This window comes from Glycine soja, chromosome 12 (assembly GCF_004193775.1).
Source record: "Glycine soja cultivar W05 chromosome 12, ASM419377v2, whole genome shotgun sequence".
In the NCBI taxonomy this organism is placed as follows: domain Eukaryota; kingdom Viridiplantae; phylum Streptophyta; class Magnoliopsida; order Fabales; family Fabaceae; genus Glycine; species Glycine soja.
This window is the reverse complement of record NC_041013.1, coordinates 3,792,129-3,935,753: the sequence shown is the minus strand read 5'-3', so window position 1 is coordinate 3,935,753 and position 143,625 is coordinate 3,792,129. Positions and strand designations below refer to the sequence as shown.

Here is a 143,625-nt window from a genome sequence, read left to right as displayed (position 1 = left end):
TGTTACTCATATCTCATTGTGGACGTGGTTGTAATTTTGATCTTCCTGACCCATCATGTCTCATTGAATGATTCCTTCCTCGCTTAGACTCCACCACAACTATTGCATGATGTTCATCCTCAACATTTTTAGTTCTCATCATTCTCTCATTTTCTCTAAGAGCGGTGACCACCTCATCCAAATTCAAAGTTAATCTTCCCACAAGCAACGTTTGAACCAAGGCTTTGAAGGACCTTGGTAGTGAGGCCAACAACAACACCGCATGCTCCTCATCAGAGAATTTATCATCTGCATTCAACAATTGACTTACTAGTTGATTGAACTTGTTGATGTGATCATGGAGATCTCCTCTCATCTCTATTTTGAGTTTATACAACTCCATCTTCAAACAAAGACGATTCGTTAGCAACTTTGACGTATAGATATTCTCAAGCTTCTCCCACAAGGCCTTCGGCGTTGTCTCCTTCCACATATTTTGTTTTATCTCGAGAGCAACGGCTAACCGAATCACGCTCACAACCCTCTTTTGGATCTTAGTCCACTCGATTTCATTTATAGAAGTTGACATTTCATCTTCTAACGTTTGATCAAGATCTTGCTGCACCAAAAGGTCTTGAATAGTACTCTGTCAAATCATAAAATTTATTTTTCAGTCAAACAATAGTATCTCGAACCTTTGTGTGCTCCCAATCATAGCTTTGATACCACTGTTTGGTAATTAACACTCCCACAAATAAAATTATTACCACATCCAGAATTTGAACTTATACCTAAGGTTTAGAAGACCTCTGTCCTATCCATTAGACAATGGATGCTTCTATTTTTTTTTCTTTTATTCTTTAACCTTATTAACTAAAAAAGGTTAAAGAATAAAAGAATTATATATTCTATATATAGGAATTCTATATTCTATATATAGAAAAGATGTAGAAAATAAATAAAATTTAACTTGTTATAAATACCTAAAATAAATACCTAAAACTAAATTAAGAAATTAAAAAAATAATTGACAAATTCATTTAAAATTCTAGATTCATTCTAAAGGATCCTGAAAACACAATAAAGATTACACCGAAAAAGAATAACAAACACATGAATTTAACGTGGTTCGACACCTCTTGTCTACGTCTACGGAACTGTCTCAAAGATATTTCACTATCAAAAAAATGATTACAAGATTGTAACTTATCTTAAATAGTGTATCACGCTACAAACTCGAGTACCCCACTCAATAATTATAAAAAATAATAACACTCTCACACAAAGACATTTTTATCTTAATTTTATTTCACAATCTCTCCTCACACACTTTGTCTTCATATGTGTATTCTCCACTAATTCTCTTCTCTATTTACAGTGAAGATTGTTACCAACTATAATAAATCAATTCTCTTGGAATTTGAAACAAAAATAACTTCAAATGCATTCATTCAAATAAGTTTCATATATTAAAATATAATTTTTCACTTTATATTTAAATCATCTAAACCTTAATGATAAAATTTAATTCTTATTATGCATTAAATATATCTTATATTTTGACTTGAAACTCTACAAATGCAACACTAATTCCATTTTTATCTCTTTTGGTAATATTTTTGAGAAATTTGTCAATCAAGTAAAAAATTTATATTTTGTTTTATATTCGATACATTTTAAAAATATAAGATAACAGGACATAAGAATTAAAAAAAATAATGCATTTTTGTTTCGCTAAACATAATGTACCAATAAGAATATAATTAGGACACATTCAGTGTTCTACCCTCACGTCTGTTACAAATAGGAACCTGTATGTGTGCATGATATTTATTTATTCATTTTGATAAGAAAAAAATACTAAATAAACTAAAAGGATTTCGATCCATATACATGCATGTATATTCTTTTATTTTTCTTTGCTTTTTTAGTCAACGCTATACGCTTTTCTAAAGACATTGTCTAGTTCAAGCCATATGATTAATACACCAACTCCAAGCATAGATTACCAAGGTGGGCAGAAAGCTACGACCTAACTATATGTTAGCTTGTTGGCTCCTGACCCTGAAACTTGCGTTATATAATTAGCAATTTTATGTAACATGACGAAGATTTTAAAATTTATTGGTGTTCTATAGCAATTAAATAAAGTTAAGATAATAGTATATATACATGTTATTTGAATGGTAGGTAAGTAAAAAGAATAAAAACGGACATTCAAAGACACCAAACTATTTAATTTATATCAAAAAACTAAATTCTAACTAATATGCCCCAAGAGAATTAAAATGGATTAAAACCCTCTTGAAATTTATTGAATGTGTAGAAAATCTCATCTAATATTTTATTAAATTTTACTTATTAAATGCACCTCTATAAAAAAAATATTTTATTAATATAAAAAGTAACGCGTAATCTACTTGATTAGGTATTTGGAATCGTTAGAATCCTTGGTGTTGAATTAAAATTTAAAAGTCTGCATTCGTTATCTTAGTCTATAAAAAAAAGTCAGCATTAGCAATAAAAAAAGAATATAATAAGTAAAAACCTGTTATTGGATTTTTATTTGAATCATAACCTATTAGCTAATAAAATTATTAAAATCATAAAATTAAGTTTCACCAAGCGTCACATGTGACCTTTACGGCACATGTACATATTATAAAACTTTCGGCATCAAGCATTTTATAGCAGTTAAAAATCTGTTATAATAAGATCAATTTTAAAATAAAATAAAAAATTCATCGGACTAATAATAAATTTTTCCTCTCTCAAATTTTTCCTGATTAAACTATTATTTTAGTCCAAAATATAAAATGTTATCACATAATTAATCCCTAAAATAAGAAAATTCAAATAAATCATTAAATTAATTCTTAAAATATATTAATATTAATACTTAAGTCATACAGCTTTTAAAAATTTGAGACTAAAATATATGTCGAATTACATTTTCAAGATAACTCATACTTTCAAAAATTAAATTAGGTATTTATCTTATTTTTTCTTCTATAGCGTAAGTTCTCACTTTACTCCTCAAGCTAAGTTGCACACTCCTATATTTCTAATTTCTGAATTTTAAGTTTTTACTTTTATAGTTGCTGAACAAAAAATTGATGTTTTTGATATTTTTGTCCTCAATATTTTTTGTTCTTATCCTCAAATCTTGTTCTTAAGTAATAATGATGTGAGTGATGTTAGTTTTATTATTATTTAATTACATTTCACTATGGCTCATTTTCGAACGATTAAAAATCATCAAAAAGATTATTAATTAATGAAAGTGTTTAAAATATATTAAACAAATTCTAACGGATTAAAAAAATTAAACCAAATTTAAAAGATAAAAGATTAAATTGACTTTTTAAAATAAAAATACCAAATTAAATCTAAAAAAACAAAGCACTAAAAGTGTAACTTAACCTTTTAAATCATTCCAATAATAAATATTTTTTTATTTTCACAAAATTAAGAGATATTACATTCTTAGGATTGCTTGACCTTAATATATTTCAGCACATCTTTAAAACAAGCTTCCACGTATAGATTTCAAATTCCAAGAACAATAAATTCACAAGAATAATTATAAGAACTACAAATTCATAAGAAATAGCCAAAGAATTAAATAAACCTAAACTATATATATTTACAAATATGATTGTTTAAGGAATCCCATACAGTAGTACTATTACATGGAATCTTCCTCAAGTTTGATTTCAATTTTGAGAAAATCCTTGAACCATAATGCAGAAAGTTTTGAGTATCTTTTTAAGTCATTTTTGTAATCTATAAAATTCATTCCAAATCGCACAGTATAACCTAAGTGCCATTCGAAATTGTCCAGCAAAGACCATGCGAAATACCCTTTTACATTCACACCATTCCTGTATTTACATCCAAACAAAACAAAAAGAAAAAATGTAAATTCCAAAGCAATAGCAAACAAAATAATCTCTTTATGTACATAAAAAAAAAGTACTTACTTGATTGCTTCTTGAAGATAAAAGAGATGACGATAATGATAATCGATTCTATAAATATCAAGAAGAGATTCTTCAAGTGATAGTGATGGATCATCATACTCATTTATACCTATACAACAAGAAAATTGTAAACTATGTTACATAATTTATTCAATTAACATCTATGAATATAATTATAATTAAAATTGCATATAGGCATGTATTTACACACTAAATTTTATTTTTTATCACTTTCTCACCAAATTATTTACAACTAATTTTTAATAGCATTCAAAGGAAAATAAATTTGATATTCAAGGTTATTTACCATTTTCTGTAATATAAATTAAAGGATTGTTGTATTTCTTTTTAGTGTATAACAAAACGTCTCGAAATCCTCTTGGATAAACGTACAACCAATTTGAAGCAACCTGCGTAATCATGAAAAACAATTTTATTTATTATTAAGAAAAACATACTAATTAATAAACTTGAAGAACAGTTAATACAATTTTATATATAACCACACACGTACGTTTAGACCAATGGGTTTTCCATCACGTACAACTACAATCACAAAAATGAAAGACATGTCATTATCTATAACAATCAAATTCAACATATATATATATATATATACACAATTTATACAACTAATATATAGATATTAGACAAGTCAACTTACATGAGGAATTAGAAAGGGAATCTGTTATGTAGCTGATTTTGGCATTGCTTAGTTGAGGTGCATCTGAGGCATAAGAAGCGGAATAGTAGTTGATGCCAATAAAATCAAAAGAATCAATAAGTAATTTGGATTGCTCTTTTGTAAACTTTGGTAATCGTGCTCTCACTAAGAATCGCATGTTTTTTGGATAATCTCCCGTTGTTAGTGGATCCATAAACCTAAAGTGGAACAAACAAATGAAGTAAACAATCTATTTGTATATATTTTGGATAGTAATTCTGCTAACTAGCTTCATTGTTTGATGCACTTTTATCTATTTATCATTTATGTTCCATACTTACATTAAAGAAGTATGTTCGAGCTATTTAATGTCTATTTTGAGAATGAAGTACTTACCATCCATACTGGAAGTCAATAGCTCGTTCAGTAGCCTTGTGATCAAGTTTGTTATCCGAGAACGGCACGTACCAATTAACATTCAAGGTTATGCCTATCAAACCATTTTGAAATGTCTGCACCCATAATTTTTTAATTAAAAGTTATTCAAAAATAAATTTAAAAACTGCAAGTATCAATATATAATTTCCCTTTTCAACATCCTTGAGATTTTATATATGAGTCCAAACTTGCCTTAAAACAACTAATAAGGTTGTCAATTAATAATTAACTAACCTGATACTTGGTCTTGTACACATGAACACTTGCTGCATGAGCAAGAAGTTGGTGATGCGAGACCAAATAAGGTTCTGTTGCAGAATCACCACCATTGCAATTAGGATTCATCCAAGCAGAACATCGACCAGGAGCCATTTCCCCTGTTGCATAACCATGTTGGCTATAACTCCATGGCTCATTCAAAGTTATCCAATGTTTTACTCTATCTCCAAATTCTTTGAAGCAAAGGTCTGCATAGTCTTGAAAATCTTTCCTGTATTCAATATGTGTGATCTTTAAAAAATGTTTCCATAAATATTTGAGGCTTTTAGCTAAGCTTTCAAGTGAAAATTTTAAATTGTATCACTTACACAATGCGAGGGCTTAAGAAGCCACCATACTCATCTTCTAACGATTGGGGAAGATCCCAATGGAAAAGAGTCACAAATGGTTTCAGACCTGAAATTATTTTGATATATATTTAATATATTATCATCATCAATAACATGAGAAATTGATAAAATGCAAAGCATAATAATAAAAAAAAAACAGTAATAAAGCTTTTGTACTGACCATTTGCTAGTAGCTCATTGATAAGGTTGTTGTAATAGTCAATTCCTTCTTGATTTATACCTCCACTTAGCTTTCCTTCTATAGAAATATAGTTTATGAGGAAAAAAACAAAGGTTAAAGTATAACATCGATCCAAACAGGTACATTTTAGTCCAAAATAGTCATTGATCTATAATCGACTTACTCGGGAGTATTCTAGACCAAGATATGGAAAATCTGTAAGCATCCAAATTCATATCCTTCATAATCCCAACATCTTCCTAAAAGTATGCAACATGACATCAGTATCTTTACTTGAAAAATGAAAACAGTGAAAAACAAAAGATACTAACATTTATTTTAACTTTTTAGTGTTTAAAATTTATCTCTTAGTTGAATCTGCAAGGGTCTAATTAATTGATTTCTTAATTAATTATTAATTAATTAATTTGGTTACAATATTTCATGATACTCTATAGTTTCTCTTTTTACAGCATGATACAAGCTAGTGCCAATCATTAATAAAAGTGTACGTCATGATCGTGATAAGAAAATTAGAAAAGCATCTTTTCCGTTTCATATTTTATTATGCAAATAATTGATGAGTTTTAATTTATTATTTAGTACTTTTCATTAGTAAGGATAATATAATTGGTAAATTACTTTAGAAGAAACAAAAACTTTGAATCCGCAATACCTTGTAGCGATGATATGAATCAATGGCTACATCTCCACTGTCTCTATCCTTTATCTTATCTGCATGTCAATTTACATATAAACAATTGTATAAATTTTGGAGAAAAAAAAATAGAAGGGAAACATATATATATATACATACATACCTGGATATTTATGGGTGAAGGTATCCCAAATACTTGGTCCTCTACCACCCTCATTTGCTGCACCTTCGTACTGCATAATACATAATCATGAACACCACAAAATAAAGTAAGAAAAAAACTGCATTAAGAAAAAGTAAGAAAAAAACTAAAAACATTTTAACTTATTATGTCATGCATGTACGTAGGTAATATATATATGAGAAAAAAAATTATACAAAGATGTTATACAATAATTGTAAATTATTATTCAATCATAAATCATTTGGTGAATGTGTGTACTTGATATGCCGAGGATGCTGTGCCAAAGATGAAGCCAGTTGGGAAACTATTCCGATTCAGAGATGCTATTTCAGGATTAGGGGTAGTAACGCCTTCTGTGATAATAATGAATGAGGTAACAAGAGCAATGAGAAGTACAAGTACATGTCCGTTATGTGCCATATCTGCTTATTTGCATTAATTTCATGTTTCTCAGCAAATTAATGCGTTCCTTTTTATAGAGGAAAACTTGTTCCAACCTTCACGTTTTCCACGAATATGTTTCTTGTTCTTCCCGTCCCCTCATATTAAAAATCAAAATAGACCCATTCTTTTTTTTTATTATTACATAAAAGTTTAAATTAGAAGAAGATATATATGTTTATTTGCAAGGCCAAGAATTGATTACCAACTTCAACTAGAGTTTACATAATAAAATTTACATATCATTTATCAACAAGAAAAATCATCTAACATAGCGTACGTAACACTAGATCAAACGTGTCAATTCCTATTAGGGATGACAGCGATTGATATGATATCTATAAATGTATATATATACTTTGCCGCTCTAAATTAAATATTTAGAGGAAAGAATTTTTTTTTATTACTGACAGCATTATTGGCTGTCGTGATATATTCCACCTCATCCAAATGTTTATTTGAATAATTTCTAGTTGATCCTTAAATATATGAATAGTCACAGTTTTAAATTTGAAAATAATTAAACAATACGATAACAATATGAAACTAAAAAGTTTGTTCTCTATTTTATTTTCTTTTAGAGATTACGTCTATTTTTTGTTAGAAATAATTGTACTTAAACTAAATAAAATTATTCTAGACAACAAATTTTTCCTCCAAGTTTTTAAAACAATTATATATTTAAAATTCGACTCAAAACTACTGTTAAATTAGAATAATACCAAATTTTTCTGAATATATATATTTAGTTTCTAGCTAAGAACTTTTCAATGCTACATATTAAAATTTTGATGGAACAAATTATAGTGGTTAACATATTCTGATCGTCTTGGGTAACTTATACGTAAAACTTTCGTCGTTTGCTGTAACCCAGCTATTTGCAACATGTTGGATGTTGAGTCGTCGCCATCTTAGCTTGTAAATTATTAGAAAGTTTTCGTTCAGAAGCTATTAAACTATTATTAATATTAAATTCAATATATTTTAAGAAGTATTAATATATACTACAAGTAGCATATTGATGCTATAAATAAATAACCTTTTTGCAAATAATAATTTGAATTCTTTTTTTTAAATAACCGAAAACCTCCCTGTGCCAACTAAACCAACAAATACGAAACCCCTTACTTCCTTATAAACAAAAATTCATCACCAAAATTAAAATGAAATCTAACCAATAACTTTTACTTTTATTTTAAGTTCTTTTTTTTAGTTTAAACTTAAAAGTATACTTAATTAAATAATAATAATAAGCTGGGACCCTAAGATTATTCACCAAAATTATTAATAAGATTAAACAAATTTTTCAAATAAAAAAAATCTAAAAAATAGCTAAAAATATTTCTTAATTATACATATAATATAATATAAAGACTGCTCCTTTCTATTTTAATGCACTCACAAACTAAACAAATATACATGTTATTACTTGTTTAGTGAAGAAAAAAAAAAAGCATTACTCATTATTTTTATATATAAGTATAACTTAAATTTTTTTTTCATTTTGTTTTCTTCCTTTAAATATTTATCATGAAATATTAAAAATAGAAAATTCCCGTTATGACTCTTACTTATATGAATTATTAAAAATAAGAAATAAAATAAAATAATGGAAATTTTGTAATTAATTATAAGGGTACGTAAAATATAATTAAAAAAATATTTTACAAAACAAACAAACTTTTAATTCTTACACTTTTATTTTTTTGAGAGGGCAAATTCTTACACGTAATTTTGAAGTTTGTAAAGTTTGAAAGGGCGTGTGTGTTGATAATATTGAATCAAATTCCAATTGTGCTGATGTAAAAACAAATCAAAATGCGTAATTAGATAACCATTATATGTAAGTTATCGGGAAGAAGGGGGAAATTAAAAGAGTATACCGGTATAACTTTTCTATCCTTGTAACATTTATCTAACGCACGCATATTTTGACATGTTGTTTCCCCTGCTATTTTTATTAGTGGAATTAAAGTTACGTAATCGTAAATAATTATATTTTGTGAAAAATCTTTAGCATATTTAGAGTGTGATAAAAACTAGTTAACAAGTTAGCTGAAACATCAAAAATACCAAATTAAAAACTAAAAGGCGGCAAACTAAGCTTATTTAAGTAAAATTGTTCCTAAAAAAACTATTTGGTAAAGTTAATTGTTAAACTAACTAAATATAAAAGAACATATTTGTATGATTTTTTATACAAATTCTAGTTTTTTAAGGAAAATTCTTTTAGGTAGTTATAATTTTAATCTTCTCAAATTCAGAATTATTATCAATTTTCCCAAAGATAAATATGTTATTAATAATAAAAAATAATAACTAAAATAAGTTAAAAAAATTAAAAATATAATATAATTAAAATCGTTTATTTTTATTCCTTTGCTTGTGCTTGTACTTTTAAATTGTAATAATATTGTACTTTTAAATTTTTTGTTAATAAGTTACACATTAGTTATCCTTTTCTTTGAGTATCGGCTCTAGACACAAGATAACCATGCCAAGAGGCTTTTTTTTAAATAAAAAAAATGGGTAAAAAGAGTTCTCATATATATTTATAAGAATGTTATTTAGTTCAAAAACGAAAATATATAATAATTCTCATATATATTTATATGTGTCAATTTATTAAAAATAACTTTCAATTTTCAATATCTCTATATATATGATGATGCTTAATTCCATTTCGATTGTTAGATACTGTTTTTGTTTTCGCAACTTTACTTTTTTTTTACTGGAATTTTTTGCTTCATACTGTGTAGCAGTGTTCTTTCGAGAGAAAAAATTGTCAATTGAATTTTACTGAATTTCTTAGCAATTCGTCGTTGGATCGATCTTCATCTTAAATTAAAACGTGTCGTACAATTTTTGTTGTGCTGGATTGGCTCTCATTATTGAACAAGTCATATCTTATCCGTTATAATTAATTGTCAAAGTTTTTAATTTTTGGCCACTTTATGCCTTCAGCAAAACTATATTTTGTTATACAACTTATCGCAGTTGACCAACTTCCATTCAACTATATTTTGGAGAAAAGCACACCATCGGCCACGTCATACTGGCTTATCCATATAATCACGCACCTAATATATACGTGTACTGTCTGAATCATTAAAAAAAAACATTCGTTAATATTGCCTTTGTTTAACACAAATTAAATTATTAATATCAAAATGTTTTGGAGTAATTTATAGACAAATGATAATTAGTATTTTTAAAACATTCATTAAAAAAAATTTAAAAAATATTTTTATTAAAATATGTAAAATTATATTGTTTATAATCTTTATAATATATATATATATATATATATATATATATATCTTTTAATTTATAATTAATGTTCTAAGAACACTAATTAATAAGATCCTAATTTATATTAATATTTAATATACTGACCATATAGATTATTTTTTAAATTCATAAAGTTAGTTGTTATTGAAATATATTATACTGTTAATTTAAATTTATATGTGACAATTTATTTTTACGTTTGGTTTTGGAGATCGAGTAGAGCGTTGGGCTGACTTTGTACAAACGCGTGTGTACTGTAATGGAGTATCCGTTGGACTGACTTGGAGGAAAAGTAGGTGAAATAAAAGCAGGTGGAATATTGAAGAATTCATGGCACATGTGATAAATAAAAAAATTCTTCATTAATTTAATACTTAATGGGGTCATCTCTTTAGGGTTGGTGGGTGGGTGTAGGTGCAGAGTCAGTATCTATCGTGTTCGAAGTTGGTGTAGAATCAAATACAATAATAACGGAAAATGACGGGTGCCTTTTTTTATTTTTTTTGGAAGTGTATATGAAGTAGCAACGAAAATGAGAAATGAAAAGAAGAAAATTGAAAAGAAAAAAATGAAACATAAAATATATGATGATGTTGTGTTCGAGGTGTGAAAGATCACTAATCAGATTGAATTGGATATAATTTTGACTAAAGTATAATGACTTTCCTTTTTTTATGTTTTCTTTTAGAAATCCTTTTTTTTATGTAGTTGAGATGGTCGTGGAAATATAGAGATTGGATATTGGTAAAAAAATATTCAAATGCTCAAGTTAATAATGAATGTATAATATAGTAATGTATGTATTAAATGCGTATTTGACATTGTTGGTGTTGTATATATAAGAATTTAAGATGCGGTAAATTCTTGACATGGACTCAAAGCTTGTAAAGGGTAATTAGCCTAATTTAGAATAAGTAACTATCATTTTATTTTAAGCCTCCATCCTAATTGTCGACGAGTTAATGTTACTCGCGTTTATTATAATATCCACTTATTTTTGCTGATTAAAAAAAATCATAATATCCACTTCCTACAATTCTATATATATAAGTGAGTTTTTTTTTTTTTTTACCAAAACATCGATGAGATTTAAACTATATTTCACAAAACTTAACTGAAAATCGAAAACTTAAGTATTAGTTAAGAGTTAAAAAAATTATTAAATTATAAGTGTTTAATAAAATTATCTATTAAAATAGTTAAAAAAATTTAAATTACATAAAAAAAATTATCTTAAATAAAAAAGATTAAAAAAATCTAATAAATATTTAAAGACAAAAAAATATAAAAAATTAAAGTTAACATTTTAAAAAATATTCATACAATTTTAATTAAATGTTTCTTAGGCTTTATTTGAGGTGGTTGTAACTTGTAAGAAAACATTGTTTTTTAAATTTAAATTTAAAAATAAATATGTTTAGGGATTGAAATGATTTTTAGAAGTTGTCTTATATTTTTCATTGTTTTCTTCTGCCATATATTCTTGGTCACCACGTACTCATTCATTTTGGTCACTTGTTCAGTCTTTTCTGTCACTAGTTCAATTTTGGCTTTCTTCTGCTCAATCTCTCCCTTGACAACTTCGTTATTTGCTTCTCCTTTTCCGGCACAGCCTACAATTTCCCCTCCTGTAACTTCTCTAGCAACCACTCCTTCTCCCATGCACATTGGCCCCGATACCTCAGTATATATCTTACAAACAATCACAATGAGTTATTCTCATCATAGATCATTACACAACACCAAGGACTAAAATATTTGTTCTCCTTCTACCTCTTCTAATTAAATTTGATTTTAGTCCTTATATTTTCAGATCTCAAACTTTGAAAAATATATAGATTTAGTCCCTCACTTTTAATACAAAAGGTTGATTTATATGATTCATAATAATTTTTCTAAGCTACAAAAGAAAACAGAAATTACAAACTAAGAACCGATTTTAATTTTTAAAAACTTAAAACTAAAAAGCATCCCAAATAAAACTTTGATTACTCATTTTTTTAATGGAAAATTTAAAATTCTTGCAAAATATTCTATTTAATTTTTTTCTCTAATAAATGTTAATTATCATCAAGCAAAAATAGCAGGTATGATACAATATTTATTCCTTTTTAATTTTTTTTAATACTATAATAAGATTTATATTATAGTTTTAATTCTCTACTTTTTTATCACGTACGGGTCATTGCTTATTTTATGTCATAAACATAATTATAAAATTAATATTTAAAGAAAAAAATAAATTATGATTCATGTGAGCGCATTAATTCCTGTTTCACCAAAAATATATATATAATTAATTCATGTGGATCCAATAATGATTCATCACAATAAAAGTGGATTGTGAACCCATATATAAATTTACTAAGTTTAAAGTAAGTGATCAAATTTTATTTTATAAACTTAATTAATTTTTGTAATAATCTTTCCTTTCTAATTTATTTCATTCTCATCACTGTGTTATAATTGATATGATTAACCATATATTTTGTTAAAGAAATAAACTTATACTAGCATTGTACTGATCTTGAATTTATAATATACAATATTCTTTTACATTATTATATTTTAAAGTTTTTCAATTACATCAGAATATATAGTCATCATAATTATATTAATTACTATCACTATGTATTTCATATAATTATGTTTCTAAGCACTAGTGAAGGAACAAGCGAAAGGTCTCAACAAATAAAGAGAACTCTAAATCACTAGTACTATATGAGGATATTGGGTGTTGATGAGTTACATATATAGTATCAGGGTAAGAAAATTATTCAAATGAAATGGCAAACGAACTTCAAGCTAGCTTTTGCAGCAAGTTGTGCATGGTGGCAATTGGGTGATGAGGTTTCAGAGGAATTAAGGTTGTCTTTACTGCAGTCCTTATGAAGGAACTGTAGGGTATCGGGTATCCATTCTAACTTCTGCTTGGACCCTGGCCATTAGGAACCTTATTGTTGTTGAGTGTGATTCTGTCATTCCAATAATGTCATAAAAATTATCCAACTATCAGGGCTATTGTGTAGTAGAGGATTGACATATTCTTTTGTCTAGCATTTTAATTAAAAATAATTCTGTTCGAATTAAATAAAATTATTATAAATAATAAAAATTTTACTTTAAATATTTGTTGTCTCTATATATCTATATACTCAGGACTCAAACCTTACACCAATCACCATCATGTTGATGTTTAGCTTAAGTTTGATCACGTCCAAATTTCTTTGTGCTTCTTAGGCTAATATGGCCCACCACATCCGAATTGGAACCCACTTGATGGAACATAACATGTGAGAAATTTCTTTGTGCAGCCAGATTATTTTTTTACAACCAATATTTTTTTATTTTTCCAAAATTATCCCTACTAATAAATAGATTCATAATTCACAGTAGACTCACGGATTCATAGTTCATAAGAGTAAACTTACAATTTCGTAATTCATAAGAGGTTTACCTGTAATCCATATATGGCGATATGTATGACAATCCGTGAATTACAGATTTTTTTAAGAAGATTATGTAAGTCTCTTACATAAGTTTAGGGATTATGAATCCGTAAACTTACTTTTATGAATAATGAATCCGTTAATTAGCAGGGTAATTTTAGAAAAAATGAAAAAATATTGGGTGTAGAAAAAATGAAAAAATATTGGGTGAAAAAAAAATGTTGGATGCAAAAAAATTCTCTAACATGTGTCTTCCACTCTTACGTGACTAAATATGGGTCGTTCCATGCTATGACCCGCATTGTGTTAAGTTAGTTTCTTTTCTTTTTTGGCCTTCTTGGTCCCCTGATTAGTACAAAAAAGTATGCATACAAGATATTTTTGGGTAAGACAAATGCTTTGTTTAGGGGCAAAAAACAATTTTGAAAAGTCAGGAATCTACCAAAAAGATAAATGCATGTGATTATTTAAGTAATCTTGTGATTACTAATTAAACTTTATATTCTTAATAATCTATACATTGTTTTATGGTTCAAATTTATAATTCTCCTTATTTCTCCTTATAAAGGGGGTTCTCACTTGATCACTAATTATGTTATAATGTTAATCATCTATATATGATTTTATGACTGATTTATATACATTAGTTGGTGTTTTTTATAATTTATTTAAAATAATTATGGTCGTAATAATAATTATTTTTATTTTTCACATGTCATCTTCTTCTGGGGCATTTATTTTCACGACATAATTGCACACTCAATATGCTTAATCATTATAAATATAGGAAATTTTTATCTCTTAATTAGTTTTTTAAAGTTATCAAAAAATTATTTTTTAAAAAAAATATTTACTTTTAATTTCTCGTTTATGATAATATGTGTGATTGGTCAGATAAGGTGTGTTGACTCATTTTAACACTAATTATGTCAATTATAATATATTAAATTTTAAAAAATCATATAAATCTTTCGATTCTAACATGATTAAAGTGTCTTGTTTATTAAATTCTTAAACAATAAATTAAGATATATGCAATCCAGCCAGAATAGCACTCATTACACCAAAGTAAAATCGGCTGACCCCAAGTATGTATTTATATGCTATAAGCCTATAAGCCTGTAAGCTAGATGGGGAAGAATATATATTATATAGGCCATTTTCGACCCGGTGTACACAATTTGATTTATATATATTATAATTATTTAAAATTTTCAGAGTTTAAAGCTTCCATTTGTTGCTAAACTCAGTTGCATGACCACGAGGTTAAAGTTAAATAAACATGTGTTACTCGACATTATCGTACCAATGGTCATTGTATTATAAAATACTAGTAACATTCAAATTTGTGGTCAACTTAAGATTACTTAAAAGTAAGTATAGTTTACTTATTTACAACAAAATCTTATTTCACACTTAAACTTTATACCTCCAACATTAAAATTATACAAACATGAAGGTAAACAGTGTGCAAAAACTAGTTTGATAAAAAAAATGAATTAAATTTTAAATTATTTTAATCACTTTTGTTTTATATCAAATAGTCAAATTAATTTAGAAATCGAATCAAAACTAAATTGATTTTAAAAAATTAATTTTGAATTGAATTAATTTTTAATTAATTTTAAATTAGTTCTAAGAGTTGAATTAGTTTTAAATTGGTTTTTAAATTTTTTTTAAAAATAAAAAAATATTCAAGTAAAAATCAGTATGATTAACTAAACTAGTTTTATAAAAATAATTTGATTAATTGAATTAATTTTATAAAATAATGTATTATTTCTTTTAAATTAATTTTAAAAAAAATAATTTAAGTTCAATTGCAATCTAATTTAATTCAAAACAAATTTTTTCATACACCTATATGAAAGGATAAGATTTCACTTCACATTTTTTCATACACCTACATGAAAGTATAAGATTTCACTCCACAGCCAAAGTACAACATGTCCAAATGACATAGTCATAATAATAGAAAAAAAAATGCTTGAAGTTGAATGGCTTTTCTTTTTCTTTTTTTGATCCATTACCAAGAACTAGGCCCATGATATTCTAACTATTACATTTTGAAGAAGTATAGGGACCATGTATGGATACTTAAAACGAATGGTAGGACCAGATTTTCAAAGATTAAATTGAAATAATTAAATAATTTTATTTAAATTTTACTTTTTTAACTTTTTAAAATGTAAACCTTATTAAAATATTATATTCAATTTTATTTAATAATTTTTTTCAATCAATAATAAAGTTAAAAAAAATACCGTTGTTGCGACATTATTCATTTAAAGTAAAATTCGTCACAATCAGATACAATACACAAATTTATAAGAGCAAATTAAATACAATTGATCACTTTAAACACTCTTGTAACAACTACAACGTTAAACACACTTCTAACTCCAACATCACTCTTAATAAAAAAAATCTACATATTAAGATATGTGATCTTTTAAAGGCACAATGTTATCACGGTACAGATTTATTTTTTAAAAAAATTGTAAGATAAATATAAATCTTATAAAAAGGGCGGAAAAAGATAAAAGAACATCATTTTTTTAAAATTTAATTAAAGATGCAGAGCAAGACGCTTCTACTTTGCCCAAACTTGTGTGGATTGAAGAGAAAATTTTAAGGAAAAGGAATATTATTAGCTCCCACGATCATGTCATTATATATAGTCACATGTTTCTTATGTTTGGTGATATGCTTAAAAATATATATCAGACTGACATTGAACATCCATCATAAGTGTGTTATTCTAGCTATCTATTATCACAATTAATTATGAATCACTCACAAACTACAAATTGATCATTCAGAAATCATGGTTTATGAATATATTTAGTGGTGAACAAATTAAACTTAAGATGTCTAAATTCATTATCCCCAATAATTTATCCATGTGATGCATAAATCTCTCAAGATATAACAAATTCATTCCAAAAATAATTTGGAACAACAAAACTACCAAGCTCTTTAGTGATAATAACCTAAGAACTCAAAATAAAAATGAAAAAAAAAAGATGTAAGAGAAAGCTGTTGAAAACCATTTGAAAGATAGATATCTATAACGGAAATCACTGAAATCAAGTCAAGGATAAGATTAGATTTAGTCTAAACGACCAAGTCAAATAAAATATTTTTTTTATTTATAAAAGCTAAATTATTTTTAAAGGATTTTCATATTTAATTAAATAAAAATATTAATCTTTTAAAATATCAATGAAATATACAACAAAGTCAACATGATATCAAATTATTATCTAAACTTTTTTGTGTGCCTGAAGTGATACGGTAACTAGGGTCGCTATGTGCACTCCCCTATAGATATATTAATTTTATATGTAACCTTAAAAAAATAAACATTTTGAGCTTGACCCATAAAAATTGTTTTTTTTACTCCCTTGACAAGATCTTGGATGTTGCTTCCTGCACTCTCATTATTGCTTCCCGTTGTGGTCCATTGCATTTCAAAAAATGTCATTTCGAATTGAACTTTTCATAATGTAAACACAACATGAAACAATAGTGACAATGGAGGAAGTTTTAGGCTTTTAGCCCAAGATCTTAAATATGAACAATGTTTAAGAACATTTTCCTTTAAAGGCATTAAATGTAAGCATATTGTTAGAGTACAAGTGTGAGGTGAAGTTTCATATTGAATAAAAATGATAGGGTTAAATATCATATAAGTGAGGAGAAGACCCATAAATATGAGTTTTAAGATTTTAGGTTAAAGTATAATGTCAAAATTCACTTATATAGTTGCTTATGACTCTTTGGTGTAAATTTTTTTAGTGTTAACCCCTCTCGGATTTCTTAACAATTGATAACAAATTCGATGATTCAACTTAGTGATAACCTTGAATGAGTATAATAGAGTTGAGAATGAATCCATGAACATGAAAATCTCTTGTATCGAAAGTCTTCGTAATGAGTGAGTCAATGCATTAAGCTCAGGCATCATCTTCTGTGGTCGAGGCTTGACAGAGAGCACAGTGGTGCAAGGTGTGATGATTCAAAGTACTAGAGTATATTGGTTGTAATGTAAGCAAGGCTGAGGCAGCCACAATTAAGCTTTAAGGGCCACTAATGGATACTCGTGGATTGGAAATGACTTTTGATAGAGGTGGAGGCTATCATGTGGAAGAAACTCCCACTTGAGGGTGAATTGGTGGAATACAAGTGTAAGGTGAAGTCACACATTGGATAAAAATGGGTAGAATGTTGGAATAAAATGTGAGGTAAAATCTTACATGAGTATGAATGAAAAGATTGAACACCATCTAAGGAAGGATAAAACACATAAACATGAGCCTTAAGGTGTGACATCAAAGTTTACTTATGTGGTTGCTCGGTGAAACATTGGAGTAATTTCCCTCGGTGTTTATCCCCCTAAGATACAATACAATAATATTAGACCAACAATAATAAGCTCTAATGGTCACCATTAGATACTCGTGGATTAAAAATGACTTTTTGTTCAAAGAAAACACTATCATGTAACTCATACTTGATGGAGAAATTCTTAAAATATAAATATTAGATAAAATCTCACACTATGTAAAAATGAAAAAAAGTTAAACACCTTATAAGTAAAGATAAAACTCATAAATCTATGTTTTAAAATTTTTAATTAAAATATGATATCAAAATTTATTTATATAATTACTTCATAGTCTAACTCTTCGATACCCAACACATACCTTTCAAACAAAAAGTTTATATTCTTGTCAAATGAACCTGCCCATTATATATACATGACGTGTGAAAACTTAGAGGCGCGCAGTCGAACATACTGTGCAGTGTGCAAGATTTGAATCAAAACATTAAAAGTTGAAGTTGGAGGCTTGGAACTAGAGCATTATCTACAACTTTTTTATGGAGTACGAGTGCAAAACTTCTACCTTGTTTTTCTTGTTAAACATTCTTTTGAAGCTTTACGGATGATTTTAATTGTAATATTATATTTGCAAATTAAATTAAACGCACTAAAAAATGTCGTCATTTATTAATAGAAAACATATTTTTGGTTCGTCTTATTTTTAAAAAATAATCACTTGTTTTTGTTTTAGAAAATTTAGAAGAAAATATATAGAAAATTGGTAGTTCGAAGCATGTAATAACACTATTCTCAAGAATTTATCTGTCCTTCAATGTCAATTTTTAAATTGTTAAAATCTATTAATATACAATAGGCCCTCCAAAAATGAACTCATGTAACAAAAAAGCAAAATATTGAATCATGCTAACCCAAACTCAGAACGGAGAAAAAGAAAATAGAAGGAACGGCTGCCCCGGCCAAATCCTCAATTGTACAATTGGAATTTATTTTATTTTTTTGCAATGGCATAGCAATAATAAATCATAACGGTTAAATACTTTAATAATTCCCGTCTTGCTTTGTGCTTAGTGGTTTTAACTTTAATATAATTATTATGCCTTTCATTTGTGTCTTCTACTTGGCTAGATTTTGGCAGAGTTATATTATTTCTACTGATCACAATTTATTTCTACCGTGACCAGTTGACCAATTACGATTGAATATATACATCATTGTTTATTTTGAATCATCACGCGAAGATTATAATTGTTGAAACTGAAACTGAATCTTAATTCTGAGATAACATTCAAAATCAAACCGATACATGAAGGATCAGCTATAACATATTAATTTATAGCTGTGCTGGTGCAGGACACTTAGTAGTGTGCCATGAAATTATTCTAACAGAAAACAACAACCTAATGACTTATACGTGGAATTAGCTACAACTACAAACATTGAGCTTAACCTAACCGTTTTTAGGTGCTGCATAGCTTTCAAACGGTGGGTCTAACACTAGTTTCTTTTCAGAAAGTTCTTGTACCATTGAGCAGAAAGCTTAGGGTACCTTTTTAAGCCATCTTTGTAATCTACAAAGTTTAATCCAAACCGAACAGTGAACCCTGCAAACCATTCATTACAGTCCAAAAATGACCATGCAAAAAATCCCTTAACGTTTGCGCCAGCCCTACATATATTTTTGTTATAAGTCAATATTTTTTATAAAAAAGAGTCATGAATTTTATATAGATATATATAAAAAGATCACTTACTTAATTGCTGATCGAAGATAAAAGAAATGACGATAATAATAATCAATTCGATAAATATCCATGAGAGCTTCTTCCACGGAAAGGGTTGGATCATTGAATTCGTTCATACCTGCAAGTTAAATAAAGTATGCAAATGTAATACAAAATATCATACATAGTCTTTTAAAAAGATTAGAAAAAGAGAAATTAAATATAACCATGCATTTATATAATATATAATCAATTGTTCAATATATATTCTCATATATTTTATCTAGATTTAAATCTCAATATAAGATCCAAGGGGGGCGGGGGAACATAATGAATTAGCGTATTTACCATTTTCGGTGATGTAAATCAAAGGGTTATTGTATTTTTCCTTGGTATATAACAGAAGATCTAGAAGTCCCCTTGGATAAAAGTATATCCAAACTGAAGCGGCCTGCATTATAATTAAATAGAAACTTCATATAATATTTTATCAAAGGAATTCAACTTGAAATACAACTACAGTTTTAGGTGGCTACAAATGTACCCTTAGACCTAGGGGTCTTCCATTGCGTTCAACTGCAATTGCAAAAAAAAATGCTGATGTTACTTTTCAATAAGAGAAACAAGAAAAAGTACAAATAAAGGGTGCAATGCAAGGTATTTGTATATGATTGATTTTTAGGTAAAAAAATACTTTTGAGACAAAAATAATTTTATTAAAAAATGAAGATTTTTTACTTTTACTTTCATTTTATTTTTATCTGTTCAAATTGTATCTTTGAAATCGAACAAAAGAGATGATAGATAGATGGATGCATATGGTGTCCTTACATGAAGTGTTGGTGCGAGAATCTGTTAGAAAATTGGGTTTGTCGTTGCTTGGAGGGACACCATTAATATAACCAGAGGAGTAATAGTTTAAGCCAATAAAATCAAATGATCCATTCACTAGCTTGGCTTGCCATTTGGTGAACTTAGGCAATCTACTTCCCACCAGGGCTCGCATGTTTTTAGGATACTCTCCTTTTGTTAATGGTTCCATATACCTGCAATCAATCAAACAAATTAACAACAATCAACTAAGGATTTTTTTTTTATCACTTTTCACTTTAGTTAACGTGCTGTTAATAGCGTACGTTTCTCATAAGTCACAACAAGCCTCAAAATCTAAAAGTATAGGGGACCATGCTAGTTGTGATCATATTTCATAGTTCTATTTTTGGTGGTCCATCCTTCATTGTCTACTCTAACATCCTTTTCACTTGTTTTATGATTTGTTTTCCTAACTTACCCTTCTATCTTTATGCTTAAATAACTCATGTTTGTAATCTCTTGTTCATTTGACAAAATCATCTCACAAGTTCTCCAAAAAGATCTGTTTTTCTCTCACAAGATTTCTTGAAAAATCACGTAATTAAAGACTTTAGTTCAAAAAGCTCCCTAGCTAACATCTGAAAATACTTTCTTAACCTCCCTACATGTTCTATCTTTTCCTTAACCAATTGAACTGCATCTTCAATTTTATCACGTTTTTCATTATTCCTGACAAGCTTATCCTCTGTTATTTGCTTCCTTAGGTTCTCAATTTCCTACTTATTCGATTTTGTCTTTCTTATAGTAACTCTTTAACTTGTGCTAGCCTGAGAAGATGTACTATTCCCATTTAGTATAGCTTAAACAAATTTTAATTCAACACGTAATTAATAGTAATGACAATAACTACTATTTTTTTTAATTAGTGAGTCCATCTATCCTGTTACTTTGAGGATATATATAAAAAAAAAAGTGATCAAATTACACTTGGATAACTTTGATTAAAATTTACCGCCGGATTAAAAGCTCATTTCATGTAGATTATATTTGTAAAATTTTATATTAATAAAAAATTATTTATTACCTCATTTATATAGAATTAAAATCAGTCTAATATAAAATATTTTAAAATATACTAAAATATAAATTATTTAATTTTTTTTATTATTTAATTTTGATAAAATTTAAAAAAAAATCTTAATAATATATTGATATAATTTAATAATTAGATTAATAAAAATTATGTTGTATATTCAATTATAAAAATAATATAATAATTATGGAAGTGATAGTGATATAATTTAATTTTATATATAAGTAACACTTACCATCCATATTGAAAGTCAATTGCCCTTCTCGCAGCCTTTATGTCTGATGTGCTATTCTCTGCAAGCGGTATGAACCAGTTACTTACCAACGTTATACCTATCTTGCCTTTCTGATGTGCCTGCACACATGTACTCAATTTAAATCATCATTATTTAATACTATGTCATTACAAAAAAAATTATATACTGAGATGTTAAGAAATATATGAAGATATATTTAATTAGCGAGTAAGAAATATCTTTTACTTTTATCTATCCATAATTTTTCAAACACTAACTTGATAATCACAATTTAAAAACAAAAATTAAGTACGAAAATCAGAAAAACCTTTAGTATAACAAATAAAAGAGACTGATTATAGTTTGATAAAAAAAAATTAAATACTCAACAATTTTTTTCTCTCTATTTCTTTTTTTTCTATCATACTACATGATAAATCAGATTAATTACCTATCTCTCATTTCTTTCTTCTTCTCTTTAAGTTGTAGACAACTCAAAGTTGTGTGAGAAACATTTTTGAATAAAAGATAGTTATGTTAAAAAGTAACAAACCTGATACTTAGTCTTGTACACATGAACAGCAGCTGCATGAGCAAGAATTTGATTGTGTGTAACTATGTAAGGTTCAGTGCCAGCATCACCACCGAGGCATTGTGGACCGGTACATCTTCCTGGTGCCGTCGCTCCGGTTGCATAGCCACCCTGGCTGAACAACCATGGTTCATTCAAAGTAGTCCAAAACTTCACCCTATCTCCAAATTCCTTAAAGCAAAGATCCGCATAGTCTTGAAAATCATCTCTAAAAAAATAATATGGACAAAGCTCAACAACTTGTAATCATATCAACACATTAAATTTATTGAGGAATTATAAAGTTAACTTAATGATTGGAAATGAGAGAGGGAAAGATTACGAATTTCGAACATTTTTAGTAAAAACTAACAATCTAACATCTACTGATGATGATAAAAACATTAAATTTGCTGGATAGTTATGAAATGGAGACTCACACTATATGGGAGCTTAAGAAACCACCATACTCATCTTCCAAAGCTTGGGGAAGATCCCAATGAAAAAGAGTCACATATGGCAGTACACCTGTAATTGTCTCAATGACAAACAATATTTGATTAATTTTTGTTGACAACACTTAATAATTAAAATGCTAAAATTTAAATGTAATTAAAAAACAGAGTTTTGAATAGTGAGTTGTGACCATTAGCCAATAGCTCATTGATGAGGTTGTTGTAATAATTGATTCCTTCTTGATTTACACCACCACTGAGCTTTCCTTCTGTTGATATAGAATTAATAAATAAATAAAAATATAAGTGAAATAATTAACGCAAAAACGTCCAACCAGGTAAAATTGAGTCAAGAATAATAGTCTTTAATTGATTAAACTTACTGGGTAGTATTCTAGGCCAAGAGATTGAGAATCTGTATGAATCCAAATTCATATCCTTCATGATCTTAACATCTTCCTGTCATATATATGGATGGCAGTATATTATATATTATAGTAGTGGGCAATGAAAATAAAACTTAATTCCTCATTCATATTACCTAAATCTCACGCACTAAGTCATTGGTTTAAACATCAATATATATGAAACAGAGATGGTAAACAATGAACATAAATGAGAAGAAAATCAAATGTATTTATATATATATATATATATATATATATATATATATATATTACATTAATTTTGATATGCATTAATGAGTTACCAAATAATTAATTTTAGATTAATTTAAAAGTTTATAATATTATTTATATGAAAAGAATAATGTGAGTAAATTTGTTTGTATATATCCATACCTTGTAGCGGTGATATTGGTCAACGGCGACATCTCCATTGGCTCCATCTCTTATCTTTTCTGCACGTGGAATCAATATGCATGAAGGTAAATTATGCATCAGATAATTTAATATCAGCATGAAAAGAAACCTCAACTAAGCTCTCTTGAACTTCAAATCAATAGCTTATAAAGTATGCTTGAAAGCTTTGATTTCGTCTATCAATGAGAATATCAATTTTAATTTATTAGAAAACTCTTTTTTATGGCTATTATTTTCTTACTTAACTATCAATTTATATACTTATATATTAAAAAAACACTTTTTAGAAATTTCATGGTCGTAATTGAATTGATTTAATATTCTGATAATACATAATTACATAATCGTATACTCACAAATATCAAGAGAACTTATGAGCTACGTATTCATTTGTTTTACTATAGCAAGATAATTAAGATAACTTGGTTTTTTATTATTATTATTATTTCATTTCTATTGTTAATAATTATAGAAAAATATAAAAACTAAATATTTATTTACTCTTTTATTTAGTGTTACGTTTTTTTTTAACAAATGAAATGTATTAAAATGCGGGTACCGCAACTCATATACATAGTATTATTTTCCAAAGCAAAAAGCAAAGCTTCCATCCCCTCGCCCACCTGTATAGGCATATACTAATTATATTTATGTCTTCAGCACAACAACAAAAGAAACTAATAAAATGTTATATCATTAGTTAAATAATGATATAATAAATTAATAGAATGATACATTATTATTTAACGGATCTTGACTGACAATAAATATTAAAATTAAATATAAAAGTATTTTAAATAATAAATAATAAAATTTAGGTAGTAAAATTAATGAATTATGTTATATATATGTATGAAAACATATTTAAATTTTTTATTTAATTGAGAGAATGAGTTTTTAATAATCTAACAAGAAGGGGTTACTTTTTAATTAGTTTATTAAATTAAAAGAAAAGGTAAAGTATGATCTACTTCCTATCTCTTCCTTTGCTTGTCTGTGTTTATCATTTATAGAGAGAGAGAGAGATACCTGGATGGTTATGTGTGAAGGTATCCCATATGCTTGGTCCTCTTCCACCTTCCTTTGCTGCTCCTTCGAACTATATACATTTACGTACGTACACAACAAAATTTTGTAATAAAGTAAGTAGCTATATAGGTGCAGAAAGTTAGTTAAAAAGAAAAATTTAAACGTACTCACTCCTTATTTTAGGTGGAGGAAAGATAGAAATATAATGGAAAAAGAAATTGTATGGAAACGGAAAGATATAAGAGGAAATAAGTATATAAATATTATAATAACCCTTTCAAGACTCATAAAACTTGGTGTTTGTTAGCAAAGGATGAGTTATTAATTTATTATTATTATACACCCAGCTTTTTATCTCTTTTTTATCCGAAGATATAATATTAGTCCAATAGTTAAAAAAAAAAAAGAAGAAAGAAAGATATAATATTAGTCCAATAGTTAAAAAATAAAAAAAAGAAAAAGAAAGAAAGAGAGGAGAAATCACAGGTTCAAATTCTCCAATTATATTTCAAATAAAAACTAACAAACTAACATTTACAAATAAAAATTCTCAATTTTCTTCTTATATATACCTGGTAGGCTGAGGATCCAGCCCCAAAGATGAAGCCAGCAGGGAAAGAGTTGCGAGTCAAAGAAGCAGCGTCATGAACAGGCGAAAATAATGGAACTGAATCTGTCAAAGAAACTCTGAATGAGCAAAGTAGAGCAAAAGCTACCACTCCAACTACCAAGTAGCCGTTCGAGTCCATTTTCTGTGTCAACACTATGTGCCATCACACTCATTTTATATATACACCAAAACTATCCCATGCATGTGCTTAGTTTGATTAAAATAAGAGGAAAAAAAGAATTATGTACGGATAACATATATATAATTACAAGTTACAGTATAATAAATTTATTAGTTTTTCTAATATTTATTTTAAAAGTGATATTAATATTTGGTACCAAACTTTTTTACTGCACGAAGGAATAGGAAATCCACCTGTTATAATAGATTACAAATAATAAAAAGTTAGATAGTTGACACAACTTACGGTAGATTGTCATATATATCATTTCATATTCGCACTCTAGCTCCAGTATTTTCCTGATGTAAATTTATTTTATTCTTATCATTATATAATCATTAAACTCTTAAAATAAACCTAAACTTTCATTATTCATTTAGAAATTTTTTTAATTTCCATACATTGTTAACCTAAAAATGTTAAACCTGTCAAATATGAATTCTAATTAAAAATTAACGATCTTATAAACAATCTTATCGTATATTACGAATTTTCATTACGTGATGGATATCGATCTCTTGCACTGCACCCCATGCAGTTTGAATACAATGGTTTCCTTTAATAACACTCAATTGTTTATATTTTTTTTTATAAAACAATGTTAATATATATTTTAAGGCTCAAGATCCGCGTAGTTTAAAAAATAAAAAATTGAAAAACTGCAGAGAATCTAAATCCTTACGTGACAGTGTAAAATTTTAGTGTATTTAAATTAAATTATTAACAAAATATTGAATTAAAAATAACCACGTTTATTTCATAATATATTTAAAGTAATATTTTAAAATATAAAAATAATAGTTTAGGGAGAAAGTTGTCAATCAAAAAATAATATAATAGGGGGAGATCCATAAAAGCCGCCTATGAAGTGCACGTGTGAAATTTTAAATTTAGTCTCATATAAAGGTCTATCTTTCAGATCTTTCAGATCTTTCAGATCTTTTAGATCCATCAGATTATTAATGTCAAACATAAAGTCCCAATTAATTGAATATTAATCAAGATAAATAATAATGAAAATAATTTTTTTTACCGAAATAATGAAATTAAATAATGTAAACATAGTTAGGTCATGACTCGACTCATTGCAGGTAATTCCTAATGCCACGTGAATATCCAATTGAGTTAAATTAGAATAACATTAAATCGGACGCAATGTTTTAAAAATCAACCTATAATTTTTTATTAATTTTGCTGAATATCAACATATAATTTTTAACAATAAACATATGCTTCTGTAAAAACAAAAAAAAAAAAAAACACCAATAAACATATGCAATATGCATATTAATAATATTCCTAGCTAGAAACACTGGTATATATATATAAACAAAAAATTGTTTCGTTTTTTCTCTCTTTTTAAGTACCATTAATCAACACCAACTGTTAATACTTTATAACAAAATAACGTTATTTATCCAGTGTTTCTTCATCCGAGAAAAAAACGCTACTCCATATATAACAAAATAATTTTTATAATTATTCATTTTTACACAAGAGATATAAGAATAGAAAGAAAAAGAAAGTGTTAAAAAATAAACAATATAATGGATAAATAAATGTGTGAACTAGTAATATATTAAAAAGATTCTTTGTATAAATAATATACTACTGTTATAATTTATAATGAATAAAATTATAAGTATATTATATAAATGAGCACTTAATAAACATTTTTTTAATATATTGCAACTCTCCCGGAAAAAACACGTTCCTATACGTAGGATTTGTAATTGAATGTCACCAATTGACAAAAAATAACAGGGTGGAGCAAGGCAGGCATGCATGCTTGCACAGATGCACTAAATAAAAGAGATTATTTACATGCCAATGGGCACATAAGTTAAATGTGATATGTTGTTAATCATTAATTAATTTACCTGAGAATATTATAAAGTTGCAAAAAGTTGACCAAAGTTTTGTAGAGCTAATTATTGGCCGCCCTTAATCATTAATTTAACCTCCGTATAAAAAACATTATTTAACCTGAGAATATGGATATTCCATTCTAATTGCTTTAATTTTTATAAATTAATCACATCAAATTTACTTTAAATTAGACCATATTATTATTATTATTATTATGTTAACATTAATTATGAGGGTTGATTTAAATAATTAAGAAGGAAAATTATTATGTACAAAATTAATTAATAGGGATTTAAAATTATGCAAATACCATCATTATTTTTATGGTGAATAATTCAACATATAAATTGCTCTGGTAAATAAATAAAATACATGCACACACATGAGATGTCTCTAGTAATTAAACAACTCTTTTTATGCAAAAATGGAGAAATGAATATGATAATTAAATATTATCATGTATTAAGAGTGCGATAAGTATAACAATCATATAAATAATAAAGTATGAGAATAACATCATATCTATTCTATATAGATTGTAGTTTAGCAACGATGCAATTTATTAATTAACCTTGTTGTTTAAAAATTAAGAATAGATTAAGAAATTTTAGGTTTAATTTAATGGAAAGAAATAAGAATGCAATATAAAGTATTAGAAAGTAGTTCAATTAATAGAAACAATTAAGTGTCAGAATTCCCTTGATTCTTCTCCAAGGTAATCTTTTTCCCTTCTAATAAAACCCTTCTTATTATGTGATATATTAACATCAAATTTATCCAATTTCGCTTAACCCTAATTTAATTCTCTTTGGTGGTAAACACTTATTTCTAATTATGAACCTTAATCCATTATGAATGATAAAACATACACACACGCAAGTCCTATAATTTTATTTTTTTTTGAAGAACACTTGGCATTCAAGTGTGTACATACATAATTACATAAACATAAATATATATTGAAAAGAAACATTATTTTTTAAAAAAAATAGATTTAGATTTTAATATTACAAAAAAATCACCCGGATATTGATATTTTAAAATACGTACAATTAGAATGTGAAAATTTATATCAATAATAAAGGAATTTTAATTAGTCTAGAATATCCTAAATCATATAAGTTAAAATGATAAATTGTTAATTTGACGGTTTTTTATTAAATACTTTTTAATGTTATTTTGAAAGGAAAAAAAAAAGCCTTCCTGAGCTGCCTCACTTTCTGGACTCTGGTTAAAGATTATTAGTGTTTAGTTTTCTTAGTGGACGACTATTCCGGTTTCCTTGTTGGGCTTATGGTATGGTTTATTGTGAGTAGGCCTGGGCTTTAGTTAGATTTTACTAAATATACCTACCTTTCACTTATTTTATAATTATTTTTACAAATATATATATATATATATACTTTAATCTTTTTCCAGAAATCAGTGCACCCCCCCTTCTTTGTCCCTTCTCATCGGTTACGTTTCCTTTGTGGGTTACCATTCCTAAACCCTACCTTATGATCTCGTTATTATTTTTGCCACTTTCTAAACTTTTTCTTTTATTTTCCTTACCTTTTACTAACATTTAATAGCTTTCTTAGTTTTTTTTGTGGGTAAAATCTCAGGTTATTACACATGTAGCTTTTTAGGGTTCAAGTCGATATCCAATCCTCGGAAGCAATCACCACTGCTCAAATAATATTACATATAGATTTAGTGATTTCTTGAACCTTTTCTCTGAACTGTGTGTGCTTTTTATGCTGCACTCTCAAATTCTTTTTTAACTCTCTTGTGTGGAGAAAAAGGAATTTTCAATATTTATTTTTGTTTCATTTTTACAACTGAAAAAAGAATTTGCCATGAAAATTCTGCCTCTACCACATATGAGTTTAGAGCGGAAGGGGGCGGTGGACTGGTGGTGGCGGCCGTGATCAACAACTAAGGACCCCACGCCAGGACATAGAATCGAGAACCCAACAAAGACGAAGAAGGCAGAACAAGAGAGAAGAGGGTGGTTGAGATGAAATGCGATGCGCAAAGGTGTACTAATTTCTAGAGAAAAAAGAAAGGGCACATTTGGAAAATAATTATAAAACAAGTAAAAGGGGGTATACAAGTAAAAATTAGCAAAAGCCGCTTTAGTTTTCCTTTAACTGACCCCGGAATTAACAACATATCATATCCTGATCATTCTTAAACAAAAAATTGTTTTTGTTTTAATATGATTTTCATACTAATAATATATTTTTATTTTCAGTTTAATATTTTTTAAAATTTTATTTTTGACATTTATGATTAATTTTGAGTTAAATAATCACATGACAAACTAAGAAAATGTCACATCATGAATAATATAACAAACAAACTAATAAAATATCACCACTTAACAAACTTAATTTAACTACAATAAAAATTTGAAAATGTCAAATAGTATTATATATATATATATATATATATATATATATATATATATATATATTAGGTAGTTAATTGGAAAAAAATATATTATAAATATAAAAAATGTATTTAAGTTTTTTTTCCAACATATTCTCAAACATTAATAATAGAATAAAAATCCAGTCAAAAAATAATAGCATAAAAAGTAAAGAGAAATAAAATAAGGGAACATAAAGATAAAAGTAATGAATGAAAAAAAGATAGAAGTAGAAAGGAGTCAAAGGACTAAGAGGGTCAAGCTAAAAATATATTTAAAAAGAAATTTATGATTTCTCATTGTTTATTTTTTTTAACCTAGTTTTAGGTGTTTAATTTCTATTTTCTTTAATATATAAGAAGGATTATATATTGATAATGTAAAAAAATTTACATAATTATTCAATTACAAAATCTATCATATATTTAATTATAATTTATCATATATAATTAATTTATTTATTTTTATGATAATTACTTAAAAAGTAATATTAATAATAATTTGTAATTAGATGATGATATAAAAATATTTTATATTATGAAGGTATGATCATTAAGCTTTTAACAGTATATTATGAGAAAAAATATGTGGTTAATTTTTATTTTCCTCTAGTTTTACAAGTATTTTGGACACTTTAAAATCTCTCTCTATTACAAAATTTTCCGACAAACCTGAGAAATAATCTGTTCGAAAGAAAGAAATAAATAAATGAACCTTTACCCACAACGACACAACGACGAGGATAAAAGGTTAGAACATACACAAATCAATAACATAAATAGAAGCTCTCCATTACAAGCTCTTCAATACTTTTTTCGGCTTATTATTTTTTTAATTATTTGGTTTTTTTTTGTCCTTATTATTATTTTTTATATTTAACATACTATTTTTTAATTTAAGATTGTACAATTTGAGAACTATTTAAATATTTATTTTTTATACTATTGGATTGAATATTATTGTATATTTAATAATTTTTTTCTTTTTTATATTTTATTATTTCTTAAGCCACTATTTCTATTTTTTCTCATTGTATTTTTAATTTAGTTAATTTTTTTTCCAAACTGTTTTTTAATTTATCAAAATGTCCCTGCAGTTTTCTTATAAAAAAATAAAGTACTTTTTTTAGTTTGTTTATATAAAAACATCAATGTGATTTTTTAATGGAAACTTTTATAATTATTAAAATATAAATTTATTATTTTAATAATTAAATAATTTAAATTATAGTAATAATGAATTACTAAAGTTAAAACTATAAATTTAACTAAAATCATAATTTAATTCTTATGTTTTTCAAGATTATTTATTAATTTTATGCATTGTTTGAATAAATTCATAATTAATACTAATGTATTATTTATTTAAAAATATATAAGTTAATTAAAAATTTTAAAATATGTGATGAATTTCTCGCATATTTCTTAGAGCCCAAAGGGGATAAAGTTGAATTTAAGTTCTTTTATATTTGTCTCTCCTAAATCAAACCTTGAACTCCTCCCTTTTACAGGAATGTGGACAAGGAAAGCACAACTTGTTCAAACTTTAGCAAAGACAAAGATATTCAGGATCAAATTCGTCCCTAACTCGTTTTCATTACCATGTCCATGTATAACGGTTGAATTATCATCATTGGTCACTGAAACTTTTAGTTATTAAATGTTTTTTTTATTCTAAAATACAACTTTTTTCAAACCTCATTTTTGTTCTTTCATTTTAAAATAGTTATTTAGTTCTCTAGTTTTTAAGAGTTTGTAATATAGGTCTAATCCTTAATTTTGCTTTCATTATTTCTTTTTTTCTCTCTTATATTTTAATTAATTAAATAATTTTTTATGATATATTAGTTAAATATGTTGGATTAGAGTTCAATTTGTTTAAAATAAAAAATAAGACATATGCAAAATTAAAAATTGAACTAGAATTTTGATTTTCAAAAATATATTTTTATTTAAAAATAAAAAGATCAAAATTGCAGCAATAAATAGAAAAAATAAAATTATATTTTAGTTTTTTTTTATAATATAAGAACTCCTATATTCTCTTATTTCTCTATTGTTTAACCCTAAACCAAAATAAAACAACTAACACCTAAAAAAGTCATTTAAACATGACCATAATATAAACATTAAAATGATTTGAACCGAAAAATGACATGTCATAATAAACCTACAACCATAATAATAAATTTCCCGATTCATTCTTGAAATAAAAATAGAAAATAATGACAAGGAATCCCCAAAAGAAGCCCTCAGACCAGCAGAGGCAAAAAAAAAAAAAACTAAATAAAATAAAATAAAATGAAATGAAAGAAATGAATTGCCATAGATGATGACATAGCTGGCAAGATGAGAATTGAGAATAATGCTATCTCAAGCATAGTCTTGCTTACACTGCACACCAGCTTCTGCAGCTCGACGAGGTTTGCTTTTACGCCTGCTTCCATTATGCCGAAAACCATTACACTTTGTCAACTCATCAGTATTTGATCCGTTTACAACAACATTAATTTTCTCATCAATTGGTTCTATTTTCTCCTGTAAATTTCGTTTTCTTTTTCTCCCATGTTTTGTAGTATTCAAATTTTTCATCTCTTTGCTAGACACTACATTCTTAACGTTGTCACCACCACAGGCATCCTCTTCTAATATTTCCTCAATTTCTTCTTCATCAAAGTCATCCTTAAACAGTTTTTGTGGCCTCCCTCTTCTTTTTTGCTTAGGAACCTTTTCATCTTCACCACTTATTGGATCCTCCTCATTGCTAATAGTTAACTTTTTACCCTTTCCTCTTCCTCTACCCATAATCTCAAAATCCGAGAAAATATTTTTGTTTTATCGATCAATATGAAGTGAAGGTTAAGATTTATAATAATCCATCCATCCTGGTCAAGTCAATTAAACTAGACCTCCTAAACAATCCGAGAAAATATGATCATACAAACTAGTATGTCTGCAAAATAAAAAATAAAAAAAAAATCAAAACTGAGTCATTGTTCTTTTGAATTTTTAGTTCTGCAAAGTTTTCATGTTCAAGACACAAATAAAAATACTTCCGATTTCAGGCTTCTATTTTGATTCTTCAGTTATAGAAAATAAAATAGAAGCTTAGATCAGTATTCAGAATAAGTTGAAGACAAATTTCAGAGGTTGAGAATTGAGATTGCTATCCTCGAAAAAAACTAAATTAGGACACATATGAGTTTGATTATTCAGCAATCTGCATAGTAAATCGTTTAAGAAAGCTTGAACTAGCTAAGCTTCAAATTGAATCTAAACACACAGTTTCTTCAAAACAAATCTAAAACATGATAATAATAGAAATCAATGAAGTCACAAGTGAAATTAAAAAGCTAACAATAGAAAAAATATATTGAATCGCAAATTCTTATACAGTTATACAAATCAAAGCTCATTGGAAAAGAAGAAAGAAAGAAGAGAAATACTGACCACAAGAATAATTAAGGATAACACTAAGCCACCTGACACAAAGATCAACCGATGTGGAACTTGCAAAGGCCCTGAGAAGAAACAAAAGGTTATGCTTATTTTCCAAACAGAATGAAACTGAGAAAGGAACATGAAAGAATGAGAAACACCATTGAGTGGGATCGATGGTTCCACAGAAGCGTAATAGTGTGGCTGGCTTCTTACAGCAAGAGGCCAAACCAAACAGAGAGAGAAAGATATTGTTTGTCTATTGACTGGATCTCTATTCTCTACTCTATGTATTGATCACAACTCTTATCATTTCCTTTATATATAAACTCATTGATTTATTTTCTATTATTAACGTGTGTAGGAAGCTTCTTCTTCTTTTTTTTTTTTTACAAATTTTAATGCATAAACTAAAGTAGTAACTCTTGGTCTTGTTTTAAGGTTTATTTAACTTTTTAACAATTTCAAGTTAAATTTTTAATGAAAAATATTTTACAGAGAAATTGAGCATATAGACGAGTTACAAGATATATAAAGAAATATTATAATTACCTTAAGGTAAAAATATTTATATCATCGGTATCTTTTGGTTACCATGATGGAATCAATTAATATTAGAAGACTATATATATAAATATTGCTATACGTATAAGTAAATGTTCTTACTTACTACAGTAAACTCTAGTTGAAACAGTAATTTGATAGCATTAATTGATATCGAGAGTGTTCTTACACAACCAAAAATAAACTCCATCGAATGTGAAACAAGGTTGTGTTAATCCTTAAAAATTGTATCCAAAAAGTTTTCTCTAAAATAAAATGAAGTAAGTAAATTTATTTACAAAGAAAAATAACTTGTAAAAGAAATAATTTTGACTTCATGCTCTTGCTCTAAGATATATATCCTCTCATGTAATGATGTGTGTAAATAGATGAGCTAGAGCTGAGTTTTGTGATTAATCATGGTAACAAGTTAATAATATAAACTACTATTATTATTGTGATTATGATTATGATTATTGTGACAATTTAGAAACTAACATAGATTAGTATATATGAAATGAAATACTAATGTAGGGTATTTATGCCGTGAGCGTGTGTGGCCAGTTTGAAATCCGTGGGCTACGCATACTGTGTCCGTGTACAACTTACTGCTAGGTTGGATTTTGCAAAGCAGCATAAATGTCAAACTCCAAATTGTAGAGGGCATGGTATCTGTCTCCCAATAACCAGACCTAAACCTTCATCGTTGAATTTTTGGACATTCTCTTCACAAAGTTGTGAGGCACATGGACCCAAAAAAAACAGCTATCTGGCCAAACCATCTGGGGACAAATTCATTACACTTTGTTACTAATCTTTAATTCAAGGTTAAATTAGTTTTTTCCTTTTTAATTTACTTTTCTTTTTGTTTAATTTAGTTATTTAGATGTTTTTTAGTTTAATTAAACTCTCTAATTTTTAAAATTGATTCAATAGGTCTTTAACATAAATTTCAACCAAGGACGTTAAGTTTCTGTCTACGAGTCAAAAAAAGAAAACACTGTATCAATAATCACATAAATTTCACAGTTATCGTCGTTACTCAAAATTGACAGTAAGAATCTAATTGAAACTATTTTAAAAATTAAATAACTTAATTAAACCCGAAAAAAATATAGAAAACTTAATTAAGCCCCCCAATAAATTAAAGAACAAAATCCATGCCGAATTCTTTTGCTCATAAGAAACCAATATTTTGAGGCTGTGTGAGTGTAATTAGTTTTTTGTTTTAATCTCAATCAAAATTCCTCGAAACTTCTTGAAAAAGAGATTCCACAACATCAGATTTTATATATTTCCACGGCCATGTCATCCAATTTAGAGATTTTTGCATTTGATAATATTGAATTTGGTATAATGTTAAAACTTTGTTAAATCACTTGGCTTATAAATAAATGTAATCAATAACCAGTGATAAACTGTTGCACAATAAAATATTTCTGACTACGGTTTACAATAAATAAATGACCAGTTCGACTTGGGCTTTTATTTTCTTATAGGCTTACAGGGAAAAAAAGAGGAACATCAGTCATAAAATGTCCACCAAACTGCTAGCCTGCTAGCACATGCATTTATTGTATATGTATTATTATAATTATGCAACAACAAAAAATAAAGAATTTTATTATTCATACAATTTATTATAATACAATTTTTCCTCTATCTATACATTTCCATCAGATACATTATGCTATCCCATATTGTTTTTATTTTCTTTCTTTATTGCAAAATATACAATACAAATTTAACTTCTCAAAAGATATTTTACTTATAATTTCTTCAAAAATATTTTATATATATATATATATATGTGTGTGTGTGTGTGTGTAAAGTCAATAAAATCAGTCATATATAAAAATAATAGTTAGAACTGTTTAATATGACTTATTTGCGGATGAAAGCTAATATTGACACAAGGCTGATAATGACAGTCACTCCGTTCCAGCCTGGGAAAGCAAGACACGCTAATATAAAGGGAAAAGGCGAAAAGCTTTTTTCGCATATGAGAGAATATTTCTATCATTTATTAGAAAAAAATTTCAAATGACACAAGGCTGATAGCGACAGTTACTGCTTTTTGAATTCAGATTAGATATTTTTTTATGGACAGATTAGATCATTTAAAGTTACATTAAAAATACTCCCTTCGTTAATACCTCAAAATATCAATGATTAAGGTTTTTTTTCATATATATTAAGAATAATAATATATAAATTATTTATTGAAATAGTTTTTTAAAATATTCTTACTCTCCATAAATTTATTATTTGTAAATATTAGGTGATTAATGGTGGTGGTTAAAAATTGATTTACTAAATACTAAAAAACCATTGGATTGATATAATTTATTTGGGATAAATTTGGAATAAAATTTTTAATACCTCATTGAAAATAGAAAACATCCGTCAATGTAATTTTTTTAACGTTAAAACATAAGTTATTTTAGAATAAAAAATACTAACTGATTTTTAAGTCAATATTTATGTGTTTAATCTCACATTAATAGTATGTTTGATTCCATATCGAATTACTCACGTCATTTATGTGAAAAGTAATTAAAATAAAAAAACAAAACATTTTCATAAATCATCAATCATCAATCGCACGTGAGTTGGATGTGAATTTTGTTTTGTAATAACGTTTAATAAAACACCTACTTAAAATTAATCTTAAGTTCAAAATTGTTTTGATTTTTTTTTTACTCATGATATTGATGTTAAGTATTTATTAATTTTATTAATGATTAATCTTAATTAAAGAATTTAATTGATCATTTTTAGTAGAATTTTTTCTCACAATACAGAAACTTAAAATTTTACTTAAGGAGACTTCTTAGATTTATAACTTATTGGTAAAATTATTTTAAATTTAAGATAACTTCGTGTAACTCTTTTTAAGTTAGATAAAAAAAAAAAGTTATGCTAATAACCTATTTGTTAGTTAAGATACACATTTTATTCCCATTTTAAGATAGATGTTAATCTATTAACGTATTTTTTTTACTGAAACATAGTCAAACTCAACTCGTTTCATTACTTATCAATTGCTCAATACAATACAATGATAACAAGATTAAATTTACAGAGACTAGGAAGAAATGGTGTAACCCTAGCAAGTTCATGGCAACTCATTGGTTTGTTTCTTAACAAAACCTATAACAAAGGTTGGGTTATGAAGGAACAACTTTCTGCAATCTTGAATAATATTACCAAACTCGTAATCATCTATTGAAGGTTTGATAATATTATCCACCGCACTCTTACAATCCATTTCGAAAAAATACATGGTGCAGACCAAGTGATGCAACAAACTTCATAGCTATAAGAAGAGACCATGCCTCTCTTTCCTTGACTTCCATTAACGGAAATCAATGATCCACGCAAGCAGTAATCAATTTGCCAACATGGTTTCTCACGCAGCATCCCATCCCGGTGATGTTATTGGACTGAAAAAACCTGCGTCGATATTGCATTTAACCACCCAGGGTATGAGGAATTCAGCTAGTAGGAAATTGAATGTCATGTACAAAACTCAGGTTTAGATTTAAGCTTTGCATTTGCCGCCATCCTTGATAAAAATCGTCACCACGATGAACAACATTAGAATCAGAAACAACTGCATGCATTTTCCCACAGCTTCTCATTTCTCCTCCGCCATAAGCTCCATAGCAACATAGCTACACGTTTTCGTTTTTCGTTGCTCAACTGATTAAACAACAGAAACACCAATTGCTTACTAGAATCAGCCTGAAGAGTCAGATCCTCAATGGCTTCCTTTACCTGCACTATTTCCCAACAACCTCTGTTGATAGTACATGATAAAAACGAATGCAAGGGAATCTCAACTTCACGTTCACATAACGGGCAAGACAACAAACATTGAACCCCCCCTAGACCAAAGGTTAGTTTTGGTTGGGAGACAATCTCTACATATCCTCCACATAAACACTTTCACTCTCGGGGGGATCTCCAAATCCCAAAGGAGTTTCCAATTACCATGCATACTCACCGTATTATAATTAGTGAACTTTTGCGGAATAATTCTATACGCATTCCTAACAGTATACGTACCACACTTGGAATGTGCCCATGTGTGTTTAATTATCTCTCTTTGATCTATCCAGGATAGGAACACGTTGGATAGCTTGCACATCACCTGCCTCAAATGAATGATCAATGAGAGGATTATTCCAATAGCCCGAATGATTATCAATGGGTCACTCACCTTTAAATGTTCCATGTCTGGGTACATGGGAGTCTGGATATAAGCTATATTAGTAGACCTCAACCATGGTTGCTTCCACACATCAATACTAACCTCATCCCCTAGCTTCCACCAAAACCATTCCTTCAAGACCACCTTAAAAGAGACAATGCTTCGCCACGTGAAAGATGGATTATGTCCTGAAGACATCTCCATGAAATCCCCCTTGGGAAATATTTGGCTTTGAAAACCCTTGACAACAAAGCATTAGGGACAGTCTCAATTATCCATCCCTACTTTCCTAACATGACAACATTAAAGGCAAAGATGACATTTCAGAACCCCATACCACCATCCTCCTTCAATGCATACAGTCTATCCCATGACAACTAGTTAAACCCTTTTGTCTTTCTTGTGTTATTCCCTCACCAATAGGAATTTATCATTTTCTACGGCTCATCCCCTAGAGATTGAGAGATTTGGAATATACTCATGCAATAAGTAGGAATAGTCTGGACAATAGATTTAATAAGCACTTCCTTACCTGCCATAGAGAGAGTCTTGCTTCCCCATGAGTTAATTTTCTTCCACACTCTATCTTTAATAAAACTAAAAATAACGCGCTTTCTTATTCCTCCCTACCACATAAGGAAAACCCAAGTATTTGCCCTTCCTAAGTCCCTCCTGCACACCAAGGGTAGAAATGACCAGGTTCCTCATATTAGTATCAACATTTTTACTTGAAGTTACTTCCGATTTATGGAAATTAATCAATTTCCTTGAAGCAACAACATAATCATCCACGGATTCTCTTCATAACACCAACTTTACTTTCTGGCTCGAAAGAACTAAAAATTGTCATCCACAAATAATATGTGATAAATAATAGGTGCACCTCTACACACCTTCACAGCATGGAGAGCACCTCTCCCCTTAGCATCCTGTATCAGAGCAAATAAACCTTCAATACATAGGATAAATAAATAAGGAGAAAGAGGATTCTCTTCATAACACAAATTCGCATCATAGTCTTCATTTTATTCCTCCATGGTTTTGAAAACAAAACAGTCATTCTCCTCCTCAACCACTGATAGCTCCTCCAAACTCCTCTCCAATTCATCCTCCATATATAGTCACCTTGCTTGCACTCATCCTCATAGTGTATCACTCACAAAAAAGAACTCTCAACTAGGAAGAGAAAACCTAGCTCTCAACCAAAGAAAGAAAAAAGATCGTTTAACTAGTTTTTAAACTAGTCATATTTTCTATTAACGTGTTAGACTTCATGTTTTGGATGTAATTTAATTTCAAAAATTAATAGTTATTAATTTTCCATCTCAAACGTGATTATTTCATTTTAAATATGTTTTCAAACATGCTAATATTAGGCTCTGGACACATAGATCTAAACACATTGGGATTTATTATTAATTTGTTTTTAGAATATAAAAGATTTAAATATAAATTAAATATTTTAATCAAAGAGCTCTTAGTTGGTTAAACAAGATTCATGAATTATTATGAATTCACACACATAACCAAACACATGTTTCATTCAAAAATAATTTTATAAACGTTAATTGAAATACATGTTTAGCATTGCACACACTGGCCTATACGAGTCTGTGCTCGTCCACTAGTAGCCCAATAAACACAAGTCAACTACTTTACTTACAAACATACAATGTAAATAAACTATGATTGTGAAAAGATTCACCTTTCTTTTTATTTGATATGTAAATATTTCTCAAACTTGGGTGGACAAAGAATTAGAAGAGAGATCAAACCATTAGACTAAAGTTTGTATGAGAAAGATGAACTTCCAAAGTGTGGGTTGCCAAAGTGTGGGTTCCAACAACAACCACATTTGGCATTACATGGAATTGCATATACTACATTAGTCTCATAAAAAGCATTAAAAAGTTAACATATTTCTCACGATTTTTTTGTTTCCCTAACTTCTATAGCATATTCATTTGCCTTTGTAATTGTAATATAACCAATTCTCATCTCACATTCTCTACAACTAAATTGAAATGAAGATATTAATATGCTACCTTAATTATTGACTCTAAACAAAGAACAAACCACAATGGCAACAAGCTTAATTTAGAGAGAAAAATAAAAAAGATCTAACAAAACATACATGTAAACTAACATCTTTCCTTTGTTTGGCATTAGTTAAGAATTTAACATGCTGGTTTCGCCTTTTAGTTGTTATTAAAGGAGTTGAAGGCATCAAGAGCTTGTAGAGCAATCAACTCAATCCAATAACCATGGATTTTGCTACAAATCAGAAGAAGAATATTCCCTCCCTATGTTCTATAAATTTGAACAAAAACAACTACATGTTGTGCAAATCTCTCCTGTCATTAATTAATCAAAGGAAGGGAGGTCATGGCACGGACGAGGAGCTACAAGAAGGAGTTATAGTCGCCAGCGACATCAAATTTGAAGAAGCTAGAGATGAAAATCATAGGGCTGGGGTTAGGCCAATATCGACGAAGAAGAAGACATCGAGGGAGGGATGCAAAGGTGGTGCCTTGTTGGAGTCGACATTGAGAGTAGAACACTTTCAAGGATTTTAGGTTAAGGGAGATCAATGGTTTTGGTTTAGCACAAAAGGACAATTTTGTCATTTAACATAAAATGGAGACCGTTATTTAATGTCGTTTTATTAAAGGGGCCAAGTAATGACAAAAAAGAAGGGATATCATGCCTAATATGAGTAAAATATAAGAGAGTGTAAGTGTAATTTATTCTATGTACTTTACAATAAAATAAAGATTAAATACCTTTTTAGTCCTTGTAATTTAACATTTTTTTTTGTTTTTCGTCCTTAAATTGGTTAGCAATTTGAATAGTGAAAAAAAAATATCTAAACTACTTAAAGGATGAAAGACAAAACAAACATAATTTGCAAGGACTAAAATCAAATTTCTTTACAAGGAAAAAAAGTATAAAAAACACTAAATTGCAAGGACTAAAAATGCATTTAAACCATAAAATAAATGTATAACAATTGGCAAAATTCTAACCTAGACCCATGGCACCTACGTAGATGTTAGGAAAATTGTTTATTCTTTTGTAAAGATATATATAGTTTTGCTTTTTTTTTTTCACACATTTACAGGGAGGAGAATTATTTTGCCGATAAACTAGCTAATCATGGGGCTCTTTCTCATATTGGTTTTACTTGGTGGGACATTGTTCCAAGTTTTGTTAGGGCCAAGTTCCTCTAAAACATAAATGCCCTTCCCAATTTTAGGTTTTTGTATTTTTTTATCATGAATTTTGGTCCCCCCATATTGTTCATTCTCTTTTGCTTTTTCTTCCTTTAATGATATTTGGTGTGTTGTTGTTGATTGGTAGGCATTGGGGTGTCAACATAACTGAGATTTTTTAAAAATATCATTAAAGGAAGAAAAAGAAAAAAGAATAAATAATCGGGATGCCTTTGCACCAATATTTTATAAAAAATTAACAATTAATACATTTAAAAATAAAATAAATTTATGTTACATTTATTTTAGAAATAAAATAACACTTATTATTATTTTGTATAAAATATAAAGGAAGTTACAAATTTAGTTTTTTTTTGTGTTTAGATCACGTGTATATTTCACTAGAGACAATATTGTTCGAGTCAGATAAGATTATTGTGGGCGATAAAACTCTCGCTCCAAGTGTTTAACATAGTTGTATAATGTAACACCTTGTGTGAATCACATCCAAATAAGAGGAATTCAAGACTGTGCAGGTACGAGATTGTATAATTGAAGATAACTTAAAAGAATTAATTGATAACACCTAGTAAGATGTATATATATTTTTTGGTAGCTTATCACTTAAGAACTTCACAGTTAAACATGTTTGACTTTGAGTAAGTATGGGATGAGTGACATTCTAGAAAATTTTGTGTTGATTTGTGAAGATATCATTTATCCTGGAAGCAGTCGAAGCAGATTGTTGAGATTTCAAAAAAGGACTACCCGCGGAGGATTTTGACTAACTAGGATATTAATAGGGATAGGGATAAGTATATGTTAAGTCATTGGTAAGTGCGTCAATTTATCTCAAAGTAGTAAAGTACTCGAAAGTTTGAGTGTCGAATCTATATAGACTTTGTTTGTATTTAAATTGATGTAAACCTAATTTGCAAGCAAGAGATAAGGAATTAAAAATAGAAGATAAAGAGAGGTAGAATATAAGATAAAGATTTAAAGTAAAAGATGATAAAGATAGAAGATAAAGATGATGATAATGTGTTTGAATGTTTAAAGATAAATTCACAATTTAAAATATGTTGAGGCTTAACATGCTAACTACCCTTGATGCAATGTTAAGGTGTTTCTCTATTTAATGTTATTTCAATTTTCACCCACATCTATTAAGATACTCAACCATAATCTCTCACGATGAAGAGACTAATTTATTTATTCTCTCTCCTAAATTCATTTGCAGAGATAAAACAATAAACTGCATGGAGTTTGGAGATGTATGCATTGACAAAACGATCACTCTATTCCTAGCAATAAGTTGTTTAGATGCCCTTTCCCAATTTTTTAGAAATTAAACACTTCCCAATGCCTAATCCCTAAACAAATGCATGGATGATCAGACCATACAATAACAATAAAGCACATGAAAGAAACAATAAAAATTGACATTACATTAAATAGATAGTAAAGAAATATTACATTACAAGAAAAATTGGTTGTTAGGCTTCCAACAATGGGATTTTAGCCTCTTATTATCATGAGAACTTTACACTTTAGAGGCTAATGTGGATAGAAAAAGATGAATGGATAGATGAGAAAAAAGGGATAATGGACATAAAAAGAGGATTTTCCCTATTAGAGATATTCAAACTTAGGATGTATTCATTAGAGAGCTCTGAGTCTTGGCGTCTTTTTTTTCTTTGCTTCCTACTCCTTTTTTGGGCTTAAGATAACTTAAAATTCACTTGACTTTGCACTAAACGGACATGGGCTTAGCGAGTATAGTGGTGATTATGCGCTTAGTGCGGTATTCGCGTTAAGCGCACCTTTGGACTTTCTCGGGAGCTTTCTTCGCGCTAAGTGTGAGCTAGTCGTTAAGCGAGGAGACGCGCTGGACCTGTCTAGTGCACTAAACGAGCTATCCCAATCTTCAACCTTTTTCTTTAAGGTTTTTTTTTCAAGTTTTTGCATCAATTTTCCTCCAAAGTATTTGAAATTTTCTTCTTTTGAATCATACTGATAAAAAATTACAATGATATCAAATTCCTCATTATTTCATTAAAAATAATAGTTAAGTGAATGAATTCTAATAATTCTTAGTCACAATTGACTATCAATTAAACTCAAATTTCATAGTATACGGAACAACCTAAGATGGAAAACTCACGTTTTAAATGGGTTGAATAAGTTTGTTCTGCAAAATAAATGAACTTTTTGTATCCTAAAGTTTAAATATCCAAACGTCTATTTATTATTATTTTTACATTAATTATATGCATAATTAATATAAAAAATCATTTTACATTTACCCAACCTTACTTGTGACCAAAAAAATTGATACACTTTAATTTTATAAAAACAGGAAAAATATATTTAAAAGTCTTATCATACTTATCATAATAATTACATTTTTTCTAGGCTGATTTATGGCTAGTCTATAGTCTATTGTGTCGTGGCTGACTTCTCTCTCGACTCAGCTCACGTTTGGTTTGGCAGTGCTCTTACCTCCAACTTTTGTATTCTTCTTTTCCTTTTCTATTCTTTCTCTCTCCATTCTTCCTCCTTCCACTCTTTGCGTACTAGTAATCCCCCTTCAATACCATCCATCAGCATTCATATTTTCACAATTTTTCTTTCAATTCCCAAAAGCATAAACAAAAAAAATAAATTGAAAATCAAAGCAATAAGAACACGCGTTCTTTACTTCCAATTCCCAATTCTTCTTCTGCCCTAGATTTTACCCCCTTTATTATTGCACTCCACCACCACTGTGCATCGATCAATCGTTGGTTCTTGAATTTCCCTTGTGGTTAGGTTTCCTCGATGGAGTCGGAGGATGATATGCCCGACGCCAACGACATCGAGTCCCTCGACGACGATTTCTACAGTGGCGAGACCGAGGACGCTCCCTTGGACTACTACAGCGACTACGACGCCGACGATTACTTCGACGACGCCGAGAGGATCGAGTCTCGCCGCCCTGAGGTCTCTCTCTGACTCTCTTCCTTTTTCGATTTTGTTACGACGAGGCACACACCAAAGTAGAGAAATTGTGACCCAATCTAATCAATTTAGTCTTTGAAATTGTAAAAGGCCAAGTTTCTGAAATTGTTGTGATTTCAGGAATTAAACTGTCAATTGATTGGATGCTCCTAATTCCATGACTAATTAGGGAAATTACGAGTTCCAGTTGAGGTTTTAGGGACTAATTCAGCGTATTAATCATTTATTTAGTTATGGTGTGATAGAAATGTATGCTCAACTTATCTTCTTAGCACTAATCATTTCTTTATATATATTGAGAGAAGAAGAGGTTGGTTTCAATGGTTAGATGATTTTATTCCTAAGGTTCATTTTAGTCATATTCATGAAAATTCGTTTTTTTTCCCCTTGGTTTTGCATGGATTGGATTGAATGTGAGTTCTACAGTTTCCAGTTCAAGAAACCGTGTTGTTGCCGGATGCTCCAATTTTTTGGTTTCTGCAATCACATATCAGTTTCCCACTAATTTTCTTATACCTGTTTTGGTTTCAGCAAAATTTTACCATATTGAAGGAATCCGATATACGACTAAGACAGGAAGATGACGTCACTAGAGTAGCAACGGTTCTTTCCATATCAAGGGTTTTTGCAAGCATACTACTCCGTCACCACAATTGGTAAATTCAATTTTTTAAACCTTATTGCATACCCTTTGTCGCTCCCCCCCCCCCCCCCCCCTTGTCTCTGTGTGATGCTGATCTTACCTTATTTAGTGCTTCCAAACGTTTGTGCTGCATTTGTATGACATGTAAGATTTTCACTGCATTGTATGCTCAAGAGAGGAGTTGGTGTTGCAGGAGCGTCAGTAGAGTGCACGATGCATGGTTTGCTGATGAAGAACGAGTCCGAAAAGCAGTTGGTTTGTTGGAGAAGCCAATTGTCCAGCATCCTAATACTAGAGAGGTGAGACATGGATTCTTGGGTCTTAATACTATGAAGCGGGGACGCATCTTCTATTTGAAGTGTCACAGTATTAGACATGTTTCTAAGACCAATACTGACACCTGTCCGACACTTTCATTAGGCATCCAATTAAAAGTTAATTTTCGTTGATTCACACACTTGACCTGACACCTTTGTATGGATGGACACACACTAATGCTATTAATAAGCATGCTCCTTTTAAACTTTTAGAAATTCAGCTTAAAATATAATAGAAAATATTAAAAAATGATGACTCAGTTTTTCTTTGGTGGGGCTCACTATCATCAAAAATGTAAAAACTTAACAAGTAGGTATTTGAGAAGGCAAATTTACCTCTTTTGAAAAGAGATTTCATCTTGTTTTGGGAATTTTTGTAAAGAAACCAAGTGTTTACATTGTAAAATGAATAAATGATGTCTCCAAATATTCCTCTTTGAGGCTCATTATCATAGGGAAAAGGTAATTATACAAGAATATACAATTGTTCATTATCAATTTAGATCTTTTATTAGTTCCTCTTGCTCATATTTCATTTGAGTTTTTCTCTGTCTCTCATGTGTGTTGTTCCAGTGCCCTATATTTTGGACGTAGCCATGTTGGGGTGTGTTGTGTCTAGTGGCTGTGGTAGAGTTCGAGCTTCATAGGTTTATTTTCTCTTCTTGCTTGGGCTCTATTTGTATTTAATTCTTTTTTTTTTATCTGTGGCCAGCTTACTTGCGGTATCTGTTTTGAAAATTATCCTCGTGCTAGGATTGAAATGGCTTCCTGTGGGCATCCCTATTGTATCTCATGTTGGGAAGGTATGACCTTTTGTGATCTCATACAGATATAATCTGGCATCTGGTGATAAAAATGCATATTGGTTTCAGTTGCAATTTTCCTGTTTTTGTTTTTGTTTGGGGGAAGAGGAGGGGAGTGACAGCTTAGGTGACTTGCTGTGTGCATTGTTTAATGTCCTTTCATCTTTTTTCCCCTTTTTATGTTGTATCATGTTCTTCTGTCCTTTTGACATACTAGGCTATATCAGCACATCCATTAATGATGGTCCTGGATGTTTGATGTTGAGATGTCCTGATCCCACTTGTGATGCTGCTATTGGTCAAGATATGATTAATCTTCTAGTGTCGGATGAAGATAAGCAGAAATATGCACGTTACCTACTTAGATCTTATATTGAAGACAATAAGAAGGTGTGTCCTAGATATGAAATTATGATGTTGATAGTGTAGTGAAGGATATTTACTTTTCTTCATACTGCTAACTAAAATCCATGTGACTATATGTTTCCCGTGTTTCATTTTCATTACATGTTCCTAATTCCGTGCTTGTTGAATCAAGTGTTTGGCATATTTATGTATCCTTCCTGACCAAACAGGGATATAAGAACCTGTTTATTTTGGTATTTTTTTTATACGAAGAATCTCTTTTATTTTGAAAAAAACATTTTAAATTTTTTAGCTTGTTTGTTTAAGCTTTTGAAAAAAATCCGAATCTGAAAAAATATATCAAATTTCTGATTAGTTTTAGAAGTTATTTAAAGTAGCTTCTCAAAAAAGTTGTAATTATGACTAGCTGTTAAAATAGAAAGTACATTTATAGTGTTTTCATAAAATCTCTATGAAATGAATAATTTTTTTTATATATTCTTAAAATCACTTTTTAAAATCTTAAACAAACGAACCCCAAATTTATAATTATGTGATTAATGGTTCACTGTATCTCATAATAATAACCAGATATATTTTTCTTGATCATTATTAATATTTATGTCTCGTTGTCTGACTGTCATAATAATTTTTTTTACTTTATTTTGTTCAGTCCAAGTGGTGTCCTGCTCCAGGTTGTGAATATGCAGTTACTTTTGATGCTGGTAGTACTGGAAATTATGATGTCTCTTGCCTCTGTTCATATGGCTTTTGTTGGAATGTAAGTTGTGTATGGATTTTTTAGATTGTTACGGTTTTGCATTTTATAGGCTTGTTTGTTTTGCCAACTGATGTGTATTTGGATCTACAGTGCACTGAGGAGGCTCATCGCCCAGTGGACTGTGGCAAAGTGGATTTTGAAGAACAGTGCAGAGTCTGAAAACATGAACTGGTAGAGATTTCTGGAAGAGTATTGCTCATACAGATTTTCTATTTGTAATTGAAATAATGCAATATTCTTAGAGAATTACATATATCTAATGTCTAAAATGGACACTTTTAGTGAAGAGTATTTGATGGGTGAAAATTGAAAAAATTCTCCCACATTTTATGCCTGAATCAGGTTAAATGTTGGCTAAAGGGTGTGTCTCCTTTGATTGAAGGAGTGAAAGAAATAATACACACAGAACAGTGTTTTACTTAATCTTTGGATTTCTTTGCAAATTCTCTGGAACAATTCATAATGTGTGGACTATTGGAATAGGGATTGTATGAGTAATGATTAAAGTACCCCTGGGATTCTTCACCCATCACATGTGGTTAACCACGCGTGTAGCTATAAATATGGTTAACTTTGTCTCATAAGTTGTTAAAAGTAAATGAACATGATTGAATACAATTATATTGATTTTTACTTTTGGCACTAATGGTTAAAAGTAAATATGGTTGACTTCAGAGCCTCATCTTACTGCTAATATGTTGACTTTCAGGATACTTGCTAACTCAAAGCCATGTCCCAAGTGTAAGCGACCAATTGAAAAAAATCATGGGTGCATGCACATGACATGCACTCCACCCTGTAAATTTGAATTTTGCTGGTATGTATTTTCTTTTCTTTTTCACCCCTTCATAATTTTTAACAAAATCATGTTGCATGCTTCATCTTTTTATCTCTAAGAAATTGAGGATAATAAACTGGGCCTTTTTGGGTATTTGAGACTTGAGAGCCTGAGCTTACTGTTGATTGAATGAATTTTAGGATCATTGCCAAATCAAAGCCAATTTTTTTTTTTATTATTATCATTCTTGTAGAAGGTTGGATTAGGAAAACAGTGGCAGTGGTGTTTTTCTTTATTATGAAATATATGAATTTTAAATATTTTATCTGCATAGGCTATGCGTTGGTGCATGGTCAGACCATGGTGAAAGAACTGGTGGTTTTTATGCTTGCAATCGTTATGAAGCAGCTAAACAAGAAGGAGTGGTAAGGGACATACAAAATACTCAGCTTCTCCCAGTCAGGTTTCTGGCTGTAGTTAGCTCACTGTTCTGTCCACATCTACTTGGATAATGGTCTTAGCTTATGAGCTAAATTTTGTTGCTTGTAGTATGATGATACTGAAAGAAGAAGGGAAATGGCAAAGAATTCGCTGGAGAGATACACACATTATTATGAGCGGTGGGCCAGCAATCAATCTGTATGCACCAGTTGATACTGTTCAGTAGTCTTGTTTTAGGAATTTGTCTTCTGCAATTTCTGAATTTATGCTTGCATATTTTATATTTTGCCTGTATTTCTACCATCTTGAGTGCTAAATGAGTATTTCTAAGTATATTTTTTCAGTGCATGATACTTTTTGGTCATAATCTAAATGTTATGTTCATGTTTGATGGATATTTAATTTGGAAAAAAATCTATTGATGTACATTCACCTTTTAGGTGTATTGGTCTATTAGAGTTTGTGACCAAATGATCTAAAGTACGATCTTTACTGTTCTCTTTCTCCTAATAAAAATTTAATTTTCAGCATTAGATAGATCATAGATGGGTTTATGCATTATCTGTGCTTCAAGCCTAAAGTGCTCGTGTGATTGGGCATGCTAGAGATGTAATACTAATATGAAAAAATAGCTCCTGTTTTTACAATTTTACTTAGCAAACACTGAGAAAAATTGGTCCTTGACAGTGTTGTGCCTGAACTAATGAGGAATGTTTTAATATGCTTCATATTTTTATTATTTTTACCATGTGGAAGACTGCTAACTGGCTAATTTTCGTGGTTTATGTTAACGGACATTGATTTGTTAGTGATTCTCTAAGTTGTGTTCTATATTATTATTTTATCTGGGTATATGCATTTAAACCAGAGAATCTCTTATGTGGTTTTACTATATATTGATATAACAGTGCAATATCCTTTTTCTTGTCTACAGTCAAGGCAAAAAGCTCTTGCAGATCTACAGCAGATGCAAACTGTTCATGTAAGTTACATGCACATTTGTCATGTTCAGCCATCTCTCTTTATATATACATACATACATACATACATACATACATACATACATATATATATATATATATATATATATATATATATATATATTAGCTTTATGTAACTTTTGGCAACTGAAAAAACATTGTTTACACTTGTAATATCCATTTTTCACTATATTTTCATGAATCTGCACTTTCTAACATAGTATAATTTATTTTTCTGTCATAAGTAAAAAAATATTGTTTTTTTAATTCTTGCACAATCTTTTGTTTATGCTCCTTCCTAGGGATCATATATTTACTCACTAATCCTCTCTCTTTCATGAATCTGCACTTTCTAACATAGTATAATTTATTTTTCTCTGTCATAAGTCAAAAAATATTTTGTGTTTTTTTAATTCTTGCACAATCTTTTGTTTATACTCCTTCCTAGGGATCATATATTTGCTCACTAATCCTCTCTCTTTCTCCTTTTAATTTTTGGGGTGCAGATTGAGAAGCTTAGTGACATACAGTGTCAGCCTGAGTCACAGCTTAAGTTCATAACTGAAGCCTGGCTACAAGTAAATTAGTGTTTTGTTAATGCTTTGTACAGTTTGCTTTGTAATGAATTATTAAGCTTTAACATATGCTTTTTTATTACAAGAGTAGACCAGTTCTCCCCCTGGGAGGAAGTTTCAAAGCAGTTGATATTCATTTAACATTTGATTTAGAATAAATTACACTAACCACCCTTGAGGTTTCGTGTAATTACACAAACACCCCATGCTTTTTTAACCATTACAGTCACCTCCCTTGTGAGCGGTGTTAGTGTAACATATGAGGGGGCGTCAATGTAATGTTTCAAACTTAAAGGGGGTTGGGAGTGTAATTTGTTCTTCAATCTTTTTCCTGAAGCTGGTGATTTTGCGAGAAATTTCTTTAGTGCCTGCAATCTTATTACGTTTTTCGTTGCTGTTATATAGCTGTAGGGAATTTCAATGACAGTTGCCACAATTGCATAAAATTCATTTCAGGGTGAAATAGATGGCTTCCTAATAAGTCTTTCATGTTTTCAGATAATTGAGTGTAGAAGAGTGCTGAAATGGACATATGCATATGGGTTCTATTTGCCGGAGCATGAGCATGCAAAAAAGCAGTTCTTTGAGTACTTACAAGGTTTTGTTTTTAAAATTGAATTTAATTATAAATTTTTGTGGCGAGTCCTCTGTAAATAATACTCAACTATAATTTGTTTTCAGGTGAAGCAGAATCTGGTCTGGAGAGACTTCATCAATGCGCGGAAAAGGAACTACAGCCATTCTTAAGTGCTGATGATTCATCTAGAGAATTCAATGACTTTCGTACAAAGCTAGCTGGATTGACTAGGTGTATATTACTCTTTTTCTTAATCATTTGCCTTGAACTCCAGTTTTAGTTGATTTAATCATGATTTTTTTGGATTGGAGTTATGCTTGATTCATTTTCTGGTACATATGTTTTGGCAGTGTGACTAGAAACTACTTTGAGAATTTAGTAAGGGCATTAGAGAATGGTCTATCTGATGTGGGTAGTAATGGAGCTGCCTTCAGCAAAGCAACGAGCTCAAAAAATGCTGCTGGGAGCAGTAAGGGGAGATCTGGAAGAGGAAAGGGAACTTTTCGAAGCAGCACGCCCAGCAAAATGAATGATGATAGTCATTGGTGTTGCGAGCATTGTACCTATGCAAATGCCAAATCTGCCTCCACATGCCAGATGTGCTATCAACAGCGGCGATGAAAACTTGGTTCTCCATTTGAAGCACTTGTCTCCTGCCGAAGGCCTTTGCACCAAAAGCTGAGATGGAGACAAGATATATTATGCAGTCTCCAATTTTGTGATGCTAAATACAATAGGATGAAAGGAGTAAGGCTTGGAAGAAAGGTTGCTCTCCATGCGCTCCTATTCAATACACAACCCAATTTGATGTATATAGTGTTTTATCTTTTTACGTATGAGGTTTTCTACTACAGGCATTTGTAACTCAATACCATAACACAACAGATGCTGGATAATGGAGATGAACACAAATGTTCTTGTTTATGACCACTCTTTCAGTTGGTCTCTTGGCAGCTTCCAAGAGGGTTAGTCGTGTATAATAACTCAGGGTTTGATTACATTCTAAAAAACTGATAAGGGGCTGCAATAAATATTATACTTTATCACTTGATATTTATGGCACCTTTGTGAATTTTTGTGGCTAGCGTGATTTGATGGGGTCTTATTGGGTGATTTGGCGGGGTCTTATTAGATGTGGTGCTACTGCTGCTTATATTAGATGTGGTGTATAAAATGGTCGAGTAAAAAAAAACAAGCGTTTGATATAACAGAAAAAATGTGGATAGGTTTTGTTACTTGGAATCTGGTTTAGTGGTTAAATGTAGGCGGTTGTCTAACTTGAACTAAAAATGGAGTTAAACAATTTCAGAAGATGATTGATGTAATCAAGAAAATTGTACCCACCATTAATTGTACCAATAACTGTTTATGGAGTTGTTTAACTCATGTTGAAATGTAGTTATTTGCAACCTAGTCCAACCAATCGTCCCCTCGGACAGTGGTCCGTTGTGGTGGAATGGGGCCATTGTGTACGGCAACCCTACCGAAAAAGGACATGAATCCAAAGAACCCACCATCGCAAAAAAGAAAACAAAAATCAAAGAGGGGAAGTAGACAACAACAAAACGAGGAACAAATACAAAGAATGAAAGGAAAAGGGCGAGTACTTTTTCCAGCAAATGAAGAACAAAAACAAGACCACTGATAGATTATCCAAACATCTCATTTTATAGATATCCAATGCAAGCACCTTCCTCAAGAAGTTCTTTTTACTCCAGTGTCAAAATTCTACTGGAATTATTATTACTTATTTGAACATCAGAATACTTGCAGGTGTCCTCCACCCTTGCAATCCAAGACCACTAAGAAAGCTAGCTTCACCAATGTACATAGCAGAACCAACATTACCAATTCACCCAGAACACATTTTAATTAAATTCATATATGTTCTGTCCAAAAACAAAATGACACTTTAAGAAGACGGTCTGATAGAAAACTTATTTAGATCACTAGACCTCCGGACCAGCCAACATTGCAGAGTGTAGATCCTCTGCAGTAAAAGAAAATAGTATTTGGAGCGATAACTTATTTATTGGTCCACATGACTTAAAATGTGCACCTTACCACACTATTCTCTTTTACTGCAGAGGATCTGCACCGCATAGCACAATGTTTCCACACTTGAAACCAAGTCCAGCAGGCTAGTATTAATGAAGGATTTATTATGCCCTAAGGGCATTTGGTTAACAAGATTCAAAAAATATATATAATTGAAGTGAAATGAAAGTTTGAAGTGGCTACATATTTGCAAAAGATACAAATAAGGTAGGTTGTATACTTTTTTTCTTCCTATTATTGCCTTAGGAAAGTTGAAAAGACGAAAGGTGTGTTTGGGAAACAGTTCAGTTGAATCTAATTCACGTTTTTTTCAATCTAATAATGTTGTTCTTCGTTTGGTATCTTGGAAAGGGTAAACAGACAATAGGTGACTCTGAAAGACTGAGTTGTCAACACCACCGAAATGTGTTTGGATTCCCTGCTATAACGTGAAATATTAGTATAGTAAATGATCTATTAACTACATTGAGTTACGTAACATGGACCTCACCACACTGAATTGGGCTTCTCTACAACTCTACACAAAATACTACAAACATTAATTTACCACAAGGAAGCCAAATTCGATGTGGTGAAATACATCTTATATAATTTTGTGTGCTCAATAAATCATTTGCTGCACCAAGTACTGTACATTTTTAGCAGCAGAGGACCCCCACGTAAAAAGCAAAGGATGTCCCATTCTCCTTTAAAATCGCTTATCTGTTGCAATTTTCTCAAATTTGTACTTTTATACGTAATGGGCAAAGCCTACCTATATGTCTAACAAATGGAGGGAAAAAACTTGACACTACCTTCTAATCAAAATGTCACTAGTTCTGCATTTCATTTCTTAGAACATCCCATTTTCAAGACAAATTCCAATCTCAATTAGATGATTTTTCACAACAATTAATGAAATAAAAAAAATGAAATTAATAGAGATCACATCATGACAAGAGGTCTTCCCTTTCCCCATGGTTGGTTTCCAATTAATCCCGAGTAACCAAACTGTACACAGCTCAAAATATTACTGAATGCCGCTTAATTGTTGCATATCATGTGAGTTTTTGACCTCCCCCCCCCCCCCTTCATGAAACATTAGTTACACTTAACAGAATTGCTAGATGTGTCTTTGAACATCTTGAAGCTTAATGCATTCAACAATGCTCTTGAATATTGGCGAGAGGCCAATTTCCAATCTCCTCCTGTCTTCATCATTGCCTTAAACTCCTCAAAACTGATTCGACCGTCCTACACCGAAACAAAGCAAAAACAGTTAGTTGCAAAACCAAGGTTAAAGTGTATTATAAGTAGGACTAGTTTTACTTCATAGTTCTTACCTTATCCAAATCAACATCATTTAGAATGTCTTTGACCACTTGGTCGTCACTGGCTTCCAAGTCATCATCTGATAAGGCATCTTTCAACTCCTCAAACTCAACATATCCGCTCTGGTTCTTGTCAAAGTAACGGAACGCTTCAGAGAGATGCTCGTCACTTTCTATCTTTCTCAGATGAACACTCATTGTGATGAACTCATCATAGTTGAGGGTGCCGTTTCCATCAATATCTGCCTGTTGTCATGGGCAATGTAGAGTAGGTTCAAAGAATTTGTTAAGGTTATTATGAACTTTGAAAGAGTTCTTAAGCTTCTTTTCTTATATTAGAGTTCTCTTATTCCTTATTTGCACGCATTTTTTCCTTTTAATTTAGAATAATGTTTAGTAGACAATTTCATACTAATAGACACCAAGAAAGAGAATCGCAGATATGATATGTGATATGATGTAAGACCGATAAAAAGAAATGAGAATTATTAAATAGGTGTTTATACTATTGGGAGAAGGGAGGAGGGAGAGGTCGCGGTTCGAATCCCTCCAAATGACATTTCTAACAAAACTACCAAACTAACCTTTGTTGATAAAAAAAAACTATTGGTGTCCATATATCATTATTGTTTAATTCAGCATGTAAAAAACTTACAGCATCCATTAACATTTGGACATCAGGGTCAGGAATGGCGTGTCCAATCATTGAAAGGCCATCTCTGAGCTCTTCAAATGACAAGTTTCCATTCTTGTCCTTATCCATCATATCAAACATTTGCTTAAACACATCAACTTGCTCATCTGACAGGTTATCGGCCACCACCTGAAGACAGGACCCATTTAGGAGTGTAAGGCTACTTTGAATTTAAGGTAGCAATTAGCAAATATTCCTAACCTTTAATTCAAAAGGGATATGCTAGAACTTACTCTAAGAACCTTCCTTTTGAATCTGTTCATCAAGGAGAATTGCTTGATCCTCATTCTTACTTGGTCTCCAAGAGAAATAGTTCGACCATGCTCCCTATTTTGTATCCAGGAATTATCTTCACACAGAAGAAGATAATTATCAGTATATTCCTGTGATCATATTAACTATTCAACACACATAAACTTTTAGAACAATTAATGAGTTTGAGTAGACAATTCTTTTTGCCTAGCCAAATTACTCCAACAAATGTAACAATTTCTTTTCAATTCTTAAGCAGTAGATTTTAATGTAGCTTACTAAACATGTCCATGCTTGTATATGTAACTTCACTCTTGAAAAACAGTAACTGTTTCTTTTGCTTGAAATCTGTAGCACATACCAAGAACTTCTTGAACTGTTATCCGGGTGAATGGATTTGGATCAAGCATGCGCTTGACTAGATGTTTTGCTTCATCAGAAACTTTAGGCCAAGGATCTCTTGTGAAATCTACTTTGCCCCTGATGATCGCTTGTGCAATCCCTTCCTCAGATTCTGTACTAGTTACAATCCCATTATCAGAAGGAACTCCATGCATGAAACAATTAAAATTTCTGAAAAGGGACTTTAGAATTATTTTTTTCTTGCTTTGTTCACATGTATGAATCAAAATGAAACATACCTGCCCAAAAGGGTGGAACTCCACAAAGTAAAATATAAAGAATAACTCCTGCGCTCCAGACATCAATTTCTGGTCCGTAGTTACGTCTTAAAACCTCAGGAGCCATGTAATAGGGACTTCCAACAATTTCACTGAATCTTTCCCCTGTCACCACATTGTAAAATTGGTTTGTTAGAATATTAGTTTTTGTTAGTGTTATCTAAAGTTGGTTATTTATTTTGTCTAATAAAACAGTGGAAAGTATATGACGTGCTATAATACTAGTAGTACTAAAGTAAAATCATAAATTATATAAACCTTACCAGACACATAGAAGGTGGAAAGGCCAAAATCAATTGACTTCAATGGAGCAGTCTCGCTTGAATCTGCAAATAAGAAATTTTCAGGTTTCAAGTCCCTGTGTATAACTCCGTGCTCATGACACACCTGCAAAATGTGCAAAAGAGAAAAATGTTTATACAAGTGAGAGGAATGCAGAATAAGACAAGATCCTAAGTTGTAGTTTAGCTTCAAATAGGAAGAAAAAAACACAAAGCAATCATCCCAAGAGAGAAAGAAAAAACAGGACAAATCTGCAGCAGGACACTTTCAGAAATTATGGACTGCTCATAATCATATTCAACTACATTCTCCACTCTCTCTGCAATGCCTATATGTCTGACTAAAAACTTAAGTACCCCTTTCCTTTAGCTTCATTATTTAGAGAGTAACGTATTTATACCACAAAAATTCTTCACAACAGATAAGATACAGATGTAAATGTGTAGAAATTGTCGTAATAATTATAACATCATTCATTCACTCTTTGTGGTATAAATAGAGCACAATCATTATAAAACAGCGCAGGTGTACTAGAGCACACCAACTTTAACTAAAACCATAAATTTTCCTGTTTTTGATTTACACGATTAGGAGTTTTGGTACTATTTTATCTAAGCGTTATTTTCCATAAATTTAGAGCATCTCTAATGGTGTGATAGAGTTACTTAACTCACTTGATTTAAGAACTTCAACAAATATTCTCCAACAATTCTTAAGAACTTAAAATGACTTCTATAATTGTTTCATATAAGAATTGTCATCTCACTTGTTCTAATGGTGAAGCTGGATTTCTTAATTTTTAGAACCCCGTAAGCAACTCATGGAAGATGCTTAGGCAAACATCCCTTTGTCCTATTAATGTCAAAATACGTACTAATACTATGGGGTGTGGAATCTTTGTTGTATTACATTCTTTTTGCTCTCCCCTTCTGAGTGAAACAAAATGCAGTGCTTTAATTTTGTATTTTATTCTGTTACATTTTAAATTTTACAACTTGTTTGGATAAAGCTTATTCAGAAGGTTTTTTAGGAGAAGAAAAGATGAAATGAACTTCTTGATAAACTAAAATTAGTCTATGTATAATTTAATTTATAGAAGTTGTCTCGTATAAAAAATGAGATAATTTCTACAAGTTAACTTCTGCATAAGTTAAATTGAGTTTATAGAGAAACTCATTTTCATTTTTTCTTCTTATTTTGTGACCCTTATGTTGCACTTTGTCGCATTTTAACATTCCTCACAAACGCAACACAATCCCTGCCCCAACAAACAAAAAAACTAAGATAAGAGCATATATGGCCATGCATGCATGCAGGGTCATTTTCATTTCCATTTCGATTTCCAATGCAAACAAACATTCAAAAAACAAAACAAAGATGTATATATCTATAAGTAAATTAAGAAAAAGGTGGGGGGGTATGAGGTACCTTGCAAACTTCAAGTATGGTTTTGGCAACATCAGCAGCAGCACGTTCGGTGTAATGTCCCTTAGCAACAATCCTATCAAACAATTCACCACCTTCACACAACTCCATGACGAGGTAAACAGCGTCTTTGTCCTCATAAGCTTCCTTGAATGCAACGATGTTGGGGTGCTGAGGCAAGTGGCGCATGATCTGCACCTCCCTCCTCACGTCCTGCACGTCAATCTCCGTCCTCAGCTTCGTCTTCGCTATCGTTTTGCACGCAAACGCCTCCCCGCTCTCCACGTCGACGATGCGGTGCGTCACGCCAAACTCGCCGCGCCCCAGCTCCTTCCCGAACTGGTACTTGTCGAATAGGTTCCCAGGACTCGGCCCCGACACCACGTTCAGCGGACGCGCCGTCACGCTCGACCTTCGCGCCGGCTCGTGCCCTCTTGGCGTGGAGGGCTTGTAATTCTTGCTCCTCGACCTCTTGCGTGTTCTCACGCCTTGCGTTGATATGCAGCTTCCCATGGATGATAGCTAGGTTTAATATTAATTCAATAACTCAAAACAACGTTGGTGTTTTGCTGGGTAGTATATTATAATTATAATTACCCAATCTCCATAGGAAGACAAAGAGCAACCTTAGAGATTGGGAAACTCTAAATTGCGAAGAGGGTGATCGATCAGAGAATGAGAAGAGAAGCTATATTTGGTTTTGGGGGAACATGGGTGTTCATTTATGAGGGAACTCGTAGTTGGTCCCGCCATTTTCTTAGGGCTGTTATTTTTCTTTTTCAGGTTTTTTGTCAAAAAAAAAAAAAAAAGACATGCATGCAAATTAATCACAAAAAGAATTAATATTCTCCCCCCAGGTTGTTTTGTGCACATGATTTGTATGAAATGTCCTTGTTATTTGGATATGGTTTAAGGTTGTTTGGATATTTTCGTTTACCAAAAATAAATAAAAATGGAAAAGGTGGTGTATATATAAGGAAGGGCGCAAGTTAATTACTGATGTGACCCTTTGTGGACTTGAAGTGGAGAATTACTTAAAATCAAGGATATTAATGAAAGTCCACCATCCATTATCCTTTATCAAGAACAATATTATCGTAAATATTCATATATCGAACAATCTATAGATATATGCCTACTTTAGCTAATTAAGGAATTCGCAATGTGGAACTTCCCTTCAATATTAAGAATCAACAATTGATATTATATATCATCAATGTTCGGACTGAACTTCCCTTAAATTAAGTGACCGGCCCATAATGTGGGTTGGAAACAATTTTCATTAGGGTTTTAAATAGTATTTCCTAATGGGAACTACGATCACAATATCAAAGTATTTTGATTTACCATAATGCAATCGTAATTAATCACAATTATAATTGCATTATCAACTGTATTTTTTTCACAATTACTTGTAATATAATTTTTTTTGACTTATCATAACGTAATTATACGTAATCGCAATCGCAAGTGTAATTTAAAATCATGAAATGATAGCAATGAGTTTCACATCCTCAAAGATATATATAGATATAGTAAATTCTCCTCACTGTAAAAGCAGAAGGCAGGTACCTAATAATTTCTTGCCCACCATATTCAATTGAAGATTACTAATGAAAACTTCACTTGCCACTCCTTAGACATGTCATATTGACGATAGTGTTGAGATTGTGGGATAACTAATCCTTGAGATTCTGTTTGACAAAGTATGCAAACATCACGCACCCTACATATGATGCCAAGTTTCCTTTGTAATCTTACAAATATCCCTTAATTAATATGTGGATCGTGTGAGTTTTGAGAAGAAAGCTTGACAAACTGGGAGTAGATCATATCTTGTCATTCTTCGTCTCACACTGATAGTCCCTAGCTGGCTTGGATTATTGTTAAGATCGCGACAAGTGTACTAGTTGTACAAGTAGTAATAAAGAACTGAGGAAGTATCGTATGCACAAGAATTGTGGTTTAACAATTCAACCAATCAATCACTCTGATTGTGTTCTTGTGTTCTCGCATTTTGAAAAGGAAAAACTTAAAAAATAAATCCCTGTTGCTTTAATTTCTTTCAATTTAAATTTTGGTTTTTCTTGAAATCAATTAATTATAAATACTCTTTCTTGGTTCCTATTAAATAGCGTTTGGTAAATTATGAATCACCCTTCGATCCTTTAGAGTTTAGAATGATACCTAAACTCAACCGATTTCAATTATTACTTGCAACAATACTTGTCGGATACACTTGTCAAGGTCTCATCACATGTATTTCGTTAGTGAGGAGCACTTCACGTCCAACTTTCCAAAGGAAACATTTTATTATTTTATCCTATGCGATATGCATGTTCTATAAACACATGTTCCCTGGTTGTTTAAAGAGTTATTTATTTAAAATATTGTTGCTTAATTCTTTTGTTATTGGAAAAGATTTATGTGACATATTAAATTGTTTAAAATTAAGTTTTGTTATTTTTATAAGCAATAATTGCTTTGATTAAAAAATATTCTTTTGTCATTTAAGGATGAGTCATATAAAAATAACTTAAGATTATACTATAAGAAAAAATAATATATGAATCGTTTAAGGATGAGTCATTTAAAAATAACTTAAGATTATACTATAGGAAAAAATAATATACGAATTTTTTAACTATATTGTGAGATTCTTATAATCAATCAACAAAAGATAAATAATTCAAAATAAATAATTTAAATTACATCATCGAGATGCTTTAAGGAGCAGTTAGGAGTACAAAAACACTCAAATGAACATGAAAGCATTTCAATGCCTCATCTGTCCAACCTAGTCTCAGAATGGGAGGAAAAATACAAAATTTTCTAATAAGCTACTTTTTTGTTTTTGAAAGCCTAATAAACTACTTTTAGTTGGATGGCATTGGGACTGTTATTTTCTTTTTCACGCTTTTGGTCAAAAACTTATTTATCAATCACAGAATAATATTCTCTCTATGCAGTTTTGTTTTTCTGCACATGATTCAGTGCCCCTCCTGTCACAATACGGTGAATTTTGGTTGTTATTGATGCCAAAAATTGTTTTATTTGGATATTCGTTTAACAAAATAAAAATGTAGCATAAAAGGAGGGAAGTTACTACCACTAAGTGTGTAAATTAGGATCATTTATAATAAAATTATCTTTTATAAATAATAAAAAAAGGATTTACTGTAGTGCCCCTAAGTGGACTTGAAGCGGAGAATTAAAAGAAAATCAATGAAATGGAAAATGGTCGGATCATACTCTTAAAGAATTAATTTATGGGCAACAATGAGTGGACCATCGAATTCGCCAATGGAGCTCAATTGTGAGACATCAACATGGCCAGTGAGCACGCAAAACTCCAATTTTTGCCCCATGCTTTGTTTTGGTGTTGAACTTCTAACAGTACAATACAAGTAAAAGACAATGTTCTACCTTTTCTTCTTTGCTATTTAAACACTGTGCGCTATTCTTTCTAGGCATTTTCTTTCACACAAACCAATTTTTTATTTTTTTTTTATCTCTCTGCTCCTTAAAATCTCTTCCTTTGATCAGACTCGGAACGTGTCATGTGGTTTTCAGAGTGGAAACAAGGTAATAGGTTTTAAATGCAGTTCCTTGTCTTCCTTTTTCTTCCATACTGTTTTTTTTACTATGCATGCATCTGTCGTAGGTTACACTAGGTGAATTAGGCTTGTATAGTATTATCATCAAATTAAAATTCATAGGCTATAATCGTTGCCCCACTAAAAAATTGCTAGAACCTCTTCTTAGTGGATTAAGATTTGTTCCTTTACACTTTGTTTGAGTTTATTGTCTCTGATTCTCACCTCCCCTTTGTTATTCACCCATTTTAATGGTGTGTTTTCTCCCAAGGGAAGTTATCTGTGACTGTTTGGTCCTTTTCTGGTAAATATAGGAGCTTTGGTCCTTTTTTTTTTGTTCATTTATATTACATAAATGCGTTTATCAGCCAAAATATTTACTTCAAATACAGTCATACAGGCTTAGATTTTAGTTAATATATGACAAATAAATTGGATGGCATAATTACTTTTTTGAATTATTTTTTCCTTATATCACATTCATCAATTCAGTTTAATTACACTAAAGGATTTATACTATAGGGGGTGTTCCTCTTTCTTTAACTATGTGTTTGTTTAATTATTGTTGCGTAGGTTGTCTGTTGGCTTTATTTGGTAAATGTTACATGTGGAATTCCATCGACTTTAACATTCTCATGTGTGGCTTATTAAACTAAATGCAACTTTAAGAGTACTAAAAGGAAATAAATTTGCACTATGTTTCGGATTAATAGTAAGTACTTGACCCAATATATGATATTAGAAGAAGGTCATGAGTTTGAATTCATAGGTAACAACAGTGGAAAAGGTTGGCTTTACTTAATCAACGAACCCTTAAAAATTCTATAAACTTTTCATCTCAGTTCATAATGCCTGCAATGAGTGTTTTTCATTAATTAGATGCTGATTTGAAAATTCTTAAAGAAATAAAGTTATACTCTTGTTATCCTTTTAGTTTTACCATTACTCATATATTTCCCTGACATATTTGACTTTTCTCTTTCCTTTGTATTTGAGGAAAAAAAAATCTTAGAAGGACAATCTCTGATTAATCCAATTTAACAGTGAGTCGCTGATCTTAACAAAGAGCTTCTACAATGAGTTTGACTGGAACTGTGAATGATGCAACTGCTACAAATTCTCCGTGTTGTTGTTCTGAGGCTTCAGGATCGGGATCTTGTTGTGGATGTTCATCTAACAACAGCTCCACTCATATTTGCTTCAAGTGTGACTTCAATTGTGATCCTTTACTCACTCTTGAAAATGAAGACTCCAAGTGGATCTCAGATTCAAATCCTTATGGATGTTCATCTGCGAAACCTTCATCTCCTCTTAGCACCAATGGAATACATTGTGACAGATCAAAAGATAATATTATTTCAGTGGAGCATCTTCTAGAAATAGAAGACATGCAAGAGTTTAATGTTGATGAACCACTTTTTTGGCCATTTGAAGCGAAATTGAACTGGAATTATTCTGAGGAATCCTGGAGTCCATTTTGTATCTCACCTAGGAAAAGGGTTGTCTTTGGTTCTAGATCAATGACATCAAGGATAAAGGAAAGTAAACATAAAGACCCTGGAATTGAATGCAGTGTAACATCTGAACCTTCAAGGATAACCATGTCATCAAAAGGTTCAGCAGAGATAGTAAATTCAGAGTTGAATGATGAGAAAGTTGTACTGAAAAGCAGAGAAGATGGCAACAAACTAATATTTGTTGACAATCTTAATGAGGATCATGAGCCAAACTATGACCTTCAATTAGCTAGAGGAGATTTTTCTTTGGATCAAGAGCCTGAGATTCCAATTGAGACATTGGTGGGGCTCAAGGAATTTGATGGACATGAAGGGCTTGATTCAGAATTTAATGGTGATGTTTTCATGCTGGAGGATTCTCTCTTAATAACTCATGCAAGTGAATGTGTAGTTTCCAAAAAGGATGAATAGCAAACTGGACACTGATAAATATCCGAACAGGGTTTACATGAGTCATGACTTCTTTATAAGACCCCTTATAAGCACGTTGAGTTTTTGGAGAAATAATTATGTTATCAAATAGTCTAGTTCAATTAATTACTTATAAATTTTTAAATAAAATTATCTGCTAATTTTATTAAACAAATTCGTGACAAATTGTTATTAGACAAAAGTTAAATATACTTTTATAAGCACTTTTGGCATTATTATCCAATTAGAATTAGAGTTTTAATTTTGTAACCTACATAATAAAAGTTTTGCATTAAAAAATCAACAAAGAATATTGCAATAAAACTCCAATACAACACAAAACACATGAAATTGCACGAGTATTACCTTCGTTATTTCCTCATAAAACTACATCATTCTGGGTAAAAGTTGTTTTAGGAATGAATGACTTGGCCCGTGCTCGAAATTGTGTAGGCGTTGGTTCATCGTAGCGTGAATCTAGAATCATAATTTCATCCCCTTAAAACCAACTAAAATTTTCTTTTAATATTATGGTGCATTGTTCTACCTTCTGTGTTGTCCGATGATAAAAATAATGGATATGAAGTGACACCTACAATTAGAGTTTTTTTATCAGAAGAAATCAACGATATTGAAGATAGATACCAGAGTTTTTATAATTAGTGATAAAAAAAAAAAAAAGATTTTCCAATTAGACTTTGAGTTTCTCTAAGGAGGATTTCATAATGGATGTAGTAACCAAGCTAGCTAATAGCTATACATGGGAAAGCGCAAGTGAGGCATTGCCCTCGTTTCCAAATATTTCTACCCCTTTTTTGAACTATTTTATGTGCTTCCTGCGTGTGTATCTTTTTCAGCTTAAAAATATGTTTCATACTTATCTGTACTAGAGTTTAATTTGAAACGCATAAATTTCTAGCGGATACGTTGTGTAACTTAGAGATTAACTTCATCTCATGGAGATAAATAACCCATATATACACTTACTGCAATGTACCCAAGTAACATTCGGACATAAAATGGTTTTTCGACGCGAGGGGGATAATGTCCCAATTTAAGCAATAATCTCTTAATCTACTAGATTTTCTTTTCTGAATACTTTCTGCAAGCCCGCATCTGCAACCAAAACTTCAGTAAGCCTGACTGCAGTGACGACAAGTGAAACTGACAAATGCAGAAAGTTGACTTGAGGCCCCGAATAGTAACCCATTGTAAAAAGATGGGAGCATAACGTCAAGGAAAAACCTATTGTGCATTATAACTTTTGGTATCCTGTGTATTCCAACAGGAATAGCGAGCACTAAGCAACTATAGACTAGATTTTTTACAAAGATTATCACTTACTACGAGTGAACCAGCCTGATTGGGTTTTCTGTCAATTTTCTCCAAACCATCCTCCCACAATGAATCAAGGTCAAGATTGCAACCAAATAAAGAAGAGGAATGCCAAAAGCACAACCGCCAGGGGCCAAATTCACCAGAGTCTGAATAAGGAACAGAAAGTCAAAGAAACCATTTAAGCATTAATTAAAGGCTAAATTAAACATCATAAGATATCATAATTATATTCCTAATCTTAACTAATAACAATAATTCAAAGTATATTGAGGGGACCTCTTTATTATAGTTTCGATGTTTTTTGAAACTTATCCAAATTCAAGCAGACAGGTACCACTAGATGCTACATTAACAACATAAAAAAAATTGAGCAGTAAAGAATTCATTATCCAGCTATTCAAGCTTGACTCACTATACTTTGTTTGGACTGTTTCCTTTCTCTACATCCTACCATGTTGGGGTTAATCATCTTGCCAACTTCACAAATCTACAAACAGAAAGTTATATAAACTAAAAACTACACTGACATCAGTGAGCTGTCTTCTTCGTTTTCAATGGTTTTGTCATATCAATATATGATAGTCTGGCAGTGGCCATTCTTAATGTGTAGGGGGACTGCTTTATGCCCCAACAAGCCATAACACCATTTACCAAACATGGTAACACTAGGTTATAGCTTTGCATCATTGCTCAGGCACTGGCCTCATATTGTAACTATGTTGGTGTTGTAAATATTAGCTGGACAACAGCCAATATGTTGATGTTGGTAAATGGTAATGGAACAAGGGAAAGATGGCTAGTTACTAGTTACTGATGTAAATTATAGGGCAAAAATATAATGCAGAGTGAGATTTTACCACCATTCCAGCGACAACGTGAACAATGGGAACAAAATATTGATCCACTTTGTTCCCCTCTGAGTACCCATTAAATGCGATGACCATTGAGAAAGTGTGGATTGTGACAAATGCAAGAGCAATAATCGCTGCAATGTACATAAAAAATGGTGAACTAATTGGAGGGGATGAAATATTTAAAATACAATAGAATTATTTGAAATATAAAAAATCGCAGCTACTGTTGTTTATGTATATAGGTAGGTACTGAGGCTTAATAGGAAAGTCCTATTCAAGATTCCCTGGGTAAAACTCTAACCTAAACTCCATACAATCACATTAATGAAATAAATATGCAATAAATCCTTAGATAGCATATTTTTCAAAAGTTTGAAGCTGTAAAATCCCATATTATTCATATACGTGCATAGTTACATACAACAACCGGCAGTGGGGAAACTCACCAGAAAGAAGGAAAAATGGAACTTTTGAACACCTGTCAACGAAATATGTTGCTGGACCAAATACAGGAGTTAATAGGCTGATGCAGAAGAACACAGCATGGGCAACACCATGACCCAACCCACCAGCTGTGAAAAAAATCCAAAATACATTTTATTAAAAAACACAGGTTATTATTTACAATATAGGTCTTATTCCAATAGGCCATATCATTTTTCAATACATCTTAACAAGTTATTCATTTTATCATACAACTAAATTCAATGAAAGATCTATTTAAATGTCAAAAGAAAGGTAAAAAAGAGTAAGCAGTATCAGGAAGGTTGTTCCAGCAGCTGACAAAAGCAAATAGTTAATGGTCAAACAAATGCAATCGGATAGGAAAATAGGCATGAAAGCCTCTGTTTTCTTACCCAGAGCAATCAGCATCTTATCTGTCAGGTGAAGATGTGGTTTTGATATTCTATCAGCAAAGGCATCTAACATATCTTGTAACCTCCTACACAAGAAAAGCAACACCAGTATACCATGTAATACAAAAACAGTTTCTACAAAATGGTCAGATATTTCCTCCATCATATTTTAAAACAAGTTTAAATTACAGATTCAGTTCCTATATCTGACACTGTTTTTTGGTTTTAGTCCTTACAAGACAACTGTTTATAATTCCCTTCTTGCTGTTTATTAAAGTTATAATGGTGTTACAATTTTCCACACAGGGACCAAAGCAAAAAACGGTATGTCAAGTGTAGGGGCCAAAATATACAATTTTTTTAATGTAAGAACCAAAATGAAGTCTAAATTTTTTTTCATGGTTCTAGAATGAAAAACACTAATAATAAGTATATACCCCAAATCTAATCCTGGCCATAACTTTGTCAGACGATAGGATTCAATTTGTAATTTTTTTTCATATAGCACCAAAAATGTAGATTCAATAAAACAAAAAAATGGCATAAGGTGTAGGAACCAAAATTTATAATTTAACCAAATAACAATATCAAAGCACTTGAATGCAAGAATTTGAAGCTGAGAAAAGAGCAATATAAGCTTACTTATATATTTTCCAGGAGAAAAGCCTGAGGGCTTCTTGAAAAGCAACAGATGAGAAAATGAGTATTCCAAAAGGCCACCAAGCTGTTGTGTTGAGAGGCAAAACCCCCCTCCATATTCCAGACAGCACAATCAAACTTATAAGCCACAGCAGTGTGCTGCATCCACAACAGTAATCATCATGATAAAAACCCTAATTTGCAGCATTGCAGAGTAAAAAACAAGGCAAATCAAAATAGCAACATAGAGAGGGTCAGTGAGGTCTGAATTACGAGTTTGCATGAAATAATGCTGGTGTTACATGAGATCAAAACGGAATTGGAGCGAAAGCGAGCTACCTGGAGAGAACGGTGAGAATGAGGAAGGGTTTTTTGGAAATGACAGAAACGAAGATGGAGAGAGAGGGTCCTAACGCTAGCAGAGCGTAACCCATTCCTGCTGCTACCGTCATCGCTCGCTCTCTAAGGAACAGCAGAATCTCAGAAGTAACCAAACACTTCCTAAACTCCTTCTCTGCTCAGCTCCTCCCACTGGAAAAAGGTGGAAACCAACAAAAACGAGATCAATCACTGAGTCATCCATTTTCCGATCCAAATCGTTATTCGGGTCGGCAAATTAAAACCCAGTTTACTCTATTGGGCTGAGTTTTCTCTACTCGTAACGAGTAGACTGGGCTATCTCATGAACCGAAAAGCCCGAATCGGTGTCCTGCTTGATTATACGCTAGCTTCATTGTATGGTTGGATTAATCGTGACAGAATTGATTTTGAATTAAATTAATTTTACATAATTGATTTTGACAAAAGTAAAATTACTCTTACTTGTTTCAATTCTATCATGATTTTTATGAATCATAATTAATTTTACCATGATTTTGAAAATCCAAACATGCAAATTTGATCAAAATTAAGATTGATCTGCCTCATCATGGTCTATCATGATTTTGGAAGTTATCCAAACACACATTTATTGTATTTAGATAAATATTTTTAAAATTAATTTTGGGATAAATGATTATTTATGTCTTTAAATATGTAAATCGGTGACAATTTAATTTTTTTTTAAAAAAATCTAATTTAGTTCCTAAATATATAAAAAATATATGATAATTACATCTTGTCGTTAAATTTTGTGGAATCATTTTATCATTAAATTATAATGTTTAAAAATAAATTTGATATTAAGTTGTACCACGAGACCTAAAACTTAGACGAGTTATACCATTTTTTTCTGTTTAGAGTTATCTACAACATTGTGTAAATTTTGTTTTTGACCAAATAAAGTAGCTATATTTATATAAGACTTAAATATGTTTTTAGTACTTTAAATTTGAATAATTATTTTTTTAGTCCTTCAAAAGGGATTTATTTTTATTAGTCCTTCAAATTTTAGAAAAATTACTTTTAGTCTCTCTCATTATGTGTTAATGGTTTCATAATTTGTAACAATTTGTCACCTTTAGAAATGTTTTTTTTAATTTAATTTATTTAAAAATGATTTGTGACATTTTAAAATAGATAGAATATGTGAAAATTACAATATTCTACATCTATATTTTTATTTTTCTTCTTTAAAACCAACAAAATATCTAAAAAAAAGTCACCAAATCATACTAGTAAAATATTTTAACGGTTTAAAATAACCAGAAATCATTTTTCAAAAAAAAAATGACAGTTAAAAATCATTATAAATTGTGAAACCATGAACACATTAAATAAAAAGGGATTAAAAGTAGCTTTTTAAAAGGGACTGATAAAAATAAATTATTTTTACGGAATAAAAAAACAATTCTCTAAATTTAAAGGACAATATAAAATTGAAAATCTGCATATCCCTCAACATCCCTCAACTCTAATAATTAATTGACATTGAATCAGCCGAAAAGATAAATCCAGAAAACATAAAGATGGCAAAAATATAAAAATCAAGGCTTATAGAACCCCCCAGGTTTCAGATCATCCAACGGTTAAAACAAGTAATTTTACAAAAAAATATACATCTCTCTAGATGTTGGGCTGATGTAATGTAAGCCTAATAGGAATTTGGTCACAGCCGTACTTAGAAATATGTATGTACATGTGACAAAAAATAAGGAGGAACCAAATTCCAAAAGAATGGTTAAAGGTTCATGTTCTTTTGGGGGTTCTCCTTGTCCATGTCAAAGCTTCTTGTTCATTCTATACTTTTTGGACTTGGAAGATGGGCTTGAGTAAGAGATCTCCTTCAAGGCTGAGGGGCATAACTCACTTATGCTGCATTCTCCACAACGATGTCTTAGAGGTGTACAAATTGGTTGTCCAAATCCTACCTGTTCATATTCAAGCCGGATGTTACTGTTTTTTTTTAATATGTAAGAATTGAATACTAGTATCGAGTTTACAATAACTCATTCGCTTTTATCAACCAACTAAGTTAGACTCTCTTAGTAAAGATGTTAATTACATTGTTGTAACAAATAAGATGCCAAAATATTGGACAGGAAAAAAAACAAATGAAAATTTATTGTCTTTGGATGATACACGAGTCCCACATATAACTGTAAACTATTCAAATATCTATCTTACACTAATTTGCCATATAAAACTGACTACTGAAGCAAAACATAGCAAATTATAACAAGAAATTATAATTGTACAATAAAGAGAAACGTGAAATAAGATTATTGAAGTGATAAAGATTGAAGAGAAATAAAAGGAAAAATAATATTGTAAAAAATGTTCTATTGTATGAATAACATCTCAATTATAACAGCAAATTGTTCAACTACTTTGACAATGAGTTGGACATACCAATAGAGGATTTATTGGAACCCATTCTTCCTTTGGAAGCCACCGTTGCAGTGCCTCCCTCGTCTCTTCGGGTGTTGAAGTTTTCTAGCACAAATCAAATAGGATTGGCAACTTTCAATTGTGACCTTTAGAAACAGGGTGACAAAACAAAATAACTAAATCCAAGCCACTTGAAAGAGCTGATTTGTTATCCCTAACTATGAATGATTTCAGACATGCTATAAATGTGAAAGATTCTTTCTGTTCTTTTGGTTACTAACTATAAATGTAATAAATTTCTGATCTTATAATTTAACATTTATCAACGAAAGAATATGCCTTCATATAGTATACCAATATATGTGTGTGTTCAATAATTTGCATAAATTTGATCTCTAAAAGAAAGAAATCTAATGAAGTCCATCACAACTGCACCAGCACCAAGATGTGAGAACTAAAAAATAAGGTAATAATGCCCCCCATACATAAAATGTGAAGCTGCAAAGCTTAAAGGAACCTGTTTAGTGCCCAATCTTGAGACCCACCCAAGGTGGTTGCAAATGTGGTGGACATGAGTATCTACACATATCCCTTGAACATTGTTCCATCCAACATTCATAACCTAATTGCACTAACAAAATTAACTTCAGAAAACTAATGAAACATATTGCTTGAATTAGAAAAGCTATTACACATACCAAATGAGCCATCTTAGGACCAATTCCAGGAAGTAACAGTAGTTGCTCAATTGAGCTAGGTATGTCCTTTTTTATTCTCTTATGACTTATTGTGTATGCCCTTTTTCATACCTTTTCAATTCATTGTGATGAATAAATTAAAAAGTTAAATACGGATTTGTTGAAAAATATAATTTTATTTACAAATATTTGCAACACATATTATTTAATTAGTGTGATAAGTATTCTTCTGAAATTAAATTTTTTGATATATTTTTTAAAAGACTACAAAAAAATATCAATGAGATAAAACCATGTTAAACCACAAGATGTGGTAAACTCAAATAAATTAGGACAAAAGGTGGACTTTCAAACCCTTAAAACAGCATGTACAAAACTGGTCGCCACCTTCCATAGTATACTTTGTGATATTAATCCTACCTCATTTGCTATTGGCCCTACACACGAGAAAAGATCCTCTTACCCCTCTCAGTTATCCCTTCCCTCTTCTCCTTTCCCTTCACAGCGCCTCCAAGGCTCCAACCCTCCTTCTCACCCTCACCCAATCACTGTGATTTCCTATTCAGATCAGTTTGTGATGATGCGCAGTCACAACAAAGAAAGAACAAAGGAAAGGATAAAGAAAAAGAAAACTAGAATTAGCTTTTAAAAAAATATTCAACAAATTGTATTGCTTTTACTTTAATTTTTTTTAAGTTTTAAAAATTTTACCTTAATCTCTCATAATATATTTATTTGTCAGTTTTTGTCACTGCCAATATCAATTTTTACTTTTGTTATGCCATCAAATTAGTTAAAATAATATAAAAAGCACAGAAAGATAAGTTTAGTGCAATGAATAAACTTTAAGAAAATAAAGTAAAACTTTTTAAATATAAAAGTTAAACTTAGGTTATGTTTCATAAAATTAGTTAGAAATCGAAAAACTAATAGCTAAAAATTAAAAAATTAATCTATTATATTATAAGTATTTAATAAAATCAGTTACTAAAATAACTAAAAAATATAAAATAATATAAAAATAAGAAAATAATGATTTATTTTAAAAAGATAATAAAAAAATTGAATAAATATATTAAAGATAAAAATAAAAAATCAAAAGCTAACATTTTAAAAAATATTAAAAACTATTAAAAAATTACTTACTAAATAACCAAACAAGTTTTTGAGTTAATAAAAAAATTTAAAACTAACTTAAATATCTTACCGAATATAATTTAAACTTAAATATAAATATCAAAATTATAATTTAACCAATAATTTCTTATTAGGATAACTCATGAGGAAGAATTACTTACAATGATTGAAACTAACTTGTATTATTTGTTACATATTTTTACTATTTTTTTATTTCTCTTCAACTAAATAATTTAACCTATCATTTTATTTCTCAGCAATTTCTATTTTTTTGTTATATTTACTTTATTTCTCTCTTTTCAACCAAATACAATCTTAATTATCCCAAAATTGCATATTTTGACCACAGCAAATATCATTGTTTGCAGTATTTGGAAAAGACTATTTGTACACGTCAGTACTTTGCGGGGTGTAATTATATAAACTTTGCCAAAGCCAACAAAATGCAAAATGGTATCATGAAAATTTTGCTGCAGGGTGCTCTGTATGAGCCAACACTATGTTGACCATTAACACTCTTTATCCAACACGTGAGTTCTCCTTTGCTCTGCAATTTCTTTCTGCATTTCGATTCTTCAAAAATTTTGTATTGCTTTTTTGAAACCGATCAATTTGTTTATTTCCGTTTTTCTTTTGTTATTTTATTTATATTGGTGGCTGAAAAGCTTGAATTTGAGTGTTTAACATAACATGCATTCGGTTTCGTATAGGTTGTTGTTCATTGCCTTTTCGATTAAAGAAGACACTGTAGGGTTTTGAACTCGAAAATTGTGAGGTAAAGCCTTATTTCCACCACTCTTTTGAGGGAATTTTACTGTGAACAGTGTTGAAACGTTTCTGAAATTCATTGCTGGTAAAGTTTGGGTTTTGGTGATCATGCATCATGCATGTTCAATCAAAGAGTGTCTTTTTGTTATTTGATGATTTTGTTTCATTTGCTCCGGCTGTTCTATTTTGTTCTCTCTCTCTCTCTCTCTTTTACATTTTTAAAAAATTGGCATTGGGTATGACTATCTGATTTGAGCAGTTGGAGTGGCTTAAAAGGAGAAAATCTGTCCCAAGATTTTTTTTCATCCACAAAATTCAAACTCGAGACGTTGTTGAAGGGGAATCAAGTTTCTTATACATTGGTTTCACCCAAAAAAGAAGTTCCTTATACATTAGAACCAACAATTAGTCTGTTTTTTTTAAAATGTTTGCCTAGAAAAAAATTTCTTTCCCGACAATGCAAATTTTATTCTGATACAATTTTGTCCTTTTCTCTCGTTTATCATTTTTTTTTCTTAAAAGAAATGTTCATAGTTTGGAGGTCAATGGTTTATCAATAGACATGATTCATGATGAAAAGCTATGGTGTCATTTGTTTCTTGTAGCTGATTTACCTAGTGGGAAAATGCTTGTTGTTTTGAGAAATATTGGTAGTTTGTGTTTCCCTCCTTGCAAACACAAAGAGACTCATGCACTTGTTTCACAAGAATGTTCTGTCAAAATAGTAATCAGTATTTTTTATTTGTTCTCCTATGCTGTGGCTTCAGACAGCACAAGGTGACTAGCCTTGAAAATCACTGGATAGAACATGGCTCCATCAGATGTTTGTCTATCCGAGGATGCAGTTCAGGTATTCATAGAGCACTTGGTTGACCCGTTGCTGCCAGCAAAAGCATCTGTCCAGGATAATCCCACACCATCTCAACAGAAGTTAGTTGCAAATCAGGTGTCTTCTTTTTCTGTCTCTTTTATGCTTGTACAACAATCTGACAATTAACGTATGTGATTTATTTGGACACTGTTTTAGGTTATGCTGTTTTTATTTATGGTTTATTTAATTATTTTTTTTAGTATCATTGAAGATGTTGGTTTTAATAATTATACAACAAGATTATTTTCACTTTTATGGTTTCCTTATTGTACAGATCTATTTACTTTACTTCTATGTTTTGCCTGCATGGAGTGTAGAAAGCACAGATAATAGTTTCCCCTAGTGAAATGAAATCAATTAGTTATACATGAGAAAAAAGTGGGAGTAGCAGAAATGAGAATGTTAAGATGAATGTCTAATCATAAAAGAAAGGACAGAATACAGAACGACTATATACGAGAAATATTTGTGCAGCAGCCATTGAGGAAAAACAACAATCCGACAATTAACCTATATGATTTATTTGGACACTATTTTAGGTTATGCTGTTTTTCTTTATGGTTTATTTTATTACATTTTTGGAGTATCATTGGAGATGTTGGTTTTAATAACTATACAACAAGATTTTTTTCACTTTTATAGTTTACTTATTGTACAGATCTATTTACATTACTTCTATGTTTTGCCTGCATGGAGTGTATAAAGCATAGATAATAGTTTCTCCTAGTGAAATGAAATCAATTAGTTATGCATAACATACATGAGAGAAAAGTGGGAGTAGCAAAAATGAGAATGTTAAGATGGATGCATGGTCATACAAGAACTGAAGAAAAGACAGAATATGGAATGACTATATACGAGAAAATATTGTTGTAGCAACTATTGAGGTGGAAAAGATGATAGAAAATCGGTTAAGGTGGTTTGGACACGTACAGGAAGGCCACAAGAGGCACCACTTAGAAGAGTAGATTGCATGATTTTAATTCTGTGAAAAGGAGAAGATGGAGACCAAAAAGGACGTTGGAGGAAATTGTAAAGGGAGATCTCAGGCTAAATAATATTCCAGAAACCTTGGTTTTTAACTAAGCCGGATGATGTTTGTGATTCATGTAGCGGACTTCACCTAGTGGGATAAGGCTTTTTTGTTGTTGTTGCTGTAGTTATGCATAACATTCTCAACTCTTTAAAAACCTTGCAATCTATGCCTAATGAGATTTGACCTGCTTAACTAAAGAGGAGTATCTGTTTTTGTTAGGTAGCCAAGTAACACAATTCCTAATGTTAACCATCACTTTAATAACTATAATGCTCTTTCATTTCACCTTAGAGGGCTCCTGTGTAGCCTCCCGGAGCATTTATGTTTGTCCCCATGCACCTCATTAAAAATGGAAAGAACAGGTTCATATTGCATTATGATATACAAGTTACTAGTATCACAAATATGTGATTATATATTTATAGGAGTGCATGAGGAGGATATCATCATCTCTAGTTACTGATTTTTCTGTTTGAGTTTTTTGGTTTTAGGTGCGTTCAACTGTCTTACTGTACAACTACTACCATAGGAAGCAGCACCCTGAGCTAGCATATCTTCCATTTAATGAATTTTGCAAGTTGGCTGTGGTTTTGAGGCCACCTTTATTAGCATATATGCAATTCATGCAAAATTTAAATGAAGAAGAGCTCACTGATGTAGAGAAGCAGCTATCATTGACAGAAAAAATGATTATGGAAGCATGTGATGTGTGTAAATGTTTGGATGCATCAAAGGATGCTCCTAATATAGAGGGATGGCCCATTACAAAAGTTTCTATGCTTTTAATCGACAGTAAGAAGGAGAACTGCTTTTTGCTGTTTAGTTCCATTACCAGTGGGGTATGGTCTGTGATTGAAAAAGGTCTGGACACCTCCAGTCAAAGTTCTCTGGTTGAAAAAGGTCTGAACACCTCCAGTCAAAGTTCTCTGGTTGAAAAAGGTCTGAGCACCTCCTATCAAAGTTCTGAAGTTACATCAGGATCAAAACAGTACAAAAAGAGGAGAGTCATTAAAAAGTCTGCACAAAAGGAATTAAAAGTTGATGAAGATGTATTTCTACAAGTTGGGTATTCTGCTGTAAAGGAAGCCACAGGTAATTATCCTTATTATTGAATTTAGGAAGGGGTGGGGGTGGGGCACATAGAAGAGAATATTTTGAGATAATTTAGAGGATGTGCATGCCGTATTGCACTGTTCTTCAGTAAAAAGATTAGTATATAGGTTATGCAAGACATATAATATGCATAGGACTTGAAATAAGTGAGCAATTGAATATTATTTCTCTGGTCATTTCTGTAACTAACTAACTAATTCTAACCTAGTAATTGCAGGCAAAAAAATGCTGATTTGCTATCCTAATTATAGAAATAAAGGAAATTAATTTCAGGAAATAATTCTGAAATGAATTTGTATAGAAGCAGAAATAAATATCTCATGTTACAGCACTTTCTCTAAGCCTCAAACTAAAGGTCAGCCTTATCCACATTTTGACTAGAATGCAACACTACATGCATCATGCTGTATACCTAGGGTTGATCTCTATCTACTCGAGGTTATTATTGTGTTCAGATTTTGTTTTACCCTTTTTATCTCATGATTTTTTTATACTAAAAATATCGTTGCATCATATATTTGCACCTGATAGTTAATGTTTTAATTTGTTTTAACATATGCTTCTGATACATAAATAGCTGAATATGATTCTTGTACTGTGGTACAGGTATCAATAACACTGATATTATGCTTTTGGAAAGTGGCACTGTCTATTCTGAGAGCAAAGAGAAGGCAGCTTCTCGCTTTTATATAATGCAGTGCTACCGGACGATCAATGAAGAAGTTATTCAAATTCCTCTCCAAGTTCTAATTAAAAGGTTCGTTTTTATTGCTATTGTTTTGCAGTTGTCTGATGACTCAGGTCCCAGGGGTTCTGTTTCTGATGACAGGGAAATGGGCCTTTTTCCTGTCTGGCAATAAATCTCTGATGACACAAAAGTTATTCAATATTAACCTTCCATTTTTATATTTTAAAAAAATACATAATTTTGCACAGATGTTTTTGGGTAGATAGGATGGCTACCTGTTAGCCAAAATGCTGTAATCTTATCAAAAGGGTGTATGTAACTGGACATCAAAGAATGATGTCTACAGTAAGTAGAGCTTCTTAAGTAATAGTTTTGTTCCTAATTTAATTCGTAGATATTTGTCTCTAAGCTTTCAAATGACCATCACAACGATGAAGTAAAGCTGAACCTGCATATGTTTTTGGATAACATTTGTGTCTTCTTTTTGCATAGCTTGCAGGGTCCTTTGGTCAGTAAGAGTTCTAGAAGTTGGATGATCACTTCAGTAATCGATTACTTCCATGTGCTTCCATACTCTGAAATAATCTCAAAGTGGATTTCTAGGTTGGCATGGTTCTCCTTTGTAAAAATCTTTATTTAGATTGACTTAGCAGTATTTTGAATCCATATTCCATAACCAATGTTATTTTCACTCTATGCTTCATGACTTCATCAAGTATGCTTGACTTGAGGTCATAAGTTTGGCAACCTACAAGAATAAGAAAAAAGTACAACTAATGTCTTCCCTTAAATTTTATTTCTGTGACCATGATTGTGCCTAAACCACAAGCACATCTATGATTAGTGCTTCCAGTGGCACCTTCTGAATTAGTCTGTTTTGATACTTTTACAATATCAAATACATATTGTGGGATTTACTACCGACCTGAATTATTCGAAAAGCCTTTTGATTCTAGCATTCTCAAGCCTTGATATCATAGAATTTAAAGCGATTCTTTAGTGCTAACATTCAGTTTTACTCATAATTATCATCTGCCGCAAGTAATAAAGTAAGGTTAATGTATGAGTTCCGAATATTGATGAACCTTGTTGCTCATGGACTCAGCACTTAGTTGCGTGTTGGATGATTTGCAGATATTTGTTCCAAGCTCATCCATGCATTGGCTGTCTCAAATCCTTAACACAATGTTCCTCTATTTATCAGTCATTTCCATTTTTTTGGTCACTATCTCAATGAGCTTCACTTTTTATGTAATATATTCTATCTTGGCAGAGGAGCATTCTCAACTAGTTTGCAAGATTCAAGGGTAACAGAGAAAAATATAAAGGTGAACACCCCTGAAGCAACAGACTTCTATGTAAATAAGGACACATTTACTGCTCTTGATAGTAAGCCAAACAGTGATAATATTGATTTACCGAAGCAGAAAGAGCACCATGGAAGTTGTACACCTGCATTATCTTATTATATCAATGAGCCCATAGAAATGGATGTGAATGAAAATTCAATTTTCAAATCTCAAAATAAAGAAAAATGTCAGTATATTATTGGCAATACTGTACAAGTTGGTGTAGATCAAGAAAAAAACTATCTATCTCTGAAGTATAATTCTAATGCCTATGCAAGTGCTGTTAAGGTTTGAAACCTGTCTACTTTTGTAATTATTCAATTGATTGTTTTCCTTAGATTGCGTTCGGATGTGTTTTCTTTGATTACTTTTTCTAATAATTGTGTTTGGATGTGTTTTTTTGGGGGGAATTGGGGGGGAGCACATAAACAGCTAAAATTACGACCTTTTTATTGGCTAGACTTTTTTGCTTATGAGAAAAGAGCTTTTTAAAACACAAGCTTTGTGCTCTTAGATAACCAATAGTTTAGCTATACGAGAATCCTTAATGCAAAAATGCTCCAAAATTGGAAACTTGACTATATTGTATGCACATCATATGGTAGCTTCCATATTTTTGGTATATTCGGGAATATTGTTTTGGAATATATGCAAAAATATTGGGATACCAATCAAATTTACTTGCAAAATCATCATTTTTTATCCATAGCCATTTTAATTTTGTACCAACTAATCAATATTTCTACTAATATTTTCTGACACTAATTTATGTACACCTGCACAAATGGAACTAGGGTAGCATTTGTCTCAACTTTAAAAGAGAAGCTGTGCCAAATAATTTAGAAAAGCACTTGAAAATAATGAACAAAAGCCCTTAAGAAGAGCTTCAATAACCTAATTAGAGGGACTTCTGCTTTTAATGTGTTATCTTTCCCTGTGAGTAAAAGCTTAGATCTGCATTAAAGACCAGAAGAGGATTCCCCAGCTGTAAATATCAACTTACGATCTATTTATAATATTCAAAATTATCAAAATGTTCCCTATACTTTGTTACAAATTTCCTCTGTATATGTACCAAAAATTCTTTTATAAGTATTAATTTAACCTTTTTAAAGTTGTCAAATGGTCATGTTCAATATTCATGAAATATTTTTAGTACTATTATTCTATTGATAAGATAAATCTTACCGTTTTTATGTTGCTGATCAAGTAAAAGTTATCTAGATGACCTTTATTTCAATGTTTATTAACTCATCGTAATTATGCTTCTAAATAAGCAGCACGTTGCTGCTATCATGATGCTTGAGCTTAATTCTGTTGTTTATTATCTCTCATCTAGCTGAATGTCATTGGTTTGACAGGCTTTAAAGGTTGATTCAACAAGGATGCTCATTGCTGAAGGTGGAGTCAACAATCTTGCTTCTTTGCACAATAATTATGCCAATGGACCCAATACCTCATCTGAAAAAGGCATACTAGTTAACTATACTCCGACTGCAAATCATTCTAACTCAGATCTAGAGAAGCTCCAAATTCTTTCAGATTCAAAAAAGATATTATCTCAAACTGCCCTAGCTGCTTTGATACGAAAGAGGAATGAATTGGTAAAACTTTTCATTGCTTTCTTCTAATTACAAGAATGATTATACTTTATATCTATTCTCAGTAGCTATGCATGGGCACACTGAGGACATACACTTGATATACTAGAAGAACATATATACATGTTCCCTCAAGACATATATATGTTTATGTTTTAGCAACTTGACTGAACTCACACTATCAGTGAAATAAGTTGCTTATTACCATCATTTTTGGCTTACTTACTGCAAACTTTGACTTTTAAAAAAAAAAAAAAAGAGTAGCACATGTACACAGTACACAATGTACATGCTCCCATGTGTTGTGTGCCAATTGTTGGTACTCTCATTATAATCAATTGTATATGGAACTGTTAAAATAGTATTCTGCCTATTTCACCCATCAACTGCTCCCATAGCCATACCTACTTTACTGCTTTTACTTAATTTTAAGGATTGCCTTGGTACTATGTTTTGGATGCTCAGAAATTCCATATTTGTATTTATCCTAGACTTAGTTTCTCCATTCAGGCCCTTCAGCAGCGCAAGATAGAGGATGAGATTGCTGTTTGCGATAAAAAAATTCAGAGAATGCTAACCGGTAAGTTTTCCTTTCAGTGTTGTTTGTTTTGCTTATCTGGTGCACTATTCTATCAATATGACCCCCCCCCCCCCCCCCCCCCCACAATTTATAGTGTTTCTCAGGGTTTATCCTCTCCTTATTTTTTTTTATTGTTGTTCTTAGTATTTTGCTATCAATCAAACTCTCAAGCAAGTCTGATGCTGGTTTAGGCAGTGATTGTTGGATTCTTGTAGGCATCTTTCTCTACTTCTAGTTAAGACCAATTGTATGATTCAGTGTCATCAGTACGGTATCAGGTTCATTAAATTCAACATTGTTCTTTTTTCTAGGGTATTCCCATGGTGTTGGGATCTCATGAATTCAACTAGCGTAAAAAAAATTTATGGGAATATGAATGGTGTTAGGTCTCGTCAACTCAGAAAATTCCTCTGTATGGTGTCAAAATCTCGTGAAAGATAATATGAATTCAACAAGCATGTTATGTCCAAGAATCAGTTAATCAAAAGAGTGTTTATCCTTGAATTTGAAACTTATTAAGTGTATTTATGTTTGGTTATCTGGCCTGTGAATATCACTCCAACTTAATTCCTCTACAAATTCAAGCTGTTGTGAGGATCTTTGATTTTCTTTGTGAACAATTGCGTTAATTTGTACCTAATATATCCTATCTTTGCAAATCAGAATCCTACAGTGTACAATCCTGATGATTTTTTAATACTAGAATTAGTTAGAGCCTGAGAAAATAACTGACTTGTGTGAACTGTGAACCAGACACCTTATGTGTCTTCTGGATTTAATGTACCAGATTCCTTGCTGATGCTGTGAACTAACACTGATACCTTGTTCAGACCTTGTATGATTCAGTATCTGGTTCATTAAATTGAACTGTGAACCATATACTAGAATTAAAGATGAACTGTGAAGTGTGAACTACCACTGATTTTATTTGTGTATTTTGGACAAACATAGATGGGGAAGACAACTTTAAATTGAAGATTGAATCAATTATAGAAGGCTGTAATGGTACATGGGTAAGAAATCAAGAAAGGACGAGTGAACAACAAAGCTTACCTTTTGAGAGGAAAAAATTGTCAGAGGCTGTCTTTTTAACACAAAGTCCGTTCCAGGTAAGTCATTCTATTTACTTACAAGTGTTTACATTTGAATTTTTTTATTACTGCACGAAACCTAAATATATGTTTTGTTGAGTTATTTGTCCTGTTTAATAGGTCTATGATTTGTGTTTCTAACCGTGATGCATTAGTATAAAGTAATTTCAGGGATTTGTGTAAAAGAGGACAAAATGTTTTGCCACTTATATTATGCTTTATTATTCTATTTAGTAGTATGCACACAGGATCGAATGGTTGTTGCTAATTTCTTGGAAGCATTGTTTCTGGCAGACACATGAGTACTGAAACTAGAATGAAGTGATTTAAGAAGTATTTCTGTTGGGTTTGTAAATTGGATTTGATTTGAATTGAACAATGCCCCTCAGTGAGCATCATTTATACGTTGCTTGGCTTCATCTTTGCAATTATACAGTTTTACTGCTTGGCTTCATTTATATGCCCCTTAGTAGTCCATGCAAGTCTTCAAATATATATAATACCCAAATATGGCTAAAGATTCATCCAAAAGTGCATCATGAGGTTAACTTTGTTCATTTTGTGCTGTGTACATCTTGGTGAAGCGCCTCAGTTTGACATATTACTTACCAACCTCTGTTCTTTGATCTTTTTTCTTTTTTCTTTTCTTGTATGGCATTTTTCAATAGTATATATTTTGGGACTGATTTATTAATTAGCACAACGATCCAACCATCCCCTTTATCTTCATTGAAAACAAGTATTTTGAACCTTGTTAATCAGCAGGAACTAGACAATATATTTCGTGAAAACTATTGGGTCCTACCAACTTATCATTTATCCCATGCAAATGGTATGTAAGACTATCTAATTTAGCCAAAATACATGAGCAACATAAGTTCTCTTCATGAATCAAGTTATGCCCTATTAAATTTAATTAGGTATAATTAAGATTTAATCATTGCACTTTTTGTTCACCTTATTAATGGCCAGTAGTTATTCATGTGTCTATGTTGAGGAAATATTATGCAGCATGATCTGACAAATCAAGTCTAACGATTGTTTCTTTTGAAGGTGGATTCAAAGCCAATGTAATTGTTAAAGGAGAGGACTTTCAGTGTTCATTTGAGGGTATCATGGGTTCCAATCCTCCTGAAGCAAGAGAATCAGCTGCAGCTCAGATGTTGACTCATTTTAAAAATATGGCAAAATTAGCCCAGTGATTTTGGGAGCTTAGAAATGGCATGCTTCCCTTGTGGTTCTTGGTTTTCTCCTCTATAATGACAATATAAAGAAAACTGTAATAATTCGTATGGTTATTTTGTTATAGACACATTGATGGAATTAATGACAATTCTTCCATTTCTGTTTAGTCTTGTTTGGAAGCACGGTGTGCATGAAATTAATCATGTCAAATGCTAAAATGACTCGTGTGAAATGTTAATGACACAAAAGCTATAAACAACAGCTTCCATCGAGACGTCACATTAATGTGACACATGACAAAACATCTGGTTCAATTTTTCCCTCACATTTTTCTTTCTACATGGTTGCTAAGTTAGTTTGTGTACATCTTGATTTTTTTTTAGATTATTAGTACACGACCAAACTTGGATCTTTTTTTCTTTAAATTTAAAAATTGATTTTCTTTATAAAAAAAGGTTCTTTTTAAAAATGATTATTAAGAAATAGATAGGACTTGTTTCCTAAAAAAGTAGAAAATTACTTTTAGAAAAACAGTTTAGATAAATACATCAAAAAGGCACAAGGTAGCCTTTTTTTATTAAAAAAAAGTGTTTTTTTTATAGATAAACTTAAAACAAACTCGCTATATTCTCAAAAGTGACCCAAGTTAAGGGGTTCAATTAGAAAGATAATCCCAAAATAGCCTAGGAAAACATAGCAGTTTAGGCTAGGGAGTAAAAAGAAACAATATGACGAACATTAGTCCTCCTGATTAACATTGATGGAAAAATCTATAACATTGTATAAAGGAAATATCTCTTGTTAACTACTTTTTGGTGTCTACTTTTGTTTAATATCATTTTATCCTTTCTTGATTACATACTCTCACACCTCATTTGTATAATTACCCTTGAAAAAAGCTGTTTAATACATAAATGGCAGAAGAAGAAAAAATACCAAAAAGGCTCCACTACTCACACATTACCCATGCAATCACGTCGTCTCTCTCGCCTCCCCATCTATCTCACCCTCAAATCCCTCGAATCATCTTTTCCAAATCGCACCAGTTCTGATAGCACATGTTTCAATTCAAGTTTGCTATGTTTGGGTGAGTACGTGACGATGTAGAAGGTTTTCCAGGCAGCATCGAAAGGGCTCATTGATTTGACCACCATTGGACAGATGGACATACGTTAAAGACCAAGACAAAAAAACAATGTTAGATAGAACAGACGAAGGTCACGAAGCACATGAAATTCTGAAATGGATCAATCAGTCTTCATCTATTTCTCCTCCTCCTTTAGTTCTGTTTTTCTTAAATGGATCAGCCTTCAATCTTTCTTTTTGGGATTTTGTTCAGTGAGTTTTTTCCTCTGTCTCTTCACTAAAAATCTGATCACATGGAAAATTGTTGTGAAAGATGACAACAAATTGTTTTCTTTTGTGTGTGTGTGTTTCTTGAATATGTATGTTTGATTGCATACATAGTAGTACACGTATTTAAAGATGGAAAATGAGTGAGTTTGTGTTGTAACGTTTGTTTCTCACTTTTAATTCAACAAAGATAATTTCAGGCCTATGGGATTTGGAGACTGCCATTGTCAGATGACCATTGGTAATTCCACCTATTTTTGTCAATGTTTAATTTTATGGTTTTACTACTTAAGAATTTTTACTTGGGTATTACAGGGAGAAGATTAAGCAATGAGCCAATGAACAAGAGGCAAGTTGTGGAAGCAGAGATGGAAGAATATCGATAGACTCTTTACACAAAGCCTTGAGTTTTACTATTGTATATTCTTTTTTCATCTTATTTGTTTGTATGGGCTGTTTATGCCATTTTACTGTAACATGATTGAAGAATATTCAAAATCACATTCTATCTTTGCTAACCGTTTAACTTATAGCGTTTGTTACGCATTACGATATAAAATAAAGATAACAATCCAAGACAAATATTTGATTTTTTTTTATCACGTGCACAAGCAAAATAATATAAATTTACTGAAATATTCTTTCTAAACTTAAGTATCTTAATATAATTTACATTCTTATTATATTATTCTTATTATATTTTATGAGAATTTAAAATATAGAATTCAATTTAAAATATATGATTATTATAATTGATAGATAATATGAATTTAAAATATATGATAAAATAAAATTCATGTACCTAATAAATAAATAATGTGAATTTGATTATATTATGAGACTATCATTACCTTGTTGGTAAACCAAAAATTATCCATGATTTTTTAAATAATAAGTTAAGTCTTTTTCAAAAGGGTGAAACAAAAGTAATTTGTCTTATCTAATATTGTAAATTTTAACAAACCAAATTAACCATGTTTTTCATAAACTGTTTTTAACCTCTTATGAGGAAATCTGACATTATCAAGACTTCAGCACTTCAAAATTTAAACAAATATCCAAACACTTCAACAATTGTTAAACTTAAAGGCATCCATCATGAGGGTTAAATTGTAATAAAACCTTTGAAATAAATAACTGACCATTATTAACTTTTATAAAATGCGTTAAATGGTAGTGAGCATTTTTTTTTTAATAGTTGCTAGTAGTTGACAGCAATAGAAAAAGGTTCTATCCCTTTGACAGATCATTGACGTTTTTAAGCATGCTGTTGGCATCTAATCCTAATATCCTATAATTACAATAATACAGAATAGAGACAGAATAAATGATTACACACTACTATAAATCGCTTTGGACAATTGTGGATCTCAGGGGAAGGGAGATGAAAGGGAACTCTTGTACTCAATCAAATGACATTTAATTTAAATTTAAAAAATCCCGACTTTACAGTAGAAATCTTTCCTTTTTCTAAATCATTGGGGGAGAAGGAAAAACCGAGGAATTAGAAATTTGCATCATCCTCTACAAAATTCAACAGAAACTTCAAAACCGAAGACTTAAGATCCCCACTCACTCCTTTATTTTTGGTTTCAAACACGCCCTTCATAATTCTCGTGTAAAGCCTTTCAAGTTGTGGAATGCTGTAATTTTCACTACGCTTCACAAAAAGCTGCTTGACAGACTCTACTTCTCCTAAAAATTCACCGTCTAGCACTGTGACATCATCAGGACTGTTGCCATCAGCAAGGTTATTTGTAAAAGTTCCATGCAAATCTCCTTCAATTGACACATGTTCCAGCCTTTCAGAATTTGTGTCATTTGCCTGCTGCTCCAGGGAAGACTTTGATGGCACCGAATCTTGTTGTGACTTTTCTTCTGCTATGAAACACACATTTTGAATAAACTTTAAAATCAGTATTTGAACATCAGGAAAAGAGTGAACAGGAAATCAATCATTAATTAGAAATCAAACATTAATTAGAAATCAAGCAACACCAGTATCATTGTTTTCTTAAGCATAACCAAGTATACAAAAGTTAAGTACATGACAAGCGAGGACTTGAAGTAGTATAGAAAATCCACAATTTTTAAAGATGTCTACCTACTCATGACTATCACGCCTCACCCATGCTTATGAATTACGACAAAAACAACAGCTCAGGTTAAAATATTGACACATCCATGTTCCGTTATTCCTCGTCTTAATTTGGATAACTTGAAAGTATTCAAACTTCCACGAATCATGATAGCAAAACAGCAACAATGGTATGTACGACTATGGATGACTTTAAGGAAACCATTCTATACGGAAATAATTCATACTGCAAATGCATTCAATTCATACCTGCATGCACTTCGGCAATCTTCTTAGTTCGCTTCAATACTTCATAACTCTGATCCATATTAACCTCTGGTTGGACATGACGAAGTCGAGCACTCATTCTAGTACTCTGACCCAGCTGCACAACAGGAGTAGCAGGGAAAGTAGAATCCCCTAATTCATCAGACAACTGAACTGGGCCACCTTGGCTAGCAATCTTGTCGCAATATGCAACCAGTGCTGGATCCATCTGTGAGAGCATTCCATGCACCTTAAAAAAGTAAGAAAAAAGAGTAAGACAAAGAAAGCATTTGCTAACAGTCAACATCAAAAACTCCAATGTATAACTTAAGGCAAAAGAAAGTCCATGTACCGCATCACGGAGCTCACAAGCTCTACTAACAATCCTAGCACCATTGTAATCCTCTCCATTGTAAGCCTGAGTTGCAGAAAGAAGGATCAAACATAGGACATGCTTTGAATATTAGAAGTATTTTATGCAGCATATTCAGCATATATATTGGCCAACCAAAAAAAGAACACTCAAGGCACAAGATACATGCCTTCGCATTGGAAACAATGAGATTGATGTCCTGCAGGAATGCAGCACTTGTAATATAGTGACCATTATCAACATGCTGCAGAATGGTAGCCATGTCCATTGGGTTCTGTATAATTGAACGATAATTTGGTGCATCTTCGTCTGTCACTGGATAATGGAAGGCATTAAATCGTTTGTCATACAGAATCCTGTAATAGGGACAAAAAATATATATTCAGACACAGAGAGGGTGGGGTGGTGCATACAGTTAATTAAAGGCGTCAATGAGTCAAATGAAGGAAACAATTGTACATAAAGCATAGGTCGACATACCGGTTGCAAACATCTCTAAGGCACATTCGCAATCTACGAAGTGCATGTTGCTCAGCTTCCACCTTTGCTTTTAGCTCAGACACTTTTGGACCACTAGCCAATTTTGGAGCCTTGGGAAGTTCAGGGAGGCATCCTGCATCCTGAGATTTCTTGTTGATTCCCTCCAACAATATTGACATAGCAGCTTCTATCAAAAGATTGAAAAACAAAGTCCTATCTTTGGCACATGGCATATTCACTTTATAACTGTTCCAAAAGGAAATAAGAGGGTGAACACAGAAACAAAGGCATGAAGAATAATACTTTTCAGATTCAAAGAGGAATATATAGATTATTAGAAACGTTCAGCCTTAGCATTTGAACAAACCTACAGTTATTCAAATACTTGTGGGAATAAATAACCAACTATAGAAGCTTAGGTAAAGAAACAGGGCACTGAATAAGCATTAAAATTTGTAATGCCGGTATTTTACCCCTCTTAATAGTAATGATGCATGAAAAGTAATGTGATGGATACCTCTGGCCTATTTTTCCTTTGTGAAAACAGGAATTTTGACAAAAGAAAGAGTTTCAGAAAACACTAGCTCTACATCAGCAAACTTTAAGAGATTTTTTCTCCTATAAAAAATGCAAGCCTTGTTGAATTCCATTAGTAATTTCCACCCTACAAAACCACTCATTTATAACAATATAATTACATACATATTACTGGTATAAAGAAAAAAGAAACTTTCTTTGCCTCGGAACTAAAAAAATAGATTTGCAGTAAATTATATCAAGCGTACACTGAGCGATGAGGGAAAATGGAAGTGGGCACTTCCTCAACTTCAGCAAGTGTAACTGAGGATGTACCAAGCAGTAAGATAGGCAAGTCAGATGGTAATTCTTCTAGCAAAGTCAGGAGAACAGCCCTGAGCTGTTCATGAGCCTGCAAGATAGTTAAACCAATCAAGCACAGGTCACATCAAAAACAGCAATTCAATATCAGGAGACCTGTCAGAGTAAGAAGCAAATTTTGGGCATGCAGATCAGTCCATTTTGCATATATATTTACAGATAACCTAGATATACTCACAGTCTCCCACCAAACATCAAATTGTGGTAAGTAGAGAATTGATGGTGTTGTTCTTCTAGCTTCACCAAATATATGTACCAATGCCTCCTCTGGTGTCTTTGCACTAGGATCTGACAGAAGAGATGGAAGTCCCAATGAATGTACTGGAAATTTTTCCAGCTCATGTAAAACCGCAGGGCCAAGATGATCCTGTTAAACTAGAGCAGTAAGTATATTCAGTCTTCAGTTGCTGTAATGAAAAACTTCCAATAATATTTGAAGGTTCCAAGATAATTACCAGCCCTGTACCTTCACCACCACAAAGCATAAGCCTAGGCCGATACACAAGTGGAATTGCAGACCCGTAGGAGAGCATCGAAAGTTTGGTCAACTCTGATGTAATTGAAGCTGGAGGGAAAATATCAGATATAATACTCATGGCTTTCTCTAAATGTCTCTGAAGACATGGTTGAACTACTAGAGACAATGGCCTAGAGTGCACGATAGCTCCCCTATGAGCAGCAGGAGTAATAGTAGACATGGCTTCAATAAAATGAGTCTTTTCTACCTTGACAGAATCAACATCAATGACAAATTTGTCATCACTAGTATAAACCTGTGGATATTTTTGACGGAATGCACGGATGGCAGCTTCAGTACAAAGAGCCTTCAGGTCAGCACCACAGTAACCTACACAACTAGCTGCAAGTTCCTTTTTCAGCTCATTTGGAGGAGGATGCTTCCACTTACGAGTGTGAATGTCTAATATCTCGGCACGTGCCTCACAACCAGGCAAGGGAAAGTTAAACTCACGGTCAAATCTACCAGGGCGTCGTAAGGCTCCATCAATAGCATCAATCCTGTTGGTAGCTCCAATTAAAACAACTTGCCCACGAGAGTCAAGACCATCCATCAAAGCAAGCAAAGTGGACACAATGGAATTGTGAATTTGTTCTTGCTTACTAGACCTCACAGGTGCAAGTCCATCTATTTCATCAAAGAAGATAATAGAAGGTTGATTCCTTTGTGCTTCCTCAAAGAGTAGTTTCAATTGTCTTTCAGCCTCACCAACCCACTTGCTTAACACATCTGCTCCTTTACGCATATAAAAGCTAACCTTCTGGCCAGCTTTAGAAGCAGCACAAGCCAAAGCTCTTGCAATTAATGTTTTCCCTGTGCCAGGGGGCCCACATAACAATACCCCCCTAGGTGGAGTTATGTGGTAACTTGCAAAAAAATCTGGATACAATAATGGAAAGAAAACCATTTCCTTAAGAGCATCAATGTATTCGGAGAGCCCACCTATATCATCAAAACTAACACTATCATCAACCTGTAAGGGTTGGATATCTGCCCCTCCCTTAGAGCTTGGTCCAGCAGTTTGAATCCCCGAAGTTAGAGTAGCCACCGCATCACCCTGATGACCCCAACCTGATGCAGCAAGATTTAATCCGAAAGCTGTTGTTCCATGCATGTCTAAGCCCCCAAATAGCCAAGGAGGACCAGATCTGTTGCCACCTCGCCCCCATGGAATAGCTGGGCCTTGGTCCAGCTCATCCACAAGAAGGGAGTCATCAGAATCTTCAGGCCTCGCTAAACGATGACGCTTATGAACTCGTGATCCACCTTTCCTTACATCCCTGCTGACCTTAGTTCCCATACCTTGATGTAACACTCTTCGAGGAGATCTTGGCTGGGCCTTCCCTTCCTCCATAGAGAACCTGCGGACATCTGAACGATTTCGAAGATCATAGCGCCTTCTTCCATCCTGCTCTTCTTCACCCTCTTCATCATCCCCATCTTCATCACCTTCGTCCTCACCTTCATCTTCCCCCTCAGCATCCCCCTCAATCTCCTTTTGGCCATCATCTGCATCATTTTCCTCAACATCATTTCCATTTTCTGTTTCATCCTGATCAACCTTTTCTTCTGAAAGGTCTTGCTCATCATCTGATTCTAAAATTAATCGTTCTATTGCAGCACCCTTTGAACGGCGAGGACGCAGCCCTTCACGTCGAGGTGTTTGTTTAGTCTCCGCCACTCTTTTGCGCTTATTAGACATCAAACCATCCCGTCTGTCACTATTTTTCATCCGGTTTCTCAATGATGGATATGTAGGTGGTCTCTGAAACATGGCCTCATATCTTCAGCCCAAATTATAGCAAATTCAAGTTTATCACAAAAAATCTTATATTTAATGGAGTATAAAACCTCACCATTAAGTCTTCGTCTTCAGCTCCAGAGCTGTCCGTAAAATCTTCAAGATTTACATTAAGCCTTCTTTTCCTTGTTGAACGTCGAAGGTTGGCAGAGCCAGACTGTGAGAAGCACAGATAACACAACCCAAGGATTTAAATATAATACTGACAATTTTTTTTTTTTTTGATCAGCAAAGAATACTGACAAATTACATTTATCATCTGATCAAACCAGCAAATGACATGATTCTTAGCAATAAGTGAAATAAATACACACAAGTACAAGATAGGGAAAATAATTAAATCCATCACTACCTACTAAGTTCACAGCCTTTAGTCTTTATAATAAATTATACCAACTAATAAAAAACAATCAGTTGCATCTGTCAAAGATGTCAAAAGAGGCCAAAACAAAGAAACAAGACGAATAGCTACTGTGTACAATCATATCCAGTGAAGCAGAGCCCAGAGTTTTATGTTAGTTATGGTATCTGATCAATCAAATTTGATTGCTAAAGTAATGCTTTTTATTAAAGTTATCAGTGAAAGCAACGGAGGAATGGAAGAACCAAGTATCAACTATTATACCTAGAATATTAGGCTCAGACAATAAATTACTAAGTGTTTGGATGTTATCTCCCCTTGTTAGTACAACACTTGTTATGTTTGAGTAATTCTATAATTTCCATGTCTTAGGAAGGACAGTTCATGCTATTATCTCAGTAAGCAAGCATATAAACTAGTTTGCAGTAAACATAATAATATTATGCAGGAATTTTAAGAAAGGTTATTGGCGGGTTCTCTCTAACAAGCCCAAATTTTGATCGAAATAGACCACAAAGGAGTAAGAAGTCAGAACCTGGTGATTTACAACTAGACCTGTTCAAGGTCCTATAACCAGATCTAAGGGACCAGACCATATTAATGATCTTAAAGAAAGTCAGCCAACATCAATAACTTCACAATTAGATTATCATGAAATGATATGCAGGAAATCATAATATCCACGACACATTTTCCAGCACATTTAAGAGGTAAACCTTTTGCAAAACTATAGTATACAAATACAACTAATTAATAGTATTTACTATGTTATATCGTATAGCGGAGTAAATACTATGTCGTCAATGAACACTATATCGTATAGCGGAGTATTTACAACTAATTAATAATATTTATCTGCAACTTGTCAAGCCACCACAATTGCCTTTTTATAGTTTTATGTTTTCACTATTTCCTATACAAACATTTGAAAACAGGAATATAGAAACTTTTTCTCAATTCTCAAACCAAATGACCTTAATAATCACATAGATATATTCTTGACCCTGAAAAAAAATCATAGATATATTCATAATTTCATATTTCCACATATTTACTTAGAAAGGGCGGGGGGATGGGGGATTTCATTGGCATCCATGTGACGTCGGACAATCTGAGTGATTTATATACAGAATATGCAATTTAAACAATAAAATAGATAGCCATCCTCATTAAGAATTATGCGTCTAGAACTTATTCGATACACAGATACTTACATTAGTATTAGAATCTTTTGATTTTCGATTCCCCGGACGCAACATCTTAGCAATCTGTGAAGCTGCCGTCCTTGTCTTGATCTTGCTTTTCCTGGTGCGCCTAAGGTTTTGGTTGTAATACAAATATGGCCGGCCATAAACGTTTGGCCTTGTCTTGATCCTATCACTTGAGCGCACCTGTCTGGAATCAGGGCCATCTTGGCCTGACCGTTTTGGATACATGAAGCAATGCTAAATTTGGCAATTAAAAAAAATTCACATGATCAGCAGATCTCAGTCAGCAACACCTGCAGAAATCAGCAGAATCTACGACACTTAAAACTTTCCCAACACACGGGAGTACAAAAAAATAACACAAGGTTAACCAAAAACACCAAGCCAAGGGCATCAAATATCTCACACCAAGGTCGTCCTTAAATGCATGAGGAATATCAAAAATTAAAGTTGCTTTTGAACATTTTCTTCTTGATAAAAAGGACATTGATTATGTCATAAGCATAAAACAAACAATTAAAGGACTTCACCACAGGTTCACATAAAACCGTTTAAAACTTATACTAACTAAAGGAAACAACAACAACAACAATGAAAGGCTTTTCCCACTTGCATGGGTAAAATTTTGAATACTAGTCCAAGAATCACAACAAAATCATTGCTCTACGGAACATTGAGAAGTCAAATGTATGTCCAAGACAATTTAGGTGAAAAAACTACATAAACATGAAATTAAAAAGTTCAATTTATTTTTTTTTACATTAATACAGAATGTTGTCTATCATAAGGATACAGACAGAGAAGCTGCAACAAAAACCAGAAACACCATCCTCAAATTAAGATTAAACATTCACCATAAATACAAGTGTCGTATTCCAACATGCAATCCTCAAACTAACCTCCAAACAAACACCGCATTCATCATTCAAATTAAAAAAAACAAAATTATTTAATATAAGGAAGAAAAAAAAAAACAACGTTTTTCGCAGCAGGAAAAGTGAAGCGAACAACAAGGAACAAGATAACCCAAAATCCATGTGGGAAAAAAACACAGTTATCAGTGAAGTTGACAGTGATGCGAGTGTTGTTGTGAGAATTGGAAACAGAAAAGGACGCGAATAAGAGGGGGAAATCGAGAGCGAACCTGATCCCGGGGAATGAATGCACGACGAGGTTAGTTAGGGTTTGGCCGAAGGAACGATGAAACGCATCACTTTGAGTTTCAGAGTCCAAAACCAAAAACCCTTTCCGTTGTTGTTCTCCCTTCTTCTCTTCTCCCCATTCACACTTAGCTCCAAACCAAACGCCAAATATTTGTCTACTGTGTAACCCGGATCCGTACAAACCGGATCTGATCCCTTCTGTGACCCACCCAATAAGCGTGTAATGGGCCATTCCGGAGCCCAAAAAGAAACCCAAACATTTTATGGCGGGAACCGAAATGTTGCTATCTATTTTTTCTTTTCAGGCCGAATAACTACTTTGAGATCAAGATTCTGGATACGGTTCAAATTTTAACTGCAAATATCTCAACCCTTGAAAGATAAAACATTTGTTGATAAATTATTAATTTAATTTTGGTTAAACTGGTGATTATTGAATATATATTGTTAATATTATATATTGTATTTAATAATAAACTGAATAATATAAAAAATGCATCATTTTTAAACTATCATTAAAAATTTAAATTATATAGGACATGTTTGTATAAGTTTTTTTATAAGAAAAAATATTTTTTAATAAAATAAAAAGTTTTTCTTTTGTATGTGTTTGTCTAAACTATTTTTAAAAAAAATAGTTTTCCGTTTTTAAGTTTAAACAATCTGGTCAATAATATTAAAAAACAATAATAAAATGTTCTTTTAGATACTAGTCTAAATGAGCTGTTGTATGGGATTCTCTTAAATTTTGTTTTATGATTTGCATCAATGGAAAGTTTTTAACAAGTATCGAAAGAAGGACATATCTATAAAGACTTTGACGTTTAAGACAGTATTTAACTTAATAAAATTATATTATATAAGAAATTAGATAACATGTTACACAATTCTTCACTTTCACCTTGGTTATGTTTATCCAAAAAATCATATACAGATAACAGTAAGTCTTATTCTATGTAGTGTCCAAACTTGTGACAGTGGTTGCATGATTTTAAATATTGATTGTCAAGTGACAAATACCCTAAAGATAAAGATCTTGAAAATGAATTAGAATATGATTAGTATTGATGGAACAAACCAAATCACAGTTACCAAGCGAGGCTACAGAGTCTTATCATACTTTCTAAACAGATTATTAGAAGATTGTAGCGTATGTTTGGTATATATATATATATATATATATATATATATATATATATATATATATATATATATATATATATATATATATTATTTTTTGAGAATAATAAAAAGGAAAAATATTCAATTGAAACATGAAAAGATGACAGCATTCCTCCTAGTTATACCATCATATATGTAAACTTGTATACTTATCTTTATTATGTTAAAGATATTTAAATTAAATAAGATAAAGAAAATTAAAAATAATTAATAAAAAAATTTAATCAGTTTCGGACATCGGTTTCCCTGATTATTTCGAACCGCTTCATTAATTTTCCACCAACTTTTTTTATCTTTCTATTTTTTAATTGTCCGAACTAATTATTTGATCAATTTATTAGTTTTGTTTGTCGAACTAACTGGACTAGTTTAATTTTTTTTCATGTATACTAGTACCTCAAAAGATGATCAATGGACATATATGTGTGTACAATTTATTTAACGGACACATTTATTCACCTTGTTAACAGTCCACTGAAGCAAATTGATAGCACACGACTAAATAACTGATTTGGGTTAGCAATAAAAAAAAGGTCATATTCAAACTTTACCCAAGTGAATTTTTTTAGTTTATAAAATTTATATTTTAATTTTCAAAATTTTAACTGCAGAGACCTTATATAAATTTTAAGGACTAAAAAATTCACTTAATAAACTTCAGTGACTAACAATTTCACTTATTAACTATAGAGACTAAAAAGAATAAGTTTGCAAATTATATGAACTAAATGGGTAATTAAACAAAAAAAAAATTGTAAATCAAAATGAGGAAAGACACGCCATTAACTTCTATTATTAAAAATAACACTTCTAAGGATTGATAGATAAGGTTGTAATCGTACAAATTGTTAGTATGAAAAGCAAAATAATTAGCCCAAAATTTGCTTACCCAGAAGAATCAGTTTTTTTTTTGTATTATAATGGTCACACTGTTACTAGAACTGATGACACGGTGAAAACAGTGTTAACCAAACAAAATAAACCCCTTAAAATATTGACAATTATTACGAAAAATTACCCACAAAATCATACATTTGCCGGAAGAAACATGGTCCTCCCCTAACAAAAAGAAAAGAGAAAGGCATACATTGTGGCACTATGGAGCAGATTTTACTCACTTTGGGCATGTAGGGTGGAAGGCAGCTAAAAAAAAACCAAGTTTACCACTACAAAAAGAATGAAAATAAGACCGACTGATTGGTAAAGAGGCAACAACTAACCAAAAAAAAAAACAATGGGGTTGTTCATCTCTATATAAAGTTACATACGCATCTATTATGCCAATCTTGTACCATTAGCATCCAGCAGCTTTCAAGAATTTATCAAAGGGGCTTGCAGGTGGTAGTTTCAAAGAATGTTGCTGTCCAAAGTCATATGAGCAGAGGCGAACTTGATATTGTGCTTGAAATTGCTCGTGATGCACTAACTTCAGATCACCTTCTGAATACTCCAGTGTCTATACAAAGGCAAAGTAACAAATAATAATCCTTTCAATGTTAACAAACAACTTTATGTATAATCTGAACTTTGGACCTGATTGTAATGCATCATGCAAAGGTGTCACCCATAGGTTCAAACTGCGTGTTACCAAATGGTTGCCTCTCCATAAATTGTAGCAATAAACAAATAAATGAACTCTATACCTACAGTACATCTTAGCATGCTCTCCAAATACATCATTTAAGCTAGTGAGTGATTTTTTCTCTAAATAATACAACTGGTTATTAAGATTAAGAAGATATTGAGAAATTACGAATATCATCTATGGAAGATTATTAGAAGAAGAAAAAGTTGTATTATTGGCTATGAATCATAATAAAGCAAATGATTTGATACTGTCTTTAGGTCTGTAGGTAACTTTCATCTTCAGTTTTTATTTTCTAATAATGGTAATTTCATCATCGTTCAATTTACAAGCTACCTAAACCAGGACACTCAATACTCCAAACAATCAACTGAGCAGTATAACCAATGGAATGTCATATGGATCCCGAAGAAAATATTATTCTTTCACTACATATTTTTCTTTTGCTGAAGAAATAAACTCTCATGATAAAAAAACAAACTAACCTTAATTGGCAGAGGGGAAACTTTTATTTCATTTTCACTTGAAAGAACTATTGCCCCAGTCTCCTGCTGGTGCTTGAAACTGTGAAGAATCGACATTTTCTGTTGTTTCCCAGTTACAAGTGCCTCACACTGGTTCTTCATTTGATCATAAGATACAGGAGTTGAGGAAATGGGGAAACTTGCCACTTGTCGTGCGGTTTCCAAAACCTATCCATACAATAATCCACTGAGTATCTTTAATCCGGCAGAAAAATACAAAATTGATTTAAAATACAATAATGTAGCCAAGCAACCTGAACCAAATATAAAATCATATCTTTAAAAGAAGAAACCCAGTCTCGACTCTCCAGCTTAAGGATACAAGATTGATTTAAAATACAGTCACATAGCCAACCAGCTAAAACTAAATATAAAAGTGTATCACATTTTACCGATTGTAAGAGTTGATTAACACTTAGAATGTCCGGGCTATTGCTAGATAGTGATGATTTATGATCTGACTGACTTCCACTTGATTTGGGCCATGTCTCTTCATCCATCAAAGCTAATGGAGCCACAATCTAGAAACAACATGTCATAGAAGTATTAACACAGAAAAGTTTTCTAAAGCCACTTACTTAACTTAGATGCAAAAGCAATTTTGAGGAATTTTACCTCGTCAAAATCTGGGAACTCAATCTGAGCAAGTGGAGAAGACTTCCCTGGTGTCTCCATAAACAATGGAGGTCCCAGTGGATACGCATCATCAGGGGAAAACCCCTGTACAAGTTGCTTTTTTATGCTTGACAACTCATCCTGGTTAATATGAAAAAGTCATGTTATTTATACTCACCCACTACTCACATATTCCTTTTTTATGCTTGACAACTCATCCTGGAACCAAACACAACCAATTAGCTATTTAAATTATTTCTATACAGCATACCTAAGCATTCTTTGTTAACCCAACTACACCTGATGGAAAAACTTTTCAATCTGGGATAAATTATCGTGTTCCCTTACTGATGGCTCATGTAACTAGTTCATTCTTTATGAAGGCAGTGTCACCTTCGTATTTTCTTATAAGAAGCATATTGCTATTCTATCCTTGACCAAAAGTAGGGTGATGGTGACATCAATTCCAAAAAAGCAATTCAACCATCTCATACTCAGTAAAAGCTTGAGCATAAAATTCACCATTGATGCCAACTATAATGTGATTTTTACTGGTCAATGAGCTTAACTAATGGAAAACTGAAATACAGTAGTGCCTACTTCATCCTCCTAACCCTGGCAACTTCCCAACCTTGAATCTAAGCAAAAAGAAAAGAAATTCGCATTACCTCTGATAGTTTTGAAAATTTAGTCAAGAAGCATGATATTACAGTCTCTTTCAACTGTTTGTCATCCAATTTTACTGCTGACATTATCTTCATAGCTGAAACATCATCTTCTTGAGATCCATAAATTATGTTCTCTGATTCTCTAGAAACAGCCTGCAGCCTGACATCATCAATCAACTCAAGAAAAGGATCTACCTGTGGATTTACAACACTAATTAATTTAACTGATCATTATTAAAAAAAACAAGCAGATAATAAAAATTCAATTTTAAAAAGCAAGCTGAATAACAAAGACATGGAATAGGGATCAAGATAAGAGATTCAGGGAAGAAACTAACAGTTGTCTCAGTCAGGGAAGTTTTAACTTTCTGAATTAGCTCAGGGAAATTGCCTGCCCTGGCTGAGAATATAAGCATGTACGATGCCAAAGTAAAAAGAGACCTCCTGCGAGATGGTTGTAAACCTCCTTTAACAGGCAAGTAGAGAACAGGCATGTCAGAAAATTTGCAAAATACAAAACATTTTATCTCAATTAGTTGGGGAAGAGTGATAACACTTATAACAACACATTCTACATATTATATATATATATATATAGAGAGAGAGAGAGAGAGACAGTCACACCATTGCTTGCAGTGAAAAACCATGTATAGTCAATCAACTATTTTAGGAAAAAAATTTATAGCACATATAGACTGAATCCCTAGAATTAGGCTCATTTAATTGTATTCCTTAGCCAAGTTGTGCAAAGAAGGCAGCACGTCAGGATTAGAAGACAAAAAAACCACTTATATGTTCATCTTACCTTCTTGGTCCAAAGAGAGGCTCATGAGGGAAAATGCCAATTGGAAACATCTTACTAAAGCCATGTAACTGGATGTCTGTAAAAAGTACACATCATCATGAACTTAGAAAAATTAATTAAATTGTTTGGTTTATAAGCTATCAGGATTAATAAAAGAAATTATGAAAATATGGCATTTCTTTTTACATTTCCAAAAGGATTAAACATTCAAAATGTTGGCTATTACCACAAAATACTATTGATAATTTCACACAAAATTCAAATATGCATTGATAGCTGTTCTTGACCCAGGTAATAGTGTAAGAATATGAACTAGGCCACTTTATAATAACATAGGATTAAGATATAATAGTACAAGTGACCCCAGCAACAGTCAACTGGTAAATAAAAATGTAAACTGTTATAAATAATTAAATATTAAAAAAAATGAACAAAAGCATTAGTTTATTGCCTTTAGGGACTTTCAATCTAAAAAAAAATGGCATTTGTATTTTAGTATTTTACCAATCTCACCTTTGAACGAGTGAACAATAAAGCAATGCTATAAGTGTGAGCCATTGCCTCAAAATTTGCAGGGCCACTCTCCACAGATGTTGCTTGAACCCAGATTGAAGAAAGCAAAAAACTCACTTGGTGACTGCTTAACCGAAAAGAACTTAGCTCCTGAAAAAATAAAGAGTTAAATCATGCAATATTGATTAGCAATTACAGCAAAAGGTAATGTCTAAGGTTTTCTACACTATTGGAAAAACAAAACTAATCAAATCACTTCCTAATATTAGTATATATTGGAATTAATAAAATTTGTATAAAATATAAAAAAGAAGAGTAGGCACTGCTGGCAGCATCCCAACCGCCACCTCCGAAAAACAACTATTGAGTTGCATGTCTACTAATACAATTAATAACAATGAATAAAATAAACATTATAAACTAAAAAGTGATAAGTAAAAAATTCCATACATGTTTTCCATCAGTTAGAGCACCAGAAAAGATGTGACCATGATATGGATGAACTGCATATTTCCCACTAACACCAACTACTGCCTTTCCTTCCATAGGTTTCCCATTGATCTGTTCTGCTCCTAAAAAGCTTTCATGCTGAATGGAGAAGCTTTCGCTTGGTACCTTCTGATACCCCTTTGTTTTTTGGTCTAACTGGGGAGAAAATGGAGATGGCATAAGCACTAAAGAAAAGATGCTGTGTGCTCCAACTCGTGTTTCATGGTCAGGATGAGCCATCGCCAGGAGCAATTGGTGAAACAAAGCATCAGGGAAAGCCTGAAAGGACGAAAAATTACCCAAAAGTTTATACAGTTTTACTATCAGGCATATAGAAAAGTCCATATCCAGTCAAAGTAACTCAGAACACTAACCTTTTTGTGATATGATACATTAGGAATGGACATGATTAATTTTGCTGTTTGATAAACAGCAGAGATTGTTGTTCTTGCTATGATGGTTGTACTTGAGATATTCTCTAACACCACAGCCATCAAATCAAGAATGGGTCCAACATCTCCAACCTGTTATTCTCAAAAAGTTATATAGTAGAAGCATAAAGTTTGAAAGACAAACAAAATGTTATGCATACCTTGTTGGAAAAATGTAATATACACATTTCCAAGGCAAATTGGAGTTCAGTATTCAGCTTAAGCCCATCATTTCCAATGCTGGAAGCTTCAGCTGAATTTTGCAGACACTTCCTTAAATGTTTAATGAGGTCAGATATTGCACCAAGTATTGCAACTGAAGCCTGTTGCTTCACATTTTGTGCAAGTTTTGTTGTAGTGTTAATGATATTAATCTGAAGGATAGGCTGCTTAGCAACATTCTTATGATCCAAGTGCTTGACCAAAATGGACAACAGAAGACAGGAGTTATCTCCTGGTGTGTAAAAAGAGATAATCAATATACTGAAATAACAGAAAACATATATTTTTAAGGAAAATTGTGTCACTGAATAATGCAGGGTTACCTGATTCTGCTAAAAGAGATTCTAAGTACATCAAAACATGAGCAGCAACTCCTTTTTCAGAAGACCATTGATTTTCAGTATCAAAATAGTGAAAAAGAGGCTCAAGGACACGCCGTAAAGTTGTAGCTTCCCTTGCCAATTTGACCATATTATACAAGCAAACCTTTGACCAATATGTAGGATCTTTAGCAGTATCCCTGTAAAAGATGTGAACACATAAGGGCTTTGGGACCATGACTGTTGGCTTCATAATAAAGGGTGGTGAAGAGTAAGGTGCAACATACAACACACAGTCTATCTCAGTTCCAGTCACAGCTTTCAGCAACAAAGGATCCTTCTTAGTGATATCTGTTAAAGGGTCTTCTACTTTGGGAATTCCCTGTACTAACAGGTCCAGGGACTCTGAATTCAGTTTATCTTCATTGGCAGGTCTGGAGTTAGAATGGAGACTCGGGTAATTCTCCAAAGTCACTGATATAATCTATTTCAAAGCCCAGCCGCCCAAACAAGAAACAAAAAAGCAAAAAAGTTAGATTGAAAAAAACTCTCTGTTGCTACAAGTGCAAGATGAGCTCTAAATTAAATACCCAAGTTTGGGTTCAAAATTTGGAAAAATAAAAAATAAAAACATAAAAAATCAAACTTCAACAACAAATGCATCCCTTGTTTTTTACGTCTTTTTTTGTACCATTGAACAATAACCAAAAGAAGGAAGAGTATGGAAACAGTACTCACTTCATCCAAATCCATGGAAAGATGGGAATGCTCGCCCATGAAATGAACCTATCCACAGAAAATGGGGGAAAAGCAAAAGATATCAACAAGCAAAGGTACAAGTGACCTAAAAGGCAACTGACAAAAGGATACTGTGTTAGGAATAACGTAACCACTAACCAGTTCAAATTATTTACCTCTCACTCTTACAATCATTTACAAAATCAAATCTTCTAGCCTTTTACAGCTATTACCAGATAACATGATCAGTGATCACTAAAACTGCTAAAGACCAAACATTGATCCTCACCTCTAATTTACATTCTAATCCTATGCATAGAGTTCATATTCATAAAAATAGTTATGTGGTTTCTTCTGCTTTTGATCGCTGAAGAAAAGAGCAGTCCTTAATCCTTATTATGTCAAATTACAGGAATGAATAAGCAATTTCCAAAAGACATAACCAATGAACCAGAGAAAGGAACAGTACCATATAGGATAGAGCTTGTAGTCCAGCTGAACGTAGCCGCAGAGCTCGTTCATCTTCCCCCTCTTCTTGAGCCAGTTGACATAATTTAGGAATAAAACCCTCTAAGTTGAACATGTACGTACCATCTGTCTATTTTTAATTTAAAAAAGTCAGGACCACAAAATCTTAAGCCTTCCAAAAATTTTGAAAAAAATAATTATATTTTTTTTTTTGGAAGGCAAAAATATAGTATTATTAATATAACAAATCAGTACCAGAGGTACTGAAAGATCAAGGGGAAGTATGATTTTTGACCTTCAGTGGTATCCATTTTTACTACCTTCATGAACTTTCACCCAGAGACCAGAAAGTTAAATTTAAGCAAAGAAATCAAAGGGATGGCAGATCTTGCTGACTATGCATCATCCACATAAGTCAATCCCACAGTGAACAATGTTAATTCCAAAAAAGTCAGAAACGTTAAATAACCAACTACCTGGCTATCTAAAAAATCAAAAAGAGTGTTGCAGCCTAAGATCATGATTTCATCTGTTTGGGTTTGTTCTAGAAGAGTCCGAATGATCTCTAACAAACTACCAGCAAAAAGTGGCCTGCAAAATTAGGAATTATCATTTGAATATATCACATATTTGAAATAAAAAGAAGAGGCCATCAAAGAAAAAATATTGACACTGTTTTATATTATCACAAATTATAAAATAACCAGTATTATGTGGAAAAAGATGGTTTTAAATGACATCATATTTTATATTTTTTTTCTTTTTCACACTCCTTAAAATGTATTTAACACAACTTTTAGGATATTCAGCTCACTGCACAAATGATTGTAAATAACAACAGAAAAGGAAATTGTGTAGCAAATACATTCATTATTAGATATATTCAGTGACTTAAGATTGATGTAGAAGTTCAAAGAGCGGATCATGCTAACAAGTGCCCTAAGGGCACCGATTAAAGAACATCAAATACATCCTATTAAATGCCTTCAATTACTCAGAGAAAAATAATAACTTTTGTGTTTCTGGTATACTAATACTTTTTTTCCAATAAAAAGATTCTAAATTTTGTTTCCGTAAATAGTGTCCTTAAGGCACTAGGTAGCATTTATCTAAAAGAAACAGGTTTCTCATTGGATTATATATCAGGAGCATAAAAAATTTACAAAAGCAATGACTGGAAACATTCAATCTAAAATTTTATGCATGCAAAATTTTCTTCTGGCAAACTATGACTACTCCTTAAAAGTGAATTTTTCAGAATGATGACGATGTATATCCATGTCATTAAACTTACATCTGCTCCTTACATGACGATAAGAATTTCCTGTATATGCACAAGACAACTTCCACTGAGCCGAAGGTTTCATAACGCAAATATTTGTAACATATTTGCTCCAAGTTATCAGTAATCTGCAAGATAAAATACCAAAAAAAACTTAAATGGAAGCCAACGAGATTTCCTCCTGCACCATAGATAACTTCAGACATAAAATAGTTTCATCATATTATCATATTATTCAAATCAAATAATTGCTTAAGAGAATTATTATTATCTAAATTCTTTCCATCATGTCAAAATTTGTCTTGATTACATGATGCAATTGAACCTGAAGTGACAGAGAAAATAAAAGACTTCCAAGAATGACATTACCTTGGGAATTCTTAGTGGATTCTTAGAAGCATAGTCACATAGTTTTCCAATTTTTCTATCATTAAGTTCAGCCTCCTGCCAAACACAGTAACTATCGTGCATATTAGATGATGTGAAGATCAGAGGAAATAAAAAGGGCTGAGAGGGGCTCCAAACCAATCCAAATATTTATTAAATTCTGATAATATTTATTAGAATAAAAAAAAAATTATCATGGATCCTGATGTACCCCTTCTCTTCAGGAAACTGGAAATTCTTATTTGGAACACAATAAACTAGTTACTAATAGTGGCAGTGGTAAACTAGCTAAGGGAAATGATAAACTAAATGCAAAATCTAGATTAAAAATTACATAATGAAGTCACTGATAGCAAAGAAGCGTGTTTAAAAAATATACCAGCCTCCGAAACCAATAGACATGAAAACCATCCCATGGTATATTCCCAAATAATTGCTAAATCAAGGAAAAATCTTGCTACAATACCCATGTTTTTTTTTCCTGGATATGAGTACCATGATGTGTTGCCAAACATATATTCATTGAATACTGTTGGTTTTCACAATAAAGGTCGAAGCAACCAACAGGTGTTTAATAGTTAACTACACATCAATGAACTGCTTTGCAAGGGGAAAGAAAGGGGTAACTATAGTAAGCCATTAACTAACATAATAACAAGCAAAACTGATATCTGAAACGAAATTGCATATCAAGAGCTGAAAATGTCACCTGATAGCGTGGGAAAATATCAGCTAGCAACTTCTTATAACGCTTCACCGGTTGTCTGGAGCTTGCCCGAAGAGCAGGACAGGCGCAACAGAGGTTACCGCAGACGGGCACAACCCACCTGGACATAACCCCCATTTTGCTATGAACCCTGAAGAATCTTCTCAATATCAATCAACCCACTTTCTCTGAAAACTGCCTCCACAATTCACATTCCAGCAGCAACAACAACATAAATTCACAAGTTTTATCTACAACCATTGTTCATCATGCCTACTGCTACAACTTAATTAAAGCCCAGTCAAATCCTGAGCTCAAAAGGGTTTAATGAATTTAAACCAAATACATTGACTTACCCAAAATTCAAACAGTTGCAAGATCAAAGGTCTCTGCCTCTCCGGTCACGATCTGGGTTGAACTCTAACACAATTTCAGAAATCACTCCAATTAAAGCTAGGAAACAGTGGAAAATTGAGGCACACGACTCTCTCAGACTCAACAAATGACAAAATTGAAGAAATTAAACAAGGGAATAATAAACAACAAAGCAAAATACGTAATAAATAAAACAAATCTATAAGAATAATGGCAATGGGGTCAGAGGGGTTGAACACTCCACCGTCATTTTCGTTGTTGTTCAGTTGGATATTAATGCTTATTGGAAACCAACGCTTTCGTTCCAGCATCAACATGTACTTAGCAGCTACTGTTGAATTAAACCATCTAGTGAAATGAAATTGCTGACAAAATATATATTAATAGAAAAAAAAAAAAACACGCTAACGTCACCATTGGTGTGGTTGGAAAGTTGACTGCACGATGACTCTGTTGCGCTTCATGATCGTTTACGCGCAAATCATTCAACGTCGTGGCATGGATGCTTAGATCGTTTCTCATCATCGACAACTATATACTACATACAATAACGAATCAACGTGCCAAAAAAAAAAAAAACACGTAGTAAAACGGTAAAAGTTTTTTTTTTTTTTTACTTAATTCTATTTTTTATCTTATTTTTAAAATTTTAGGTGAATTTCATCAAAATAAATTAATTTGACGTATTTTATTTTTTGATAAATTTATAATTTTTTTTATTTATCTATTAATAAGTGTAAAAATTGAGAATGAAATTTGTTTAAAAAAATAAAAATATTTAGTGCAAAATTTGTGAAAAAAAATGAAAGTAAAAATATAATCATGTTAAAGGTAAAATAATAGAGGTGCAAATTTTGTAAAAAAAATATATAAAAAAAATTATGAATAAAAAATGTAATTACGTTAAAGTAAAAGGACATTAAGGACTCATATAATGTGTGGCGCATCAAGGACATTAAGGACATTAAAAATATATATTTATTATTTTCCAGGTCTATTTGGTAACTAAGAATGATAGAATATTTGTTGTCTGTGTGGCGCATCAATAATATGACTTTTTAGTAATAAGATTAAATGATAATGTGTTTCTTCCGCTTTTTTTTATTATTTTTTATTGTCACTTGTGTTTTTTTATCTATTTAATATCAAGATCAAGATTTATTTTTAATTTAGTTTTTGAGAAAATCTTAAAAAATATTAATTAGGATGATTTTTGCCACCAAACAAAATACTTTATTATTTTTATATGTCTAATTAGGCATGCATTGCAAATATTTTTATGTGTGTTTTTTTTTTCTTTTTCTTTTATGTTTTTGCGTATATGTGTTTCATGTAAATGACTCTCATCCACACAAAGGTAATTTTGTCTTTGTAAAAAACGAATTTGTATATTAAGTTTTTTCCAGGAATGTATAGGTGTGATTGTTCTTGTATTATCACATTTGTAAAGGGTAAAACATGCTTATTATTTGACATGCATTAATTTGCTATAGTTATTCTGTTTTTATTTTAGGTGTATGGCCTTTGCTGTTAAGGTAAAATACAAGTGTAAAAAATAATAAACTAATGTTATGTGACAAAATTCACCTTAAATCAATATATATATTTAATATTTTTTGGGTAATTAATTTTGAAAAATGCCTTAGATTGGTAAAAACAAATAGTCATATATACAAATAGTGGTATGTATTTATTTGCTAATTTTTTGTCCATATAATGATTGCAAGTTGCAACCACCGAAAAAGCCCAACGGTCTGAAACTTGATTGGATTTTCAAAAGGGAAAGTTTTTTTTTCTTTAATCTTTATTGACTGTATGGTGACATTTTAGCCTGTAAGCCATCTTGCCCGGTGACTATGACGTTAACTTTGCTATGGTTTATTAAAGTTCAACAATTATATATATATATATATATATGAATGTGATAAAAGAAAGAGATTATTAAAATAATACTATTGTTTTGTTATTCCTTGTCCTTTAAGTAATGGTTGAGAATTAAAAGAAAAAAAAAATAGAATGAGAAAAGTTTACCTTTTTCTTAGAATGAAAAGACAAAAGGCTTGAATTTTGAATTACATAGGAAATTGTGTTTTTTAAAATCGAATCTATCTCTTTGAGTTAAACAATTAAAAATAAAAATAAAATGTTTCCTCTCTTTTTTGTTTTCTTTTCATTATAATAAAAGATTGACATTGCTAATATTTCTTTACTATGATATCTGATAATAAAATATTTATTAATTTCTTTAAAACCATAATAATTAAAAAAATAAAAAGGTACAAAAAATAATATGATTATATTTCAGAAAACAAAATACATTTAAGTCTTTTGTGATTTATTGTTCTTCGTATTGGTATTACTCAATCACTCATGCAATTGTCATCTCTTCACACCATTGCACATCTCCCAATGTTGCATATATCGTCTTACTTGTTACTAGTATTCCATGTATAACTCACTCAATAAGTTTTAAGTCATTGTAAGTCCTTAGGGGAGGTTAAATTAATATTTAAGCAATTGACTCCAAACATCACCTCCAACAACACAATAGTCTTATCATAATAGGATTTCCCGATAATAGGAATGTGTAGGAGACATGACACATCATCTAGTGTGATGGTAAGCTCCCATACGAAAATGTAAAATGAGTTAGTGTCCTTATGTCGCAACTAAGTAAATGCAAACAATATGACTTTATTTGCCATGTCATACTCTATGTATATGAGGAACCAAACCTAAACTCCTCCATGTGCCTCTTTACAACCTAATTTGTAGGCATATATAGGATTTTTTGCATGATTAATAAGCTTCAATGTTGGCTTGCTTATTCCTTCCAGTGGTTGTGGGATAGTATGGTCCAAATATGACGTTAATACATAATGGTCTAAAAGACCTATTTTAAAAGGAGGCCATGAAGTTCATGATCCCTTAATTAGGTTTGGCACTATATTAGGTGCCACTTTATGCCTCTAATGCAAGAGAAACCTTAGGCTCAACAATGCAATATAACTTTGTGTCGTTAGTCATGATAGCCTATTGCTCCTATAAATCTATCATAGCTCTCTACCTACAAGATGTAGTTGTCTGCTCTTCCTTAAGGCCAACTCTACTCACGAGTTTGATATAATACACATGCTACATAATGAATCTACAAATCAACATATTGAAAATGCATGGATTTCAATTCAATTCACATGTACACAACAAAAACAAGTTTCCCTCATATCTTTAAAATATGAAAAAAGAGTTGAGCTCAAGATCTCATATTAAGCCAAGAGAGAGTTTGACTTTGACAAAAATAAGGACAATGAAAGCTTAACTTTGACATAGTAATGGAGAAAGTGAATGAAAGAAGGAGAAGGAATAACGGGTAGGGTGCAACTGAGAAGGAGAAGGGGAGGGGGTGCAATAGAGGGGGATAATGGTAGGGGGTGGGGTGTTTTAAAGGTTTAGGGTTTAATAGGTGAAATGGTGGGGTATTTTTGGTCTTTTAAAAATGAAAATTAAAATGGGGGTTAATAATAATTAGAGGTGCCAATAGTAATGCTTTTTTGTGCTGCAGAAAATCAGTTGGGCCATTCTGACTGACCCAAAACGGTACTCAGAAAGTGTTGGCCCAGGCAAGCACGGGTCCGCTAGACAGCGAACAGAACAATCGACGACCTCGTACAGAAATTGCAATTGGTCGAGGTCGAGGTTGAAGGTGAGAAATGAATTGAAACTACGATGGAAGTGTCTGATCAGCATCGAAGAGGAGGAACAACATAGGGATACAAAATTTGTTGCTTATTCTCTTATTCTTTCACTTTTCTTCCACAATCACTGCTATCAGGAAGGATGTTGGCTTTCAAATCATTCATCCATGCAAAACCACCGTTCAAGGAAGATACCTCCTCTCAGATGGCAACGGTTGGGCACTCCTAAGAATTACCTTTTTTTTTCTTGATTTATTTGTGATATTATTATTATTATTATATTCCATAAAGTTTGCTACCAATGTTCTATTATTGATTGATTGCATTGCTTTGTAGGTTGTGTGTGTAATGCTACGTCTGTTAACTCACGCTCTCGCTGCTGCCCTCAAAGAGGGGAGAAAGTCTCTTGTCAGTGAGTTTTTCTGTTTCCTAACTGATTTGAAGGGAACAATTGAACAAACAACAACCATGCCATTGGCATCTTAGATTGTGACTTTTGATTCTATTTGTAGTGGATGCAATCTTCTTTCACAATGTTGCAACTCTTATGAATATTGTGTTTCCTGCTGCTTCAATCCTGCTTTGGTAATGTCTTATATGATATTTCACTTTATTCTCTCTTTCCCCTTTTTGGGGCATCATCCAATTGAACAAACCAAGGATCTTAGTGTGTGTTGGTTTAACGTAATTGAACAGATAAGTAAGGAACAAGTGGTGAAGATGAAGGTTGCCAAGCCTGTTACTGCAAGTAATGTTTTCTATCTCATTACCTTGCCATTTTGTTTGGGTGTAATGTAGAGTTGTATTTGGAGCCTTGGATTGACTAGCCTGGACATCTTAAAAATGAATGTGTTTCTGATGAGGATGTAAATGGAAGGCTTTAATAAGCATAAACAATGATATTTTCATCTTCCTCTTTGCTCTCCTGGTTTTGGCTAGGTTCTCCGTCTGCTGACTGGTTCTTAAGTGACCCAAAATCTCCTGAGCATGTTGTAGTAAGAATTTAACTTATTTGTTCTGACATACATCACTTGATTTTTTGGCAGGGACTTATTCAAGTGTTTTTGACTACTGTGCTGGGAGATGTTGTCATTGTTCTGAGAGCGTGGTGAGTATACTCCTGCATTCTAGCTATCTTGTTCTTGAAATTTTAACTTTTAGAAATGTACTTATATGATTACCTTTAATAACATACACTACCTCTCATTTACAAGGTTGCTTATGGCCTTATTCTATTAAAAAGAAAATCCCTTTCATGGCAACTGATTTTTGTCAGACTTGATTTAGAAGCTTTTCACATTAGTCTATTTCTAGGCATTGATTATGGAGTTGACTGTGTTCACTTACACTTATATCACAATCAGCACAACAGTTTATTTGGAGCATATTTTTTGTTTTTGTTCTTTGTTTTCTCTCACAATTACATGGGTATATGCCTGTATGGTCCCATTACCTTTTAGTATTTACCTCGTATAACGTCTTTCCTTAGATACACTAAAATGGATTATTTCAGAGATATTCAAGAGCATAGGAGCTCACATGCTTTTTAAAGTTTCGATGTATGAATTAAAGAACAAAATACCACCATGGACTGGTTCTTCTTAAAGAGGAATGTAGATATCTTGGTGCCTAATATCTTTATGTTTCCTAGCTGTTTAATATTTACAAATTACAATCAAGTAATGTTGTCCAATTTGGGAGTTTAGGTAAACTCATAGGGCCCTAGTAAACTTGAATTGTAAAGTTGTAAGTGTTTACATACTCAAAAATATTATTTAAAATCTTTCTCTATCAACAAAAAAGTAGTCTTAATAACCAAACATAATTATATAGTATATGCTTGATTAATATCGAAATTTCCAACTTTAAAACAAAGTAAATAAAAGAAAGAAACTAAAAACAAGACTCAATACTATAATACTAGGCTCCACAGATACATTGTTTTGAAGTTTGGCCAAATAGAACAAAGTATTATTATCAGGTTTATATATCAAATACATTTTGTAAACAAAGGAAACTCAAGTATCCAATAAAATTGACTAAAACTGTGCATTTTGAGGTAAAAAATATGTGTAAGCTCAAACTTGTAAATTTATCAGTTGAATTGAGAGTTTAATGTTTTGTCAGTGTACATAAATTCATACAAGTTTGACAAAAGAAGTTTGCATGTGAGTTAGTTTGTTTTTGTAGCTTAGGATTGTAAGTTCATTAAGGTCCAAGAGTTAACTCAAGAGCTTGAAAAACATGCTTTCGATAAGTTGCTAATGTTTCTATCTTGGTGTGTAATTTTTCAGGTCCATGAAAATGCTTATATTAGTGACTTCCACCACTGCTTTTCTCTGCCTTCAAGTTCTTCTGGTAAGTCTGCAGAGGAAACTGTTGTATTAGTAATGCCTAGTAATTATGCTAAGTTCCTAATTGTATTTTGATCCACCAAGGTGCAGATTCTAAAACCTCACCAGTAAGTGATGCAGATAGCCTAGTAATAATTATAGCATCATAGGATTTTGCAGTTTGCCTAGACGATGGGAAATTGACGGTGAAATAATATTAGTTAACTAGTCTTTGATAGGCAAGAGCAGGCTACAAGCCTACAATCCATTTGAATGACATTGTACTTTGTATTCTAAAAGATGTTTAGATAAAACATGTTACAGTTGTGTTTTTGTTATAGACAGGTTGTGGTTTAGGACTTTTTGTTACCAATACTTTATGATTTTGTTCTATTTATCACTATTAAGATAAAATCTGTTCCTTTTCATGCATTGAAGCAGGGAAAAATAGTACTCTCACAGAAGCAAGACTGAGTGGCATCAATGTTGTTGTTGGGAGGTGAATTATTATTGAGATTGCTTCTTTCGCTGAGGCTGACATTTGCAGTTTCTTGCTATAGCATAGCAGTTGAACCTCTTATCACTTGTTTGACAGGCAAGGTGAATCATGTAATTCAGTTTGCAAATCAAGAGGATGATCATGTGTCCCAAATAAACTTGTGGTGCTTAATAATTGTGACATGTAAGTGATGCATTGAAATTATGTTCTAAATTCTGTTGCCAATGTATGTATTTCAATGGTACTCTGTGTAATTTATCCCCACTGTGCACAAGATGTCTAATTTTATTAATGTGCATGATTTTCATCACATATTTAGTTTTCTGTACTTCCTCTTTTTCGTTCCACCTTTATTGTTGCTTTGTTGCAAACTTACTTACCGGTTACCATGGATAATAATGTCTTGGCACAAAAAGCAATATTGAGTGAGGAACGAATATCATGCATGCTGATGATTATTCCTTTCCTTTTGATGTACTGATCTTATCAATTGGTCTTGACTATGTTGGCAGTATTCAGAAATATATGAGCTGCAAGGGATCTTGCTTGGCAAGTGTCGGAGCAGATCAACCCGCTGAAGTTGTTTATGATGCCCCAGTGCATCTGGTAATAGATATGATTTAACAAAAATAAAAGCATGTTAGATTCTAGAAACTGATGAGTACTGATTATCTAATAGGTGTTTTTCCCTATATAAATTGAATTAGATGATATGTGTCATAGAATCCCTTACTGATACTTGGTATTTGATGGGTTCTTTTAAACTGTGAATTTCATTTGGAACTGCTTGTGAGCTCCACCCTGTATATAACTCTTCAAAATAATATTCCTTTTACGTGTGGCACCCTCACGGAACCATTGTGAATTGGTGGTTTTAATTTCAAAACTCCATGTTGGAAGTGGTGTCCAGTTGGTCATCAATAAGCCATGAGAATGGTTCTAGTGGCTTGTAGCCTTTCATTTTATCTTCAAATGCCACTAATGACTAAAGTAGTAATAGGCTGGAAATTCTGAGTTTTAGATGGTCTCCAAAATTTTCATTTTTATTAAATGCTTATGCTTATTATGCAGTAATCTGCAATGTACCAAAATCTTTCTTTGAATTCTTCATCCATGGAAATTAGAGGATATGGACCTTTTAATTTTGTAGTTATCTGGAAATATGAGCGTGCCAATTAAAAGATTGGAATGTGTACGGCTGAAATATTCAGTTAGTTTGAACTTCTGCAAAGCTGATGTAATTGTATCAGGACATTTATAATTCGTATTTGCTTTGTTATTTTCAGAATCCAGGATTATGTTTGTACACTGAAACACAGTCTATACTTTCTTGTGATGGTTTACATCAGCACACAAGGAGACTGTGCCCCTGTGCATAATGTTAGCTGGGTAAGTCTTGGTTACTTTTGACATTGTTGAATTTTGTGTACATTATGTCAAACATCAAAATAGCTTTCTTTATTAGTTTGCTCTGGAAAAGATAAGAGATTTCTTCGGAACTAAAGTCAAGTTTGGAATGCTCTCTTTTGTAATGCTGAGTTGGGTGGCTAATTTTCTTGAGGTGGAAAAGTATCTAATTTTCGTGCTGCAATACAAAGTTCCGTTTTTTTTTTTTCGTTACATCTGATGTACTAGATTTCGTAGCACTAAAAAGGTTGGTTTCCAAGGAGGCAACTCTTGATTTGATGTACTGACCAAGGAGGCAACTCGTGTAAATCATAACCCTGGGAAACTATGTGCACCATCTATTGGCCCTTATGTTGTAAAATTTAGCTCATTATTATTCCTTTCCAAATTTTGAAATAACTCTTACATTAGTCTGTATTTGGAAGTTTTGGAGAGAATCTTACAGAGATAGAATAGTAGGGAAAGAAAAATAGGCCAAATGGCTTATAAACAGAGGTTGCTTTCCTCACTTTGATGCTTTATCATATTGATGCTTTGTAATTAGATAGTAATATAAAGTATCTTTTACATTGATAATGCCTATATTATTTATTCCTTATTTTAATATAAACTCATTATTTTTTTAAATGACTGAAAATATGGAGCAAATAATAAATGTTATTTTTTAAAAAAATAAAAATAAAGTTATTATCCTTTATCGCTCGCTCCAATTTGGTTATGAACAAAAAAATCAGGGCGAACAATTTGTCTTTCCGTTTCTAAACTTAAGCTTCCTAACAATAATATTGCACACATTTACACAATATCTTTCACCTGTAATTTTTACCATCCTCTTTCTCTCGCGTCAATCACGCTGAAAAGCAAAAACTCAAAAGTAACTAGCAAATATTATTATTGTCCTATTAAATTTCGAGTGGAACAGTTAACATCACACGAGTTAAAAACCAACAAACAAGTGAACCTTCTGTTGATTTGTTTGTAAAACGCAGTCAGCCAAATTATAAAGACAGAGAAAATTCAAGAGCACATTGGCCCAAAAAAAAAAACAGATATAATGGAAAAAGAGCAAGAAGGTAAAAAAAGAAAAATGAAAAAAAAAAATACAATGAAGTAACCACTTGCACAGTTGCACTGTTTGATAATAAATTAATACTAATTACTATATGTTTATCTTATACGTAAAATTTGACCTCCAAATTAAGGTACATCCTCTATGCACTTAGAAGCTATAGTCCGGTTTGAAGATCCTCTGACCCAATGTCTTTGACGAAGAACCATTATCTGTGATTGCCCCATTGTCCTTGTTCTCACCATCTTCTTCTTCTTCTTTGTCATCAACTACATCAAAAGCTGGGTGTTTGAGAACGTTATTAAGCAACTGTGTCCCTCTGAGAGCGTTTGTGAGAGGCAAATGCCCCTCTGGGGTGTCATCATTGAGCTCCCAGATGAACTCAGTGGGGAAGGACCTGTAGTTGTATTGCTCCATCTCAGTGTCAAGCTTCTTCATCCACCCAAGCTTGATGAAGAACTTGGTGAAGTCTCCGTTGGCCTTCTCCAGTAGCTTCTTCTGCACACTGTACCCGAATTTGCCGCCGCTGTGCTCCCTCCAGAGGGAGTCGATGGCCCTGAGGGCGCTCTCGGAGATGAACTTCACCTCCGAGAAGAAGACGTAGCCGCGCTTCTGTGCGGCTTCGCCAGCAAGCACGATGAGGAGACGACGCGTCTCCTCATCGGCCAGCTGAAAGTTATTGGTGGAGAGATGGTGGCGGAGGAGGTCGAAGGACGGGGTGGTTTGGGAGGTGGTGGAGGAAGGTGTGGTTTGAGAGATGGAATAGGTGATATATGAGTTTGAAGGAGTGTGCGAGAGAGTGATGTTGTGGTGTATGGGGGGTGTAGGGGGTTTGAGGAAAAGTGATGTGGGGGGTGGGGTGTCTGAGGGGTGGTGGCGTTTGGTGAGTGAACATTGGTGGTGTTGGATGGAGTAATGGAGAGAGTTAGTTGCCATTTTAGTTTGGAACATGAAAGAATAAGAGAAAGGGTAAAAGAAGAGTGTGTGCGTTGTGATGTGATTTGAAGGATTCTTTTTTTTTTTTTTGATATGGTGGTTCAAAGGCTTGCTTGGAAGGAGGAGGGGATAAGGAATGTGTGGGGTGGGACTGTGATGAGTTAATCAAAAGTAATATAATGAGAGTTTGTGATTGGCTGAATAAGGGTGAGGCTAGATCACTCTCTCTATCTGCACCTGTCTTTTCTCTCCCTCTCAGCATAATTAATTTCTTTAGTCCATGAAATAGACTCCTTTTTCTTTTCTTAGAAACTAAAATATGTGGCAGAATGGACTCCTTTTCTTTTATTTTCTTAAAAACAAGGAGAAGAAGAAACTAAAGAGAATGACACTTTTCTGGAAATTTCCATGTGCAAATTTGAGTTTGCCATGATTATACAAATAAGCCAAATGATGGACAATTACAGGGTAAATAAATGAATGGTATAAAATATGAAGGGTATAAACAAAATGGATTTCCCCCCCTTCTTTTTTGGTTTTGGCTCTTTCTGAACACACTTACATAATACACACCACACAATTGATTTTATGCTCAACACTGTTGTTGGCCGGTCATATTGATGAATATGTATAGTTTACATATTTCGGACGAAATTCATTTCTTTTATTAGTTTATGCGATGGCATTGGCTGGTGGTGACATAGTTGTTCACTTCTTTGTATGTGAGGGTGTCTTGGGTTGTGAGTAATAACATTACTCTGAACTAACTAGCAAATAAAGTAATGACATTTACATGGTGCTATGTACACAGCTTTTTCAACACTTGATATATTAACTTGACCTTATTATCACCCTTTGTTTTTCACACTTAATTTGCTATAAAATATTAGTTTGTCTAGTATAATAATCATACTGAGTGGAAAGTTAACACATTGTTTTGGCATGTAACTGGGATACTTTTAAGAAGTAGGGACTCTAGAAATGCATGGTCATTGATCAAAGTTTTATGATGTACATCCATCCAACCCAAACCCCATTTTTTGTTTTAGTCCAACTGGTACCACTTTAATATGGGTTGTTACTGGCCCCAACACAATTGTTATTGATTCCTATCATCTTTTGAAAATTTTAAAAATATTCTTCCTCATAATACACAATGGAAATATACTTTCGCTACATTAATGGGTGCCAAAAATATTATGCAACAGAATCATGGAATCGTGATTCTGTTGTACATTTTTTGCACCCCCTTTAGTTCAATGAAAGTCTCTTTCCATTGTGTAATTGAGTTTGCGGAAAAATGTAAAATATAATTTCGTTGTGCAAGTAGGAGTTAACAAAGAATATACAACGAAAAACATGATTTCGTTGTATAATGTACAACAAAATCATACTTCCATTGTATATTTTTTTTGTTTTTTTTTTTTATTGTTTGACAGATAGAAATAATTAGATATTAATTGCATAGTTAGCAATCTAATAGAATCATGATTTCATTATGTTGAAATTTTTGTGACATAATGAAATAATGATTCCGTTGTGTTACAATTTCTATAACACAACTGAATCATTGTATCACACAAATTTTAACATAATAGGATTGTAATTTCGTCGTTTGTAAATTGTGTAACACAAAGGAATTATAATTCCATTGTGTTAAACACATTGTAGGTGGGAAAGAGTGGGTGCCAATATTGGAGGAAAGCAAATAAATGATATTTTGGTATTTGCGCATTAATGGTAGGGACTAATATCAATTTCCCTTGAACATTAGTGTCTTTCTGAACTCATTATCTTTTGGGGACATACTTCTTGCACTTCTCATTGCTTTTCGAAAAGTCTATTCCAGAAATTTGGGAATGAGCTTTCCATAAAACAATGAAAAGTGCAGAAAGCAAAATGGGAGTGCAGGAAACAACAGCATATCTTTTGGGTCTGGACAACCGTTGAGCCCAGACAAAAACATTTACAATTTATCAAGGGACAATTACTCACCTTTTTGTTTTTTTTCTCTTGGCACTTTCGTTTCTCTATATTGTTCCCCCCTCAAAAACAGCCCTTCTAAAAAAAAGTTTGAGAATGTATTAAATATATTTTGGAAAGTAAATTTCAAAAGTGTTCAAATTTTTAACACTAGTAAAAAATAATTTTCAGATGCTAACAACTACTGAATGAACCTGTGATCAGTATAGTTTATCTGTTTATGCATGTGTGCAAAAGTAGCGAGCGAGTGTTGTTGTAAATTCCCCATTTATACATCATACCAACACGTGAGGGAGACTCTTCGAGAGAGGCTCAATGCAATAACCTACTGCCACGCCAAAGTTCAATTTTTGTGACTTTCATCCTTGATCGTTGCTTGGTAAATGTATATGTGTGTTATTTTTATCATGTATGCCATGATGATCACATTATATTTATATGCAACATATGGGACTACGGCTTGGAAATTCACATGAGAGACATTGGACACCTACCTGACGAATAACATTAGGGAAGGTTGTACATATCAGAGGAGAAGGAAGATTCATAGCTACTTTTTTTATGTAACATTTGTACCCTTTTGTATTTGATAATATTTTACTATTCTTTTTAATTCTGTAATATTTGTCTCTCTTATTGTATTTATTCGATAATTTTAGTTGTCTCTGTCAAACAAAATATTAGTTGTATTTTTTTCACAACACCTATTATAACAATAAACTTAACAACAATACTCTTGAGAAGAAATTACTTTTAGAAATTAAATTTCGGAAGCATGTAAAATTTCATACTTCCAAAATTCAATTTTTGAAACGAAAAATCTAACCACTTATACAATAACATTGTTGAATTAAAATAAAATAATAAAAATGAAATCGGGTATGCTTAGAAAAAAAGCTTATGGGCTTCATTGTATATGAGCCCAAAAAATTTCCTTATTAAGCATATGGGCTGGCAATTCACATTTTCAATTACTAACATGAATTTAAATCTTAAGTAAGAATTAAATAAGTAATTTTAGCTGTTAAGGATTAAATAAGTATTTCAACACCTGAGCTTAATAATATTTTAGTGTACATATAACATGATATTAATTGTTAATTTTTATTAACAACTGAAATTTACTTGGAATTTTTGTTTGGTGTACGGGCAATCATTATATTTGTTTGGCAGTCATTATATTTAATTAACCAACCTTGAAGTGTTACTAGTGTCGTGATAAAACAAAACTTGGAACTGTTACTAGCATTTTTTTTCCCTCTTGTGTATGAGTATCATAAGCGTGGCTATATGCACCAGAATGAAGTCAAACACAGCTGGTGCAGATGAATGAAGCGTTACTCATCTCGTATTTTACTCTCACTATATAAGACCAAAATCGCGCCACCTCCATCATTTTTCGAAACCGAAAACCCTCTTCTTCCTCGCTCTGACTTTTTGAAATAGAAACCGAACCGGATTCAGCTGAGAATGGGGCACAGTTCGAAGAAGAAGAAGCGCGGCGGCGGGAGCGGTCGCCGGAGCAAGGGGAGAACGCAGTCCAAAGACCACGCTTCTCAATTCGGCTCTGACGATTACGACCAGCTCTCCGAAGAGATTACCGCATTGTAAGCTTCTTCCTTAGCTCCAACGCGCTTAGCTATTAACGTTGATTTGTATTCGATGCAATTGATCTCTGTTTGTTCGTTAACATGAAATGCGCGTGTTGTTGTTTGTTTAGATGCGCAATTTTCGAAGAAGACTGCAAGGTTCTTCCAGGATCGCCTCCTCGAGTAGTTATTAAGCTCAGGTGTTTGTACTTTTTTTTCCTCTTCGTATGCTATATAGAAAGAGTAGATAGTTTATGCACTAATAGTATAGTGTAAGTTATGTATGCTAAATTTGTTGACTTTTATAATAACCAGCTTCAAAGATGATTTTTGTGATTGATTGACAATGTATAGAAATTGAACTTTGATAGTGCATATTGTACACTGATAGTTTCTAATTGATTCAAAGTGTATAGAAATTGAACTCTGATAGTGTATAGTTTAGACTGATAGTGCATCAAAATTAAACTCTGATATATATTAGTGCCGTTACGTTAATAATTATCTCGTTGTTTGTTGGTTTCTGCATGAAATTGAGCAGGCCTTACTCGAAGGACATGGGTTATGAGGACCTAGACGTTTCTGCTGTTCTTGCTGTCAGGCAAGTTTAGTTACCAAGCCTTTCCTTTTTTCTATTGGGGAGCTTTGTTGCTGTCAGCTCAATGACTCTTCTGTTTCTTGTTAGGTGCTTGCCTGGGTATCCCTTCAAGTGCCCCAAGTTGCAGATTACTCCGGAGAAAGGGTTATCAGAAGCTGATGCTAAAAAGCTTTTGTCTCTCCTCCAAGATCAGGTCTAACTCTTCAGCTCTTGTCATATTCTTCATCCCCCCTACTCCCTGGTTCCTTATGTTCTTTTTGGGTCTGTTTCATGCTTTTGATGAATCTTGTTGCCCCTCTAGTTGTATTTCTCCTTTCCTCTATCATACACATACACACATACTATAAAAAATTAATCCATTTTTGTGACAGCTGCTATTCTCTCCCTTTATCTGTCTTTTTCCTCTTCCTTAGCCTCTAGGTTACTTACGTTAGAAGGAAAAAAATGTATTTATGTTTTATTTTGCACTTTGTTCTTGTCCTTTTCAGGCTACTTTAAATGCTAGGGAGGGACGAGTAATGATCTATAATTTGGTAGAGGCTGCTCAAGAATTTCTGTCTGGTATTGAGCCAATTGCCAAAACAAATGATTCTGTGAGTTCACTATTCCATATTTTCTGTTTAGATATGATAACTATTATTATTCCCTGAAGCTTTTTTTTTTTTTTTTTTTTATCATAATAACAACATTGGTTTTGTTTTTAATAGAAAAATATGCTTGAAGAAGTCAGTGTTGAACTTTTGATGTCCTTTAATTTCAATATTAACCTCGGACATTTCTGACTTTATTGCTGCTAAATGCTTAATTGGAATTTCTTTTATAATTGTTAATATTTTAATTGTTATTGCATGTAGCTTTTGATGATTTATCTCTAAAAGCAAGTTATTTTGCCGCTTAAACTGATGGTAATATGTTTGTCTCCATCTGTAGAAGCTTTTACACTCGATGGTGGAAAGCAATGAAGAATTGTTTCCCAAGGATATGACATCTGTAAATAAAAAGGGTTCTTTTGTTTACGGTTTTATAGACCTTTTCAGTGGTTGTGGAGAAACATGGAGTTGGAGTTTTGGAATGGATGAAACTGCAGTAAAAAGTTCTTCTCTTTCTCCATCTAAGTTAGATGCCTCAAAACCACTGGAGAAGAAATCTGATAGTAAGGAAACACCATTAATAATGCAAGAACTTCCTGCCAAATTAGATACTGTTGGAGAAGTTAGTGAAGACAGCAACAATAGTTTATCTTTGACTTCTTCAAGTAGATCTTTGGTGGAGGATTTTGTAGGGAACAAAAATGAAGGTGAGAAAGAGGTAATGAATGATTTGCTTCTTGTAAGTTCTGTGTACTGCTTGTTTGATTTCAGTCAATTGTTTTTTTTTTTGTTTCTGTATCCTAAATTAATGTCGTGACTAGGGCAATAGTTTTAGATGCTTTCGTTGTTAAGGTCATTATTTCTAGCAGGCTAGAATAATGTTTCTAACTGTCAAAATTGATGAGTGTTTAAGTGTTGTTTGGGATTTTGTTACCTTATTCTCCTCCTGAAAGAAAGAATGGTTATGAAAAGGTTATTGGATGGCACATACTTCTGATGTAAAGTTCTCGAAAGGTTTAATACACTAGACTGTTGAATATTATTAATCTGGCACTGGGAGATGACAAATGCAGATCAGGTAAATTACAATTTATCAGCCCTTTTGGCTGGATGGATATGTGAGTTTTGATGAGTGGACATACTAGACAAGTTACATGGTTTAAGTATCTAGGGTTCATCATATAGGACAATGGAGAAATAGAAGGAGGTGTAAATCATAGTATTTCAATGGGGTGGATGAAATGGAGGAGTGCCTCGGGTGTTATATGTGATAAAAAAGGTACTGCTCAATCTTAAAAAAAAAATTTACTTCACTGCTATAAAAGTCGCAATGTTGTAATGTAAGGTGGTAAAAAGATGAGAGCAATGTACCAAAGATGAGAATCTTGTGTTGAATAATTGACATACTAGACAAGATAGGATTAGGAAGGAAGGAATTAAAGAAAAAAGTTGGGGGTAGCAACTGTTGTAGAAAAGGTGGTAGAATCTCAGTTCAGGTGGTTTGGGCATGTATGGAGAAGACTTATAAAAGCCCCAATAAGGAGTAGATGTAGATCAGATGGAGAGTAGCCAGTTGCTAGAGGCAGAGCGAGGGCAATAAAAACTATAGGAAAAACAATTAAGAAGGATTTAGAACTCAAATTTGTCTATAGACATGCTTTATGACCAAGCATTATGGTGTTGTTTGATCCTTGTCGCTGATCACATTGTGGAAAAAGGAATGATTGATGTTGTTGGATTTGAGTTTGATGTTTGAAATCATTGCACAATAAATAAGAGTTAAAAACAGGAAAAAATGGTAATTTTTGTTGGTGGACAAATTAAATATTATATGTCTCTATATGTCTTTGTCATCCTATAATATGCTCTTTATAAACATATTCATATTAGTCTTCTTAAGAAAAGCCTTACCTAGCTGATCTTTTTCACCCAGACCTTACAGGATTGATAGCCTTGGTTTCTTACAGTTCATCAGATAGGTTCAAGTTTGCTCTAATTTACTTAATAAAGATAACCCAGGAAGGATGTTTATGATGAAATTCCTTGAATTGATGCAATGTGCCTCCATTCTTTGGGCGAATGGCTAGTGTTTCATGTTTATTTGAAATTTATAAATTATGTTATTGTTATGCTTTTTTTAGCACCATTGTAATTGGCTTGCATCTGTTTGAGACATTTGTTTGTGTCAACTCCTTTATTTTCTATCATTGCACCTGCAGTATTTTATCGTTGATGAGTATACAACAGAACATAATGAAGGTATTAATGAAAGTGAGTCTTCAGAGTCTCTGTCTTCTGAATCCTTGCCTCATCACCAACCCTCTCAAACAGTTGAAAAGGATCTAATAATGGTAAAATTCTAATTATTGTTATCAGCTTCACTTCTCATGAGAATTCTGCTCAGCATTGATTTGGGTTTCTTCCTTTATGTATTAGGTTCACATGCTTCGCCTTGTTTGTGCTTCTAAGGGAACATTTGCTGACTGTTTGCCACAAGTGGTAACAGAGCTGTGCAATTTAGGTGTATGTAAAAGATAACTACTTTACGAAAAATAAAAAAAATTATTGCTTTAATTTCTAAATTATGTATGTTCTGCAGTTATCCTAATCCTTTTGAGTTATATTACCAGATCATTTCTGACTCAGCACGCGATATGGCATCTGAACCACCTTCCATTTTCAACAAAACCTTCAATCGTGTTTTCCAGAAACACCTGGTTGGAAAATCCATAGGGACATATCTTTTATTTCTCCCCACTATATTTGTTGTTACTTATTTAATTTATTTATTTATCGTCTAGGCTTCATCCAGAATATCTCAATTTTGGAAACCTGATATTGGAGGCTCAAACACAGTTCCCCATGGTTCTCGATATTTGAATGATTTTGAGGAGCTACGACCTCTTGGTAAAGGAACTTCATGGATTTCTGTTTTAAGTTATATGTATAATTCTGTGATGTCATACTCCTAGATGTATACCATGATGTTTAGTTGAGTATCATATTTTTCTTTTTTGTTGATGATCTTGATTGCCTGTCCTAGTGGGGATAAGGTTTTGTTATTGTTGTTGTCATGATTGCCTGTCCTTTGTGTTTCTTGGAAATGATTAGAGGAGTCATTATAGCTTTGGAAACAAATAAAACTTATGAAGCACCGGGACCATTATGATCTTAAAAAGTAGTCCAATTTTCTGTTCACTGTTATTTTCTTTTCTTTGGATGGGCCAGAGTTTGAGCTGCAATTTCCTGAGTGTTTTTTTATAGCAAATAATACACACTATTTTCTTCAGCCTCCATAGTCCCCCTTCCCCCATTGCTTCTTTGAAAATAATGCTCTTTTCTATTGGCTATTGGATGAAGTAGTATATTCAAAGGTAGTTAATTAGCTTTTTTCATTTTTGGCTTAATTGCAATTTTGATCCTTCTACTATTACTAATGTGGAATTTTGGTCCCTCAATAATTTTATGCTTAAATTTAATCCTCTAATTTTTTTAAATTATTACAGTTGAATCCTCTGACAGTTTTCCTCTATATAAAACTCTGAAGTCCTTATTTTTTAATCAAATAATTGGGGGTTTAGGACACATTATTTTAGGACAAAAAACGTTTTGAATGGTTCAAAAGCCAGAAATTTGTAGGACGAGGGGTTAGGGCTGTGAAGAGGGAAACATTTAGAATTTTCTTATTATGGGTGAAATATTATGTTTTTTTGTTTGGTGGATTTTCAGCAAAAGGGGGTTTGAATTTTGAAATGATTTAAATGATTCAATTCATAAAGATATTGTTAAGAAAATGAAATTTGTGAGTTTTAGCAAGAGGAAAACTGACGGATGGATTTAATTGTAACAATGAAAATAATTAAAGGATAGGACTAAAATTGAACAAAAATTATTGGGGGACCAAAATTGCACATTGGTCATAATGAAGGGACTAAAAGAGCTATTTAACCTTTCTATTTCTGTAGTAAAGGTTTTGCTTGGTCATGGAAACAGGTCATGGTGGTTTTGGTCATGTTGTATTGTGCAAAAATAAACTTGATGGAAGGCAGTATGCAGTAAAGAAAATTCGCCTCAAGGACAAAAGCATGCCTGACCGAATATTAAGGTAAACCTTAGTAAGCTAGGAAGGAGATCAAGTATATATTTACTGCCTGCAAATGTCTCTCTCTTGGGTCATGCATGAACTGACTAACCACACTAACTGTATAGGCTATTTCAAGCTTGGTGTGGGATAAGTAGATAAGTTTTCCCACAAGTCTTTGGTATTGTGTCTTCTCTACCTTTGGGCTTTCTTCATCATTTCCAATCATGTGATTTTGCTCTATGGGTGCTCTAGTGGTTTTACAACCCAACTTGTCAGCTTCTTTGAGGAGATCAAGTATATATTTTCTTTGAGAAATGAAGATACACTGTCTAGAGTATTCAACTTCTATCCCGAGGAAGTACTTTATCTTCCCGAGATTCTTCATCTCAAATTGGGCAACTAACCCTCCTCCAAGGTCTGTTTTTCAAGCTCATCATCGCCTGCAATAATTATATCATCGACATAGACCAAGAACAAAGTAAGTTTACCATCTTGGGAGTGTTTTATAAAGAGTATGGACACCTTGGCTTTGCTTGTACCCCAAAGATACCATAGCTTGAGTGAACCTACCAAACCAAGCCCGAGGAGATTGCTTGAGACCATATAGGGTCTTCTTTAGTCTGCAAACTTTATTTCCTCCATTAGTGGCACCATATCCAGATGGAATCTTCATGTACACTTCTTCCAAGTTTCCATGTAAGAAGACATTTTTAACATCAAATTGATGCATCTCCCAACCAAAGTGCACCGCTAAAAAGATGATGATCCTGATTGTATTCATTTTTGCCACTAGAGCGAATGTCTTCTCATAATCGATCCCATAGGTTTGGGTGTACCCCTTTGCAACCAACCTCGCCTTATACCGGTCCAATGTGTCATCAACCTAATATTTAACTGTATATATCCACCTACAACCCGCTGCCTTTTTGTCTTACGGTCTCTCTACAATCTCCCGAGTCTCATTCCTTTCCAATGCACTCATTTCTTCATTCATGGCTCGAACCCAGTTCTCATCCTTTAAGGCTTCTTGTACTGATGTAGGGATTCTGATAGAATCAATACAACAACAACAACGCCTTATCCCACTAGGTGGGGTCGGCTACATGGATCAACTTCCGCCATAATGTTCTATCAAGTACCATACTTCTATCCAAATCATTAAGTTCGAGATCCTTTTTGATAACCTCTCTTATAGTCTTTTTGGGTCTTCCTCTGCCTCGAATTGTTTGTCTTCTCTCCATCTGGTCTACTCTCCTCACTACAGAGTCTACCGGTCTTCTCTCTACATGCCCAAACCACCTAAGTCTATTTTCCACCATCTTCTCTACAATAGGCGCTACTCCAACCCTCTCTCTAATAGCTTCGTTTCTAATTTTATCCTGTCGAGTCTTACCACACATCCACCGCAACATCCTCATCTCCGCTACACCTACTTTATTCTCATGTTGGCTCTTGACCATCCAACATTCTGATAGAATCAATAGCTAAAATAAAACTCTAGTGCTGTAGAGAAAGATTTTTAGTAGACACAAATTGGGATATAGGATATTTGGCACAAGATCTTTTTCCTTTTCTTAAGGCATTTGGCAAATCATCCAGGTTAGATTCACAAGAGGCATCTAAGGTGTCCTTAAGAGTATGAGTTCTTACCTCCGGTTCGGATGATTAAAGTAGTTGTTGGACCATGTCGGGGTTTTTTCTTCGCTAGTACTGGTTCCCAAAGCGTCTGTCCTCCTTATGTTGAACCGGTGATGATGTTGGTTCAGGGTCTTTGTCATGCTCTACAGGAGTGGAATCCTGTAACAAGGGAAAACATAACAACTCAGGGATCTCAGCTTCTAGACTATTCTCCCTCTGAAGCGGAGGACTAGTGAAGAAAGACTCTGTTTCATGAAAAGTGACATCCTTGGAAACATAGACACGACGACTTTGAGGGTGATAACATTTGTACCCCTTTTTGTTTGAGGCATAACCTATGAAGACACATTTGATAGCCCGAGGATCTAACTTTCCCTGATGGGGACTATGAACATGAACAAAGACAGAACTCTGAAGACTGGTCGTAAAGGGAACAAACGGATAAAATGTGGTCATGAGTTGAGTAGGACTAACACCATTTAAAACATGAGAGGATAACCTATTTATCAAGTAAGTAGCGGTTAGAACAACTTCCCCCTATTAAGACTTAGGAACAGTCATTTGGAAGAGTAAAGCTCTGGCAACCTCAAGGAGATGTCAATTTTTCCTTTCTGCAACCCCACTTTATTGATGGGTGTCCACACAAGTTAACTCATGAACAACACCATTATCTTTGAGGAAATTGAAAATGTTTTGATTCACATACTCTCTCCCATTATCAAAATGCAATCTTTTAATCGGGCTCCCAAATTGTGTTTGAATTATATGGTAAAAGTTTACAAATAATTGGAAAACTTCAGATTTATCTTTCATGAGAAATATTCAGGTAACCCGAGTGCAGTCATCATTAAAAGAAACAAACCACTTTGCACCAGAAGTATTACTGATAGGTGCAGGTTCCCACACATCTGAATGAACAAGATCAAAAGTTTTATAACTTTTATTAGTACTGGGAAGAAAAGTTGTTTGATGGTGTTTAGCAAACTCACAAACATCACAATGAAAAGACTCGACTAACATTTTTGTAAACAAAAAAGGAAATAAAGATTTAAGGACACTAAACGGAGGATGACCTAGACGCCTATGCTGAAGCCATATTTGGGAGGATGACCAAGGTTCTGAACTTGTCTGATGATTAGAAGTGAGAACCTTCTGTTTGGTACACTCTTTATTGTCCTCATGCTGTAAGTAGTATAACTCGCCCAGCTCTTTAGTAATTCCAATCGTCCTCCCCTTGACAAGATCCTGGAAAACACAATGGGAGTGGAAAAATGTCACATCATTGTTTAAGTCCTGAGTGATTTTATGAATAGAGAAGAGATTATTAAATAGTTTGAGAACACAAAGCACATTGTTCAAATGAAGGAAAAATTGAAGTTGAATATTACCACAACCAGTAACAGGGGTATGAGAACCATTAGCGACAATGATGTGTTGGTTACCAGTTAAAAAGGTGTAGGATGAAAAATAAGAAGAGTGAGGTGTCATATGATCAGTAGCACCAGAGTATATAATCTAGATCTTTTCAGTACCAGAAGCATTAAAGGATAGGAAGCTAGAACTCTTACCAGTCATGGATAGGGAACAAGAGCTAGATGTCTTACTGAGAGAGTCCATAAGGGCCCGTAGACGTTCCAATTATGCTTTGCTGAGAGCTAGGATCTCCTTTTCAGCCTGTGGGATAAGTGTGTTTTCTACACTTTCGGAAGCAGATGTTGCTTGATTAGCACACCTTTGTGTGGCACCTCTGAATCCTCCGATGCGCTCAAGTACCTTCTCCTTTCCATGAAGTTTAAAACATGTCTCCTTAGTATGACCTGGCTTCCTACAATAGCTGCACCAGTGATCATCACAGTTAGCCTTTGCAAGAAGCTTCCCAAATGAAGAGGATGAGCCTTTTGTGGAACCCTTTCCAGTAGCTAAGGCTGAACCATCAACAGAACTGCTTCCTTCCAACATTACTGACCTTCCGAGTTTCTTCTCCTCGTACAGTGTAGAACACCTCTGAGAAAGAAGGAAGTTTTTCTTTGCCCAAAATCTGAACTCGAATCGGATCAAACTTAGAGTTTAGTCTAGAAAGAAATTTAAAGATTCTCATCCTTTCAATGAACTGTGTTAATGTGGCAGAATCAGCTGTGGACGTCATTTTCAAATCCTGATATTGATCCAACTTGATCCATAAATCATTCAATGTCCCATAGAAATCTGTTACTGAAAGACCACCTTGCTTGGTATTGAAAACCTTGTTCTTTAACTCATAACATGCTGCAGTATCCTTCTTCATAGAATACACCTAACTAAGATAGATTCTCCCAAATCTCCTTAGCAGTGGAGAAGAACATACAGTTCCGGCTGATTTCTTGAGTCATAGAATGCCATAACCAGGTCATGATAAGAGAGTCTTCGTCATCCTAGGCTTCATACTTAGGATCTGTTTGGGCTGGAGGTTCTCCTTCTATGTAGTTCAACTTCTTTTGTCCCTTGAGAGTAGTGCGAACCAACTGGGCCCATTGGAGGTAGTTGCGCCCATCAATTCGATACGAGCCTTGCAATGCCTGAAGGTTATTGGGACTGAGAAGAGGGACTGTCTTGTTTGTAGACATAATGGGAAGAGGAAAAATCGCAGAAACAGGACAGAGAAAAAACGCAGAACAGTCAGTTTCACGGCGGCGGACAGTGGCTGATGATGGCGGAGGATGGCGACCGAAGGTATACGCAATGACTGGGCACTAAAACAGTATCAACTGCAGCAATGAAGGCTGCTTGGAAAAATGCAGGAGCAGAGCCCCCTGGATCGGAGGCTCTGATACCAGCTTAAAAGATAATAATCTGAATATTATTGTAATTCTGTATTTCAAAGAGTGTATACAATACTTATTTATAAGCTGCCAGTGACCTAATTAAGGGAAAAAATACAATGGAACAAAATTTGTACAAATAAAAAAAATCAAATCTGTACTACTTACAGAATAAAATCTGTGCTAATTATGGAATGTATCACAACAGGGATTTTTTTTTCTGGGTCATTTTGATTTCTGCATGCAGTTGTAAAGCCAAGTTCAATTATCTTGTTTACTGTATCATGTCATGTTTTAATGTTATAAGTTTCCCTTCATGTTGCCCTCCATGTCTCACTTTTTTTCACATGTGCAGGAAAAAAATAAAAGAAAATAATGTCATTATTTGACTACTGTCTGTTTTGTCCATTGTCCCATTTTTTCATCTGTTTTCCTGTATAATTTTAATTGCAGTTGCTTACTTGTTTATCTATTTATCTATGGTGAGAAATCAGGGAAGTGGCTACACTTTCTCGTTTACAGCATCAACATGTTGTTCGATATTATCAGGTAGAACTTTCATATTTTGTGCTCTATTTTGCTTATTATTGAAACTTTTTTCTGTTTCTGTATTACTTTATTATTTCCTTTTGTTTCTGTATTGACTGTATATTTTGTTATGTTGACTATCCCACCGCGTTCTTTTTGATATAGTAACTTGTTTTGGGTACTGCTTTAATTATATTCCAAGAAGGAGAGTTTTTGGAAGAGTCAATGAGCAGAGATACAAATATAAGCTTTCCTTAATCTATTTCCACAATATGATGTGCTTATATGATATTTTTAATAACCATAAAACTTCCAGGCATGGTTTGAAACTGGAGTTTCTGATTCTTATGGTGATTCTACTTGGGGTTCAAAGACTACAGTAAGCTCTACTTTCAGCTATAAAGCTGCAACCTCCAACGATGCCTTGGGGCACGAGAATCAGCTTGAATCAACTTACCTTTATATACAAATGGAGTACTGTCCCAGGTAAGATTTTCAGTGAGTTCTGTTCTTTATGTTGAGCTTTATTTCTGAAACCATGCTTGCTACCATGCAAATAAGTTTGTTATAAGCCCATCCTTTGTCCAATATTCAAGTCCAGTGCCCCCTCCCAAGATATGGCAAGGAAAGATTGTTTAGAAGCATATAATTTTCCTTGTTCCTTTCTGCAACAATTTATGCATTTAAGTCCAGTGATCCTTTGGTTAAATCCATCACTTTGGTTACCATTATGTGAAATCTTAGTGTTATCATAAGCTAAGTTGTAATATTTAATGTTACCTAGTTGACCCAGTGAAAATTATATAACCATCAAATGAACAGCCTTTCAGTTTGTGGGTTATTAGTCTTGGGAGTTATATTTGCAGATTTCATAATTTCAAAAATAGGGATTTCATTCATATTGAATGTTAGATCAATAATTAGTGTGAGCTATATACATGAGAACCTAATGCAGAAAAGAACAAAAGGATAAAGAAGGAAATGCATTAAAGGTTAAATCCTGTGATTTTCGGAAATGCATTAAAGTGCACTCATTAATCATTATTGTTCCATAATCCATTGTCATATTCACTACATTTCATTCTTCCTTGTTTTTTTGTGGGTGGATTTGTCGGATTTAAAGGACTCTTCGCCAGGTGTTTGAATCATATAATCATTTTGACAAAGAACTGGCCTGGCATTTGTTTCGCCAAATAGTGGAAGGCTTGGCACACATACATGGTCAAGGAATAATTCATCGGGACCTAACACCAAATAACATATTCTTTGATGCTCGCAATGATATTAAAATTGGTGATTTTGGTCTTGGTAAGATCCTGAATTCATTACTTGTTTATTTTCCTTCTCTTAATGTATGTTTCCAATGTTTACTCTATCTTGCTTATTATAACAATGGATAACTTCAATATGTGTGAATGGTGCTTGTAAATTTATCATAATTTTTGATAGGCCACTAAATATGTTGACTAATAAGATTTCCAATTTTGGTTTGCATGCACAAAGTTCGTTTATCAATGTTGTGTTCTTATTTTTGTGGTTAAGTTCAATGATAAATACCTGCCCAGTATGTAATTTTTCTCCTAGTATGGTTTCCCTGCTTTTTAATTGAAAAATCATTGAAAAATGATTCCCTGTCAAAGTTTGAGTTTCTACTCTGGTAGGGAATAATGATTGTTTTTAGATGCAACATCAAATTTTCTACTTTCCCCCCTTTTTTCAGCCAAGTTCTTGAAGTTGGAGCAGCTGGATCAAGATCTGGGTCATCCTGCTGATGCAACAGGAGTTTCCATTGATGGCACTGGACAAGTGGGGACATATTTCTATACAGCTCCTGAAATTGAGCAAGGATGGCCCAAGATTGATGAAAAGGTGTATAGCATTCATCATTATTTTATTCTACTCAGCTGGTTCATACTTGTTCACATCCTATGCGTCCATATAATCTGTTGCTTTATGCCAAATCATGTAACTCTTGAGTAGGGGACAGAATATGCATATTGCATCAATACCCATACCATGGTTCTCCCTCAGAATATGTATGTCTGATTGTGGAACCATCTGTATGGCTATCTTGACTGTATACAGTACCACTGGTACTCTATTCCATATATATAATATATTATTTTTGCTGGAAAAAAAAAATGTAACTCTTGAGTTTATTTGGTTTACAGGCTGATATGTACAGCTTAGGAGTGGTTTTCTTTGAGCTTTGGCACCCATTTGGGACAGGGATGGAGAGACATGTTATTTTATCTGATCTTAAACAGAAACGGGAAGTTCCACATACTTGGGTTGTTGAGTTTCCAGAACAGGAATCCTTGCTGCGACAGTTAATGTCTCCAGCTCCTTCAGATCGCCCTTCTGCCACAGAACTTCTGCAAAATGCATTTCCTCAACGAATGGAGTCTGAATTATTGGATGGCAAGTGATTATGACCTTTTCTTGTGCTTTCTATAACAATGTTTTACTGTATAATGTTGTGTGTCTTAGATGACCACGTCTCATCTTTATTTATAATGGAGAAATCAGAATCAGTATTTATTACATTTCAATCAATTACTGATTATTAGGTAATTACATATTAATGAGAATCATAAGTTTCTATGTAATAAAAAATACAAGATAGTGTAAAGATAAATGTATTCTAACACTTTCTAATACCTTGTATTCTTGTATAAGACCTGCATAGTGCACATTTTTATCTATCAAAATAATTCATCGCCTTGTCCTATTATATTAGGTGGGGTTAGCTATATATCATACAACATTAGTTTATAGCTTCTTTCTTCTATGAATGATATGAAACATTTTTGAGTGCCTAGGAGTACAAATATAGGAAGTTAGGAACAATCTGATGATCTTGATAAGCACAGTTAATAATGCAAATTGAAATGTTATGCTGAAATGTGATTGTTGGTACAGACTGCTGACATCTAAGAATTACATGCTGCTTTGGATTTTTTATTTTTTATTTTTTTTAAGTTTCTTGCGTTATCCTGAACAAGTGTTAGTTCTCTATGTTCAGATATTCTACGAACAATGCAGAAATCAGAGGATACAAGCATATATGATAAAGTTTTAAATGCTATCTTTGACGAAGAGATGTTAAGCACAAAACACATTCGCCAGAACAGTTCATCCATTCAGTACACTGACTTCGAAACTGAGGTGCGAGATTATGTTGTAGATGCGAACAGGGAAATTTTCCGACAGCATTGTGCAAAGCACCTAGAAATACCTACAATGCGATTATTGGATGATTGTCCACAGTTTAATAGGTCAATATCTATTTTAAAATCCTTTCCTACCTTGTGAAATAATTCTTTGTGGACATGACAGCCTAGATATAAGATTTCTGGTTTTTGATTTTTGTTGAGTAGAAATGCAGTTAAACTTCTGACCCATGGAGGAGACATGCTTGAACTTTGCCACGAGTTGCGTTTGCCTTTTGTGAACTGGATTATTTCTAACCAGGTACTGGATGTTTTAGCTTGATTTTATTTCTTTCCTTTTTCTTCTACTGTATTTCATTCTATTAAAATTTGACAATTGCATATAAAATGGTCAATACCGTAATAACTCGTATACTATTGAAGGCAGGAGCTTTTGGTTGTATTGTAATGTTGGATTTGTGGATATAAACTTTCACCTGTGTAGATTTGTTAGACGAGTTTTCTAATAGTGTTTTTAATTGTTGGAAAATAATTAATAATGTGCTTTGTAATATTAGATTTATGTATATATACAACACTCTTCAAGCAGAAATATTTTATTTGGAAAACTGATATTAAGATTCACTTTGAAATTCTTTTGCATCATAAAATTGTTTAATGGACTATAATTAATAGTAGATTACATGGCATTATTAGGTAGATGTGGGAATATAAAATAATGCTCACAGAACTATACTTGGTCTTGTATTATAATGTGATTTGTTTGTGCTTGTATAGTGCTAATAACTGTGATGTTGTTGGTCTTCCAAATAGAATAACTATGTGATTTCCTAAATCCTACTTAAATAGAAATCAGTTAAGATGTAGAGTAAACAAAATGAATTAATGTTTTTTTAGTGTGTTTTGAATGTAAATCAAATTTTGTATTTGGTATTTTAAAAAATAGAAAATGTTTTTTTTTTTAAATCCCATGAAATTAATGTTTTAGATTTAAAAATACAATCAAATATGGTGTGATTTTTTGGGATTCGATTAGACTTTTAATAAACGGACTATTTTATCCTTGCTAACCTTTTAATGATACCTCTCATACCTTATAGTCTAGCTTCACAATGACAATGAGAGATATTATATTGTAAGGGTAAAAATTTTAAATAATAAAATTACATAAAATCAATTCAATGGTATTGATGAGTTCCAAATATAAGAATAATCCAATTTACATAATAAGTTCCAAACATGAGAATGGATTTTCAAAACATTTTCAATTTTTTATAATTCCAAACACAGCACATCCTAATGATGTTCAAGAAAATATCTAAATTGAGGATGTCAAAACAAGAATTTTTTATAGAATTACTTATCTTTATAGTCTTGCATATCATCTTCACCCCACCAAACTCTTAGAATGTGGGTTAGACCTCAACCCCAAAAGTTAGCTCATAGGATGAGGATTGTTCCCTACTTATATACTTCATCTTGGCTTTATCTCTAACTAATGGTGGGATTTTAGTTTTTCCCAATACACTCACGCCCAACACTATTGGGCTTGGTGAGTGGATAGTATGGTGGGTGACCCTTTAATAGATCTTGGATATGCTCTGATACCATTTTAGAATGTGGGCTTAGGCCTAACTCAACCTCAAAAGCTAGCTCATAGGGTGAGGGTAATATAAAATGTAGAGGAAGAAAAAATGTTTTATATCTGAACTGCATCAGAAAGAAATAAAATGTCCTTGGCAGTTTTGCATTGCTTCTCCATTATTTTAGCTGGATTTCAGCAAGATATGAGGATTGAATGTGAAACATAAATCTACATGATTTGTAGAAATCTTCATTCAAACGATATGAGATATCATGTGTCTTCAGAAGAGCAATTGGACATTCATCACCAAACCACTACCTTCAGGTACTATTCTACATATTATTTCTGATGAGTTTTTCTGTGATTGTTCCTCCCTTTTACTGAATCAATCCGAGGGAACAATACAAATAATAATTGATATTTTGTCCTTGGTTTTTGGTGAAAGAATATAAAACTATCATGAGTATTTTCTCTTGTAATCCATGAAGAATCTATTGGGAGTTTCTATGATGTTTTTCATGGAACTTTCCGACAAATTTTGTTGCGTGTTCAAACTCATTTAATATGAAATCATTGCCCACAGGGAGATTTTGACATTATTGGTGGTACCTCAGCATTGACAGAAGCAGAGGTCATAAAGGTGCTATTTTCTACTGCATATTGTTAGACTTTCTATTATTTTGTTCAGGTTTCATTTTCTTTTTCATTATTAAGTTCTGCAAGTTGTTATAAGTAGTTATCCTTGATAGCACTATTATACTCGGTAGTTTGCTATACAACTTGGTTCACTATTGAAGCTCCAGTCCTAGATTTCATTAGCATGGTAAATAAATCTGTTGTACTTTTTTATACTGTTTTTAAAATAAAATACAGAGGACAGACTTGTGAAACTTGAGATATGACTAAATTGCTTGAGATTTATATTATAATCACTACACAGTTGAATCCTATGATTCAAGAATTAGATAATGTGTTTACAGAAACTTTCCTACCCTAAATATGTACAGATAATGAAATCCTAGTAAACAAGGAAATACATGACTTAGGAAACAAGGAAATAGGAGGATCTAATCTAAACAAACCTCAGACAGAATGTTCACTCTAACATGAAATTTGTTCATTCTGTCTGAAATCTTTCAGACTTGTGTTGTATGATGTTGGCCATTCTGTGGTACTAAACTTAGCTTATTTATCAATTGTATTACAGGTCACAAGGGACATAGTCACTTGTTTTTTCCATGAAGATTCATGTGACATTCATCTCAACCATGGTGACCTTCTGGATGCAATTTGGTCATGGATTGGAGTAAAGGTAGAACACAGACTCAAAGTAGCAGAGGTATGTTATCTTAGTGATGAAATCACAAAACCTAGATTATTAAGTTTTTGAGGATCTAGTATAATGGATTTTTAATTTTCTGAAGCTTCTTTCAATGATGGGTTCTTTGCGCCCACAATCCTCGGAAAGGAAATCAAAATGGGTTGTGATAAGGCGGCAGCTTTTGCAGGTGAGAAAATTTGCAAAGGAATCTCGTATCTTTGGCTACAATGAGTATTTTTGAAGTTTTCGTAGTTTCATTGATAATTACAACAAATGAAATTATTCACTTGCAATTTTAATACTTTTCCAGGAACTGAATTTAGCAGAGGCTATGGTAAACAGGTTACAGACTGTAGGTTTAAGATTCTGTGGATCTGCTGATCAGGCACTCCCCCGACTCAGAGGAGCTCTTCCATCTGGTAATATTCTTAAAGTCATATTGTAATATAAATTACATATGGTTCATGCTCACTGGCAAATAGTAAATTATTGCAGATAAACGTGCATTCAAGGCACTTGATGAATTGTCTGAGCTTGTGAGTCTCCTGAGAATTTGGAGGATTGACAAAAATATCTATATAGATGCATTAATGCCACCAACTGAAAGTTATCATAGAGATTTGTTTTTTCAGGTACTATAATCTTTTCTTTTAATTTTTAAATAAATTATTAAATCTTTGTTGTATCAGTACTATGATTGCATTTTGTAACAAACACTTCTCACTCCCTACTTATGACTTGTCTTTTGTAAATATAAACTATTGGATTGGAGATACTGTTCTGTATCTGACTCTTCCAAACTCTTTTAAAAGCTTCACTCCAAGTGTGTGAAAGAGCTATTCTATAAGAATATGATAATCGACAATGATTGAGATTGAATGATATCCAACTTCAAGTGCTACATTATGAACAATCAAAATATGTAAAGGAATAATAATTTCTTGGTGGTGTGTGCTTATGTCATTTATAAACGAAAGTCTGCTTGTCTGCTTTTGTGTTGGTTTGAGCCTTGCGGTTTTGCTCTTAAAAGGAACCTCGGTGAGTTAAGGGAGGATGGTGTTTATAAAATATAAATTACCCTTAGCCTCATTTTCTAAGTGATGTGGTACTATTTTGGTGTGCCGGAATAGTATTCCCCCCCAATCAAGGCTAAGGGGCTAAGGGGATAGAGGGCTTGCCAGCCCTCATGCGTGGCTTAGGCAAGTCATGGAATATTTGTAAAATAAAGTTATCCATGTTCCATAAATTGTGCATTTTTTTATTGATAAAAATGGGCACATCTTAATTTTTAAAATATTTTTATTGCCCGATGGTTCTTGGAATTGCATATCAAGGATTAGATGGGCTAGAATATGTATGTGTTGGTGAATCTAATGAAGTTGAACTTGTCTTGGAAGGTATACTTAAGGAAGGAGAACAGTCCTGGATCTCTCTCTGAAGGTGCCTTGCTGGCTGTTGGTGGTCGATATGACTATTTGTTTCATCAGTTGTGGAGTAGTGACTATGTAGGTTATGCATCCACTTTTTATTTCTTCTGATTGACTTTGGGATGGCTTGTATATTTGATAATATTTTTTCTCTCTGTATGTCTCTGACGGTTAAACATACTTCTAGAATGTGCAATAATATCATGTGTACTTATGCATTAACAATTATAAAATTAATTGCATTTTGCTTGGATCACAAATTGTGTTATAAACTTTTCATGCTTGAACTCATTGGCCTGAATTTGAAAAAGTACTAACATGTTCAGGTTTGTCTCTCATGCTCCAGATATGTATTGATGCTAACCTTTTGCCCAAACATATTGGCATCAATTATCTGTAACTGATAATATCTCATGTTTCACTTGCATGTGCTTCAGTTTTGATGGTGTTTGATTCTTGCAGTCCTAGACAACTTAAAGCTTATTTTCTCAGTGAATTTTATATTGTTTCTGATTACTTGTCTTCTCTGCTATCTAGAAAGGAAATCCTCCCACTGGTGTGGGAACTAGCCTTGCACTGGAGACAATAATTCAGAATTGTCCTGTAGATTTCAAGCCCAATAGGTTAGTGTCCTTCAACTCATACTTTGCTTGGTCTTGTTATTTTAACATTTTATGAACTCCTGGACACTTAGGTTACTATCTTTTCAGTTATATTTTTAATTTATACAAATAACACAAAAACATTTAGTAGGATTTATAAAGCTTGATTGTTGGTTTTCTTCAACTGTTTCAGAAACGAAGCCAGCATCAATATTCTTGTTTGTTCTAGAGGAGGAGGTGGTCTTCTGGTGGAGCGCATGGAGCTAGTTGCTGAATTATGGGAGGAGAACTTTAAGGTTGAGATATCCAAACGATTATAATCTACATAATTGAGTTTTATTACTTGCTTCTATTCACCCATCTTTCATATTGTCAGGCTGAATTTGTTCCTACACCTGATCCCAGTCTTACAGAGCAGTATGAGTATGCTAATGAACATGGTATCAAATGTCTTGTCATCATCACAGATACAGATTTCTCCTTGACAGGTTCTGTTAAGGTAATGTGCTCTGCAATTCCATTCTCTGAGGATGGTCCTATAGTGATTTCTATTGATCTTATGGACTGTTCCATCAAAATAATTTTGTTGCATGACTTGCTGTTTTATTTAAAACCTCATTAGACCCTGTGAGTCACTAGTTATGCAAATTGAACTAGTTCATTCTCGTAGCTAGAGATACAAATAATTCTGCAAGGAAGCAGTTGAAAGAACACGTTAAAAGAATTGAGTATATGAAAGATTTGGGGAAGTGATGAGAACGAATATGGTCATTATAAAGCTGGTGGACAGGTGGATGAAATGGTTGTACGATCAGAGATTGCTATGGAAGATTCTGATAATGAATGACACAGATTAAGGCTTTTTCATGGGAATTAGAATACTATTTGTTCCCTTTCTCTAATGTGAAATACCTGCTACATATGCAAAAATTCCGTAGGAATCCATCGTAATTTTAACCCCTCTTGATCTATATAATTAATGTGTCACATTCACCATCCATTTTTTTTATGGGTCAATCCTTGGATGATCTCTTCTGTCCACGGGTCAACCAATCATGCTCCATATCTAAAATTTATCATTGTTCAACTGGTTGAGTTGTGGTGTTTTCCTTGAATCTCCAATGTTATGGTAAACTTATCAATGCTCATAGCAGTTATCTAATAATTTTATTAATGATCAGATATTATTATTAAGGTGGGGCACATGGCCTACATGTCGGCTTGTAATCTGATCCCAACACAATGTTAGGTGCTAACTAATTTACATATTGCCTTCAGGTTCGACACCTTGAACATAAGAGGGAGAAAAATGTTGAGAAGAAAAACCTAGTCAAATTTCTATCGGATGCTATGGCAACACAATTTAGAAATCCCTCCATTTGGATTTGATCGGATGATCTTAGAAGTACAACTGTTTTGCCTTCAACATTAATAGAGTTGTTCTCGGTTCATACTGAATGTTTTCAGCAACTGTACAATATTCTGAGAGAAAGCAGATTATCAACGTCAATGCCTTCCATTTTCCAGAATGTAGAATAGAATTTGTGTATGCCAGTTTTGTAGCCTTATTTGACTGTCATTGTCATCTCTCCCTCATTCCCTCTCCTCCCTTATGCATAGTTGTGATGATGTAAATATGTACAATTGGCATTAAGTGAAGTTGTCCAACAGATATATAAGTTGCACTTCAAGGAGTGAAGCAGCCGATGTGGGACTTGAGTATTTCCCAACACACTCCCGCATGCACAACACTTCTTGGGCTTGGTGCGTGAACAACAAATGATGAGTGATCGCAGCGGAAGCTAAAGCGATGTCCCAGAAACAGAGTCCAGCTCTGATACCATGTTAGACTTCATCTTAAAATCAATTGACGTTAAGTGAAGTTGTCCACCAGATGTATAAGCTGCACTCCAAGCAGTGAGGCAACCGATGTGAGATTGGGTATTTTCCAACACTTTTGTTTAGATGAAATGAAACAAAACAAGTGTGATAGGATGTTGATATTTAAAATGGATGAATTTTTTTATATTAAAAATTACTTCTCTTTTTTCGCCCCCTACTTTTCGTTTTAATTTCTTAGCTATATAAAATATTTTTTTTTCCCTCAATCTAAACATACAATTGTAGTAGCTGAAATAAAAGTTGTCTAGATTTCATCCTTACTTCAATGTGGGCTGCTTGTTTTGATCTTATCTATGAGAAAGTTTAATATGCATTCTCTTCGTTGTGGTGCACTTGTACAACACAAGTATCTTATAGTGAAAATAAAAATTAGTATTGCTTCAGCTATTCTTATCCGTTCCTACATGAATTCCCTCGATGAAGATGAAGCAAATCACTAGCAAAAGTACAGCTAAGCCTATTCATTTTTCTTTTGTAGATAATAACATAATGATTTGATTTAATTCTTTCATATTAGATTTAGTAAAATAAAATTGATTTGATTTGATCAATACAATGATAAAAATTTATATTTTTTATCCTTTAAATTTGGATAATTATTTTTAGTCTTTAAGAAAATAATTTATTTTTATTAGTTCCTCAAATATTTGAAAAGTCACTTTTAGTCTCTCTTTGTTTAATGTGCTCGTGATCTTATAATTTGTAATGATTTTAAATTGTCAATTTTTTTTTTTTGAAAAATGATGTCTAGATTGTCAAAATATTTGACTCATACGGTTTGATGACTTTTTTTTATATATTTTGTTGGTTTAAAAGAAGAAAAATAAATAAATGGATATAGAATTGTCACAATTTTTTTTTTACATATTTTAGTTGTTTTAAACTGTCACAATTTTTTTTAATGAAATTAAAATAAAAAATATATATATTTGACGGTGATAAATTGTATGAAGTCATTAATACAAAGAATAAGATGGACTAAAAATAGCTTTTCAAAAATTTGAAGAACTAGTAAAAACATTCTTTTTTGAAGAGCTAAAAAAATAATCACCTTAATTTAAAGGATTTAAAACAAATTTAAGTCTAATTTTTTTTACAAATACTAATTTTTATAAATGTAAAATAGCTTGTACATTTTTTTTCTTCTTTCCTTTGGATCATTTAAATATATTAAAGTGTTTGAAGGGAAAAAAAAACGAGAAGTATTTTTTAGGTATCTTATACCAACCAAATTTACATGTTATTTTTTTAATTTACCAAAATAATACTAATTTAATTTGCAATAGTTGATGAGCTTATTATAATCATCAAGGGATATAATTTGATGTCTGTATCAAATCTAACACTTGCTTTGATATAATTTGGTATAGTTCCATGAGATATTTTTAGCATGGTCTGCTCTACCTATTTAAATTATATATAAGATACTTAATATCAAGCAAATAAGAAGAATGTTCCCAATAAAGAAATATAAATGGCTTACACAAAATTGGTCAATAACTCTAGGTAAAAAGAAAGAAACATATAAACAACATTAATATTATCTTTAACTTAAGAGGAAATACACATGAAAGAAAAAGAATGATGAACCAAGAGCAGACCATAATAAAACTATTACTTTATCAAGAGAAAAAAAATATTTGATAAACATAGAGCATTTGAAAGTCTTTCTTAGTGATGGTATTAAGTTCAAAACTTAGTAATATACTTTTATTGTCGGAAATAAAGACAACTAGCCCTTATAGCTCAGTGGTAGAGCGTCAGTCTTGTAAACTGAAGGTCCGTAGTTCGATCCTGCGTGAGGGCATAAGTTTTAATGATGTGTTTTTCGTTTTTCTTCCCTATTTCTGTAATCTTATTTTGGACTCTTCAGTGATCTCAATATCACAAATTATTCCTCGTAAGCAAAAGTCCAATTTGTCATTTAAACATTAGATCATAATCCAACTCTTTCAGCCAAAAAAGAATCATAGAATTTAACGTAGATAAACTTTATAGAATTACAGCCAATAAAACGATAGCATAGATAGCTACATAACATCCTACAGTAGTTGTATAAAAGAATGAAAGCTCCCCTAGGATTCTGAAACACAGCTCTCAGAAGATAGACATTAAAATAAGGGATAATGATGTTTTAATCCCAGACCTCGGTTCAAAGAGTGCTTATAAGAATTGAACTCTTGTTCTCTTGGGATATGAGTTTGTTCCTTACCAAATTGAATCAACTTTGTTGTCGGATCATCTTTGTCTTGGTCCCTAACTTTTAACATTGTAAGTTTTTATTTCTGTATAAATCAAACTTTAGTTCCATAAATTAACAGTACTGGGGACGAAAACTTATGATTTTACTGACTAAAATTTGTGTATTCCAAAAATATAGGAAACAAAAAACTTACAATTTTAAAAGTGGGAGACTAAATAAAACAAAAGATGAACCCATTTTTCATGAACTAAACTCTATTATCCCTTAAAATAATAATAGTCAGGCTTTCATCTATGATGAGACTCAAGAAACATAGTTACATGAAATAGCATTACATTAGTAGTGATAGCAGCATATGTTGAGGAAAATCACCTCACAATTTTGCACCACATTTCCAATCCTAAGAATCTAAACCAAAAGCTACAATAACATGAGAACTATAAACCTGAGTAGTTTTTTTTCCTTCAAACTTGACATACATGGTTAGAAGTTGTGCTGCAAGAACAGCCTCTCTCTTGGAGAAGCAGGACCAATCTCTTCCTCAAGGCTTCTCAAAACATCACCACCCCCTCCAACATTGCCCATGTTCTTCCCTTCTGCATTGTTCTTCCCATCAACATCTGCCTCAGACACTGATGACTTTCTCCTTTGAGAAGATGTCACACTGGGGAAAGTTATCCATGAGGGTGCTCTAAACTCAAACCTTTGGTCCTCAGTTTCTGCCACATCTGTCTCAGAAACTGACCTGTTTGAAGATCTTTGAGATGACTTCTTGTGCAATCTGTTGCTTCCCAAAACCACCTCAGTGGGCAAAATTGGCTGCTCAATGCATGGACTTCCCATTAACTGTGCAAGACCTCTCTCCAAAGCTGTTGTTACTTTATCCATTGAGGGCCTTTCTTTCCCTCTCATTCTCACACACTTACAAGCCACATTGGCTATTCTCTTCAATGCTTCAAGATCAGGAGGAGGCTTCAAAACCGGGTCCAAAATCGCGGTTATGTCTCCTGATTTGATAAGAGGCACTGCCCATTCCACTATGTTGCCTTCTTCATATTGCATGTCAATGGCTTTTCTACCACTTAGAATCTCCAAAAGGAGAACACCAAAGCTATAAACATCAGATTTTGTTGTGAGGTAGTGAAGCCTATAGTACTCGGGATCAAGATAACCAAGAGTCCCAGCTGGGAGTTCAGCTAAAGGGGAACCACTATCTGCAGGGCCTAACAATGATAAACCAAAATCAGCCACTCTTGCATTGTGTTCTTCATCAATGAGGATGTTTGAGGACTTGATGTCTCTGTGAATCACTGGAGGGCAAGCATAGCCATGCAGATATTCGATTCCACGTGCTGCTTGGACTGCAATTGTCACCCTTCTTATCCAATCCAACTGTTCTCTCAACACTTGGTTTGTTGCATGTAAGTGTTGGTGCAAAGAGCCATGAGCCATGAACTCATACACTAGAAGCCTCTCTCCACCTTCTTCACAATACCCTAGAAGATTGAGCAAATGAGCGTGGTTCAACCTTGAGAGCAAGTCAAGTTCTGTGTGAAACTCTTTGGAATTCTTCTGCATGTTGGGGGACACTATGGCCCTTTTTACAGCAACAACTGTCCCATCTTTCAAAACTCCCTTGAACACACAGGAAAAACTTCCCTTCCCTACTATGGACTCTTCTTTGAATCCACTGGTTGCAGTTTCAAGCTCCTCATAGGTGAACGTTTGAGCCCTTCTGATCTTAAGTTCCTCCAAGTCTGGCCTCACCTTGTTCTCGTTTTGGAGGGAAGAATTTCCATTAAGTTTCTTCACCATTGACCCTTTTGAGCACTCACAATCTCTTAGCCTGTAGCGGATGTATAACACTGCAGTTATTGACACAATACTAACTACGAAAACTGCAAAAGCAATCTCAGCAATGAGAACTGGCAGCTGCAGAGCCCAAAATTTTTCACTTTTCTTCTCGGCGGCAGCAGCATTGGAGTATGAAGAGGAGCAGTTCAAGAAGCATTCGGATGAAGAACAACAAGAACAGTTATATTCACACACTCTATCAGATGCTAAATTGCATGCACTCTTCAGATGCATTTCAGGAGGACAAGCACCACTGCACCTCATGCAAACACGAGAATCCGGTGACTTGCAAAGACTCTTATGCTGATCAATGGCATAGGAGCCAGGAGCACATGGAGCAGGTTGGCACATTCCTGGTGAAACAGCTAAAGGAAGAGAGGTGGGAAAATCAACACCCCAACATGAAGGCATAAGAGATTTCACAGCAAGAACTGCACAAGTAAAGTAATCACCAGCAGCAACTTCAAAAACCTTAATCCCTTTAGGAGATGGAGTGCTTGGTTTGATGATAAATCCCCAACAAATCACTCCACGGTCATAGCTCTTAATGCCACATGCATGGAACTTCCCTCCCACTACCGAAAGCATGGGGTCATTTGGTGCCAAATCAACATTTCCTTGACCAGCATGTGACACTGAAATTTCTTCCTCAAGGTTCAAGCTTCTCCCCCAACAAAAAGTTTTGGAGCTCACCCCTTCTGAGATTCCACACACATGGTACCCCCCAGCTGAAATTTTATGAAATCTCATGTCATGAGGAATCAAGCTAATCACTAAGCTATTAGTTTCGTCACCCCAGCAAAACACAGTCCTGTTCTGAGAAAAAAGGCCACAATTGAATTCAGAACCTGCTGAGATTGATTGAATCTGTGCACCAAACACATAGTTCTTGGTCATGTTGTATCCCCAGCAATCAACCAAGGAAATGTTCCTGTGTCTTCCAGTCATAGGTTTCCTCAAGCCACAAACATGGTAGTCACCGGCACTGATTTCTAGGTACTGTGCTCCTTTGATCATAGGTTGAGGCACTCCCATTTCAATGTAGGCACTGCTGCCCCAACAGTATGGTTGATTAGAACCCATTAGAAGACCACATACAAAGCCATCTCCAGCTGTTAGGCCAAGAAATGAAAAATGTGTTGGTGTTCCATAGATTATGGCTGAGTTGGATCCATAACATGTCACTGTGTGAGAGCCATCAGATTTCAAACCACAAAACACAGAACCCTTTTCGCCGTAAGAGATGGCAATGGATGACATGGAACCAAGGCTTGTAACTTGCAACCACAAGTGTGACAAAATCACCAGCTCAAATAGAAGCCTAGTTGAACATTGGTTCACATTGAAACCGTAGATTAATCGGTGTTTTAATGAGAACCCCATGATACAAAGCAACCAAAATATTACACATAAAAAAAAATGTAGAATGTAGAATATTGACCAATAATAATAGCAAAATTGTTTGCTCATAGACTATGGCTTTGCTTCCATTGACTTCTCAGAGAGAAAACTGTTGGTAAGAGTAAGACTAATGCAGTTTAGAGGGAAGAGCAAGTCTTGCAAACTTCATCTAATTAAGAGCTAAAACACCATGATAACACCATTACCTCAAGATTTCTCACAAACTCCATGGATAACTAGCTAAGCAAGAAAAGAAAAGAGAGAAAAACGAGTGGTAGGGAGTGCAAAATAGCCAGCAAAACAAGAATCTTCATTAGGAACTATGCTAGATCTTCTGTTCACTTCCCATGGCTAGGAAAGAAAAACCCATGCTTCTTGTTGGCTTTGTGAGAAAGATAAAAAGTTGCCATAATAAAAGAAAAGCGTTTCAGCTCCAAATCTAACTGTTTCCATCACAAAAGAGACTTTTGACTCACTAGATCAACAACTGGAGCCATGGTCCATGCATGCTCTTTGAATCAGCAAGTCAACCCACATTTTGAAAAAAAAAAAAAAAACTCTTTGCAATGCATTATTTTGGAGCATGGTGATATGTTGGAGAAGGGAAGAAGGTTAAGTGAAACTCAAAGATTGTTGAGGGTGGTTGCAGGGTATTGTTGTTGTTGCAGACAAGAGGCTGAGGGGAGAGACGGTGCATTAAATGACACAAAACTGCTACTTCAGTACGTATGGGCAAAGTGTTGGTGAAAGCAATAAATGAGGAAGTTAATGCAATTCAATCTTTTCATGCTTGGACTAGTGAGTACATATTTAGCGACCACTTCCAAATTTTACCTTGCATATCAGGCGTGGCTAATGGCTTGGAAGTTGGAACAATACAAAATCTCACATCACCACCTCAAACACACCATTCATTTGAGTTCCAATGCATTTCGCTTCTTTTTTTTTTTCCTTGGTTCTTTTTCTTTTTGAGTAGGTGTATGGTTAATGAAGATTGTTTTCTAATCCACTTTCGTGACTGTTATATTTATAAACTTTAAATAATGGTATATAGCAATGCCTTTAATATAGTACTATTTATTTTACTATGCATGTAATATATGCAGAGAAGTTGAGGT

General features: G+C 32.4%; 12 protein-coding genes, 1 non-coding gene and 2 pseudogenes across 26 annotated transcripts; 6 read left to right on the top strand and 9 right to left on the bottom strand.

Annotated features, from left to right (window-relative positions):
• Window positions 1-3,501: 3,501 nt before the first annotated feature.
• Window positions 3,502-7,159, bottom strand: LOC114379401 (cyanogenic beta-glucosidase-like). The gene is made up of 13 exons (XM_028338045.1): window positions 6,954-7,159; window positions 6,675-6,744; window positions 6,530-6,588; window positions 6,038-6,113; window positions 5,854-5,931; window positions 5,652-5,739; window positions 5,299-5,554; window positions 5,023-5,138; window positions 4,627-4,844; window positions 4,477-4,508; window positions 4,270-4,372; window positions 3,963-4,071; window positions 3,502-3,863 (listed from the first exon to the last, which is right to left on the bottom strand). The coding sequence occupies exons 1-13, from the start codon at window positions 7,113-7,115 to the stop codon at window positions 3,668-3,670; spliced, it is 1,563 nt and encodes a 520-aa protein (XP_028193846.1). The 5' UTR covers window positions 7,116-7,159; the 3' UTR covers window positions 3,502-3,667.
• A 12,307-nt stretch (window positions 7,160-19,466) lies between these two features.
• LOC114378295 (non-cyanogenic beta-glucosidase-like) lies at window positions 19,467-25,739 on the bottom strand. The gene is made up of 13 exons (XM_028336866.1): window positions 25,535-25,739; window positions 24,963-25,032; window positions 23,913-23,971; window positions 23,496-23,571; window positions 23,304-23,381; window positions 23,098-23,185; window positions 22,640-22,886; window positions 22,087-22,205; window positions 20,777-20,991; window positions 20,490-20,521; window positions 20,294-20,396; window positions 19,976-20,084; window positions 19,467-19,890 (listed from the first exon to the last, which is right to left on the bottom strand). Exons 1-13 carry the CDS (start codon window positions 25,709-25,711, stop codon window positions 19,719-19,721), a joined length of 1,545 nt encoding a protein of 514 aa, XP_028192667.1. The 5' UTR covers window positions 25,712-25,739; the 3' UTR covers window positions 19,467-19,718.
• A 6,391-nt stretch (window positions 25,740-32,130) lies between these two features.
• Window positions 32,131-33,763, bottom strand: LOC114378364. Of its 2 annotated transcripts, none has more exons than XM_028336947.1 (2): window positions 33,488-33,763; window positions 32,131-32,990 (listed from the first exon to the last, which is right to left on the bottom strand). In XM_028336947.1, the coding sequence occupies exon 2, from the start codon at window positions 32,840-32,842 to the stop codon at window positions 32,411-32,413; it is 432 nt and encodes a 143-aa protein (XP_028192748.1). In that variant the 5' UTR covers window positions 32,843-32,990; window positions 33,488-33,763; the 3' UTR covers window positions 32,131-32,410. The 2 variants fall into 2 exon arrangements, with proteins under 2 accessions (XP_028192748.1, XP_028192749.1); XM_028336948.1 differs by having other exon boundaries at window positions 32,131-33,558; window positions 33,637-33,763.
• Window positions 33,764-43,965: 10,202 nt separating this feature from the next.
• Window positions 43,966-51,743, top strand: LOC114379851 (annotated as a pseudogene). The gene is made up of 15 exons (XR_003659617.1): window positions 43,966-44,428; window positions 44,978-45,102; window positions 45,283-45,388; window positions 46,119-46,209; window positions 46,427-46,599; window positions 47,228-47,335; window positions 47,426-47,506; window positions 48,045-48,152; window positions 48,448-48,538; window positions 48,663-48,752; window positions 49,489-49,536; window positions 50,041-50,112; window positions 50,608-50,707; window positions 50,791-50,917; window positions 51,037-51,743. The product of XR_003659617.1 is annotated as a probable E3 ubiquitin-protein ligase ARI7 (transcript).
• A 1,799-nt stretch (window positions 51,744-53,542) lies between these two features.
• On the bottom strand, window positions 53,543-58,094 carry LOC114379540 (calcium-dependent protein kinase 24-like). The gene is made up of 8 exons (XM_028338220.1): window positions 57,391-58,094; window positions 55,944-56,067; window positions 55,642-55,785; window positions 55,362-55,514; window positions 54,982-55,097; window positions 54,710-54,877; window positions 54,067-54,300; window positions 53,543-53,977 (listed from the first exon to the last, which is right to left on the bottom strand). The coding sequence occupies exons 1-8, from the start codon at window positions 57,898-57,900 to the stop codon at window positions 53,825-53,827; spliced, it is 1,602 nt and encodes a 533-aa protein (XP_028194021.1). The 5' UTR covers window positions 57,901-58,094; the 3' UTR covers window positions 53,543-53,824.
• A 2,562-nt stretch (window positions 58,095-60,656) lies between these two features.
• On the top strand, window positions 60,657-63,004 carry LOC114380058. The gene is made up of 2 exons (XM_028338967.1): window positions 60,657-60,972; window positions 62,028-63,004. Exon 2 carries the CDS (start codon window positions 62,060-62,062, stop codon window positions 62,909-62,911), a length of 852 nt encoding a protein of 283 aa, XP_028194768.1. The 5' UTR covers window positions 60,657-60,972; window positions 62,028-62,059; the 3' UTR covers window positions 62,912-63,004.
• Window positions 63,005-63,484: 480 nt separating this feature from the next.
• Window positions 63,485-67,162, bottom strand: LOC114380059 (gamma-secretase subunit APH1-like). Of its 2 annotated transcripts, none has more exons than XM_028338969.1 (7): window positions 66,939-67,162; window positions 66,603-66,758; window positions 65,961-66,046; window positions 65,550-65,675; window positions 65,107-65,234; window positions 64,256-64,395; window positions 63,485-63,503 (listed from the first exon to the last, which is right to left on the bottom strand). In XM_028338969.1, coding segments are annotated over exons 1-7 (750 nt in total). In that variant the 5' UTR covers window positions 67,052-67,162; the 3' UTR covers window positions 63,485-63,502. The 2 variants fall into 2 exon arrangements, with proteins under 2 accessions (XP_028194770.1, XP_028194769.1); XM_028338968.1 differs by lacking the exon at window positions 63,485-63,503 and adding an exon at window positions 63,835-64,027.
• A 4,460-nt stretch (window positions 67,163-71,622) lies between these two features.
• Window positions 71,623-81,703, top strand: LOC114380200. 3 transcript variants are annotated; one of them, XM_028339171.1, is made up of 11 exons: window positions 71,623-71,733; window positions 71,914-71,978; window positions 72,739-72,917; window positions 74,370-74,970; window positions 75,598-75,748; window positions 76,172-76,282; window positions 76,953-77,007; window positions 78,390-78,632; window positions 79,140-79,209; window positions 80,161-80,318; window positions 81,354-81,703. In XM_028339171.1, the coding sequence occupies exons 3-11, from the start codon at window positions 72,780-72,782 to the stop codon at window positions 81,372-81,374; spliced, it is 1,548 nt and encodes a 515-aa protein (XP_028194972.1). In that variant the 5' UTR covers window positions 71,623-71,733; window positions 71,914-71,978; window positions 72,739-72,779; the 3' UTR covers window positions 81,375-81,703. The 3 variants fall into 3 exon arrangements, with proteins under 3 accessions (XP_028194972.1, XP_028194970.1, XP_028194971.1); XM_028339169.1 differs by having other exon boundaries at window positions 76,953-77,316; XM_028339170.1 differs by lacking the exon at window positions 71,914-71,978 and having other exon boundaries at window positions 71,641-71,733; window positions 76,953-77,316.
• Window positions 81,704-84,208: 2,505 nt separating this feature from the next.
• LOC114378339 (ATPase family AAA domain-containing protein At1g05910-like) lies at window positions 84,209-92,117 on the bottom strand. 2 transcript variants are annotated; one of them, XM_028336907.1, is made up of 11 exons: window positions 91,964-92,117; window positions 90,826-91,112; window positions 89,306-89,407; window positions 87,388-89,214; window positions 87,111-87,299; window positions 86,821-86,963; window positions 86,036-86,281; window positions 85,725-85,911; window positions 85,535-85,600; window positions 85,186-85,432; window positions 84,209-84,719 (listed from the first exon to the last, which is right to left on the bottom strand). In XM_028336907.1, the coding sequence occupies exons 2-11, from the start codon at window positions 91,045-91,047 to the stop codon at window positions 84,343-84,345; spliced, it is 3,606 nt and encodes a 1,201-aa protein (XP_028192708.1). In that variant the 5' UTR covers window positions 91,048-91,112; window positions 91,964-92,117; the 3' UTR covers window positions 84,209-84,342. The 2 variants fall into 2 exon arrangements, with proteins under 2 accessions (XP_028192708.1, XP_028192710.1); XM_028336909.1 differs by having other exon boundaries at window positions 84,209-84,716.
• Window positions 92,118-94,049: 1,932 nt separating this feature from the next.
• On the bottom strand, window positions 94,050-103,815 carry LOC114378159. 8 transcript variants are annotated; one of them, XM_028336700.1, is made up of 22 exons: window positions 103,707-103,815; window positions 103,537-103,623; window positions 103,274-103,337; window positions 102,921-103,112; window positions 102,194-102,268; window positions 101,837-101,952; window positions 101,019-101,133; window positions 100,544-100,672; window positions 100,075-100,122; window positions 99,624-99,820; window positions 99,340-99,536; window positions 98,956-99,248; window positions 98,738-98,887; window positions 98,325-98,642; window positions 97,875-98,024; window positions 97,362-97,437; window positions 96,895-97,022; window positions 96,557-96,751; window positions 95,889-96,029; window positions 95,666-95,794; window positions 95,235-95,441; window positions 94,050-94,620 (listed from the first exon to the last, which is right to left on the bottom strand). In XM_028336700.1, exons 4-22 carry the CDS (start codon window positions 103,053-103,055, stop codon window positions 94,459-94,461), a joined length of 2,961 nt encoding a protein of 986 aa, XP_028192501.1. In that variant the 5' UTR covers window positions 103,056-103,112; window positions 103,274-103,337; window positions 103,537-103,623; window positions 103,707-103,815; the 3' UTR covers window positions 94,050-94,458. The 8 variants fall into 8 exon arrangements, with proteins under 8 accessions (XP_028192501.1, XP_028192504.1, XP_028192503.1 ...); XM_028336703.1 differs by having other exon boundaries at window positions 102,921-103,068; XM_028336702.1 differs by lacking the exon at window positions 103,537-103,623.
• Window positions 103,816-107,032: 3,217 nt separating this feature from the next.
• LOC114380282 lies at window positions 107,033-111,797 on the top strand (annotated as a pseudogene).
• Window positions 111,798-112,163: 366 nt separating this feature from the next.
• LOC114380080 (tetrapyrrole-binding protein, chloroplastic-like) lies at window positions 112,164-113,325 on the bottom strand. The gene has a single exon (XM_028339004.1). It carries the CDS (start codon window positions 113,244-113,246, stop codon window positions 112,446-112,448), a length of 801 nt encoding a protein of 266 aa, XP_028194805.1. The 5' UTR covers window positions 113,247-113,325; the 3' UTR covers window positions 112,164-112,445.
• Window positions 113,326-116,455: 3,130 nt separating this feature from the next.
• LOC114379922 (eIF-2-alpha kinase GCN2) lies at window positions 116,456-137,203 on the top strand. The gene is made up of 29 exons (XM_028338745.1): window positions 116,456-116,821; window positions 116,935-117,003; window positions 117,345-117,404; window positions 117,489-117,594; window positions 117,890-117,994; window positions 118,332-118,709; window positions 120,211-120,342; window positions 120,428-120,514; window positions 120,622-120,708; window positions 120,793-120,898; window positions 121,985-122,096; window positions 127,006-127,060; window positions 127,356-127,525; window positions 128,163-128,347; window positions 128,760-128,908; window positions 129,211-129,460; window positions 130,065-130,317; window positions 130,420-130,513; window positions 132,041-132,121; window positions 132,381-132,437; window positions 133,005-133,136; window positions 133,222-133,305; window positions 133,429-133,537; window positions 133,614-133,750; window positions 134,516-134,623; window positions 135,083-135,168; window positions 135,341-135,443; window positions 135,524-135,646; window positions 136,426-137,203. The coding sequence occupies exons 1-29, from the start codon at window positions 116,685-116,687 to the stop codon at window positions 136,534-136,536; spliced, it is 3,666 nt and encodes a 1,221-aa protein (XP_028194546.1). The 5' UTR covers window positions 116,456-116,684; the 3' UTR covers window positions 136,537-137,203.
• A 1,581-nt stretch (window positions 137,204-138,784) lies between these two features.
• Window positions 138,785-138,856, top strand: TRNAT-UGU. Its single transcript has one exon. It is a non-coding gene; the product is annotated as a tRNA-Thr (tRNA).
• Window positions 138,857-139,509: 653 nt separating this feature from the next.
• Window positions 139,510-143,207, bottom strand: LOC114379107 (serine/threonine-protein kinase-like protein ACR4). The gene has a single exon (XM_028337671.1). It carries the CDS (start codon window positions 142,574-142,576, stop codon window positions 139,736-139,738), a length of 2,841 nt encoding a protein of 946 aa, XP_028193472.1. The 5' UTR covers window positions 142,577-143,207; the 3' UTR covers window positions 139,510-139,735.
• Window positions 143,208-143,625: the final 418 nt, after the last annotated feature.

Bases quoted from the DNA above. Each gene is read 5' to 3' on its own strand.
- LOC114380080 (XM_028339004.1), bottom strand. From the start codon at position 113,246: ATGTTCCAAACTAAAATGGCAACTAACTCTCTCCATTACTCCATCCAA.
- LOC114378364 (XM_028336947.1), bottom strand. From the start codon at position 32,842: ATGGGTAGAGGAAGAGGAAAGGGTAAAAAGTTAACTATTAGCAATGAG.
- LOC114379107 (XM_028337671.1), bottom strand. From the start codon at position 142,576: ATGAGCAAACAATTTTGCTATTATTATTGGTCAATATTCTACATTCTA.
- LOC114378295 (XM_028336866.1), bottom strand. From the start codon at position 25,711: ATGGACTCGAACGGCTACTTGGTAGTTGGAGTGGTAGCTTTTGCTCTA. The intron at 20,992-22,086 runs GTAAGTGTTACT...GATTGATTGCAG, and splicing joins ATTGACTTTCAATATGGATG to GTATATGGAACCATTAACAA. The intron at 20,522-20,776 runs GTAAGGACACCA...TTGCAATTGCAG, and splicing joins TTCTCGCACCAACACTTCAT to TTGAACGCAATGGAAGACCC.
- LOC114379401 (XM_028338045.1), bottom strand. From the start codon at position 7,115: ATGGCACATAACGGACATGTACTTGTACTTCTCATTGCTCTTGTTACC. The intron at 5,932-6,037 runs GTAAGTCGATTA...ATATTTCTATAG, and splicing joins TTGGTCTAGAATACTCCCGA to AAGGAAAGCTAAGTGGAGGT. The intron at 4,509-4,626 runs GTAAGTTGACTT...TTGTGATTGTAG, and splicing joins TTCCCTTTCTAATTCCTCAT to TTGTACGTGATGGAAAACCC.
- LOC114378159 (XM_028336700.1), bottom strand. From the start codon at position 103,055: ATGGGGGTTATGTCCAGGTGGGTTGTGCCCGTCTGCGGTAACCTCTGT. The intron at 97,023-97,361 runs GTAAGATGAACA...TGCCTGTTAAAG, and splicing joins CCTCTCTTTGGACCAAGAAG to GAGGTTTACAACCATCTCGC. The intron at 94,621-95,234 runs GTTAGTTTGTTT...GCCTTTGTATAG, and splicing joins TTTCCCCTCTGCCAATTAAG to ACACTGGAGTATTCAGAAGG.
- LOC114379540 (XM_028338220.1), bottom strand. From the start codon at position 57,900: ATGGGAAGCTGCATATCAACGCAAGGCGTGAGAACACGCAAGAGGTCG. The intron at 54,878-54,981 runs GTAAGTTCTAGC...TCCTGTCTTCAG, and splicing joins TCAAAAGGAAGGTTCTTAGA to GTGGTGGCCGATAACCTGTC. The intron at 53,978-54,066 runs GTAAGAACTATG...GTTTCGGTGTAG, and splicing joins ATGATGTTGATTTGGATAAG to GACGGTCGAATCAGTTTTGA.
- LOC114379922 (XM_028338745.1), top strand. From the start codon at position 116,685: ATGGGGCACAGTTCGAAGAAGAAGAAGCGCGGCGGCGGGAGCGGTCGC. The intron at 117,004-117,344 runs GTGTTTGTACTT...GAAATTGAGCAG, and splicing joins CGAGTAGTTATTAAGCTCAG to GCCTTACTCGAAGGACATGG. The intron at 127,061-127,355 runs GTAGAACTTTCA...TAAAACTTCCAG, and splicing joins ATGTTGTTCGATATTATCAG to GCATGGTTTGAAACTGGAGT.
- LOC114380200 (XM_028339169.1), top strand. From the start codon at position 72,780: ATGGCTCCATCAGATGTTTGTCTATCCGAGGATGCAGTTCAGGTATTC. The intron at 77,317-78,389 runs GTTTGAAACCTG...TTGGTTTGACAG, and splicing joins CCTATGCAAGTGCTGTTAAG to GCTTTAAAGGTTGATTCAAC. The intron at 78,633-79,139 runs GTAAAACTTTTC...TTCTCCATTCAG, and splicing joins TACGAAAGAGGAATGAATTG to GCCCTTCAGCAGCGCAAGAT.
- LOC114380058 (XM_028338967.1), top strand. From the start codon at position 62,060: ATGAGTTTGACTGGAACTGTGAATGATGCAACTGCTACAAATTCTCCG.
- LOC114380059 (XM_028338969.1), bottom strand. From the start codon at position 67,051: ATGACGGTAGCAGCAGGAATGGGTTACGCTCTGCTAGCGTTAGGACCC. The intron at 66,047-66,602 runs GTAAGCTTATAT...TTTCTTGTGTAG, and splicing joins TTCTCCTGGAAAATATATAA to GAGGTTACAAGATATGTTAG. The intron at 65,676-65,960 runs GTAAGAAAACAG...TTTTTTTCACAG, and splicing joins TAAGATGCTGATTGCTCTGG to CTGGTGGGTTGGGTCATGGT.
- LOC114378339 (XM_028336907.1), bottom strand. From the start codon at position 91,047: ATGTATCCAAAACGGTCAGGCCAAGATGGCCCTGATTCCAGACAGGTG. The intron at 85,601-85,724 runs GCATGTATCTTG...TCTGCAACTCAG, and splicing joins TCATTGTTTCCAATGCGAAG to GCTTACAATGGAGAGGATTA. The intron at 84,720-85,185 runs GTATGAATTGAA...TGTGTTTCATAG, and splicing joins GATTGCCGAAGTGCATGCAG to CAGAAGAAAAGTCACAACAA.